The sequence below is a fragment of the Aphis gossypii genome, chromosome 3 (assembly GCF_020184175.1).
Source record: "Aphis gossypii isolate Hap1 chromosome 3, ASM2018417v2, whole genome shotgun sequence".
In the NCBI taxonomy this organism is placed as follows: Eukaryota; Metazoa; Arthropoda; class Insecta; order Hemiptera; family Aphididae; genus Aphis; species Aphis gossypii.
The window spans coordinates 16,993,724-17,119,014 of NC_065532.1; the positions used below are offsets into that span (position 1 = coordinate 16,993,724).

The following is a 125,291-nucleotide window of genomic DNA, read 5'->3' on the forward strand; positions in this document are numbered from 1 at the left end:
GGTTGCCGTGAACTCATCATCAGCGACCTTACTGAGGTCGGTTATCGAATCATCTAGGGTCGGTTTTACTGATCCATTTTCAGCGTTTTTCAAAGCTTGCATCATCGGAATGCATTTAGATTTAGTCGTATTGTTTGCGTCGAACTCCAAATGAATGTTCGGCATCGAATACCACGATTTTTTCGGCAGACTGGCGAATTCTTCTCTCGCCATATCCAGTACCACCGGTCCCCCGGAAATTTTCTGCATCGGTGCAGAAGTTGAGAATTGTATTTCCAAATGAATGTTCGGCATCGAATACCACGATTTTTTCGGCAGACTGGCGAATTCTTCTCTCGCTATATCCAGTACCACCGGTCCCCCGGAAATTTTCTGCATCGGTGCAGAAGTCGATAATTGTATCTCCAATACTTCATTCGCACCAGATATCACTGCCGTGAGCTCATCAGCGACAGTATTAAGGTCGGTTATCGGATCATCTAATGTCGGTTTTATTGATCCATTTTCAGCGTTTTTCAAAGCTTGCATCATCGAAATGCATTCAGATTCAGTCGTATTGTTTGAGTCAAACTCCATATAAATATTTGGCATTGAACACCATAATCTCTTCGGCGGACCGGCAAATTCGTCCCTCGCCACTTCCGGTCCATCGGAAGTTAGCTGCATCGATGCAGAAGTCAATGACTGTATTTCCAATACATCATCATTCGCACCAGACATCACTGCAATGTTAGGCATTGAGCTGGCCTCAGAAGACGATGGTTGGATTTTGACATCAGACATAATAATAATTTTCGTGATTGATTATGTATAGTAGGTATAATATACGTCAATATACGCTTTTACGGTAGGTAGGTTTATGAATGTTTAATACTTTTAGAGCAGAATATGTTATTCTTTATTCGAAGAATTCTTCGTAACCATGACACTGTAATAATAAATAACTGTATCACAGAAACGAATTTTATGTATTTAAACACTTTACCTACGTATTTAGTTTTACTATAGCTTGCTGCAATAGCAGCAATAATTAAATGATTACCTGTCCTATAGTTTTCGTATCGAAATAACAGTTTACCTAATAATAAAATAATAAAATAATTTTGTAAATTAATTCGAAAAAGTTAGAAAATCTCACTCTATAAGCGTTTTAAATTATCAGTTTCTAAACGTATTTCAATAAAACAGAGTGTACTTTAATAATTAATCCATTTAAATTTAAAAAAAAATGTACAGCTAAACTTTTGTACTTTGATAACTATTTTTTAATATTGGCTATTTATAAACTATTTTAGTCCGTGTCCTGTGCTTTTAATTGTAAACCACGATTCATTATTTATTATTTATTTATTTATTTATTTAACTACTATCTTAAATCTTGCTGTAAACACAGCGCTTTAGAATATGGAACCATTGGAACCACGGTCTTAGAAGATTGGAACCGTGATTGTAAATATTCATAGTTGATAATACCTATCATTTATATCGCATAGATGATAACGAATTGTGATATTGTGTCATTGTGATACCGTGTCAATCATATTATTATTCATTACCTATTATAAATTGTATAATAATTAATAGTAAGTATTGAAGCAATAGGTATTATGTACATTATTTGTGATCCATAATTCCAAAAGATTTTTGTTTTAATTTCTTAGACAGTTTTATAATTTTATTGCACATTCCGTACAATCGACTCGACATGGTGGATTACAAGGAGTTCGACTTCCCAGCCGAACTGTGCTGTTCGCCCAGCCCGCTGATCGCAATTGCCGGCCTGGATACAGTGAACAATACCATCCATAGGACAATTTGGGATGCTTTCCACAGCCCTGTAGGCCGTGATAGCCGAGCTGTTTTAAATTTCTTTCACCTCACGTCTGAATACAAGTTTCCTAATTTAAGCGAAAAGGTATATAATATATAATTAATAATTCACTGTTACTACCCCATCTGAATAAAACCAATCTAACCTAACCGTTGTATGTTACGTCTACTTCCACGCAACTTACCACATAATTAATGTTTTTTTTAGCGGGTTATGCCTTATATTCCAAAAGGTATACTCAAAAGAAATTGGCTTGAAAAACATATTCGTTACGATCCTGCTGTAGTAGTAATTTTTTACGACTGTGATTGGGATGACGAATCGTGGAATGAAAAAATCAGCGAATGTTCATCCAGAGTACAATCAATTAGGTTGTTGTTTAATTTTATATTATTAAAATTTTAGTTTTCTGATTGATAATTTATGATTTTCAGTAAACTAGTAGTGATATTTATGTTTCTCCTAATATAAGAGTTTACAACTTATCAATAAAGAAAAACCAATTTAACCCATACTAAAATTGTCAAACATTTCAAAAATCTGTTATTTTTCTATTGATTACCCTTGTTGTATATTATATTTACTTGAAATTCATAGGTTGTCTCTGGAAGGAAGAAAATCAAGAATTGTTGTAGTTTTGATTCAAAAACTAATGCCTGCAGTTGATGACACTATTACTACTGAAAGAGCTGCATCACTGTGTGAAGCTTGTACTTTAAATCCTAAAGCTTTATTTATACTTCCAGTAGTAGACAATATCCATGGCTATGCTATAAGGTAACATAACTTTAATACTCTTGTATAAATAAATTATTATTTATTAAATTTAAAACTTAGGTTGGAAAATGCATTCTATGATTTGGCGCAGAATTATTACCAACAACAAATCAGATCAGTTAAGTCAAAATTAGAAAATTTAAGCAAAACCAGTCATCAATATTTAATTGTTCGATACTCATTCAAAATTGCATTTTATAATGAACTTAGACAAGATCATCATAATGCTCACAAGTTAGTATGCTATTATATTTTAAATTTATAATATTTTAATTTATCATGTCGAATGTTTGCATATAGGCACTATCATCAGTGTTATATGTCTTTATTAGAAATACGCACTTTTGACACAAACATCTATGAAGTGAAAGTTGTCGCTGCATACATTATATACAAAATAAGCAGATTGTTGTTTTCAATGAAAAGAGCTCGAGATGCATTGACTCAGTTTAATTCCCATGTAAATGTATTTAAATCAATGATCGGACCTCCAGAACTGATGTTTGAACACTATTCTTGGTTGTCAAAACAGTAAGTTTTCATATACACTCTCCAATCGAGATTAAAAACAATTTTTTTTTAGATTTTCAATGTTTGCTTCATTATTTGATGAAACAACAGCTGAAAGTTCTACTGCTACTCAAGCATTAAATCCAGGATTTTTCTTCAAAGAAGCTGCAGATTATGCAAAAAAGAGAAAATTAGTGCCTATGATATTTGTCAGGTATTATGACTATAACATATTTTCCTATATTGTTTCACATTTGAATCAAACATCACTTTTTTATAAAAACGTAAAATTTGGTCAATAGCATTGTTTATAACTATTAATTAATAATTCATAATATCAATACTATAGACAGATGCCTTATTTTTTATAATAATAAGCTATTAAAAGCTTAATTTTAATTTACTATTTATTAAACTATACAATATATATTATTTATTTGAAAATAAACATTTTATGAATTGTACATAATACTAAATAGTAAATTAAAAAAAATAATAATAATAAAATGGTTTTTTTGTCAACTAGGATGCAAATGTCTACCCATCTAGTGATCCATTAAGCCAATGGAATAATATAGAATTTTATGGTCAAAGACCATGGCGACTAATAAAAACTCTCAACAATTTAGATTTTGATACTATCGAAGCAGATGGTGTCCAAGCTCTAAAATTTTATGAAAACACCAAAGTTGATCATTCAGTATGTAATTAAGACAACTAAATAATAAAATACCATTTATCTTTTATGTATCAAAAATTATATATTATTATTTTTTAGAAAGCAATCATCAGCTTCTTAGGAAATGCAATGAAACAATTCAAACATTACAATTGTCCTAGAATGAGAAATCTGTTAGGTATTTTTTTTCCGTTTGTTAAATTATTTTCATATAAATGTTTTTTTTATCATTTAATTTTAGCTGTGCAGATGGCTGATGAATATTACAACGCAAAGGATTACAGCAAAGCTCTTACGTAAGTACTCATATCGATTTAATCTAATAACAGAATAATGTATATTAAATAATTACCATTTTATACAAATAGTTTATGGAGTCACATGTTATGGGATTACCGAGATGAAGGCTGGGAAGCAATTGCTCATGAACTAGTAAACAAATGTCTTAAATGTGCATATTTAACAGCAAGTGTTCAGAATTATGTAGAACTAAATCTAGAAGCCCTGAAATATTACAAAAATGTTGATCTTCAAAAAGCCTTAAACAATATTGGTTCAATAATACAAGTAAATATAATACTACAGTAAATAATTTTAGAAACTTAAAATAGTAACACGTATTCAAACAAAACATGTTTTTAGAGAAAAATTCCAGAACCTGAAAAAACACTTAATGAATATGAGAAAAATATATCCATGGAAGAGTGGCAAAAATGTGACTCTATGCAATCAAAATCTGTTTTGGAAATTGATATGTCAGTTACAAATTCCACAGTTGATACCAAAGTTATTTTAAAAGATGTTTCGTGTGATGGAATTGAAATTGAAATCTTTATAAAGTACTTAATCAACATAAGAATAATCTAATATCTATAAAACTAAAATTTAATTTAGACCAATTTTTACTTCAGGGCTAATTTTCCTATACTGGTTCAATTTTCAAAACTTATAGCTTGTGTTACCTGCATTGATAATACATACGATGTTGATGTCTGCACAGATAGCAATAGACTTATCTATGGAGAATCAAAAACTCATAAATATACTTGCAAATTTGTACCCTCACCAAATGACGTTGGAAAAGAAATCACTGTAAGTATCTTAGCACAATATTTGAATCAGTTTTATTTACATTATTTGGGTGAAGGCTGACAAATTTAGTTAGTTTTAATTAAGAGTTTAAAGTACTGATTTGTGCAAAAAAGGCTATTGAAAGTTTGATTACCAAGAAAGTTCATCATTGATTACTGTCAAACACATTCGAGGTTTCATTTTTTATTTTTTCATCTTTTTTTTTAATCAGAAAAAATGATCTACACATAGCTATTATTAAACTATTGATTTTTGAGCTATTTTTAATATAAACTATTACATAAAAGTTTTTTTTTCTAGGTTAATTCTATTAAGCTCCAATTGGGAAGTGAACCTGATTTCCCAATAGTTTTAAAATTTTATAGTTCAATAAAGAAAACTAAAAGTTTTGAAAGAGAAATGAATAACTTCAGGTATTATGTTATTATTAAAATAATTGTGATATTACAAACATTCATTTTTGATGATAAATCAAACTTTTAAAATATATAGTTAAACCATTCAATGATGAAAAATTTTATATTCACTCTATCAATTAATTTAATTTAATTTTTTTATAGTTCTTTATCAAATTTAGAACAAATTTTAGATTTTAATGGTTTCATTCTATTCAGATATTTGCAATTTTAAGTTTGAGTTTTCATACTGAACCAAGCTCAGAGATCAAACTTACAGTTTGTAATATCACTAATATTAATTTATCATTCATATCTATTTTAAATATTTTAACCATTCTTGTGATTATTTAAGTTTGTCTAAGACTTCTGATGATGAATTTGAACGGATCAAACAGATTACATCAGCTACTCTAAAACCGAGAAGTTCAAGACTTGGCATGGAAATCAAACACCAAAATCCAGCACTGTTATTAGAATGGTATAAAGTGTCTGTGTGTTTGACTAATTTAGAAGATCGACCTGTTAGTGATGTCTGTTTAAATTTCTCACTCAATCGCAACAATAATGAAAAAATAGAACACTCAAGTAAGTATTCCATAAAAACCGTATAATTTTTTTTTACATATATCATTTATCAACAATTTACAGCTGAAGTATGTGAAGATCCAGATAAAAATATATTATCATTACCAGTTGATTTTAAATTAGACAGCATGCTTGTTGGAGACCAAAAAACTCAATCTTTCTATGTTAGATTTTCAAGTTTAGACACTCGTTACTTTCAACTTATGGTCAGTATACATTTTTTACTTTTTCATGGCACCTATTGTAACCATTTATAAAACAAATGATATGATAAAAACTAAAAAAGTAATTTTAATTAAAAATATTTAAATTAGAGAAACTTTAAAAAAGTTTGATTTATTAGAAAATCTGTAAATTGTGTTCAATGTATAAGTATACCCAGTATATATTGATGTTTAAAGGTTTGGTTTAGTTAATTAAGCTTAATCAATAAAATATGTGGCATTTCACTTGTTTTAAATTTTATTTGTTACTGCATCATTTTTAATGTTTGTTGGTATCTCAATTATACTAAAGTATCATTTTTTTTTATCATGAATACAAAAATGTCTTGTAGAAAATTATTTAATTTGGTTATTTAAAAATATTTTATGAATATATTAGTAATAGTTATCATAAATCATTATTTTGTGTAAATATATTTTTATAATATATAATACCATAATGATAATGCTATACACATTTTACATTTTAATAATAATATACATTAAACCTAGACCCATACCTTTAGAATAAATTTATCTAGTTGCGGCTTAATACTATTAATCATTGTCATTATTTTACTTAAAAAATAGGAAAAATGTAAAAATATTACATATATTGTTGTTATGTATATATTTTTTAATGGTTTATTAAATGAGCAATTCACATATCTGGATGATTATCATTTTGCTACATGGAGCCTTTCATGAAATAGATGTCCACTTATAAAGGATTTCTTTGGTTAAATACTTATAGTTAAGTTTAATTGATAACAATTATCTATCCAGATTAAAAAATTTTGCCATTTTATGTTGAATTAAATATATTATTCAACATGTATGTTACTAACGTAATGTTACCTCTAAATTTAATATGAAGAATGATTCAATAAGTTGTGAATGTACCATTATAGCCATTATTATATTTCATTTCTATATTAATCAACTAAAAGATAATAATTTAAAAAGAAAATTATTCAAATGATTAATGATATTCTGTTTAATAAGTTTAAAATTATTTTTACTTTATATTTTTAACCCATCATATTTTAATTAAACTTTTAAGACACTTACTAATTATTTTCAGTTAATTAAATAACAATATTTTACTTAACTATACTATATTATGATTATTATTTCAGATAAGCTATTCAATAGAAGATAACAACAGAACAAAAATTGCTTGCGTAAAAGATGTTGAAATCATTATAGATGTGAACATTGTATTTGATGTATCAGTTACTTACATGTCTTCCAAATTTGAACCTGTATCCAAGGTCTATGTAGGTGAATCATTAATAGTGATGCCAAACATAAAATGTCTTTCACCATGGCCAATACTTATAGAAAATACATCTTTTCAATTGGTAAATCTTATGAAAAAAAAAAATTATTTCATGTTTATAATCTAGAAAATTTTCATTTTCAGGCTAAACATGTTAATATTTCGGCTGGTGGTTACCAATCAGTACTAAATGGAGTACTTTTAGAATCTGATGAATGTGCTTCAGAAGTATTATGCGTAACACCCTCCGAGTTTAATGAAAATATTTTAGGTTGTTTCACTATAAATTGGAAAAGGTAATAATAATAAGTATTATAAATAACTAATAGGTAAATTTGTTTACAGGCTTTAAAATTCTCATTTTTTTGCTTTTTTTTATGTTTCAGGGCTAATGTAGGAAATGAATGTAAGAATGGATATTCAAGTATAGAGTTACCTAAAATTATAGTTGAAAAATCATCATTTCTGGTCAGTTATTTTAAATTATATTATTTTAGTATTGAAGAAATTAATGGATTAATTTTATTTTTAGGTGGACATGAAATTGCCAGCTCATGGATGGTTACATACACCAATGAGTGTTGTGTACTTTTTACATAATAACTCTGAATCACTACTTACATTAGATGTTTCAATGGAAGCGAATGAAGCATTTATGATGGCTGGGCACAAAGACGTATGTGTATAAAATATATATATATATATGTAATATAATATCAGAATCATCCATAATTGTATACAATTTTAGTTGAACGTCACGGTTTTGCCTGAAAGCACTTACAAGTTGCACTTTAATCTCTATCCTCTTGTTGTTGGTGTGTCAACATTACCAAAAATGCACATTGGCTGTACTTCTGAACCTAATGATTTCAAACACATTTTAAATGATGTTCTAGTTAGATCTTTACAAACACAAATATACATTATGGTGAGTAATGTTATTACTTTTTAACATATTGACTGCCAGCAGTTGCATGTATGTTTTTTCTACACAGCCATGTTCTATTTTTGATGTCATTTTAAAGTGAATTATATAATATTAATAATATATAAAATGTTTTTATTATTATTATTATACAGGGCAATTAATTTATTTAACAAAACTCATTATTTCAAAATCTATTAACTTTTTTAAAACAGGTTTTTTACATAATTTCTAGCCAAAATAAAAGATCATTTTCTAAATATTTTAAATCGCTATATTTCCTTTACTTTTTTAAAGATACATGTTTAATTTCATATTTTAAGACAGAAATTGAAATTTGAACGAGTAGTTTATCAGTTATAAATATTTTAAGTTTAAGTATGTTAAGGTTTTGAGAGTACTTCTCAAAATGTTGGTACTTCGCTTACCTAAACTTAAAATATTTATAACTCATGAACTACTTGTCCAAATATTAATTTTTAAGTATCAAAATAATCAAAAAAATGTTCTGCTTTAGAATATAAAAGTAAAAAATGTATGTTGTCATTTAAAAAAGTAAGAAACTAAAAATAACTAAAAAAATTCTATTTTATTTCAGCTAAAAATTAAGTAAAAGTTTCTTTTTCTAAAGCTTTAATAGATTTTGAAATAATGAGTGTTATTTAATAAAAAAAAAATCACTAAATATAGTAATATTTGATACATTTTTAAGAAGATATAATATTATTTTTTTTTAAACTATTAATATATCATTTAATCCAAACCGGTTTCTTCTATTCGATCATCCAAAAAATATCTATTATTAGTCCAACATCATGGAAAATATCTATATTTACAAATAAATTATGTAGTTATAATAGTCTATGATCATATGGTATATATAAATAGATAATAATGTGATGCGACCGTTAGCATTCATAAAAATACTTTTATACTGTGTTGGCAATTGCATGGCAGTCAACGTGATAAAATGTTATTAAATTAATAACTATATTCAATACAAAATAAATATGTGATATTTACCTTTATCAAGTATAAATTATATAATTATAATTTAGTTTATAAATTTTCAGCCTAAACACTTGCCAATTCAAACAAATGAAGTTTTGAAATAAACACAAAGATACTTTTTAAAGTTACTTTTATTAATTTTTTATTTATTATTGTTGATATTAATTTTTTTTATCCAAACAAACATGCAATTGGATTTTATATTTATTACCTTAAACGTATTTAATTTTTAATTTTTTTGTGTTATTATCATGTTATTAATTAAAATGTGTTACCTACTTATAAGTTATAGCACTATTTAATATTTATTTGTTTGTTTATTGATTTTAAGTTATAATAATTGTTTATAAATTTATAATGTACCTAATTAAGAAATCTATACAAACATTTTTAAAAAATGTATTAGAAAAACTAATATTGAGTACCATTTAATGCATAACTATAATATTGTATTTTATTATACTCTAGTTTATATTTATTATAAAATCATTGTGAAAACCCAGCAATCTCATTAAGACTTACTATATTCTATTTACTGTAAAAACGAATGTATACCTATTCTAACACACATAAAAAGACAATGAAGACTGTATAAAACAATGTGTACATGGTAATTAAACATCAATACACACAACATTAAAAATTTGTAAACTTATGTATATTATTTAAATAACCAATACCTACAATGAATTATTTTTTACAATGTTTTAAATTTTTTTCAGAACATTAAGAAAAAACAAAAATTTTTATTACACAAACTAGTTTGACCAAATCTATTTCACTATTTAATTATAAATCAAAAAAGAATAGCCACAGAAACTTGTCACCAAGTAGGTATTTATATTACCATTTTATATAATATGGTATAATTTTCAAAATACTTAGTTTTTTTTTTATCTATTTATAAATTTATTCAATTTATAAACGATTGAAACTCGTTTTATTTATTTTTAATTATCAACCAAAACCATCCATACAGTCAAAAAGTTACATGTTTCATCATAATTTGTTATTAATATAAATTAAAAAAAAAATAAGTTGTGAGTAAATTTACTTTTTATTTTAATCATGACAATATTTCCTGTACATTTTTAACTATTTAAATGAAAGGAAATGTAAATTAAATCTAAAAACATAAAAAAAAAATCATAATTTTAATGGGAAGGGTGAGTGATGCTTCGATATTAAATGTTGTTTATCGATTTTAATTGTCAAACACTAGTTTTTTTTTTTTGTAAAAATTATGATAAACACATTTTTGATTTAATTACTCGTAAACCCCCTTATTTGTATCTCATGCGCTTCAATTTTTTTTTCGTTAACACGGGCCCCTTGCAAGGAAAAATCGACCCCAGGGGGTCGATATAAACCACTTTGGAAACCGTTGCTCTAACAGTTTTGAAACTGACTTAGTGGCTAAGTCCAGGCTAATTACCAGTGCGTCTTTTTTAATGAGCTATATTTACGCACTTCGTCTTACGTTTTTAATTTCAAGTCCAAGTCTTAATAAATTTGTTTCAGCAAAATAAATGCTTAATACCGATAATGTCATGTCGGTATTATATTAGATTGGTAATGTCGACATAGCAATAAGTTGCCGGTTGCGTTGTCCAGTAGACAAGACGTTTATAGACGTCAATAATAGTCATTAAGAGTTATTATAGAAAGTTAAATAAAACTAATAATAGATACATCATACATCAGAGTTCTTATTACAGTAATGTATTTTGTAATATATTTTAATTATTGTAACCTGCAAGTAAAAGTAAGTAGGTATCTATCTATAATACAGAACACATAATATTAAAAAAAAAAAACATTTATAATATTTTACTGAATGCATTTATTATATATTTACACATTTGTTTAAAAAACTGAAGACAACAGAGGTAACTAATTTTTATAAATCATATTGTTATAAATTATAATTAACATACGTAACACATATTGCATATAAAATTTTAAATGTATATATATATACCATAACAAAAATAATTCAGTGATGTGATGGCAATAATTGACATTACTTGGTTTTTCGCACAAGTGAATCAAGTTTAAATAATTACTTGATTTGTAGTAATATATTCTATTATATTATGTAGTTAGACATTATTACTCTTTATAAAAATCAATAATAGGAAGTTAATTTATTACACGCGTAATACAGGCTTATATAGTAACTATTAATAATTAAAATTATTATACACGTTAAATTATAATATATATATTATAGGTATATATATATATATTAATAAACTTATAATAATTATTGAAGATTGAAAAATACAATGGCAACTAAGTTTTTGAGAGATTATAAAATATAATTCTCATTAAAATTAAGTACAACTGCTGCATAATGCGTGTACTAGTACCTATATATTATGTACACTCTAGTATAAATATATCTTATTTTCAAAAACAGGAAAAATCAATTTACCTTTTCGAAATAAATGATATTTTAACTAAATAATAGTTTAATATATTTTAGAAGTTTATTATTTTCCAGAATAATGTGATCCAATATTGGATGGGGGTCCTCTCATGTGTGGCTGGTGTTTGGCAGTGCCCGAATACCGACTACCTGGTCGCGAATGTACTATCGCATAATGATCGCTATTTGTCGACATGGATCTAGTTGAATTCATCGTAGAGCCGCCTGATACGTATCCTGGCTTGCCATTTAATGAATACCTAAATTAAAAAAAGTAATCATAATGAATAATGATAAAAAATGATACATTACAATTTTTTTTTTTAGTTAAAATTTAAAAATCAGCGATTGCTAATAATCGCAAATACCTACTCATTATTATTATTATTTTTTTTATCATGTTATTAATTATATTTTACTGTATTTAATCAAGCTATTTAGCCGATAATTTTCTTTCTCGATTAAGAATCAATATTAAAATGGGGGAGGTGGAATTTCGTTTGATTAACAGAAATTCTTATCATCACAAGATATCGAAAATTTTAGCACATATACTATATGGTCTTTTTATACCCATATTTAATAATTCTACCAAAAATCGTAATTAAATTAACAAAAATGGGAGTGAGCATGCTTGACGATTCACGAGACGAAATCGTATACAATATAATATTATAATAATATAATGTACTCATGGGCGGATTTAGGGATTTGGCGGGATGCGTTGTGGGGAGTCCCTTGTACACAAACACGAAAAAACATATTTTTTTACTCATTAAAATATTAGAAAAATCGTGGGCTGTAGCCCGCTCAGCGCTAACTCCGGCCCTGAATGTATTGACTTGATTTATTTATTTTTTTTTTTTGTATTCGGTTTTGCTTACCTAGATCCGTACTGCGAACCGTGCCAGCTACGGTACGGGTCGTAGTCTTCGATGATGCTCGGCTCCTTTTCGATGATGTCGGTGCGGGCGCACGAGCAAGTCATCGCCGAGCACAGGAACACGTTGATGACGAGCATGATGAGGAACATGAGCCCGAAAGCTATGCACAGGTACAACAGCCACGGCGGTCGGATGCCACCGTCGGCCGGGTCGTCGCACAGGGTCAGGCTGCGGGCCGTCTCGCCGGGCTCGAGCACGAACACCGTCGTGCTGGCGGTCAACGTGCCGTTTTCCGCGGGCGAGTCGACGGCGAACTCGTACCTGATCTGCTGCTGCTGCAGCTGCTGCAACTGCACCGCGGACACGCCGTCGCAATCGGGTTCCGGACACGCGCCCCGACACACCTCGATGTCGCACTGGAAATACAGTTCCGGGCTGTCCGGAAACCGGAACATGGAAGACAGCGCCGCGTCCGCGTACCCCGACTTTGGATCGTACTTGAACGGCGTGATGACCTTAGAGTTGGACGGACAACTGCACATATACGCAATGATAATAATTATATCAGTACCCATACACAATTATATGACATTATTGCACACGTAGGTATACCTATGTAGCGTTTAAAAAAATTTATAAATAATTAATTCGTGATATTTTTTCGTCCGATATATTATATATTCCGTAGGTATCCGTACGTGTAATATATGGGAAAATAGAAAATACGTATCCGAAGCGACAAAGTTTCTAAGACGATGGGAAGCGGTGGGAAATTCTGCAGACGCGTTCTCAACACGCTTTTTATATTACATAGGTACGTCATATTGTCGCAAGAGTACAATGGTCAAATCGACTACTGTAAGTCCGACGAAAATCGGCTGCTGCTAACTATATATTATTAAATAAAAACTAATGGGTTTTATACGACTCGAAAATATTTCCGGTTTGATATATCACATCTGCCATTAACCATTTAATTGTCGACTGTAGTTGTACACGAGACCGTCTGTTTTGAGAAGAAACCTATAATATTGCACCGCTCTGTCGGGCCATTGCGGTTATTGACAAAACAAAATAATAGCCATAAGTATAAAAGAAAATCCCATCGAACGCCATCTTCTTAGAAACGCTCGAGCAGACGTATGCGAGTTAAAAAACAATCACGGTTTAAACCACTAATTTCAGAGTCTTTGGAAGTTGTAACTAGAAAAACCACATAATTGTGCTACACGGCAGTACAGCGGGAGATCTTTTGTAACCAACTATGTGCAGTATCGTCAGGGTTCACTTACCCGAGTTCATTGATGAGGTTGACGCTGTTGTTCCTCTTGTTGAACGCAAAACAGTTCTTAACGCGTATTCCATAGGCGCCTGTGTTGTTTGGAACATGAAAAAAAAAAGTATTTATGTTTAATTTCTCATATTTTCGTATATTATTTACATAAGTAAATATACGATTTATACATAGGTTTCGGTAAATAGGTTTTTAATTTTTTTTTTTTTTTTTTTGTTTTAACAATATTATATCCAACGGTTGTTCCACTCCATTGAATAATTATGCACAATTTTGAAATATTAATAAATTATATGTGTACTTATTGTTTAATAAACCACAAATTGAAATTAAATATTGAATTCAAATTACTATTATTGAAGCGTATAATTTGTTATATAAAAACTTTCACAGTGTTAAAAAAGTCGAATACGATTGATAAAGGAATCGATAATATTTATGTGTTTAGATAGGTACATAAAATATTAAAATATACTAATAACTGTTACTATACAGTGAAATTTAATATATATTTGTATTTTAGTTGACTTGAACAGTGTGTATAAATCGATTTTCAGAAAACCTCTTTAGTAAGTAATTAAGATATGAAAATAAAACTTAGTATAGTTACTTACCAAAAAAAGCTACAAAAATAAAAGTATTGTTTTAACTAATAAGTTTATATTATAATACATTATAACTTATAATTTAAGTATATTATGGTAATATGATTTTATCATAAGTACGTAGTGTAATAAGTAATAAGTAATAACTCTATAATATATGGGCTTTAGAGATAAACAAGAAAACTTCCTCAAAAATGTATATGGGACCAGACTTATAGCATGAATAATTAATAAATTTACTCATAGCAATTCGTTTATAATAAGTTACTTAAAGTTTTAATATTATTAAAGTATTATTTTATTTTACCATCGTGTCTTGATATCTCAGCCCTTAGTGTGTAAGGATGGCTGTAAACAACTTCCTGAATTCTTTTCCCGTTCTCGAGGAATTTTAATGATACCAACGACGTTTCGTTTCTGAAAAATAATGTAATGTTTTAATCTTGTTGAATTTTTTTTTTTTTTTTTAACATTTGTAGAATTTTATCGGCAAGTTCAAGCCTATAGACATTATTTACTTGGAATTCTTGAATCCTGATTTGCCACATGTGATGACGTAATACTTATCGTCTGCAAGTTCTAGAGTTCTGTGTATTCTTATAGCGATCGGTACTGATCTTTCTTCAGTTTTCTGTTAAATCAAATAAACTAATATATACTATACATACATTATGATTATGGTGTGATAACTTAATTGTTAATTTTTTTTATATTATGTACCTAATGAAAAACTATATACCTACTATATTTAATTACATAATTTGTATAATACATTTAAATATTACTCCCATTTCTCATAATATTATAAACTCGTTTTTATGTGATTGATATTCTAATTTTGGGTTATGACTTAGGAGCTTATAGTTGGATGAAACAAATTATTGATATACTTTTAGTAAAATTTTAATTGCCTGAAATCAAAATTCAAAAGAGAATTGTTGGCTCCCTAAAAACGAACATTTTTTTATAGGTTGCTATATTGCCAATATACTCTGTACTAATAATTACAAAATAGTTATAATAATTTAATATGGTTTTAGACCTATATTCTAAATGTTATCAAAACCTCTTAAATTACTGTGTTAAATAACATTTGTTTATTTTACATTTAATGGAGTTTCAGATTGAGTAAATCGACGAGATTTTAATTTGTCACAGGCAATGTCGTGCACGATCAGGTAATGTGTAATATATTACACGAATTATTATTTTTTTATCATATTTTTATACTTAAATTAGTTTAATTAGTTTTATATTATGAGTAGGTAACCTATCTACCTATGTATTATACATAAAATATGATTAAATTAGAATATGTAGGTATAGTAATATTATAAAATAAACTATTTTTATTTTATTACCACATAGATTCTAGTTTTTAGTTTAGTGAATACAATAAATTTTGATTTAAAAATAATAAACTTTTATTTATAGAATATAATAAGAAAATAATACCCTCGTTTACCCATGCTAAAAAGATTAACATTTTTATGTGTGCATGGATTTGTGTTAAAATTTATACCATAATTTATTTTAGTGTCAAATTTTTTTTATGGGCATATATTTCATTAAGGAATCCGTCACATGGATCAACTCGATTTTGTTTATTACGTAACTGTAACAACTGTCCACAAGAGAAAAAGTAAAACGATTGGTCATTCAAATACGAAAGAAAAATGTTTATGTATATAATGTTTCAATCGTTTATTTAGACATGCTCGCGTAATGAATAATTTTTTCGTCACCTCCACGGATCATCTGTCCCTACCGTTGCACTTTCCCCGTTTGCTCGATGGCTTCGGTGTGCTGACTTCGCTGTGGTCAACTGCTCTACCGTAACCAACACTATTATTTTATTTACACAATTTTCACCAAATAGACACACATAATATTATTTATTTACTTTGTATAGATAAATAATATATGTTAACGACTGAGTTTATTTATCCACTGTTCATTGGTTTTCTATAGATATATCTATAAATTATAGAGACATTGGTTGTTTGTCAAATCAATATTTTGTATTACATCCCCTTAATAAAATGTGCCTATCCATCACATTATTATGAAATAATATTTTTTTTTTAAAGTGCAATTACTAACAAGTAAATCAATTGCGAGTTAGTAAAAGTACAAATGAAAACACTAGCATAAGATAATTATATGATGTATATTACAATATTACATGCATGTGGTATAAAAAAGGGCCCAATGAAATACAAAAACCTAAAATTGAGTTTGATATATGAATACCATTGAAAAAAAAACTGAAAATAATTATAATAATATACTTAATTAAAATGTTCCAATTTAGATTAAGGTAATATAAGTATTTACTATCTATAAATTTAAACGCATTAAATAGTTTCTGTTGATATCCATATTTTCCACTGTAGGAACCTATTCTACAATCTGTATACGTATGAAAAACATAAATATAAAGATATTTAGGAATATATTATACATGATAATAATAAATAGTTGTTTAATGGTAATAAGCCAATGTTAAAAATTAAAATCAACATATCCATTTTGTTCGGAACAATTTTAATACAATTTAGCTAAAGATTTATTATTCCACGTCTGCAGCTTCCTAAATCCTATTTATATTCAAATTAAACTATTAAAAACGAGCATATATAGTATGGAAATTAATTGTTTTTAAATATATTATACAAACTACGTTCAAAGGTATATTTTATAATTGAATATAATTGTGCCCTGAAGTGATGATATAAGTTTTAAACTACATAATACATGTAATAAAGTAATTGATAGATATACCTGCCAAAGACAAAATATGTTGATTTTAAAAGATAATAATAATATTTTAATCGAACACATCTTTCTTTTACATCATATAAATTAGGTAGGTAATGCATAAAAGTTTAAGTCATTATTAATGTTATAAATATACCTTTAGATAGTATATATACAGTTAATTTTAGATGTATCCAACTCTGAGAAACTGAGAATTTTTAAAGTTAAAAACAAGTATAAGTACTTAATTATAGATAGATACTTAGTACACACCACACCTACTACCTATACTAGTTTAGATAATGAGCATTGTTATAAAATTATTTGTTTACAATGTGTGATTTTTGACCCTAGATAACTTATGACTCAGTAACAAAAATTCCAGTAGTCATCAAGAAAAAATTTAAAACATATTATAAAATGGCAAAAGAATGAATAGATACTTACGAGAAACACGGAAGAAAAGTATGGAAGCATCAAACATTAAACAAGGTACAAGGCTATTTTAAATTTCATTCTTATTATTTTTATTATTATTCAAATTTATCTATATACAATATACATATATCTAATATAATATAGTTATCATACCATGATTATTATAAGATTTTTTTCTATAATCAATATGAAATTCTTTTATATCTATACTTATTTTCAAGGAACAAAATATATTAAGCTACATTCTTCTTTTTTTTTGTCAGGGGCCAAACAGCTTATAGAACCCCTTTTTCGATTGCTTATAAAAAATTTGTTATTCTACTGTACAATAAGTAAAATAAAAATACACGAATTATGTTTAAAATGTTTAGATATTATAACACTATTTTTTTTTTAACAAAATACTACCTAGTATGTATTTATACAGGCGGTACCTAATATAATGGTAAAATACATAATGTAGATACCAAATATATTAGTGTTTTTTTTATTCAATGTTAAATGAGGGCAATCTATAAGTACGTAAAATGTATTTCAATTTTAACAAAAAGTGTACTTATTACCTAAAGTTATTAGTGTAACTGTCAATATAGGTACAACCGGAATTGGAAATGACTAAGTAATGTTATTTTCACGAACGACTGAATAGGTATTTATATTTTATATTAATGTATACGATACTATCAAGTGTCTAGTATTCTAATATCTGTATTCTGTATATAATATATATTCTCCAGTATTTGGTCATGCTCATAGAATTAACATTAAAGAAGACACAACAATTGAAATGACAACGACAGAATGCTTTATTCTTTGTAATCAAAATGTCAAAAACCTGTTATAATGTTATTCCATAGAAATACTGGTATTAAACGCCAGTAAAAATATATATATTATTAAATCGAATTCAAGAATTTCGTATCATAGTTTAGGCCGATGGCATCTTCAAATGATGGTAGAGGAGGAAATTCATCTCCATAAATTTAAGCTTTCAAAAAATGTTCTTAATATTTTATAATAAATGTTTTTAAAATGAAATGATTTCTAATTAAGTACTACATTAATCATTATTCTTAATAAATTTGTACATGAATGATTAATGAATATAGTAGTATAGTAATACTTAATCAGAAATCGTATCATTTTAGAAACATTTACGATAAAATATTAAGAACATTTTTTGAAAGCTTATAAATGTATGAAGGTGAATTTCCCCTTCTACTACCATTTGAAGACGATATAGGTCTAAACTATGATGCGAAATTTTTTAATTCGATTTAATAACATATATTTTTTTACTGGCGTTTAATATCAGTTTATTTTTTATGGAAACACATAACTAATAATAAGTTAAATGGTTACATTTTAATACATTTATAGGTATTATATTTTTTTTTCGTCATAAATTATAGCTGAAATAATTTATCCGTGTAGTTGTTTACATCTAACTGTAATGCACAACAAAGCATATTGTACGTTTGGATTTGGTTTAGAATGATTATCCATTTCATTACAACTTAAAATCACTCATATCTATAATTTGTTTTAAAATTAAAAAACCAAAAAAAAATCCGTAAACCAATCAAGTCTAACCACACGTGCCTTTAAAAGTTTAAACTTAACATGCGCCTTTAATACATCAACGGATAAAAACCAGAAGTCGATTCGTAGACTGGCACATCGATGACACTATCTATAAGCTATAAAAGACGCCTATATAGGTTATCTAACTTATCCGTTCAACTAAACTTCCAATAAACGCTTAAGACCTGTTGTATTAAAAAAATAACAACCGGTAGATACTAGTTAAAAACGTCATAAACGGAAATTTACGAAAAATATGACTGCTCGGAAATAACTTGGCCATACCTATATTATATTACGACTCAAAACACAATACTATTACACCGCGACTGTTAAGTACAAAATACTGTACACACACGCGTTTAAAATTCTATACACTATACGCGGTGCATAATAATATACGTAATATTACGCCTTACACGGTTACACACACGTCATGATATTATTCGTATATCATGCGATGATGTCGTTGACGGATGACGTCTGTCCGTACTTATTATATACCGCTTTTCCGAGGAACATTTTTACGACGACGTGATATCATTACACGTCGTTCGCATACGTATAACACAATCGTAACGCATGCCGCTAAAAAACGCGCACCCACCCGCCGTTAATAGAAGCCGTTTACGCCGTCTATTCGAAACGCGTACCTATAGAGCTTACCGTGAAATCGGGTGCAAAATTTTTCCCAGGTCCGTAAAATACAATATAATATAATATACGGTATGGGCGCACAATGCCCCGGTACACAATAATAAAATATAAATGATATTATATGTCGTACGCGGACGATAGTCATATCAGCTATATAATATACTCGTCAGCTGCCTCTGCCATCGTATTACAATTATTATTGTTTATCATAACAAAACAAAATCGAGTGTAGTGACCAACGTGGAAGGTATTCGGACGACGAACGGTACAAATCGTTGGGATGCGCAAGACGCGTACCTATATACGTATATGTAATCATAACCGTGCCGGTGTACCTACGCATTATACGACTGATATCGAGTTCTCGACGAAAACGTAAAATGTATTATATTAGGTACCTATGTTATATTATATATTTTCGTCGATATTGTCATAACTTATCATAACTTATTAGTTGAATAACCCGACTTCGCCCGTGTGTGCAGCGTATATACAGTTCAGTTTTGAAAGAAATTGTTCCACCTATTTAAACTGACTAATTTTTTATGATGACACGTTAAACAATATTATTTACATAAGTAAATTGTACCTTCAATTACTTCATACGCGTTTAGTATTTGTAATTTCCGTGTTTTATTATATAGGTACCTACTCGAAAATACGTCGTTTGTTTCTACAACGATGTTTCGTTCAAAGACTTGTTCTATCTATAAATAATTTCCATGTAATAGAGTTAATATTTTTTTTTAATTTTTATGTGTCATGTTTCTACTAATTATAATTTAAAAAAAAAAAAAGCAATAAATATTAGCCACATATAGCAACCTATAAAGATCGAAAAAATAAGCTACCTACCTACGCGTTTTTGGTCCTAAGGAATTTATTGATATAACTTTTATTAGTTTTATTTAAAACGGTTCGGTAGTTTTTGAGAATATAAAAGGTAAATACCTAATCAAATAAAAAAACATTTATTATAAATTTATAATTGCATAACCTAGCTGTAATAAACTCGCGATTAAAGTTGGTTTGTGTACACACGGTAGATGTGAATGATTTAATGTTACAGACGAAATAGGCACAGATATGTTTTTATTTATATACGTATATTAAAATATGGTCGTATAAGCCAGTCGTAGCCAGTGGCGGACTATGACGGCGGGATATCTGGACTTTTCTCGGTGGGCTGTAGCTAGTATTGGCCAGCGGACTGCATGGTATTTATTAAAATTAATAGTTAGAGTCATTCTTGTTTTATGGCTACAAACAGAAATATGCGTATTGTATATAGAATAATATTGAAGTCGAATACATTATTTAAATCGTTAAAAGTAAAAGTGATTTATTAAGTAGATATAAAAACTATTTTGTTTTAAACGTAACATTATTATATTCTGTTTTTATTGAGTGAAAATATTAGTTATTCAATTACTAACTTTAGAGAAATATATTCTGCCAAATTTCAAAATATAAACACACATTTAGGTAGGCATATCCTAAAAAAGTTACTAAATACATCCAGTGCCAAAACAAATTTTAAGACCAGTATAATAGTATTTTCGTGTCAAATTGTTTATTCATAGTTTACCACTGCGGATGTTCATCTTACTATATGTGTACGTAATCGTTATAACAACTTACTTTTCACTATTTAAATACACAGTTTATATTCGAGAGTATAATATTAAATAGGTTAAGTGATATAATATATGTTTGTTCAAACAAACGTTTTTTTTTTCTCAAGCGTTTAAAACATAATAATTAATAATAAACAATTACTGAAAATTTGTGAAAAAAACTTGATAACCTACAATTTTCATCTACTAATTTTATATGTGTACTTTATTAATATATTGTTTTTAACATTTTTTGTAGATACGCCCATTGCAATCAAAGATTCATATAAACAGTGGGTAAAATATAATGTAATTATATTGATCTACTTACGTTATTAATGAATATTCCACAGTAATCGGTCGATCCTTGGGTGGCCAGCAGATTGATGCCGAGCGTGGTGAGCTTGGTGCCGTTACCGTAACTCAGACAACTTGGGGAACGATAATCTCTGGCGTGCACGGCACCTGTGGAGAAAAAAAACGGTTTTATATTTTATAAAATAATTATTTCGATTTACCGTGACGTTTACGATGCGTTAATGGGTACGATCGGAATTCGAACACTGTTCTTCACTAATTCACCGATATGGAGTATGGGTAAGTGTAGTTATTTTAATATTAATTATTTCATGTTTTACAATACTGTTATATCGTTATATACATGAACTGAGAACGTAAACAAATAAACAACATCACTACGTATCTGAGAATCTCCAATTATTTGGATTCTATTTATTTTTGGAGGATAAAATTGTATTTATTTTATTTTGTATGAATGATTTTTTATTTTTTTTTTGAGGGGGGATAAGTTTTTCATTGTTAATACCGACGATAATTGCAAAGAGATTTAAAATTTTTCTTTAGTAAAATTCTCTTATTGCAGATAGGTCATGTTAATATATGTACGTATTACGTAATGATATTCAATCTTATAGGAATATCAACCGCCCATGTAAATTAGACGCCTAACACTATAAATATGGCTCAGATATAAGTTCGGTTTGTTTGAAAGGCGATTTCTGTCTTTTTATCAAAATAACGTCTAAATTCTACAATTTAACATATAGTTCCATACACAATATTCGTACTCTGTTGTACTATAGTCATACAAATTAATGGTATAATATAGGATACTAAACTTCAATTGCTAATACAGACACAATAGGTACAATATACTTACATAATACGTAATTTTAATTTACTAATTAGAAATAAATATCAAACAGTATTATTGCTCTTTGTTGAGGTCTTAATTATACTTTTTTATTTTATTTTAGTGTGCCTATTGCCTATACAATAGGTATATTCTAATAATCAATTAAATTTAAAATGTTCATTTTTATTTAAACTTTGATATCAATGGTTTACATTTGAATTGTTTATAACTTTATAAGTTTAAAAAGTTTAAAAAGTAAAATAAAGTGCTAACTGTATTTTAATTTTTTAAATGGTTAGCTTTAAATACATAATAGTTTATACGTGTACCTAGACATTATACTTATATAATATAACTAAAAAAATTTGCTAAGACCTGTCATACAAACACATAAAATGACATACAAATGGATGGTTGAATTTGTTTTTCAAAAATTAAAAACCAAGCGACTATAGTGTGACACAATTAATACGCATTAAATTTTAATACATATAAATATATTTCAAATATCAGTTATGACTAAGGAGTATATTATAATAGCTAGCTGCTATAATTATATTGAAAGTAAATCAAAATGATAGAAAAAGATTGCCAAACGATAAAAAATAGATTTAAAAATAAAAAAAACTATATAAGGAGAGATTAATAATACCTTCTTTTTGTTCATAAAAATTAATTTAATAAAGAGAAAATGATACCTGGTTTAGATTTTAAAGTAGGTAGTTATTTATTTTAAAAACAATGCGATTGAATGCGGAAATTATACAAAGATTATATTATAATATTTAGATCCCACGAAAAAGGCGTGAAAAAAGTCCTTGGTGAAATTTGATGTTGAATACCTACCTACTAACTTACTATAGAATTATAGGTATTAAAAAACAATAAAAGTATTGATTATTGGTTCACACCTTTCATCCAGTTCAATAATTATATACAATTTATACTACACAGTGTTATAATTTTCTGTTTATGTATAATATTATTGTGTATAGCTAATGATTTTATTATGATACATATATTGTATTACATAAGTATTAAAAAGTACGGGTCAAATATTATAACCGAGCTTGGGTGTTGGCATTCCGGTGTAAATGCGTTTAATATATACGTTTCGCTTTGGATTCGTTCACCACGTAGAGTTCTATTAATTTATATTTTGAAATCAGAGATAAAACGACACACCGTTTACAGTGAACGTTTAATAAACGATTTTGCGATATAGACATGACGTTAACACCGTTAGGTCTTTTTGATCGTATAGAAATATATAATATGTATATAATATTTAAAATGTCTTACACACTGTATAAGACACAAAATTAATCTAAGTTTTTTAAACGTAATAATATACATAATAAAATGTACTAAGTAACATTAAATGTATTATGTGATATTGTCAACAGCGTGTTATATAATACAATATCATCTGACTAAAATGGTTTATGTAGCTACTTACCTACGTATACACCTACACTTAAATATTTGATACAAGGTACACAGATTTTAAATAATTATGAAATTCGAATTATTTATTCTACTTTTATAGTCAAAATATATCACTGATCGTATATTCGTTTGTTCTGTATTTATATTGTACAAGCGTATTATTATATACATTTTTATAGATAGAAATATTTTGAAAATCATTCTTTATTTTTACTGAGGTCGCCGGAAAAATACAACAATAATATTGTGGCCTCGTCAGGGATTTAAAAAGACATTATTTTTAAAAGACAACATACTATAATATCACATTGTTAAGTTCTATTCACTATTGACAAAATACTAAATAGAAGGTTTACGGTGACGGCCTTTGGTCAAAACTTAGTAAACATGTAGTTTTAGTTTGTACTCAATAAAAATATTATAATATTTAACCGACCGATCGGTTTCGTAATCCTGCAATATCGTATGTCCGATTGTAAAGACTAAAGGTGTGCGCACCGCATTCTATGCCATGTTTAAATATATTTTATGGCCAGTTGTTCATAATAGAGGACGTGGGATTCGAAGGTAGCAAGCTAAGTAAAAAAAAAAAAAACATTCTTAAAATGTTACCTTATGTTAGATTGTAAAGTATATTAGTACAAGCAGTTTAATCGCCGTATACATGTAGTATTATTAGTTGTTATTTTATACTGTTTTTAAACTACGTTTAAGGAAACCATATATTTTTACAGCACCTAATGGTTTTTAATGTTTTTATCAAATCAATTTTTTAATCATTTAAAATTATCGAATACACACGAACAGACATAAACCGTTTTTATGACATTTCGACTCGGAAATGCATTTTATCCTCATACACAGGTATTCTATTATAAATGTACGACTAAATTGTTTTCAAATATGAAGTAGATAATATATTCATTTAATAAATGCATTTTTATTTGTTTTGGTGACATACATAGGACATTTTAATTTGACACTATGTTTTTTTTTTTTTAAATAACGTATTTGTCTGCATACCTACCATATGTTTTGTTAAAGATAAAATAATTTACATTACAATCGAGTACAGTAACTCGTGCCCTTAATTATCGTGTAATTGGCTTATTAAAACGGTCGTATAGCATGCAACAGAGTAATTATAATTGAATAGGTAAATAAAAAAAAAATAATAATAATAACAACATCAACTAACCAACAAAAGGCTGGTTGGTGGTGACTTTAATCGTCATGTACCCAGCTTTGCATGTCGCAGTAACGGATGGTACGAACTCTTCTTCCACGAGATTTTGTCCATAATTAATACGCTGTAAAAAAAAACAAAACAAAATTATAATTAAATACGTACAAAAAAATATAAACACGGTGATAATAATATACGTTGTTCGTTAATCTTGAACATGTCGTACCTACATAATATAATATAATAAATAAATTACGATTTTAATTTGACGTTAAAAAAATAATGGTTATATTATATTTTATTTAAACGTTTGTATGGCTCTTATGCGATATACGCAGTCGATTCAAACAGTGAAAAATAATACAGTGTACGCGTATACATCATAGTGTGATCAAAGAGACGTTATATTATTCGTTTTACGTTTTTGAAAGTTTCGTTATTTTGAATACGTTTAAGTCTCTTTGTTGAGCAACAGTCACCCGTGGTTAGAAAAAAATACCATAACTGTATCTTCGGACCACAATGCACATGAGGGCGTATTGAATTGATGAGGCTGCTGTTGTAAGACCAGATTTTTTGTTGTAATACATAACATAATACACACATATATATATATATATATAATATGGGTGGTACTGTACGTCGTATACCAGGACTTCGAGGTCAAGGACCTAGATACCGATAAAGCACGATTAAACAAAAATAAATACGATGATGATTTTTGCGTGTTTCGGTCATATAGACGAAATCGTGTCGGCCGTTAGCTAATCTGCCAACATGCGCGTAGTACCTATAAGTATTTAATATGTAAATTGTAAGTATACACACAAATCTTTAACAATACGCACACTGTACACGCGCGGTATAAAACACACACACAGTGCGATGTACCTTATACCATTTAATCTGTTCTGTGCTTATACCATGTGCGAATATATATATATACTTTTAATATGTAATATTGCACGCGACGGATTACTCAATTCCGCGTGTCATAATGCATTTATTATTATCACATCAGCCTCAGCGCGCTATTCCTCTCGATAAAAAATTCCGAATAAAAAACTCATCACGGAACGTCGTCGTTAATAACGACTACCCATACGTCGTCCTATATCGCATAATATTATTATATGTACATATTATATACTCTCATATTGATTAATAATCGTACAGAAGATGCCGCCGCCGTCTTCGTCCGTACGTCTTGTCGTGAGCGTTCGTCCTTGGTACACACCTGCACACACTTTATATAATATACAAAACGAGCAAAATCACAAACACACACACATAATATCTCGCGACTTGGTTGACCACCATTTAAGGTTTGTCCGCGGCGAACTTGTGTAGGCGCGCAGACTTGTTTTAATAGTCACGAGGGCGCTGCCGCCTTTGTACCTCAACACACACACACACACACACACACACACACACACCACACACACACACACACAGTAAGTACTGAATGCACGTGCGAGATACTTGTCGGGGTTAATTTTATGCGTTTGTTTTTTTTTTGTTTTTTATTCCGCAGAGATATCGTTGATATACGTATAGTATGCTGCAGAGATCAGCCGCTCGACGACAGTCGTATATACAGATAACAACACGATATGATGATGATGATGATGACGATGATGCTGCGGTTCGTACGTATAAATATAGGTACGGTTTATTTTTATTTCAAACACACATTATAATAAACCGGGCTAATTACGAAACTCACTGTATATTATCACTGCGGGTACGCGCTCTTAATGGCGTGACGAACGAAATACACAGTACCTATATAATATATAGGTACGCGCACCCCATCGCGATTGTTAATTAAAACCGTCTTTTAGACGCGCTTAATTAGACCACTCGTTATTTTTTTCGCGTTTATATACTTGTATATATAAGTATGTAAGAGCGTGTGTGTGTGTGTGTGTTAAGTGGTGTCGTGAATCTCAAAATCATTATACGTATTTATAATATACATTATATGGACTGCGCATAAGAGATTATACATATATATGTATGACACTACAGTCTGTACTAGACCGACGTCGCTGCTGAACGCACACACTGTATGCAGGTACAGAGTGATCGTCGGTTACCCCTATTTTTTATATTTAATAACAAATTTATTAATATCGTTATTTTTTTTTTTTTTTGAACTTTTAAACAGACTTGATATTTTAAAATTCTTAAGATTTTGTCGGTCCGTTTAAGGAGTGTCCTGCAGCGGAACGGCGATACAAACTGTGCTTTTATTATTAAACTCACATCTTTTTCCTATAAATTTCTCAGTGGATAATTTTGTTTTTAAAATATTTTGATGTTCCTAATTCAGGTAAATTACAAAAATATAAAATCGACGTAATTTTTCCATTTATTATACTTGGGCCTTATATTATTTATAAATTGATAGATTTTTATAAATTATTACAATTCTCAAATTACCATAGCCCCCATATTACGTCCAAACGTATTATCACGGACCTATTATCCTTACAACTCAAAGTTAAGTAAATAAAAAAAAACTCATTCAAATTTTAATTTAGATACGTCAATATTTCAGAAAAATTATCAGTTAAATAGTTTACTGTATAAAAATAGAAGGGTTATCGTTTAAGAAACAGAAGTTTGCACCTCCACTGCAAGATACTTTCAAAAGTATTACCTACAAAATATCTTAAGCATTTGAAAACAAGTAAGAAATTAAAAAACCAGTATTTGAATAACTGCAGCGTATCGAAGAAAAAAGTGGATGGGTGCCGCGATTGGAGAATCACCCTGTACATAACTATCTACTTTACATTATGTACGCGATAATAGCCTAGTAATCAGTAACCGATAGGCGGTCCAAAATGATTTTTTTTTTTTTTTTTAATGCACATCAATCATTCGTACGCCGAGCTCATTATCGAAAATCATCCAGAGGCTTGTCAATATACATATGTATACTGTATAAAAAATATCGTGGTATATCCGCCGCATACAGAGCTCGTTCCGTCGATATATAACCGTCACTAATAAGGTATCTACACGAAATAAGACGGTGAGCCCATTGTCAGAAATAAGAATCGACCGCGGAGAGTATAGATATTAAACAGACAATCATATAGGTATAGCGTGTATTATGGTCATGTAAGTATAGATTATAAATTATGATGGGAAGAGCAATGGTCAATGATGGAATTCTCAAAGTCATGATTGTTAATAGATAAGTTGTCTAAGACTAATAATAACATAATATTATTAGTATATATCTTTTGTTCCGTGAATATTGTATAGCTATATGTTATAATTATATAAAGAATATAAAAAAATATTCGAAAGACTTAAGCCGGAAATCGTTCACATAATATAAGTTAACCGTTATGATCACACGTGTATGTATTATGTACATGTGCGTGAGTTAAACTCTTCCAATACAAGATTATATTATGCAGGTATTATTAAATCGGTAAGTACACGACTTCTATCTATATATGATATCCTGTATTATATTATTTTACTTATTAAAACATACAACTGGTAGGTACCTAACTAAGGATGGTTTTAAAAATTATATACTGACAAATAGATAATCATAAAAATAATTCACCAAGTTAAAATCAATGATAATAATCAAGTATAAAAACGGATCATTTTTAATAAATATTGTAAAAATATAATATAATATTGTGTTGTATAAATATTAAATACCCCAACTAGGTTAAATTATATTATTTCTATAATATATACTGTACCTACTCTAAATATCATTATAATATATTCAAACGCGTAGGTATTCCACGATTTCCAGTAGATTAGTCTCTAAAAACAATTTAAACCAACGTAAAAATCAGTGTTATAACTAGAAGTATTATAATTGTTTGATCTAATAAAATATTATATTCGTTATCTATTGAAATACGAACGCATAATGCGTATCATGAATAGAGTCCACTATTATAGTATTATCATTCGCGATTGCTCTATATGTACCTATAGGTAGTCAGTGAACACAATTGCATAAAGCATTTTATATATTACCCATACAATGCCTCCTTAAATGGAAAGTCCAAAAACGACTGTCGTCAGCGATTGCAGCCCGGGACTTCTCTTTAACCTTGGAAAAATGAGTGAAAAACACCTTCCACGGTCATGCATAATTATTATTACAAACCATCTCATACATTATTGTTCTAATGGTACTCCGACGTTCCTTACACGGAATGCGATCTCACAACTATAATATCACTCGATCTCGCACAACTATATCATTCGATATAATAACAAACTGTATCGAGAATCTGTGTGCATCATTAATATAATAAATAATAATGCATAAAGAACGTACTGTCACACGTGGTAATTGATCATTGATCAGGAATGCTTTTATTTATTCTTAACATTAATTGAATTATTATCAATCAATAATATATAATATATTATCATGAATAATAATCATCGGAGAACGGAGTACCTACTTATGTGTAACTATGTACATTTTTTAATTTACGCAACAAAACTAGATACACATACAATGTTTGTATATATTATTGAGTACTGGCCTATACGCATAATAATGTAATCCACATTATACTTATACGAGATACATTGTGCATGATTAATATATTTTATGAAAAGAGCATGTAATAAAACATTTTATAGATATACCCAAGTGTATATTAAAATAAAGTAGTAAAAAGGTCTATTAGAATGGTATATTTATTATTTAATTACAACACGATTTCATGACTAGTAATTTATTTTCACTAAAATCACAGTATTATTTTTCACACGTTGGAGGTAAATATTAATCCAGGTACGTATGATGGATTTTAAATCACTGTTTTAAAAACACACGAGAAAATGGACAGTCGTGCGCTGAAGTTGTGTGAGAAGCTGTAGATAAAAAAAAAAAACCACTACATTACGAATGACAACCGAACATACACATCGACAGAATTGATTTATATTCCTTCGGTTTTAAAATATGTACATTTTTAGAAGTTGAAATTATGTGTATGTCAAGTCCAGAAAACTTTACGTTGTTTACAGAAATAACAGCAACCGGGAGCAAAAACCTCCGTGGAATTGTTTATTAGGTATTTCAAAATAATACACAATATTATAATCATTAAAATACACAGCGAAGATAGATAGATCTATGAGATATTTTCGTTTTTATTAAAAAATATCAATCGCTTATATGTGTATCTATAATACTTGTACCTACAGCTAGACATTTTACAATTTTAATCGAGTAAGATATTTTAATAAAATTATCGTATGGGTACACATTGGATATTTTGTTTATTTCAAATAGGTACTTATCAAAATAATGAATTTAAAATATCCTTCAAAATGCAATAAATACATGGATAAACTATTTATATTATAAATGGTGTTCGAGAAAAAAAAATTAGATTGTTCTAATACGTATTTATCCACTACTTTTCAAAACTATTTTGGTGAAGTATAGTAATAACTGATATGTAAAACATTACTTAAACAAAAATTGTTTGGTTAAATAGAAAAACAAATACTAAAATAACTTAAAAATGCATACATATAGGTACTAATTTAAAAATAATACCTACGTTAAACGTGTGAATAAAATGATGTTTTGAAATGCACAACTCGTAACGTTTTGTAATGTTGACCTTCATTCAATTGATACATTTGATTAGCCCGATTGTAAAATTGTATAATATGTGTGATGTTTCCTACTTCCATGGCCATCGGACCCACACACTAACATCATATTATTATTATTTGGTTTACAAATAAAAAAATAATGAACAGTCCAAAAATGTCGATGCAGCTGGAGAACAAAATCGTAGGTATGTTTTAAAATAGTAAGCACTTAAAATATTAGTAATATCGCAATGAAGTATTTATGGACTAATCGTTAAGAAATAAATACATGATCGAAGATCGATAAAATGAAAAAAAAAAAAAAGAATCTATATTTTGTTCAGTAATACATTATTTTCTACATTCATAAGTCTTTATGATGTCATCACTCGAAATCGATTAAAAAAAAATAAACAAAAACAAAAAAAAAAACAGTAAATATTAATAAAAATTTAAAATTGGATTCATTTTTTTCTCGCGCTAACAACAAAGCTATTACACATTTATCATCATTATTATATGATTCACATTTCACACACACACAAACACACGTATCAAAGTCGGATACGTTATTAAACGCTCAAAGTCATATATTATATATATATATCGGTATACATTATACGTTTAGTTTACGATACAATTTTATCGTTATGAATGTTATACGATGATAATAAATATTGTCTCTTCGTCTCGGAGGATACGTCGACGTAAAGGTTCACGCAATATACAATTATATATTATTATATTATATTATATTATTGCAGTATATTCGTCCGTATAAAACTCTATAGTAAAAAGTAAAACATAACATATAGATACGACCGCGCGATATATATACAGTAAATACTAAACAGTGATACTTATTTTTTTTCTCCTCCGCATAAACCGCCGTGCGTCCTTAAGTATATGGCCGCGTTTAATTTGTTTTATTATCATTATTTTTTTTACCGCCACGCAGACGACGACGACGATGTATCCGCTGCAGACTTTTACCATTTGTCACGGGTCCGCCATCGCCACCGACAAGCCGTACCTACAGAGCTATTTCATATCCGGACGCGCGGGCGTATAGTGTAATATATTTACGCAGTTCACAACACGCCATAATACAGGTAATGTATTATGTAGGTACCTATATTATCGAGGCGGGCCGAGCCAAGGCGATACCCGGGTCCGACTATGTGGTTATACCCACTGAAATACTTATGTGCATATATCGGGTACGCAGTCAAGTCGCGAAAACTCGGTAGGTAATTCAAAAACCTCCATATAACTCGATTTTTTCCTTGCCCCCCCCCCCCCCCAAAGTGCTTATATATAAGTCGCGTTTGAGGTATACGACTCAAAAATATAATTTATTTTTATTCCCCTCGAGGTTCGAGTTATTGAGACCCGACTGTGCCTCCTTGCAGTACACAGCAGTAGGTACCTAAAGTTAAAACTATTACTAATAAGTAAATACGAATGAAATATTTTAATATTTTTTTTGTGTTGTGTACCTATTGATTTATACGTGACAAAGATTTTTATAAAGTTAGATCTCGTGTTTTTGTCGTTTTAATTTATCGAATTCACGATTAAAATTATTATGTTTGTTCTAAAATAGAATAATTTGCGTTTAACTCGCCTTTTATAGCTAAAGTCGGCTAATCTCTGTGGTATTATATGATTAACACGGAATTAACGGTGAATTTAACTTATTTTACATTTTTACAAATATAAGTATTTTTTTTTTTTAAGAAAATAAATTGGTAATTTTAAAACGTAATACGATTAACGAATATTGGATGGGATGGGATGGGCGGTCGAAACTCTTAAAAATGTAGTGAATTACTGCACCCCTGCAGGACTTATACCTATGCCATGCCTTCCAAATTCCGCTGTTAAGTCACATGGGGTGGCCCACCGTGTGTGTGAAATGAACAAACGTTATATAATACGCGCAAGGGTTGCATGTGTGTGGGCAGGGTTATTGTTTTTAGTTTTGTTTTCACTGCGGGCCGAGACCAATGCGCAGGTTATAACGCAACGAACCGTGTCATTATTTATTATTACCTAGTGTGTTCTTATTATTATTATTATTCTAGTTGTTTCTGTAGGTATATAGGAGCATACGTGTGTACACGTATATTAAACGCGACATGTGCGTGTGTGCAACTGTGTGTGTGTGGATAACATATACACTTACGACTTACACACACCAAAAGATGCCTATAATATAATACATAAGAATAACCATCTGCGACGAGCGCGCGCTTGCTGGCACACATTCATTTCACTCATTATGCAACACGCGCAGCGGCATTTCTCTCTCGCTGGCCGCGAGTCCTGCGTAGCGGGGGCATTCCATAATAATATATTATCATTATTATTATTATTATTATTATTGTGTTATTTGTCCGACACCGTACGTATACCCTGAGCTAGACAGGTACACACTAATATCGTCTTTATATAAGTAATAAGTATACCGATATGCGCTATGTATGTATATATATTTATAAAATATTAAATAGTATATTATTACTGTGCGTGTGCGTATAATATAACACGATGTCGCTTGTAGAATACCTGAGCATGATAATAAAAATATAATATCGAAGAGCCATAAAAATCATCGCGTCATCTCTTAAACGCGAAATTCAAATTAGAATGGCCTGCAATATGAGAGGGTTACGCGACAGACGCTGGTCAATGAATAACGACGACATATTATTATTCTACGGCTATTACGTTATAAAAAGTGTATATAGATATATAATATATAATAATATTATAATCTGCGTGTTGCTTACACATAATATGATGTACTTACATATAATTGCAGTAGTCGGTACATAATAATATGTGTAAAGGTATATGTAAATTCTAAAAGTCATCGCCCGTTATTTAAATCTGTAAGTACACCAATTTATAGCTTATACATAATAATGAATCGAGATTTTAAAGCTAACATTACTATCAATATTATGTAGATTGCGGGTACTCTATTATATTAAAAACACGACATTAGTTGTAGAAAAATAATTATATAACGCACATAAAAATAATAATATAATATGCATACTTCGGAGGCACGTTAAAAAATTAAAATATTAAAATTTTTACTTGGTAGTTTATAGTACCTATATCATATCTAATTAAAACGGGAACAATTCACGAGTTCGAACATTATTTCTTAACAGAAAAAAAATACGTACCTAGTTATCAATTAGTTTTGTTTTCCCATCACGTCACGTCACATTTTATGTAATATATGTTAGAAATATATATGATTGAATAATACTAATTTTTGCGATTTTATGAATTTTTTCAGAATAAAAACATTGACTCGTAAAAATATACTGAAATCATATAGTCAACGGTGTACAGTCATCAATAATTTGTATATAACATGTATTATATTTACTAATGGCCAATGGGTAATAATTGTTTTGTGACACAATTCTTGGAATTGCTGTGTTACCGTCATAATATTCATAATAACACATAATTATGTAAAAATTTACATTTTTAATGCCAGACAATACTCATAATATACAGGATTAACACTTAATTCATAAATCTATTGAATATAATATTGATACTAATCCGTACCTAGTCTAAAGAAGATTAAAAATTACCATAAGCGTATAATGTGTGAACAATTATCAACAATGAAAATGTATACTAAATTCCTACTAATATTAAAATACATTTTTCATCCAACCGTAATCTAAATTATTTATTATTGTGATAATATTATAAAAATACACAATACAATTTACAAAATATTTAAATTCTATTATTCTGGTATTTGTTTATCAACTATTATAACCTAATATTTATTTTTTGGTTTACCACAAGGATTTGCAGCATAAATTACAAAAATAATTATTTTATACATTTATGCTTTTACACGATTTAAGAAAATGTATAAGCAAATAAACGTGTCGGTTGAATATTCATTTCGAGAAAACCTTTTTAAATAATACCTACATTTATTATAAGTCTCAGGAACAGTACGAACCAATATTTACATTTTGCAAACGGTGTTTTATACAACGAAGAATTTACGTAAAGAGTTTAAAAAAATAGAATTCGAATTTGTTGTAAGATAGTTTAAATTTATAAAAAATAAAAATAACTATTTATTTTTTCGTTTTTAATAAGATATTTACTATGATAGTAATTAGTAATCATATTATTAACGTTGTTGTGCACAGAACATAAGTGATAACAGATCGGCTTGTACCACAGTGCTTATATGGAGACTTAAAAAATATTTAAGATAATATTATATTATTGTGTAGTGATTTTAAACCGAATATTATGATAATCTATCTATCGCGTTGTACACTATTATTATTTGTAAATTATCATGACGATATTATTGTTTAATATGCCAAACTGTGTACAAACAATGATTCATAACTACACGAGACAAGTGAACAGTATTATTATATTTAGATGTCACGTCATCGCCAAAGGGGTATAATATGTGATATTTGTGACGTACCTACTCATAGGAAGACGTATCGTTCCCCTCAACCTATATAATAACTAGTTTGTCATAATAGCCGACATTCCATCGATGCTATATTATGTATACAAAAGGATTTTTTTTCACTTCACAAGAACCGTAAATGGGTTTTTTTTTTAAAAAAATTTTTTTTCTTTTTAATGTGACGTGATCATATGTTATTGATACGTGCAAGTTTGGTGATGCAAGTTAAACTAGTTTTGGATTTTTTACACGTGCCGTACGCATAATATATGTAAATATTTCGTTTGAATGTTTATACCTGTGTCGCGGCTACACGCATCGCGCAATAAAGGTATTGCGCTGCTTCCGCTGTACTGTAGTGCATAGTTTCCTGTTTCTGAGCATACAGCATTAAACCAGTAATAATTGTGTTGGCGGTCATTATTGTAGGACTTGTGTGACATAATTTATGCGTTATTAGGAGGTACGCGCTAAATAAGTATAATAATTATTAATTATTACGATTGTTAACACTTGTAGACAAATTAAATTTCATATGTATATATATATAATATTTATAAGCTAAATATTGAATTAATTTAACCATGCAAGCATGTATATTCGTTTGTATAATTATATCTAATTAATATTAACGCACTTGCGCACCAATCAACACTATCCCGTTTGAAAATAAATAGTTTTCAAGTCTTGGAGCCACGCCTATGGAGTTTTGTTAAATTTCGTCACGTTCAAAAGAAATCATAATATAGGTACCTAACTGCGATTATGTGATTGAACTGGAATCTAATAAGAGAATGATGGAATGTATATTATTCCAATATACAATGATATCTATTCTGAAATATTGTATAGTTTGAACACATATAATATATATCAATCATCTATCAAATAATATAACTATATGGAATAATACGCATTCAATGACTATTCACAGATATCAAATGCTATATGCTTTCAATGATTTCCAATCATTTATATTGCAAGCACATTTTGCTAAATAGCAATAGCTGATTCTAGGACATTATTTAATAATTATAACCGATGGCAATATCTTAAAATATTCTAGTTAAAAATAGCCAAAACCAAAATTGCAAAACCACAAATGATAAAATAATATATAATATTAAGTAATTCTAAAATCAATTATTATTTTAGAAATTGTTTGTATTATATTATTTTATTTTTTATTAGCATATAAAAAACACGACAATAATTAATTTAAAAAATGTCATGATAATCAATATTATGTTACAAAATTATTAATATTTATCAATTATCGTTTAGAAATAAATTCACCAACCCCATATACCTACTACACAACCTTTATTTTCTTAAAAAATCCAAAAACCAAAATGGCTTAAAATAATGGGAAATAAAAAACTTATAATTTTAACAAAATATAATACTTATCTAAATCACATACACTCCCTTATTACTTACATACCTCAAATATTACCCTTATAACCCTTCGCATTAAAACTAAAAAGAACCACACTATACTTTGAGATACTTCAATAAATTTCAAATCCACCATTATTTACTTCTTATAAAAATTAATACATTTTGCCACTCCCTAAAAATACCCTACGGAGACTCAAGAGAAGATAATAAAATGGTTTTTTAATTTAATTGAATTTAACTATCAAAAGGTGCGTTACCCTGGAACCATAATATGTTTAAATTTAATGGGTTTATATATATATATATATATGTATATAACAACGATTATAGTAATTTTGTACCGCTAGTGTCATTAAGTATATTTTATTATTAAAAATAACTCAGAGAATTACTGAAATCAATAAAAAAATTTGAGAGAAATGGCTCTGTCTTACGTCGAATTAAACATGAATTCAACCCTTAGTGCTGATTACGGATTTACGATGGAATTTTTTTCTCGAATATTTTATTTTAATTCGTTATTTATATAAACGCATACTTATGATAGTCTCTAACTGCAAGTATTTACATTATAGCTAATTCTAGCTATAGTTGATATGATAAGATCGATAATAGCTAAAGCTACAACCTGATAGAATACTGTTCATTGTTTTGTTATAAACTTTACTTCCTAGTTATTACAATACACTGAGTTATTAATAATTAATACCGATTAACTGCAATATCTAATAACCATAAATCTTCTGATCCTCGGGGCATATAAGCTATGCAAGTTAGATAAATAAATCAATATATTTAAATGTATATTACGAGTATTACGACCATAGCCTATAAAAGACGATAGCTAAAACTTATTTAAACAACATTAAGTATCGTTTTATATTTCTATTATGATTCTGGATACAAAATAATTGTGAGCTGTGTGTTGTGATGTATCTCACAGACAATAATTAAAATGAAAAGTAGAACATGTATAATAATTTATAATATATATATTAACAAATACGAGTAAATATATTATGTAAAACAGTTTTGTACCACATGAAATATAAAGAAAACACTACGATTGCGTGTCATTTTAATGGTTTTTTTTACGGAAAGATGATTTTTAATGCAAGACTTTATTGTCAATATATATGGCTATGCATACACACATGTATAGTAAGTATATTCAAATAGAAATGAAAAGTTACTGATACATTAATAATAACAATTTATAAACTACTCTTTTTATGATAAGTGTTAAGTGACACGCTTATATGATTTATCTATACTACAAAAATAATATGCCATTTTTTTTTTTTTTTTTACTTCAAACTATTAATATTGTTACTCATTACATATACGTTAAATAAAATAATAATTTATGATTACATATAAGTAATTGTAATTAAACGACTAATATAATGGTAATTTAATTAAATTGTATTTCTTTTTAATGATGCTGAATACAAATACACAAATATGATACATTATTAATATATCAGTTAAAATAATCGCATATTTTTAACAACATGAACTTGAAAATAATAACTGGTGGTTTATGCATTAAGTTTAAACGTGTTTTAGTGTACCTACCTATATAAATTTGTCTTCAATTTATATGCTTATATTATCCGTCATGCTACGTGATGTACTGCAGGGTCATTTGGAGAATAGGTATATAAATATATTTATAGATACATAAATTATAAGTAGTATTTGTACAGTATGCTCTATACGCACAATATATACAATATTGAATGAATATGAAATTAGAAGTTAGAAAAGTAAAATTGTTATAGTATAGGTATTATAATAGACTAAAATTATTTAATCTTTAAAATACAAAAACTGTAGGTATAGGTATTTGGAATTGTATTGGTATTTTAATTTTTTGGAAGTTATTCATCTTACTTTTTTACAAAAGCATTTTTTGTAATATTTTTGATTATTTATTGCTAATACAAATAAAGGGTTTAAAAATACAAAGAAGATTAATAAATCTATAAGATCTTGTAAAATAAAATTCAATTGTTTAATTTAATAAGTACCCAAATACATGACACATCCATAATTATATTATATTATTATACACAATAAACCTATTATGTAGTATTTGTCCTAAATTGTATAAAATACTTAAAATGTAGTACAAACAGCGTTTCTGACACTTAAAAAAATTTTTAACCTCATCCATTATAGGAAATTCCAACTTTCAATATAATAGTATATTTTATATCAAAATTATCCAAAAAGCTAAGGAAAAAATATAAAAAAATAAATGGCTTAAAAATATTTTGTTGTCCTTCTTTATTGAAAAAAATTTGAATACCTAGGGGTTAAACATACCAACAAGTTTCCCTACGTGTTTTATACTAACGCATAAAATATATGAAAATTATACTATGTAAGTAGTTTCGTAATTTAAATTGATGTTGATCTTGTTCGGTGATTGTGTAGATTCATACATAAAATGTTAACGATGTTAATATTTTATATAAATTTAAGATAATACATTTTTAAAAATGCAGGAATTTAAATATGTACCTATATCCTATATACAATAACTTAGCTATACTTTTAAAAGAGTATCTGTAGATTCTTATCTTAATATTTATAATTTTTTTTTTTTTGTGTTTTCAAGTTTTATCTAAAAAGTATTGTATCGATATATACCGGCAATATTTAAAATATTTAATGCAAAATATTTCACTCGAATAACAATAATATGTGTATTGGTATAACAAAGTTGCTCAAAATATATATAAATTGCGTATAAATTCCATTAATTTACAATAAGAATAATGAAAGAGTTATATATATATGTATACCTATTAATTCAACTACTCATCAAGATACTACAATAGGTTTTTCCTGTATAATAAAAATTAATATAATTCATTGAAAAAAGCTTTTAAAACATTTTGAAATTTAGTTATTTATATAATAGGGAATTTTTAAAAAATAATAAACAGACGTTCAATACAGTTTTAATATTTTTATGGCAAAAAAGGCAAAACACGCTTAAAATAGATAAATATTTAAAAATACGTGGAATTAAAAAAATTCATAAACATATTTCTTTTTAGAATAATAATTTAGATAATCTATATTGTGTCAATATGTATAATAATAAAATATCTGAACATGAATATTGTAATTTCATTGATAACAACAAATTTCAATACTTACAATAATGTTTTCTTGGAATGAGAATAAATTTAATGTTACGTAATTAATTAATCAATGCAATAAAATGGAATACCTACTTACATCTATAACAACACTACGCTTATGACATTAGGTATAATAGTAGCCAGTACCTATATGTACTCTATATGTTAGCTTTTAATGTTGTTGAAATTAGTATATTTTACTAAGTAGATAATTCGTATAGACTTGAGTTTAACTATACGTAGTCAATTTTAATTTTAAAACTGTGTGTTCTAAAAATTGAATTAATATTTAAATTTTTATAAAAACGAAATGTCATCTAGTACGAGAAGTAATAAGCACCTACATTAAAATATGTATTTCCAATCAAAATGTATACAAATTATATATATATATATATATATATATGTATATACACACTATATACACCTATACTATAAGCAAAAAATTCAATAATTTTAGAAAGGAAAGAATAAATTGTCAACAATTGACATTACACTCAATAATTATTTTTACCGGTTATCCAAGTACCTATATGCATGAGGTGACTAAAATACATATTGTATTCGGTATAATATTATGAGTCACGAAATGTTACATTTTTTACAGTAGGTACCGATTAAACATATTATGGCATCATGTCAGTTGGGGTGTTCATATCTTATATTATAAAATGATTATTCCTATATGTATTAGTGTTACTGTATAATATGCTAAAAAAATCATGACTCACCGATACGCAGAATCCGATCAGTAGGATCAGATACACCGAGGTTGACTTCATGGCGTCGGCGGAGACTTTAACGAATGGCTATTTTATTTTCGTCCAATATAGTTATTATAATATGAAATAGATTCTTCTTCTTTTGTATATCGTTCACAAAATAATATTCTGGTCGCAGTATACGCGCGTTTTACGAGTGTATAAACGCATTATTTACGTTGCGTTAAACTGGAAAAATCGAATTATATTTGATTAGAACAGAAAAACACAAGCAATTTATCAGGTACGGACTGAACGCGAACGAGTAACCACGGACCGACGCAGTGAAATACTGAGGACAACAACGAAAAAACGAAACCAACGCGACACGCAACGCGAGTAGGCGAGTTTGGTTTGGTGCAACGCGATGAACGGTGTGCGGGGTGAAGTAGAACCTTGGAATGAGTAGAGGTGTGGAGGTTGACTGAGCGCATGCGCCACCTTAATATATACCTATACCATATATAATAATGATATAATGCTGAAATGTGTGATTGTTATTTACTTTTTATAAAAATTGTTTATTTTTTTTACCCATGTATGAGTGTAGGCAATTAAATATATTGTGATCTTTCAAGTATGAATAACGAAGAAAAAATCAGAAAAGCCACGATGAGTGATACCTAAATTAAATACACAGGTATAAATTGTATTATGATAAGTTTATTATAGAATATCAAGAATATCGTGTAAAATTGCGTTTACAATATATACGTAGGTATTATACTATAATACTGATTGTCAGGTTCCAATACTATAAAAAATAATAATAAAACTAAAGCTGTTGATTGGGTATAATTCGTACCTACATGAGAAAATCTATTTATTTAATGAAGTATTTTTGATCTGACATGAAAATCTTAAGAATTGTTCATTACGCGTTTAAACTAAAATGAATGATTGTTTTACAAGAAATAGTTTAGTTTTGCATATGTAAATTAGAAGAAAATAGTTTTACTCCACAAACGCAATATTCTAATTTAGCTATGTACCTACTATTTGTTACAACTTTACAAATATTTAATAAATTATATTTATTATAAAATTAATTATGTATTATATTGTGTGTGTTGTGTGTGTATATATTTATATTATATTCTTGTGGTTCGGTTCGATCAACTCATCCAGTCGCTTATGCATAAGTGAAAGTATTTCCTTGAATGGTAATATTTATAAAATGTAAACAAATACTAATGCGAAAGTGCACAATAAAACACTATAACATAATATTTTTTTTCAAATACTACATAATAGTACTTTTAATAAACTATACGTTACCGTAATATGTAAAAATTTAAAAACTTTAGTTTTATAATTATTGTTCTTATTTGTATGACGTATATTTATTAGAAAATACTTATATAAATATTTGGAAAAAATATCTCAGATTATTCATTTTTTAATCACAACAAGAGTATAATGGTGTTGAAAACTATTATGTACCTAATTTAAATACTTCCGTTTATTCGAATTTTTTATTTAAACTTACCCAATCGTTTTGAAATAACTTAAAAAATTTTGACTTTTGACTTATCATAACGCCAATACTAGATCTAATGTATTTCCAGATACAATTTTCAAAGTTAAAGTTAAAAGTATTTATAATGTTCAAAGAAAAAAAAAAGTAGGCAAATTAATGCTATAGATGCTCTATTGTAGGTGCTTAGGGTGCAGTAGGTACATTAGGTGTCGAGTATTTTTTCGATGTTTTGAATTAAATAAATTAGCAACTTATGAGTGACGTTGTATCAGATTTTTTAGTAATTGAAATTTTTAGGGAAAAAACGTACGTATAAGTAAAATTATTTTTTTGTCTATAAATATAACTCAAAAATACTTTAAAAATTGTATTATAATTTATGTTCGATAATATAAAAATTTAGTGAAAAATTTAAGTATCTGGGTATTGTTATTCGTTTTAAAGTTACATTTAAAAAACAAAATCGATTTTGTTAATAATTAGATTTGTATAAAATTCTTCATTTTTCCTTTATTTATTTATTTGTGAAATTTTTTTTCTGTTGCAGAAAATTAACAACTAGATCCAATTTACTACCAGAAAACTCGTTATATTCATCGCCCTATGTTTATAAAACCAATGTGAGTATTTCAAACTTTACTTAGAATCTAAAAAATAAATTAAATGTATTATATGTATTATATATTGCATACATATATGGGCATAATGATGATTATTCTGAATGATTTTACCAAAATAAGTCATTAAAATATTTAAATTTGTGTTTGTTTTCATTCAAATACTCGTATATTGATAGTTTGTCATATTATATTTATTTAAGTTCTATTCCATACTTGTTAATACATTAATACATGCTTCTCAAAAATATATTAAAGTGATTTTATATCAAACTGTAGTTATTTAATATTTCAAATTGATTATCAATGATATTGTTGTAAACTTGTCCATTTTTTTTAACCATTAAAATATATGACATTCCAGAGCTTATTACATTTTTTAGTATAGTTACGTCTTCATAAGAGCCACGGTTGATGAACATAAATATTGGTATCCAACAACCCGGTGATCTAACAGTTCTATATTTCATAGATGATATAGGTATATTTACTTTATTGTTAAGAATAAGCTTTCTTTTTCGATTTCTTGTAATATTTTTTCCCGATTTTCTATTATTTCGTTCATTATTATTTTGAAGTTTAACCACTAAAACAGTGTATGTTTATAATTTTATTGTGGGATTATTACATTTTTATAAAATATTAATTATACTAGAATAGTTCTTACCACTATCCGTATGAAAATACTTCTTGTCGTTATCTAAACGACTATTACTTAGTATTCTGACCTTGCTATTAGTGCTTTGTAAATATGCTGAACTAAACTGTACTGATACTGAACTGTCTATTTTATTAGTTTTAGAATAGTTTGATCTAACTTCAAAATCGCTTTTCTTGTATTTTTTTGAGTGGGTTTTTTTGGTATTTTTAACTTTATTTTTTGATTTCTTAGACTGGTTAGACTCCATAAATTGATTAGAGTCATCATCTGCAGTGTAACTTTTTGTATCATCTAAAATTATAAATATATTGTGTAATTATAATTGGTTATGATTCGTGATGTTTAAAATTAATCTTGGTATCTAAATTAAATAATTATATTTATGATTTTTTTCTTAAAGAAAAAATACAACATAATATATATCAGACATAATAAGTATATGTGTTTGAGAATAAAAGAGCATGAGATAATTAATTTGAGGAAAGAAGCCATCCAGTGATGACACTTTCAGTTCGTTTTAGGTCAATTTTACTTTATTTTTTTCCTATTTATATTGCAATTATCTTAAACCTTAAACCAATTAAAGTATGTATGTATTGAATATTTAATTTAAATATTTATAAGTAAGTTTAAGTAAAAATCTATTTTTAATTAATATACAAATATTTCAATATCGAAGTTTTTTGAATAGTTACTTTAAAAAAAAATTTGTATTTATATTTAAATAGGTTTTTTTGAAAAAAAAAAAGGATTAAAACATATACTAAAATACATAAATTACACTTTGTATTTAAATATGTATTCTGAATATTAATTTATACTCATTGATAATTATATTGATAAATAATTTTCAAATTTAAAGTACCTACCTATATGTATAGTCTAAACGTATTATTTTTTACTTGAAGTAAAGATGGTGGTGTACCTAATCAGCTTTTACTTTTTTTTTTCTGTATAGTGTATATTCAAACTAAACAGCAATAGTACTTACCTATAATAACTTCAATATCCGAATGAATATAGTTCTTCTTGTCATCATCTAGACCGTTACTACTGCTCCTGATACTAACTCTATTATTGATTTCTGAAGATAAAGAATTGTAAGTTTTATTATTCTTAGAATACTTTGACCCAATTTTTGATTCCTTTTTTTTGTATTGTTTTGAATGTGTTATGCCATTATTGCCATTAACTTCTTTTTGTGACTGTTCAGAGTAATTACTTGCATCGTCTAAAATTATAAACAATAAACGATGAAATTATTATTGGTCATGACTTAATTTAATTACATCTTAGTGTTTAAACTTTTGGAAAAAAATTTTGATTGTCATTTTTTTTCTTAAATATTATTGTTCAAATAACTATTAATAATCATCAGAACATCAAGTTTCTTATCTGATGTTTTGTATAGAGTATAGAGTATAGGTTAGCTAACTTATTATTATAATACTTGATAATTAATAGGTAACTTTATTAGTAAGTTTAGTAATATTGATTAATTGTGCAGATTTTATTTGGTGCGATAGCTATTTGTAATGTATTTGGTAAATGTTTACACTGCACGACCAAATAATAACGATGTCCAATATTATACATCTAAAATATATATTTTATTATTAAAATCCAAAATAAATCATAATTTTAGATTAAAAAAAGGTAGATACATTTTAAATAGTTATTTGTATAGTTATATACTTATACATAAATAAAAAAAATGTAAACCTATAGGTTATCAATATATACATACATGTTGCGTTTAAGAAAATGTTTATTCGGGGTGATCATGTGAAAAAAATGTGAGACCGATAAAAGGTTAAAGATAAATTGAAAAAGAATAAATATACCACTCTGTGGCGTATTTACTAGAGGAGATGAGGGAGATATATCTCCCCCCTTGACCTTTATTTTTAGCTTATTTTTTTTTAGGTTGTATGAAAAGATTAAAAACATTTTTAAGAGATTCTATGAAGAAGGTAAATATTACTATTCACTAATCTATTTATTGTATTTATTAATTGTTTAAATTTTGAATATTATTTAAATTTTAGTTTAGATTGAATGGACTGACAAAGCTTTACATTCATAACAACATAAGATTGGATGTTGAAGAAATTATTGACGAAATAGCTAAAAACCTAGAAGGCTACAGTTTGTTTTGTAAAATATGATAAATAAATAAATGATTCATTATTTAATTCATATTATTTAATATGTTTAAATTATAATTATAAGGATATGCACCTACTATGAACTATATAATTAGGGCTCGGATTTCAAAACATATTTTTTTATGCTTCTTTTTTTATACATGAAATAAAGATCTAATTTTTATAAATAAACTCGTTCACGTCATTCTAATTTCAAATAAACAATTTTTTTTTTGCTTTTTTTAAATTATTTCAGCTGTGGATTTTTTATATGTTTATTATGCCATTGTAATAAAAACAAATTAATTAATAAGAAATGTAAAAACCCAGAATGCGGACTAAATGGTTATTTTGAATTATTATTGTTTTCGTTATCGGCTTGTTTATTTAATGTTTTAAACGTATAAAATATAGATTATCGATATATGGTCTGCAGTACCTATACGGTCAGTATGTCTACAACATCGATATCGATCGTTTCAAAATTTTAAATTTAGTGTTGTAATTTGAAACCTCTGATATTACAACCGATCACTTCAGTGGATGTAGAGAGTTCGTTTTTTATGTATAAAAATATTCTGTCGGATAATAGAGTCAACTTCACTACTACAAATCTAGGAAAATACATGGTAAATAAATTCTTTTATTAATTTAAATTAATTTTTAAATTTTTTTTTTATTCTTTTTTATAACTAGTTCATGTTAATTTTTGGTCATTTTTTTTTTTTTGCTTTTTTAAAAATAAATATGCTTCTTTTTTGAATTTTTAAAACAATCGTGAGCTTTTTTTGTTGCTTATTATGCTTTAAAATCCGAGCCCTATTTATAATATGTATTAGGTTTGAAGCTATAATAAATTGATAGTACCTATCTTCATGTATTTCGAGTGAAGGGAGAAAACTATTTTAGCCATATCTCCCCCCCCCCTTAAACAAATCTTAAATACGCCACTGATACCACCTAAACTGTTTTTGAATCATTTATAAATTATAGTATTTTACAGCTTATACTAGCTGAATAAATAGTAATTACATGAATAATAATTAATAGCTCTGATTTACTGAATCGTACACAAAATCTAATTTGTATGTAGATTTAACTTAAAATAAAGTATTATCGTTTATGAAAAATATATTAATAATAAAAACACTATTTGAGTGATTCAATATTTCAATAGTTTTGTTTAGTTATAAATGTTTTAAAAACCATTAATAATAATAATAATAATTTATTCGAGTAAATAAAACGGGCGCAGAAGCTCAATTATTATAGTACAACATATAAGAAACTTAGATAACTAGTATAATATTTTAAAATACATTATAACAAATAACTTAAATAAATACATTAATATAATAATATATAATAGTTGTATACGATACTAGTATTAAATATAATTATTTAGATATAAGTTTAAAATCACTCTTTAAAGATGAGAAGAAAAAATGTGCCGAAAGTCTATTTATTTATTAATTGAAATTAGTTATAAGTCAGAAATAACTTCGCAGTTATTTACAATTTTATATCCGTCTATACATAATTATTAATTTGATATAATACAAAAACTAGAACTAAGGAGAACAATTTCTAAAATTGTGTTTTAAAATTCAAAAATTTATTGGCTTATTAATTTTTTTTTTTAATTGAATGAGCTTTATTTTTCTTCAGACTTGAACTGGAGATTTTTGTCAAACCAGTAAAAGAAATTCAAAATGATGTATATAATTATTAATAATTATTATTACTGGTATTACAAATAATAAAATAGTTCATTATATTATTACTTATTAGTATAGTAGTAGCATCGACTTAAAGTATATAAATTTGCAATAAATATTGTATATACCTATTGTTATTTAATATTTATTAATGTCTCATGTTTTAAGTAATTAAATAGATACCTGAAGATGTGTTGTCCGATGTTTTTGAATAATCCGATGACCGTGATTGTGTAGTTAACGATAACGATTTTAAAGAGTGTGATGATAGTAAAGACAAAGAAACGTATTCGTTGCTTTTCAATTGTTCACCTGTATAACCGTCGATTATTAATTATTCGTATAAATTAATAACTTAATCATACTTATCATTGTAGATTTTTCAGTAAAAATATGATTTTTAGAAGATGTATTTGATTTTGTAGCAGTTATGTTGTTATTTAATTCATTTTGAATTTGAATTATATAATCCTCGCTTAATTGTAATTTACAATTATTTTCTTTATTATGTTGATTTTTACAACTTTCTGAACAAAGTAGAGCAAAATAACATTTTGAACAAGCTTCCATTTCTTTTGATTGATGATGCAAGCATTCATAACAGACCTGACTCTCTTCCTATAAAAATATTGACAGAAATAGAAAAAATATTTCTATTATAAATTTAAAATCTACTTTAGTGAGAATAATTGGATTATGTGTTGTTGATTTTATATGTTGTAAACACAATATGTACGTTTCATTTTTCATTTTCTCTTTTATATTCTAAATAATTAATTATTTATTATTGTAATCTTAAGTATAATACGTATAGGTAGGTACACATACAAATTTATTATTTTGTACAGTTTTAAACTTAAATAACTGATTACTCGACATCTTCACTATTTTTGCACGATGTTTAAAGATTGCATTACCCAAATTCAACCAAAGTAACATTGCCATTTTCTCATCAACTGATAATGATGGTGTGCTCATATTTTTTCTATAGTCATTTCTTAAAAATATTAATATTTTAAACTAGTATTAAATATTAATATGTGTATTATAAATATTTATTATATTTCACAATATTAAACAAGTAGCTAATAATATATACAATCCTACATGACATATCTATGAGGTAATATATCCATACTATTTACTAAATTCTTGGTTCCTAATGTTCCTATATAGGTACGATTATTCATAAACAATTATACAAGCACCAGCATAACTATAGAATTTATAATATATTTATAAATACTTGAGTGAGTACTTACATTAATGCAATAGTAGCTCTTTTCGAATAAATTATATCTAAAATTTCTTTACCGGAATTTCTTAATTTTTTCTTTATTTCAATGATATTTGAATAGTATGATGGGTGTTTTTCTCCATTCAGCCTAATAAATAAAATTTTTGAGTCAGCTGCGATTTTATTTTTTAACAACTTGTAGAATACTTTTCTGATTCCGATAAATTGGAATAATATTCACAAATATTGCCTCTGAATTTCATATTGAAAATTTTAATAATCTTTAAAGGATTTGAATTTGTTTTTAACAATAAATCCAATAGTTTATTTAGTTTTGTATTCGATAAATTAAAGTTGTAAAATGGATTAAGTAATAATGATAATAGAGTCCCAAAACCAGAAATGATTTTATTTACAACTGATCTATTTTTTTCCAAAAACATTTTGGTCAAATGTAATTTTCCTGTTAACATAGCCAAAACAATGGGTTCAAAACCACAATAAGTGTGACTTTTATTCGTAGCATCGTAAAGCATAGAGGCTAATTCATTTTCTGATTTCTCGTCTACAGTTAATTCTTCATCGAATTCATATATATTTTCTTTTAAGCAAAAAATGTCCAAAGGTGTCACGGAAGCATTATTTTTATTTGCTAATTTACTCCATGGTAATTTATATCGAAAAATACTGAACATAGGCTAAAAACATATCGAATGGCATAATAAGCTTTAAATTTCTATAAATTTAGAAATATAACGTAATAAGTATTTCATAGTAATTACTAATGCTTTTAAATTTGGATTGACACATTGCGTTATTAAAACTTTAATACACTGAACAACGCTATAGTTTGTGGGCATCATGACAGCCATGTGTAATAAATTTAATTTGTAGTTCTATAATGTAAAATTATAATTATAAAATAAATTTTATATTTTTATAATTCTATCGAGTATTCGAGTTCAACTATTAAATACCTCATTAGATGAAGTATAAGTCGGAGATCCTCCAGCTTCAAACACAGCTTTTAAAATGTTAGCATTTATAGTCAATAATGCTAAATGAATTGATATTTTTGGAACAGTGCAAGTTGTTGCTTTAGCACCCATATTAATCAAAAGTAGTATTGTATTTTCTGCTAAGTCTAATAATGTTTGTCTAAAATGTAAATAGTCGTATTATACATTATGTATATAGGTATATAGTATATATATTATTATATCGATAACGATAAAAAACTTAATATATTATAGGTATAGATATTAATACAAGTATATCACAATTTACTTTTTTGTAGCTGTTTGAATTGTTGATGAATTCATCTCATCAACATCATCATCGTTTTCTGTAAACTATTATTCAATTTTATATAATTTATAATGAACTGCAAGGTTTTTCATTTTTGAATCGATACATTTTTTACAACAATAATTGAAGCTTGCTTATTTTTTTTATCACACACCTGTTTATTTTTATTTAAAAAAATCCTAATTTAACCTATGTATCTAGTAAATTATTAACTATGACACACATACCTATGTAGTATTTTCAATAAGGATACATTTTTTTTAGTTTACCGTTTATCTGCCAACAACCAGCATTACTGCGTACCTATACCTATGTCTATTTAGTGTAATACTGTAATATATTATTAGTTACCCGATATTTTGTATAGGTGATTGTCATCTTCATTGTTCATATGCTATACACCATACAAGATTATAATACAGAGATAGGTAGTTGATAAAATAGGTAATACGTACAAAAATAATTATTTATACCTTAAACATCTTATTTCAAAATCAAGTAATATAATATAAGTAATATAGGTACAGTAAAATAAAATAAATCATTACTAATTATTTATTGGTTATACCCTTATACCATCATGGACCAGAAGTTCCGGAAGTTTATATTCCAGGGAGGACTAAATTTACTTCTTATGATCTAGTTTTGTTCTATATAAGGATTAAGAATCACACAGTATTGGATTTCACTGAAGCTTCGAGTAGGATAAATTACTAAATGTAATTGTTACACCTATCTATAGAATATAGATCAGTTTTGTACCGCATTGAAAGGTTTGAATAATAAGCACGGTATTATAATTATACGATTTATTGGTTTGAAACCAATGGATTCTACGATTAGATAGTAGATATTACTGTATTAGTGGTATTACATTAATATAATAATTTACCTTCATGTTTTTTAAATTTTCTGGCTGAAAGAAGTTTATTTTCTGTATGTTATTTAATGTAATATGTTGATCTTCTAAAACAAAATATTATCAACATCAATAGTATCATTAAGTACCCTGTATAATTATACAAAAACGACTGTTTAGTACCTACTACAACATACTGCGGTAATATACTTACGGTATGTTTAGGTTGGGACCTACACGACTACACAAAATTGTAATTACTAAATATGTAATTAGTTAACTTTAATTTCAAACACTATGAAACGTAATATAATGCAGTACATTCCGTATCAAGACGTGTCCAAGTATGTAGGTAGATATAATATTAAATAAAAAATTTAAAATTATTAAAGGGTACATATAGGTATTGACAGTTTTATTAATATTAGAACCACGGTAGATGAAGATTATACTATAATAAATAATCTACCTACCATGATTATTAAATAACCTTCAATAAATCAATTGATAAAACATACCTTTTATAACATTAAATTTTAAATTGACGTGAGGTATTAAATATTCAGTCCAATGTTCTATATTATTTAATAAACATATGTACCGCATAATAGTTAGGTTTAAAGGAGTAAATCCGTCATCATTGTAACATTCTAATTCAGCGCCAAGATTAATTAAACATTTAATAACCTCATGTTGGTCATTGGCCTTAAAACATAAGCAGGTAAATAGGTACATATCAAGTTATCAATAAAAATATTTAAATCAAAAATATTACAGAAGAAATCATGAGACGAGTATTCCCTCGAGAATCCGCTACGTCCAAATCAATATTATAGTTTCGGATAATAAGTTGTATGCTTTCAGGGTTTAGATCTAGTTTAGTCAAAAATTTTACAGCTTCTAACTCATGACTACTCGAGGACATAAACCTATTCCGTTTTCCACTCCAAATATCGTCAATATCGTACAGTAAGATCTTCTAAAAGTACATAATAGGTACACAGAATTCATTATCTATTTTACCTTTCATTTATTGTTTATTGTTTACATCTGAGAATAGGTACTTACTTCACCAAATTGCTGTTGATAAGCATGTGCTAATATCATTTTGTCTAAAATGTTGTTATTGTATGCTAACATTTTTGAAAAATTATGGTCGTTACATATTATTTCTTGATGATCGTTTTCTTTTTTTTTTTTTTTGATTTTAAATGTTTGGATTGATTATTATCGTTTTTATTATTAATAATGAACCACGATTTATCATTTAAAATTTCATATTGTTCGTCAATACTTAAACTGAAGTTCGATAAAAACTCATTATTTGACTGTGAAGTTTCTTTGTTATTTTCTATATGATAATAATAAAAAATATACAAATTAAACCTATTAAAATATAGTTGAATTATCATCTGTTTAAGTTTCATCTTAGATTAGAATTTTAAATTATGTAAAAAAACATTTTTTTTTTTTTTTAGATTTTATAACTATAATAAATATCTCCTATTGGTCTTAATTTAAATTTATAATTAGATAGATATACCTACTATTTACTAAATAGTTCTTTTGTATCAAATTGACTAAATCATAGCCACATATGAATCGATTATCTTTTTTTAGCTGTACATTATTCTCCGATATTATGGTCTTGTAAGTAAATTCTTTATCAAATGTTATTGAATCAAAAAATAAGCTCCTAAAATGTTTTGTGTATGCAGGATACAAATAATGAATATTAAGATATTTTTCATTATCATCACGTATATTGATAATTGAATGAGGAGGCTATAATATGAATTAAATATTTAATAACATAGACTTTATTTAAATATAACATAACAAATAGGTAGAATTAATTTCAACTTACTTGGGTAAGATCAATGAGGTGTTTGAATTGAAGTGATTTTATTTTCGAAGAAACATTTGGTAAAATATATGATGGAACTAAATTTGTTGTCAAATTATAAGTTAGACGAAAAATGCGAGTCCCTATCCAAAAACCTACTTCTTGAAACTGATTAGGATATGTCATCACACCAGGTCCAAAACGCATGTTATCTTTAAATAGTCCCTAAAATTAATCGTGAACAGATAATTAATTTAATATTTAAGTTGTCAACATTTATTTGTTGGTACTTCAAAAATCAAACCATTTCCATAAATCATGCGACCGTAACCATGTATCTGATTTACATAAAAATACCCTTCATATATTTGCTTTTCACTTTCTTGTACCCACATTATTAAACCTAGCCCATGATAGCAACCTCTTACAATGGAGCCTTTATAAATTTGAGTCAACTAAAGAAAAGTTAATTCTTATAAAATTATATTACTAAAACATTTTAAGCAAAACAACATGATATTAATTCTTACTTTTTCGTGTTTAATGACATGAACTGTGTCATTGTAAGTATTCCTTAACTTAAATGAATCAAGTGTAGGAGCAAAAATAGATTTTTCTTTTGTAATCATAACAAAAAATTGAAAATCATAAAAAACAAATACTTAATTTATTTTTATAAATAATAATGAAATAATTTGTTCAAACATAATTTAGTTGACTCTAGTTGCTATTGATATAAAATTTATATTTACAAGAGGTATAAATAAATATAAAAATTAAAAAAATATTTTTGTTCAAAAATGACAACAGCATAAGTCTATAGTTCTTCTCTCCGTTTATTTATCTTGTCTTCCAGTATTTTATGTAACTTTTGAACATTTCTACTCTCTTTTTTAATTTTTTTTTCAATATCATTATGTTCATTTCCAGCTGCTCGATCCACATTAAAATGTCGAAGTTTTAATAATCGCCGCTCATACTCTTTTAATTCATCCTAAAAAATTTTAATATGAATGAGTTGTTCAACATGAAATTTATACTGATTATTTCTTACATGTAGAAGTTGCAATTCATCTTTACTAAAATTTGTTTTTTGAGCTTTAATCCAGATTTCTTGTACTTTAGGTTCCACAAACTCTTCACTATTAGGACCAGTAAGCGATAGTCGATGAAGACGATCAAAACTATCTTTTATATCATGTATTCGATTTCTAAATAATATAAGTAAAAAATAATAAAATACATACAGTCAATTTTAAATAGCAAAATTACAAAATTATTGTCTATCTCAGAATGCGGTTAATCAGAAAGTAAAAACTTATAAATAATTAGCTTTTTAAACCAAGTTAATAATACTCTATGTCTTTGATATATAAGTATATTATATTTAAATTATAAATATATTTTGTAACTTTTTTAATTCTACAGTTAAATATAGTCTGTTTCATGAAAGAAAGGTACTGTTTTATGCATGTAAATTAAGCTATAAACAGGTGCCAAGCAGAATATGGCTATGAGTGATAGGTATATGGATATGCAAGAATATCCGGTTTTTGTCAAGACATAGCACCTTCTTTTCATGAAACACTGAAACAGACTACTGTATAAATTATTGATATCACTGTTATGGGGAAATAAAAATTCATATGTAGAATTTAAAAATTATCAAATACAAATTAAACTTCAAATAATGATACTAAATAATAAAAATTATGCATTAAACTGCCAAAAAATAATACTTTAACTACTGATAGGTATAATACTAATATTCATATTTTAGGAAATCTCATTCATAAACATAAAAAAACACATTGGAATTTTCTACCATACCATTGATATGGTTCATTACCCTAGCATGGGATAATTTTATACTGGTTTATACCAATAATAGTTTCTAATAAATTGTCTCTTAATATAAACCAAAATGTAATTTACCAATAGACATTATACAGTCAGTACACCTAATACATATTAAACATTAAAAGGATAGTTCATAGTTTTTATTATTATTGTTATATGTTATTGAATTATGTGTAAATATCAGGTAGGGCACGTCTTTTTTTTATTTAAATATAATATATAAAATATGTATTTACTGTAAGATTCTTTGCTTATGACTGATGTCAGTAAAACCTTGAGATTCGAGTAATGAATTGTAATCATCTTTAATTCCTTTTTTAGAAACTGGGAAAAAAACAGTATACATTTTAGTAAAAATGATTTGTAATAAGTTTATAAACATTTACCTATAGGTATATCATTTTGCATGTGTTCGATTTCATTTGTAAATGAATAAAATTCATCAATTTTTTTTTGGTGACTTAAAAATTCATCTTTTAGTGCTATTAGCTCAATATCTAAAAATCAATGTGAATAAAAATTATAAAATTGTATAATTTTAATATTTTTAGTTAAAATTTAGTGATTAATAATATTACTTGTAAAACCAGATTGTTTGGCTTGGTCCCATAGTTGATTTAATCGTTTATCATGCAATAAATATTTATCAACAACTTTGGATGAATCTCCAGAAACATGATCTTGTGTATCAAAATTTGTTTGATTAATTTGAGGTTCAGTCTCATCAAAATGATAGCTTAACTTATATCTTTCCAATATACCTAAATATTGAGCAGTAATCAAATCAAATTAAAATTTATACATTTTTTATTATAATGATTTTTAGTCATAATAATCATGGGCGTAGATAGGAAATATTTTCGGAGGGAGTTTTGGTCAAATATACATTAAATTTAATCCACAATATTTTTTTTTAAATTGTTTTATTTTTAATTTAGGGGGGTGTTTGAACACCCAAATACCCCCTTAGTCCTTACCTACGCCCATGATAATGAATAATGATCAATAAAGAATAAAACATAAAACTCTTCAAATTAAATTGCAAATTAACTTCAAATTCATTATCCCTTTTAGTTATTTGGATAATTCAATAACAAAAAAAAAAAAATTTGACTAAAAATATATTGTTTTTGAAAACTTGAAATATATATAATTTTCAATTTTTTAGTATGCAATTTACCTATTACTCGATTTAGATTTTTTTTTTATGTTATCTTAAATTTAATAAATGTACATATAATTATTTACAAATTTAATTTTTTTTCCTTAAATATTAAAAAAAAAATAATACTTTTCTTGAAAACTTAATTAAGCAGAAATTATTACCTATTAAAATATGACATTACTAATATAAAAATATTTTAATTGGTACATTTTTTAATCAGGTCCTGAATCCTAATTAATAGATTCAAGTCTCTACAGAACTTCAAAGAATCTTAAAATATAAATTTTATTTTAAGAATTGAGACCTAAACAAACTTAGTTTGTGAAAAGTTACAACACAATAAACACATAATTTTACCTAAAAGCTTTTTTCGGACAATAGATTCCATTTCTCCATCTTTATCTAAGTTTTTGGTTTTATACATCTTTAGTTCCCGTTCGTCTTCATCATGAATTCGCAACTCTGACAGCAATGATCTCAATTCTGGCTCTGAACATCTCTTTAAATTACAATCATATTAATTGGATTTTAAAATAATACATTAAAATAATTATTATCATTAATAGTTACCTGTTTAGCTTTGCTCCAAACTAAATTTAGTTTATTAATTTTGAATGGTTTATTGAGGTGTCGAACATTAAATTCTGGTTCATCATTCAAAGATATTTTTTTTTTCAAAGTTTCATTTTCGTTTGAACGAGAATATGCACTTACATAATAACTCAGTAATAGAACAATTAAGATTATTCTTTTTCCCATGGTTTCTGTTATACAAAAGCAATTAAATAAAATAATTAATCAGTATAAAAGTTACTAATATAACTATAATAGCTAAAAAACGTATTAAATTAAAATTTTGCCAGATCCATTGAACACAAAACAAAATTTTAAATTATTATCATTCATCAAAATATAATTTTATATTCATGGTCAATAAGTAAATTTTAATTTACTCACCAACTTGTGGATACGAATTAATAATTATACCGATTTGACGGAGTGGGGATTACCGTAATAAAAAAAAATTGTTGATAACACGGTTGATAAACATTAAACAATTTTTAACATGAAATTTAATTTGGAAAGTATAACGAAATGCAATAATTACTGTATTAATTATTGGTGTTTGATTGTTAAAGTTGTTTATTAAAGTTAATATTGTATTCAATTATATATTATTTAGTGATTATTGTTTAATTATGTGGTGGCAGTCTTGCAAATGCTCAATCGCTAAAAAATATGTAAAACGTACTAAGATTACTTTCAAAATTATTTCGAAAACCGAATTTTAATGTTTAAAAACGCTCAAGGCTAAGTTATATTTGTGTTAAAATGACATTTAATTTTATTATAATATCATGATGTTTGAAGAGAGTTTAATATGGTTTGTGTCTGGTGGACTATTGTTTACTACCATTATACTGATTGTTGCTTGTATTTGTGGATGTCACAAGTCAATACCAAAGTGAGTCATATTTTATAATTATGTTTAAAATTATGATTATTGAATTTAATTTACCTGGTTTAAACTCTATTTTATTTATATTTAAAACAGTATAGTAGATATTTATTATTTAGGTATTTAATATAGCACTAGTAATACTACTCATACATGATGATTCAACAAGCATGTACACCTCCAATTTAATTGAATTTGATTTTTAGAATTTTTAAGTTCACTGGAAAACACTAATAAAAACTACTGGATTACGTGAAAAATTGATTAATTTAATGGTTCTATTAAATTTAATAGACTAATCGTGGGTCGCCAAATCATGTTAAAAGAAGAATTAGCTCAATATTAATCCATTAAATGTTAAGTGATTTTTCATGAAATCCTAAAATTAGAATTTTAATTCTATTCACATTTTAAGGAGTATTCTGTAGCTATACCAACTTGTCATAACAGTGTAGTAGGTTCACCACTTTTGCTTTAAACAAACAATATGGCCTCAAATATTAAAATTGATTTGTTATGTGAAACTCATATAAAACATGGTCGATCATCACAGAAGATGAGGAAAAATTATAAATGTTTCTCTTATAAGTTATTGATTTGAGTTACTGGTTATGTTAAACAGCATTTTAATTGAAGTCTAGTAAGAAATTTAAATGGGAAAAGACCTAGAAATTTACCTAGAAAGTGTTGGTTGAATAGGATCAAAAAGATCAATGAAGATTTGATTAAATTTACTCGGGAAATAATAATAGAAGATAGAATGGATAGAGAATGGAGACAGATAGAAAAATATTGGAAGAATGTATAAAAGACAGAGAAAGTTCTTCAAGGCTGTAAAAAATTGAGAAGAAGAAAGACAATAATCTATTAACAGCTTGGAGTTTAAAAAATTATCCGCATATAGATATTTGATATTACATTTATTTTTTAATTTTGTAAAGCCAGTTTTAAGAACTATTATCCTTAGTAGCCAGTAAGTTTAAATAAATAACAGTGACATTTTATTAAGAATTTGATTTATATACACCAACATTTTTAAAAACAATCATATGCATCACAATTTACTGTAATAAAAGTTGTTAATTCTCATTTTAATAAAAGGTTTGTATCACAACAGAAATTTCTTTAAATTATACGAAAAAAAAATATGAATAATATTATATAGTAGTAATAAAAATATATGGTCCTTACATAAACTTTAAAATAATGAGTTAGAAATTGAATAAATTTATTATTATTGGATAAAACGAGGTTGAACATACTTGATGAGTCATTACTAATTCTATATAACTGAATTATTATAAGTTTTATTTATATGCATGTAAAATTATGTTCATATCATATACAGTATATACATTCTTTGATTTTATAAAATTCTACCTAAGCATCATAAAAAAATTAATACTTTAAAGGTGTCTGTTTAATTTTAATTATATATTATCAAGAATTTTCTTTTAAATAAATATTCACTATTAATAATTTTTTAACTTTGATGAGCGGAATAGAGTGGCGGGCTGAAAGGCTCAATTTGACTCAACTGCATCAACTTTTCTAGGGGGTTGGTGCCACCCACCCCATGAAAGTATTGTTGAATTACACGCAAAAACCCAACCTTTTGGTTCTTTCAACTACGTTTTATTATATTATAACCTTTTTATAAGTAAATAATAATAAAAACAATATATTAATATAAAATAACGTCATTTAAAATTTAAGTTTAGTGCGCCACTGGTGATATCCTGCAAAATATTAGTTACTTCACTCACCTAAACTTTAAATACTTGTTTAAATTTAAATTTTTATTTATTGAAATATTCCAAAAACTATGCTGTTTCAGAATATTAAATTTAAAATATATGTTATCATTCAAAAAAGTAAAAAAAACTTTAAAAATATTGTTTTATTTCGACTGGAAATTATATAATAAAAAAATTATTTTCAAAAACGATAATAGTTTTTTTTAAATAATGAGTGTTATTTATTAAAATAATTGCCCTGTATAATAATAATAACAATAACAAAAATGTAATATGTTAAAATTTAAAAAAAAGAAACTTATATATACCTAGGTTTACCTATACTCTGTCCAACAATAATATATATTCTGTGAATCCCCTCATGACATTCTACCATCGAGACCGATTCCACTATAGCAGCATGTTGTGTGGGAATATAAAGAATAACAAATTTTGATCGGATTTTGGCATGTTCTCTTGTGGGATAGAATATAGATCTGATTACATTATAAATATGCATAGCTAAGTGTAATATTTTAAACTATATTAATATTTGAAACATTTAACGCTTGTGCTTATGAAACTTAACTTAAAATTGTTGCTATTGTTTGCTAACTAAATTATTTTTAGTCTACTAAAAATTGTAACTAGAAAGTAATGCATTTAAATTATTTTGTTATTTTATTTTGGAATGTACATTTTTGTTTATTTTTGTTTGCTTGTATCACAATAGAAATGAATTACTTGGTCTTGCTGGCATGGTAAAAATTACCAATCCTGATGTTGGACCAGAACCAGTGAACAGAAACTTATCAACTAGTCCATCCCCAACAAATAGTACCAAAAGGTTTTTATATTAGGGATTATATTAATAATTTCATTTGTATCTAATTTTTTATTTATATTTCAATAGAAGTTCAGCTGGTGCAACTTTATCTTCAGCCACTAGAAGTCTTCCTGATTTACCTGTTGAAACACCTAGGGGTTCAGATGCTGTTGCCACTGCTGTTTGGTATGGCGGTGATACCAACTCCGAACTGTATGCTACTGTTGAAGAAAATAAAGATGGCATCAAAGGGGACTCTTCAAAATATGTCAATAACACAATGTCTCCTTCTAGTGGCACTACAGCATCCAAAAGTGAATGTGTCTATGCCTGTGTGAACAAGGAAAACCCATATGACAAATTAAAACAGGAACATCCATATGCTAAAGTTGGTGTGAATAATACAACTAATCAAAGGTTAGGTTCCCAAAGGTAATTAATAATTATTTATTGATAAATTCACATTATACTTCAAATATGTATTTTATTTTATAAATTTATGTTTTAGATCGGAAAAAACCAGCTTAACTGGGTCAATAGAATTGGACGAAGTTGACAGCGCTCCTGATCAAGATATAGCAGCAGCTAGTGTAATTGCTGGTGATGAAGCTGCTAGTATTAACATTCCTTACATGACTCCACCAGTAGGACCTATAGAACATCCGTTAAATGTGCAACCAAGGCAGGGACATTACAGTGGCGATTCACATGATTCTAGTAGTAAGAATAGTAATAGAATAATTGTTTAAAATTTATTTCTTTAACTTTATAACCAAATTTCAGAAGGATACACGAGTATCAGTGTTCGAGAACCATTATCAAGGATCATGTCCAGTACTAGAAATGGTGGTATACCATCAGATCCTCATTATGCTTTTGTCTCAGATGATTCTGGTATGTGAAATAGCTATATAAATTATTTAAATATCATATAATAAATATTTATTTCTAATTTATACAGATGAAATGTATGCAGCTATTATGGACCCAAGCAATAATGTATATACTAGTGGAAGTGAAACATATGCTCAGATACCTAGTGCAAATAATATACCAGTTGCTTCAACAGGTCAAGCGTATAAAGCTTCTACATCTCACATTAATGGACCTGAACAAACACATTCCAGACAGGGTAATTTTTTAATGATTTATAGCTTTATAAGTATATAAATCTATGTTCAATATTCATGATATAAATAATATAGAAATGTGATAAATGAACTTTATTTATAGATTCTTCATCAAGTGCTGTGAGTTCTAATTCACCTAAGCCTGAAAAACGACCGGCCAATTCACCTCTACCTAAACCTCCAGAATACTTGGATGAAATGTATGCTAAAGTTATGAAGAAACGCAATGATTCACCCGAACAAACATCTTCTAATGTTCCTTCCTCGTACGATGAAGGTATTTATGATAGATTGGTCGAACCTAAAAAGACATCAGATGTTGATCCTAATTACGAAGAGTTACGGCCTACTAGTCATGGTTATGCTCGGATAAAAAAAATTGAAAAACCATCTGAACCAGACTATGCAAGCTTGACTAGGACAATGACCGTTGAATATGTTGAAAATGATCCAAATTATGAAAGTTTAAAAGTAGACTTGAACGAAATTAATCACAATTCAATTTATTCAGAAGTGAATAAAAGATAGCTTTTAGACAAACAGCAATTTGTTTCATGAGTAAATCTAACGTGAGTTCTTTATTTCTTTTTCTATTTTTTTTTTTTTTTTTTGTTAATTTTATACCTGACAAATATGTGTGGTATATTTTGTTCCAATAACATTTATTTACCAAGCTAAGTACCATTATATTTAAAATTTACAATAACGTTTATCATTTATTTAAACATGTGTGTTCACTATTGTCGATGGACAAAAACAATGGCTCAAACTTTTTTAATTGACATAATATAAAAATTATGATTATCAAAAATGTAATAGTGTTTACTATAACCAAGTAACCCACCTAAAAAATATTTAATAAATATATTTTTACTTCCATTATGGTATTAAGGATAATATACACTTATTTCTTTCCATTTTAATCTCTAGCATATATATACTATATAGGATAATTTATGTTTTGCTATTTATGTAGTTACTATAACTTTATTATTATCATATGTAGTATATAAATAATATTTTAGAATAGTGTATCTTTAATCATTAGTAATATAATCTATCATTATGACTTAAAAAGCACAGACGTTTCAACCAAACTTTGCTATAATATCAAATTAGGTTATTCAACCACAGACTGAAGTATTATTATTATTAATTTTTATTATTTTTACACATGATCTACTTAACAAAGTATATGCAAATATACTATATTATACGATATATATACATTTTTTAGCTAAGATTTTACATGTTAAAACTAGATGTATTAAAATTCCACCAATGAAATAATTATATATGAATAGTACATCACTTTAAATTGTATTTTTTTTTTTTACACAAGCATACTATTTGTTAGTTTATAAGACAGTATTTATGTTTTTATAATATACAGCTCTTACCAAACATCTTGGTAAAAAATGTGAGTGCGGCGCCGTCCTTTTTACAGCTTTTGTTCCCTAACTAACAGCAACTCTATCCCTTCCGACCTCTATATAATATTACTGTGTGTACAGACCATAGAAAACACGAGTACTCTGGTGTTTATGGTTCAGACGAAAGGTGAGAGAGTTGTTTTTTTCTTTAGTTTGGAACATACTTATATCATATTTTATATTATATAATTATGTATTCTAAAATTAATATTTTATTTTTTGTATAATTTAGTTAAAACTATTAAACATTGTTTAATATGTTTCAATTATTTTTTTTTTTATATTTTATGCATTATGTCAGTTGAATTAATTGTTTTATTTTTATTTTCATTTTTATTATTATTGTTCTACGTGTATGTATTATGTTAATTTACTTTTATTTCTTACTTATTACTGTAAACTGTTATATTGTTGATAAAAAAAAAAAAGTATAATTATGAATTATACTTAAGTATTAATTAGTATATTGTGATTGTTCTGCTTGTAATTACTTTTTCATAAAATTTTATATGTTTTAAATAGAAATATATATATATATAATATATATACCTATAAAAAATATATTTTATGTAAATTTTAACATATTAACTATAATTTGATTTACATACATTGAATAAAATATATTTGTATAGTAAAAAATTGATTTATTGCAATACCATTATGTAATAATTAAAATTAAATGTTAATTTCATATCTATTTTTATAAACCTTAATTATATTTGTGACTAGTTTAAAAACAAAGATTTTTATAATAACATTTTAAAATGTAAAAAAAAAAAGTAATAATAATAATAAAAGGTAACTTAATAGAATTTAAACGAACTATTTCTTATTCTTTTAACCGTGGAGATCCTGAAGTATTCAATTTGTTGACTTATACAATAAATATTTATACATATTATGTGTGTATTTATTGTTAATTTAAGTAACTCATTTGTTCATCGTTAGACTTTCCACTTGACTAGTTGGCACTTTAATGTAAATTATTTTTTTTGGTCTTGCATCATTGGACATTTGCACAAAATCATCTTGATCTTCCCATTTCCTTCTTTCGCGGACTTCTTTGGCACGTTTATGATCTAACCAGTTAATTATACAAGATGCTGGTACCCATATCAAACCAGTAATCAAAATCACTGTGCCTACAATATTATCCTTTAAGAACCTTAGCATCTTGTTAATGTTGATTTCTTCAATGATATCCCAAAAACGTTCTACAACATCTTGAATAGTTTTCTCACAAGCGCCCTATTACAAACCAATGTAATTACTATTCACATATAAATATATTTTTTTTCTAATCAATAAACAATTTAATAGTACTTTGTTACAAAATCCTTGAATGCATGGCGTTCCGTCCGGTAATACATCAGGTGGATCAACTGGATAACATGTATCATTTAAATTTATACGACAACAACGTTTGCATGACTGTAAAACTGAAAATAAGAAACTATTATGATGAAAAAACAATCTTATTGATATTAAAACAAAAACGCCTTAAAAATTGAATGTCTAAAATCGGTCATTAATTATTTTTTACTTACTAGTATCACACATACAGCTTTGTAATCCTTGTGTCTCGCAAAAAGGTATGCATTTACCAGAACGACATTTTCCCCTTTCAAGGCAGCCAGTACCATCAGGCATAGGTGGACTTTTAGGACACTCAGCTCCAGTACCTGTACAGCGAGATTCTTGTTCACAAGTGGCAAATTGTCCTTCACGGCATTTCACTCCAGATGCCATAAACTGACAATTTTGACAACAAGGTGAGTTTTTATCACTAAATAAATTAATCAAAAAAATTAAATGACAAACAAATTACTATATAATATATTATTATATTTTAGTACCTGCATCTAGCACCTTGAGCTCTTCTGAGTTTACAGTTCTTGTCACAGCAAGAGTCATTATCTTCAGTACCTAAAAGACCAGCATCACATTCTTCATTTCCTTCGACTCTAAGATTACCACAAAATGATTCCTCTGGTTCTGAAAAACAACGTGCTGATTTGGCTTGTAATACTTTACGTATAGACCGTAAACTACATGGAGAGAATCTCTGAAAAAAATTAAAATTTAAAATAAATATAGGTAAGTTTATGATTCATTAATTTATTTACTATTATTCAAACTTACTTTGTTGTTAATATCATATCCACTGACACTATATGTATACATAAGAAAAGATCCTCCCTGGCTAGCAGTAGGACTACATTCAGTTATATCTGGATCATGTTCAGATCCCCAATTATGACCAAATTCATGAGCAGTAACTAAATCTGCTTCTCGTGTAATTACTCGTTGACCATAGTGATTACGGCTTGAACTTAGACCAGAATTAAGGTATAATGTGTACCCATTCTTAAAATACTCTGTTACATTAAATTTCCAATCATAAAAATGTATTTTTATGAAAAATAATTTATTTTTAATTATTAATGCTTCCATCACCTGGTGTACAAATTCCACCAACAGAATTACGTCTAGGAGAACCGACATAAGCAAGTCCTAGAATACCTCCTTCAAATTTTAAATCGGTAAATAGATGAGCCAAGCAGAAGTCTTTATGGCTATATTCACGGCTAAATACCTGCCACCAGGAAAGCGGTATAAAGAAGTAATAGATTATTTATAAATTTTATATTTTTCAAAAATTGAGTTATTGTATTAATTAATAAAACAAAGATAGTTTTTTTGTTGAGTTAAAAAAAAAAAAGCAAAAGTAGAGATGCAAATTAAAAGAATTAGTAAATGCCAAGTATGTTTATTAATTCCATAAGCAAATATCAAATTAAAATAATCAAACAATTAATATACTATTGTACTTGAATAATTACATATTTGATATTAGTTGTTATTATAAAATATCACACCATAATTATAACAAGTAATACAAAAGCAAACATTCTGGTATAAGATATTGTTAAGGCAAAAGGAATGTGTAACTATATTAACTATCAAGTATTGAAATATATAACTATGTAAGTTGCCTTATAAATTATAATTAATTAGTATGATTCTATACATATATATTATAAGAATTTTTTGATCAGTTAATTATCTAATTAATCACCAATAACATATGACACATATTGTAACCCATGCACTATTACAATAAGTCAACATGGTTGAATGTATACATATTTTAGTGTTTTACCAATGGCAACATTTAATATTTTATTAGTATGAGTTAAGGATTTATGTAATTAATTTGTGTTTTGTGCAGTTAGTCCTTTTCCATCAGTAAAATGTGACATAAACAAGAAATATTCACCAGGACTACATATGCCGCCAATTGCATAACTTCTAGGTGAGGCTATATATGCTAAACCCAATACTGAAGATCGTTTTGATCTGAATGTTTGATGCGTAAATAGATGCGCTAAACAATACTTGGACACATCTTTTGATTTAGAAAATTCCTATTTATTATTATAGATCAATTGTGAAATTAATAATTTATTTTTATCATAATATTTATGTCTATATAGTTTCAAAAATAAAATAGTAAATAATAGAAATAAGAATATTGAGATGGAGTTTATTTTCTAGGTAGAATTAGAAATTTTAAATATTTAGGAGTTAAAACAATTGTGGGGAAAATGAGGAAGAATAGGTGATATGATTTAAACATAAAAAGTAAAAAGATTCAATAGGTATTGGATGGTAAAAGGATAACTTGAAGTTGAAGTTTTATTGAAGAAATACTTAGAAATACAGAGGATGGCCTGAAAAAAGGTGAATAAAAAGAAAATTTTTATACACAATGTAATGTGTATTACTTAGTTGTTTAAGACGTTTAAGTATAAAAATAGTACATATGAAATAAAATACCTCAAGTAGTGATCGAACATCCCATTTTTCTCGAATCATGTTATAGTGATCCTCTGAACTTCGTACTTTAGTTGGATCGCTATGTACTGTTATTTTTTTAATAACAAATCCCATGCCACGAAATCCATCAGATTCTTGACGTTCCAGCCATAAAGTATCATTATATATTTTGTGTACACGATCAATTAGACTTATCTAAAAATACACATAGATTTTGTTTACCAATTATTTGATAGGTTTAAAATTAAAATATATTATGTTTAGATAAACCGAAGTATTTTTTAAATAATAATAAAAACAGTAAAATATTTATTGTGAACTTAAATTGTTAGTATATATATAACGGTACACAATACTTAAAGGTAGCTAATTTATTTTTAAAACAGTAAATTTTCAAATTATTCTAGTTACATTAATTGAAATATTTCATATTTTAATACTTACCAAATAATTTATAGTTGTTTTTGTATCCCCTCCGCCCATTTCTCTAAAAAATCTATAGTCAGCAACTAAAAGCAATGGACAACGGGTTCTTGTAGGTGTAATCATATAGTCATAAGAATCCGCATCGCGTTTAGAGCGTGTTATAGAATTTAAATTATCATCGTCTTCATCTACAGTTTCCACCTCTGGAAACATAATAATATTAGTTAAATCATATCTAAAATTAACATAGCTAAAACACAAACCTGCATCTTCTTTTACATAAGCACATGGTTTATGTTGTTTTTGGTCCGAATGTTCCCAACTTAATCGTACATCTGAAGCTTTATAAGTTACCATTGTTTTGTTATCTTTATCATCCATATGTCTCCAAGATGGCTAAAATAAAACAAAATAATAATAAATTAAAAATTACTGTAGGTAGGTAAATAAAAGTATTCAATATACTTCAATGTGATAAGTTTCCCCAGGAACATCAATAATAGCTGTCATAACACCTTCATCCAAATGTACACTAGCATGTGAACTTTTCTCTCCAAATACTCGACCATCATAAAAATGTTCATGATCTAAGAAATTAAAAAAAAAAAATGATTTTTTTAATACATACATAACTATTTATAAATATAATCAAAGTATAATTTACTGTAGATACTTAATTTTAGGATATTACAGTGAGAAATATGTTTGCTAAGATAATAGAAATTAATTATGTCTGAACATACCAACTGCAACTGGGGTTTCATTTCCTTCAGCATCTATACTTGTGGCTTCAAATTGATGATGTAGTAATCCTTTTTTTGGTGTTAAAATTAATCGAAAATCTCTGTAAAATAATTAAAATTTATATTTTTAATTATAGGTGTCAAGAGGTGAGTTTGGACTACTTAGAGAAACTTTTAATAAAAGTCTATGATGCTCTATACAAATTCTACAGATTTACACATTAAGTTATAAATAATATATTACCTTCCCAATGTGGTAAATGATACTTCTTTTACTTTGTTTAATGGGTGTGGACTATCACTAATACCACGTTTCACTATGGTATGAGAAAAATCTGAAGCATGTAAAGTTTCAAAATGTGCGAGATTTTTGTGAATTGTACCTAAATAATAAATTTAAACTTATTAACAACATTTAATTTAAACAAGGCTACAAATCACATTACATACTTTGAACATTGGCTGTTATAAATAACAGAAGTAATTTTAGTAAAGCAAGTTTTTTCATGATAAATTATTTTGTAATTAATATGATAAATTTCGCATGAATATCAAAGTGAAGATTTTTTTAATGAATATAAATATTTTGAATATTCACTACATAATGTGACATTCATTTGGTTGAACATTATTCAAAATTATTCCGAAAACTAAAAATTAAATAAATAATAATAGAACCTACTCCACAGTACACGAGTATTTCGAGAATTTCAATATTATATTATCCAGTATCCACTATCTAGTATCTATTAATCACTAATTTGCAATAATATTTACATTTATATATATATATAACATTACTATTTACTTATGAATAAATCAGCTGTTGGTTGATAATGTTAACAAAATATTTATTGATAGCGATTTAAATTTCAAAAAATATTATTATAACACGATTTAAATCGTGAATTATAAACATGGCTTTTTTAAAACAATTCAAATTATTTCTTTATTCTACGAAGTACCTACGATTTAACACATCGACAAAATTAAATAAATTGTTTTCGTCTGGAGCTGTTCCTACATCGAATGGTTTGATTATTAATTAATATTTTATTCAAGGCATTATTAATATAATTTAATGTTTGAAATGTGAAAAACAGAGTTGGGGATATTATACGTTTGTACTCGTAACAACGGTTTACTTAAACTTAAAATTGTAAATAATGACATTTTTTACATATGAAGAGATGTCCATTTCCACAATGGTGTAGACCTTGTTGTGAACTCTTACTTATTACGTTCAACACATAGGTACATTATTCAAAGTTTCTAATTTAATATTTACCTCTATTTTCTCAACTATTAGTGAGATAATATCCTTAACATTCTTTGAGGATTATAGATGATAGATTTTATTGGATTTTCCTGGGTCCGCCCCTGGATACTAATATATATTTAAAAAAAAAAAATCTATTTCATAGTAAAAATGTCTGTTATAATTATTATAAATTTAGTTTTCATGTATTTTATTATTTCAGAAATTTCAGAAACTATTCATCCAAATGTTAAAACATCCAAACACCAACATATTACTTTAATATCATTGAATAGACCAGATGATAAAAACTCATTAAATGTGGAAACTCTTTATGATTTAAAAAAAGCTGTTACAAATTTTGAAAATGACTCTTCGTCAACTGTTGCTGTTCTATATGGTGAAGGGGGATCATTCTGTGCAGGAATGGACTCTGATGAATTGTCCAATGCACCACAAATATTCAATGTAATAAATAAAAGTTTAGTTTATCTAATTTTTATTATTAAACAATTATTTATTTTATCTTAAGGAATTTTTACAATCACATTGTCAAAAACCAATCATAGCTGCTGTTTCTGGATTTGCTTACAATGCTGGTTTTGATTTGTGCTTGTGGTGTGATTTGCGCATTGTTGAAGAAAATGCTGTCATGGCAATTGATAGAAAATTAAAGACTTCAAAATCAGAAATATCTTTTAAGAGGCTTTTAAAATCTGTAGGTTATTCAAGAACTATGGATATATTATTGACTGGCAGAGATGTACACTCTAAAGAAGCATTTGACTGTGGTCTTGCAAACCGCGTAGTTGCATGTGGATCAAGTATGAAAGCCTCAATCTCTCACGTTAACTGTATATAATAATAATAATAAATATTATATGTGCTTAATTTACAACAGGTGTTGGTCAAGCAGTACTTATGGCATTTAATATCAGTAAATTTCCCCAACAGTCAATTAACGATGATAGAAGTGTAATATATAAAATGGTATCAGAATAATATTGTAATATACAAGGGGTTTTATTACCTTTTTTGTGGACATAAATGTTAATTGAAGAATGTACAGAAGATACGTCGATAAATTGTATTCTCAATAAAAGTGAATACAATTTATTATGAAATAAACTATTTTTCGATGTATTTTTTTGTTTTTTGCCTCCATATAGTTAATGTAGTAGTAGTTGCTTGTGAGGCATTTAAGAGATTTATTTTTGAAGTATATAGTATATACTTCTAAAAGATATCATTGTATCAAGCAAACACATTTAATGATCTCTTAAAATAAAAAATAAAATCCTACCTTTCTTATTCACTAAAACGAGAAGTGACATTGGGCTATAACTTATGGATAGGTTACTCACATAAAATAAAATAGATAATATATATTGTACAGTATACATTTCATTTATTTCCATAATACTTAAAAATAATGCACACATCAATATATAATTTGTCACATTCTAATAGAATAAAAAACTTAGCATTTCTTTATTATATACATCCAGTGACGACACCTTCATGGGGGTAGATATTGGAAATCATGACAGAAAATATATAAATGTATTAATCAATATAGTATGTCATGTAAATAAACGGTAGTTGTACCAATCATAAATAGTAACTTTGGCAATTTTACTGTAAGGAATTCTTAACAAGTGCTTAACTGGAGTTGATCGAAGAACTACATCAGAATATTCTTCATTAAAATGGTAATTTTTAGTGATAATAAATTTTTATCAAAACCACTAGTCCAGCTTTTGAAAAAACTCGTTCACATGGAACTGACGTAGCTATTAAACAAAGAAGTCTTTTTAACTATTTCATATGACTGTGAATCAATTTATTTTCTCTCAGACCACCAAAGTAATGGATTTTCATTTTTGTTAATGATTTGTTTAAATATTTATCCAGTTCTATTATTTCGGCTGCTCCTGTATTATGTCCACCGATAACACTTGTGACAGTTTGATCAAACACTCTCCGTATTTCACAGCTTATATTTGGTATCGGTATTTTGAAAAAGTTGATGTTTGTTGTGGATTTGTATCTTGTTTGGTTTGTAGAGCCTCTAATTTATTACACAACATTGATATGGCTACATTAAATTTGCAAGCATCAAAAAATCCATGTTTTTTAAACTTGGGATCTAATAGAGTATAGATTGAGCAATCAACATAATATCATCCTCTATCCTTCCAAATCCAATTAATAGCTTTTGGTTCAAAATTGTTACCATTTCTTTAACTTTTTACAGTGAAATCACATCATCAGTAAATCTTTGAGTATATTTTACTGAAGCATTTACAAAAATGATTGCTTTTGAAATTGTAATGTATTTTTCAGCACTTATTTCCACCGTAATATCATAAAATAAAATATTTTCAATAGATCTTTCAAATTTTCCGGAATATCCCAATCATTAGCAATAAGATAATTGATCTCACTATTATTTGAAATAGCTTAAGTGGCAATAATAGACTCTAATTTTTTTAATTCTGTCAAACATATCATAAGTAGAATTCCAACGAGTAGGGCAACTTGTTTTAGTTTTAAAGTAGGAGAATCAGTTTGCTATTGCATTTCCTGCAACTTTGTCACGGCATGAGAACTCCTTTTAAAAAATCCTACATCCTTCACTTCAATTATAATGGATCACCTCATGACCAGAATGTACAATTAAATTTAATCAGTGTCCAAAATATAATACTATAGGTATAATAAATTTAGCACTCTCTGTGAAACCGTGCACACATCGGTCTATTTAACCGACCTCACACCTTGAAATTGTTACTCGGTTTATGACAACTATGTTAATTATAAAATTGAAGACTGAAGTCGTATTTATTTTTAGATCTTTTGTCTTATACGACTTAGCTAAATACCAATTTTATTAATTAATTTGATCAGTGCGATATTATTATATAGACATATATAATATACCTATATATATTTTTATGAAGGGTGCTCTCCGCTCGGTTATTTTTATTCAATATTATTATTTTTTTTATCGCCAATTCTTCTCCATTCGTCCTTTTTAACTAGGTACTTTTTAACTGCTGCTACTCTTAGGGCCTGTATAACAATTAGTTAAACCAAGGTTAAACCGCCAAATTCGGCCGGTAAAATCTGTAGGTAACCTAGGTTTAAAGTGTTTAAACTTTAAACTATGATTGTAAAACGGACACTTAATGGCATACCTGATTGCACAGTTTTCCCAGTGTAGTGTCTTCTTAGTTCTTACCATCTTACCTACAAGCGCTAATCGCAGAGGAACTAAGGGGAGGGGGCTTAGCCCCTTCAAAGTTATAATTAGTCCCCCCCCCAATTTATTAGTGCCCCACAAACTATTAAAAACTCAATAATTTTGAAATTTGATTTAAGTACATTATTTTTTTAGGATTCATATAATTCATATTTCATACACCTATATATTGTAGTATTTATATAAAAATTAAAAATTAAAAAATAATCACAATTAAAATATTCAAAAATATTGTGTATTTGTGTATACGTAGTTAGGTTATCCAAATTTGTATAGGTACTCTTATAAAAGTTGCTATTGTATTGTCTACCTGTATCATCATTCATCAGCTTCTTGCGAAAGAAACTTTTCGGTAATGCACCGAATTAAAACTTGGACAAGAGCTACGCTACAATGGAATAGAATAAATTTACTATATATTATATTGAATGTAGAAATTTGATAGTGAAAAAATTCTCAATGTTTTTTCACAAAAAGATAGAATGTTATCCTTAAGTTAAACAACTGTACCTATTTAAATATAGGTACCATTATACTATATATAAATAGAACATATTATGTATTGATGTTTAACATGTTGGATATTTTTATTTAAATATTTAGGGAATAATATAGGTATAAATGATATTGTATATTTAATACTTATAAATACCAATATACAATTAAAACTGTGTTAAATTTTAAGATACTAATAATAATCGTGGTGACGTGGTTTAACATTAGTATCCACGGATTTTTTTTAATGTAATAATAGTCGGGGCTTAAGCCCCACCCCAAATTGAAGCAATTTGCGCTTTGCGCCTATGATTCTTACCAACTGTGTTCGGTTACTCGATAGTTTTAACTACTAAGTACCTGCTAAGTTACTATTAAACCTATTTTCGCTGCTTATTACAAAAAAAAAAAAGATTTAAAAAAAATCTCTCCCTAATAAGCGATCTTTGAAAATGTTTAAACGATTTTATAAGTCGTTAATTTTGTAACGATTGGGATCAATATTGTAATGTACTCGAAAATATTTTTTGAAAAAAAAAAAAACAATAATTCTTTGCAGTAAACACAAATTACAGTTTATTAACTTTTTAGGTAACAAAAATCCAATAGTGGACAAGAATCAAAAAAATAAGGATGCTCAAAATGTGAAAAAATTTGATAAAAACAAAACAAAGCGATTGCCAAATAGTAATACAAAATTGTATAGTGTATAAAAAATTAATAATTATAATACATATTATTATGTTACGAGCAACATTTTAGATAAAACAAAAAAAAAGCCGTCCGAGTCGTATACATTATTATGTAAATACATATTTGTACACATATTTATCATTCAGTAGAGGAAAACTGTAAGAACTCAACAGACGAGCTCCTAACAAGTACAGTCGGTGAGGAATCGTTTGTGTACCACTGGCCGCCAGTCATCGTCGTCCACCATCGCTTCGCGTGTCCAAAGCAGAAGGTCGCTCGCCGAGCCACCAGAGTGGTCCGACCGACCACGACCCGACGGCCACCGAGTTGGCGAATCCCGTCGTTCCGCGGGTGGCCGGAAAACGTGTTCGGGTGACATGACGTCTGGCTCCGTCCGTGCTCTTGTGAACCTTACCCTGTGTCGCCGTCGTCATGTCCGACGTCTCATCGCGTGCTCACACGACAACACTGACAAGACGAGAAGGACGACGTGCCGTCAAGCAATCGCCGGTCGCCCTCCGCTCGGCCGTGTTATTGCAGAGGTGACTTAGCGGCTCCGGATCACCTGCAGCTGCCACTTGCCAGGAGACCTACCTCCGAGCACTCCACCCGGTAAATCGTCCACATCACGAATACGACGCGGTCCGTCTGCTGGTGCAGAAATAAAGTCAAACGAGTCTGTTCCTCGATCGACTGCCGACTCCGTTTCCTGGAACCTGTGCCAGAACCGCTTCCTCGGTTCCACTCCCCAGTCCCGGTGACGGTGCGCCGCCATCAGATTGACCACTTGTAAGTAAAACGTAGGTATTTTTTTTTTATAATGTAAATTACCTCTTCTCGGCGGCCGTCCATCGGACTCCATTGCGGACGGTAAAATATTATAAATATTTTTTCTGAGACAGACGTTCAGTCGTCGGGGACAGTTGACGACGACGTACAAAAGTAGTCGTTCAAACAATTCATTTAGAGTTACATATTTAATTCTTTCATCTGTCGTATAGGGTCTAATGGTGGTTAAAGCTAATTGTTAGTGTGGTGTACGAAAAAATGTCGATAAAGTATGATCGGACTAAAAAGTACAAATGAACTCAAACGATACATCGCAGAGAATTTAGACGACAGGTACGTTGATCTTGGTCGCCGGCATTAGGATTTCGCAAATCCGTTTATTTTACCAGACGCCTTTACTTAATTACCTATTGATATATATTTTATATTACCTACGTATTTATAGATTTAATATTTTATAATTAGGATTTCGATTTTTACTGTACCCGCTATGAACCGGACCGTCAAAATATTCTTTCGGATGATATTATAGTCGGTCAGTCCTGTCTGTGCTGTAACTTAACGGTGCGGTGTCGTCCGTATATCGAAGTGTATTATTTCATACAAACCATTAAAATATTTTAATACGCCGTTCACGTTTACAGCGTGAATCGGGATAGATTTACTGACTTGTATTATAATAACCTAAACTGATTTTCCCAAGTAAATAGGGAAAATAATTAAATTTACTAAAAATATAGAAGTTATAGAATTTGGTCCTTAGTTTAATTAATGTAGCTACAGACTACAGTAAAAGCACCATAATGTTATCGTGCTAAATAATTTGTTAATTAATAATTACAATTAACCGGGCACTGGGAAGTATTTGAAAACTTTGGCACCTTAGCCCTTAGGGCTACAATTATTTCTACTGTTTCTTCATCATCACCAGCATTTCCTCATTGAAAATTGCAATTATAGATAAATGTGTGGCTAGTTTCTGTATTGTGGACATTTGTGGCATTTAATATTTAATATGGCTTAAAGCCTAGACTATTGAGTCGTATAATACTATCATGACACCTTTTTAAAATAGAAATAACTTTTTTGTAGGGCAAATGGCAATCACAATATCTTAAATCGTGCGGTTTACTAAGGAACACGCGTATCGCAATATTTACGTACCTACATAGTAGGTATGCGTAATTAGGTATTTTATTTTTTTGGCACTCCCAAAATGTAAGCGTCCTAAGCTATCCGAGCCACTCCTTTAATACAGTCCTACTTAAAAAAAATATTTTAATTTGAATATAATAGGTACTGCTAAAAATTTAAAGCTTTAAAGGATAACTTGCGAGTTACAAATGACTACGGTGGTGGCGAGGTGAAGGGTGTTAGGCCTCTGATTAGTCTGATTGCCTTTTTTTTTTTTTTTTTGTTCTTTTTTCTATGAAATTAAATATTTAAGTATAATATATTTTTAGACGGTCACGAATTCGGTGGTTCAAAAATTAAATGTTAAATAATGTTTAAATGTTGATTAAAATATTAAATAAACACTTGGAAATTGGAATATTGGTATTCACTGTACTGTTCTATTTATAAGTACAGTTTTGGTTTTTACATAAAAATGATAAGTAACGTTAGATTATTAAAAATTTTCTAATAATATATTATTTTTTAATCTTTATGTGGGAATTTTACTATTGTGATATTACCTATGTGTTAGATAAAAGTTATAACGTTAAACTGTAAAATACCAACTGGCAACTGTGGTAATTTAGTACCGAGACGTCTTGTTCAATTAAAAACTAAAAAGAAAAAAGCTAATTTTGTGAAGTCATTTGTAGTCTCAGACTCCATGCTTAATTTTTTTTAACTATTTTTGCTGTGTTTGATTCAAATCTACAATAAATACATTATAGAATTCAAATTAGTTTCATCATATAAAATTAAACTAACTCAAGTAAGTAATAACAGTATTAAATTGGCCAATAAGTATTGTTTCAAGGTATACATTATTATTTTTTTAACATTTTTTTTTTTTTTTAATTAGATAGTAACTGTGGACTATAGTGTTACTGTATTACTATTAAGGCATTTTTAATAAATTTTTTTCATTGTTAACATAGGTATTTTATATCTTTAAAAATATAAATGAAGTTTGATTTTTTAAGGCAAACCCTGAATGATTCTAATTTTGGATAATATCTGATGTAAAACTATATTATTCCTACCATCTTATACTGGTTATTACTCAGTCATCTTTTAATTTTATGTTTAAGGTGACAATGGGTACATGATGACTGCAATTATACTAGATATTTTTGTACAGTAAAATAGTAATTGTTGATTATTTTTTTTTTTTGAGTATGGATTCATATAACATAGTTGGTGTGCTTGGACGTGGAGCTTTTGGGTAAATTTTTCAATAGATATAACGTAATACCTATGTTAATTTTTAATTTATAAATATTACAATTTTTAGAGTTGTCGAATTGGTTAGAGACTTTAATTTAAAGAAATTAGCTGTGATGAAAACAATACATATAAAATCCATGTCAACAGAGAACGTAAAGGTAAACAACAACATTATGTTGTATTTTTAATTTTAATGTACCTACATTTTTTTCAGGAAGCTATCAAAGAAATTCAGATTCTTCAAATGTTAAATCATCCAAACATCATCAAATATTATAATAGTTTTCAAAATAAACAAAGTTTTCATATTATTATGGAATATGCCATACATGGAACTCTAGAAAACTTTGTTAATAAATGTTCTCAAACTTCAAATTATATTGCCCAAAATGTATTTATTTTTTTTCTTCATATTTTATATTTTATTAATTTTTATTAATTGATATTTTCAACATTTTCTAGTGTGTTTTAAATATATTTAGTCAACTTACAATGGCCGTGGATTACATTCACAAAATGAGGATTATACATAGTGATATTAATCCAATGAATATATTATTGACTGGAAATCAAGGTACAATAGTAAAACTTGGCGATTTTGGTTCTTCTCGCATATTAACCAGGTAAATAATTGATAATTGTATTAATACTTACTATAGAAACATAAAAAAATGTATGAACTTAAAATGCTAGTGACAAAATTGTTGGTGAAAACCGGTGTACACCATGTTATATGTCTCCTGAGCAATGTTGTGGGAAACCTCTAAGATTAAAAAGTGATATATGGCAAATTGGTTGTGTGTTATATTATTTGATTACTTCAAAACATCCTTTTTATGCTGAGGTAAGTATTAAGATAATAATTCATTGATTTATAAAAACTTCTAAATTAAACTAAATTTGATCAAATTATTTATAGAGTTTAGCAGACACTATATCAAGCATCGTAGAAGGAGTTTTAAGTCTTTCAGACAAAATGACCTTTTACGACAGTGATGTGATAAGGCTTTTGCATGAGTTATTAAATCGTGATCCAACAGTTCGACCTAATGCATCTGCTATTCTTTCAAATCCATATATACTTCCCTATGTATTAAACAGCAATTGTCATTGGTTTAAATCTGGTAGGAAAAAAAATTATTAAATGTATTCATCGACACAAATTTTTGTTATTTAAGTGTATTATAAATAACTAGTAAGAAGTTATTATTATTATTATTATTCTGTTTAAACCGTGTGATTTTTTTTTCTTTTTTACGACATGGTTGAAAAGCTAACATTTAAGAATTGAAATTTGGTTAAAAAATGTTAAATTTTTCTTCAATTTAAAAATAATTAAATAGAATGAATGTAGTATGACCAAAAAATAAATATGTACATATTAAATGTGCAATTATTTTGTTAACCTTTTTGTTTTTTGTGTTTATTGATGATTTCAATAAATTAGGAAATACTATTTATTATCTATTTTCTATACAGATATAAACTTATTTAAGTAATATATGAGTTTTAGCCAGTGGAATTTACTTTAAATTTAAGGTAAACAACTATTGATTTAATGCATAACAATACTTGCACTTAACAGTATAAAGATATTTATGATGTAACCATATACTGTTTAAATGTAGTATAGTAAATGACTAATAAGTAATTTTTCATTCTAATTTTTTTTTATTTTGCTCATGACTATTTTAATTATTGAGTATTTATTGGCAGTTTTGTTATTTTTTTGTGAAAATTTAAAAATTTTCTTAAAAGGAGGTTACTTTCACATATTATGTTGTCTGTCCAATAAGGTAAGAAAATTATTAGTGCTTAAGCGTTAGTTTTGTCATTATTTTAATTTTCAAGCTAGATATAACATTTAACTTGTAATATTTACAATATCTTGCTTAAAAATTAAAATATCAAATAAAGTTAACACTTCAGCACGGATGATGTTCTTGATCATAAATCAATGTATTCTAATAATTAAGGAAACAATACACAATAAATTCTACTGTATACAAAATGTCTATGTTGTATGTTAGAAGACAGAGACTGAGAGACATCAGACATAGATAAGGATAGTGAATCTCTTGATGAAAACTTAAAGTTGATACTGATATATAACCACAGGAAAAGGTGTGATTGATGAGGGGATTACAGCAAAACAGCATTTTTAATATAAATTACAATTAGCCCATTAATTCTAATTGCTGGTTTAAACAATTGAAAAGAGTAGTATCTTGTAAAGTATGTTATTTTATTAATTTCAATTAAAAATAATGCATACATTTTTTTCTAAGGATTTACAGTAACCAACAGATTATTGAAGAAAAAAACAATAAAAACAGTTTCTTCTGTTCCAACCAATACATTGTGTCATAGTTGGTCATCTTCCCACCTTGGTTAAATAAATAAATGAAATATAAAAATCTATATGCAAATTATGAAATTAAATATTTTAAGAATTGTATTTCTAAAATAATTAATAAAATAAGTAAGTACACACTTTTAATTCAGTTTTTGTTTATTTGTTGTCACAGTTAACAAAATGACATATTGAATGATTGATACTAATTTTAATTTTTAGTCTTACTTACATTGCACTTATTGTAGCAGCTTACAATGCTCTTCATGTAACGGGCATCTCTGTAATAGACAACTGTTATCCATTTTGTAACAGTTTTCAGTTAGGTAGATAAAATATTTGTAAAAAATAATATATGTTTCTGTTCGTAGATGATAATTTTCATTGTATCCTGGGTAAAGTTATTTCAGATGATGAATTGTAGACTTATAAATGATCACTGTAATCACTAAATACTATCAGACATGTAAACAAGATGATATTGTTTGTTTAAAAAGGTAATACCCTTAAGTGTTAATGTATAACGCTTCTCAACATATAAGCTTAATGAACTTAATATTGTATTTTACTGGTAACCCATTGATAATAGGATTCAAGAAAAAATTATAGTTATAAAATAAACCAATAGTATGTGTATCTGTTCTTATCTTTTAATAAACTGATTTAATATTAAACATAATATATTCTTAAATTAAAACTGAGAAATTTAGCTTTCAGTACAAGGACCACGACTATTCCATTGGTGTTGGTGCTTCATTATTAGCATCATCATCGTCGTCGTCATCAAATTCTTCAATATTTTCTTCTAGTAGAAATACACAATTATATAATTTATATTAATAGAAAACATAAGAATCTATTACTTAGTAAACTATAAAACATTACATACCTCCATTTGATGGAACAGACTTTTTATTTTGGTCTTTGTTAGGAATTTGCCCAGCTTCAAGCAACTTGGAAAGTTGTTCAACTTCTTCTAGTGATGATGCTTCAGATATTGCCTTTTTAATTCTCCACACATCTGCTTGACTATGACCTGTATTAATAATAAATATAAGTTTAACTTATATTAATTACATTGTACACTTATTTTTAATATTATAGTAATTTCATTTATTATTAAATTTAAAGAATAGAATATTATTTAGGATCCTATAAATAAATTTTAAACATATCAAAGAGACCTACATACTCATTAAATTCGATTATCTGTAGGTAAAATTAGTAGAAATTATTGTAAGAAAAAAATGTGTTATTTGAAATGTAATATTTGTTATGCATTAGTAAGACAGATATACGCGGTAGTGCGACTAATATTTTCATATACTATAAATAAGCATTAATATAAATTAATAAATTATTTAACAACTGTAAAACAGGATCAAAGTTGTAATTGGAAAATAAGCTAATTTAATATGTTTTTAACTTTTTTTTTACCATTTGCTCTTCTGTTTTCAAGTCCTTCTCCAGGAACAAATTGATTAGATTTCTTAACCAATTTCTTTTTAAGTTCTTTTCCTTCTTTGCCTTTAAATAATGTTTTAGCCGCTTCATACTCCTATAATTTATATAATGCTTATAATATATTGTAATTATTTTTAAAGAACAACATACCTTCAATTTAACTTTTCTAAAGTCCAAAATTCGAACTTGTGGAATTTTATGTGCTACATAAAGTCTATAATGCTCTTTTGATGCAACTGGGTTATGCAAAAGACTTAACATTTTTAATTTAGGGAGTGAAGCAAGAGGATCTAAATCTCCAAGCTCTTGAATCTGATTACCTGTTAGTATTAAGGATTCGAGATTTGGTAGACATTGTTCTAAATTATCTGCTATACGTCTGCAAAAAAAAATTAAATTGAATTTATTGAACTTTCTTAATTAATATAAAAAAAATATGATCAATAATTATAATTTGATATGTTGGACAAAATTTAAGTTATTTTGTAAGGGTGACATCACCACTAAAGATAATTATGAAAATATTATAGGTACTAAATTTTAAATATATAAATAACAATCAAATAGTTTTTATTATTTTAGGTAAGTATAAATTATATATATTATGATATATGATGAATAGGAAAAAACCATTTGAAATTTGTTTTTAAGCTAACATACCTACACAAAATATATTAGTTTTAAGAATAACAGAATTAAAATCGGTGTTATTTAACCTTGAATACTTACACAATAGCGTTGTTATTAAATATGATATTTTTCAATCTTTTAAGGTATGCAAAACCATCAATTTTCCTAATATCATTGTCCGAAAAATCAATAGTATCAAACTGATCGAGAGTTGCACCCATGTTTTCAATAAGAGGTATTTTATAACCTAGAACATTTTATATAATAATTAATCAATATTTAAACAAATAAACAAGTAGGAATGTTAATTTATTATATGAAATACAAGAATTGTTGAAATGTGTAGACTTTTGGTCAAATTGTACTAATCGCTTACCTCTTAAATCCAATTCTCTATCTTTGACTGGATTTATGAACTGGTATGAATTCATAATTAATTCCGTTGTAAGTTTGACCATGATTCTAGGTAAAAATTAAATGTCTAGGAGAATCAAACTTTACTCAAATGTCTCAAATTTTGAATTAGTTTTACAGGACATTAGACAACTGTTAATTGTTAACAAAATTAGAATTAACAATATAACATTTATAATAATAATAAACCAACACGACGCCTACAGATGCAGTGTTTCAACTTCATACAATCACTCTATCACTCTAGTCGAGTACTCGAGTAAACGCTAACGCTAACCGGCAATAGGGCAATGTTAAAACCAAGTAGCGGTTATTCAAGGTTCAAGCAAACAACAAACCGCGGTATACCGGGTACGATGCTTAAAAGATAATAACACGACCGTGGTTCGTTAACTAAGGCTAAATATTTCTGGGAGGCTATAAAACTGTAATCAGTTTTCATAAAACACAAAGTTACTTTTTTACTTGCCAGTTGCCGCATCCGTCGTGTTTTTTTCATGACAAGCTATTTACTTATTCAGATTTCCAATCGTTTTACGTTTTTTCCGGTGTTGTAAAATCTTGACTCTAGTAGTCTGGTATAATACAAATGCACAAAACTAATGGAATTTTAATTTAAACTTCTATCTGTTCGTATGCGATTAATATTCGCATTGTGATACTCTTGTCTTGTCGATTTTATTGGCGTTACGATTGACTACAAAATCATGGCTAACGTGTCGTACCAAATCGCACATTTGCTCGAGAAGGTAAGTGATATTGTTTTAATATGTTTTTATTGGCCTTTAGTAGTTACTTGAACTCTGGTGTATGTTGTATTTTTAGATGACTTCGAGTGATAAAGACTTCAGGTTTATGGCTACCAACGATTTGATGTCTGAGTTGCAGAAAGACAGCATCAAACTAGACGATGATTCCGAACGAAAAGTAGTGAGAATGTTGCTAAGGTTGTTGGAAGATAAAAATGGTGAAGTTCAAAATCTTGCAGTTAAATGGTAAGAATAAAATTTTAAATGATTAAATACCTAGTTTTATTAATTTAATAATTCATAAGAATTACCTACCAATTTTATTTTTGAAGAATTATCATTATTATGAAATTATTAATGCAATGATATTTGTACAAAAATGTGATTGATTTAATTAGAACTTTATAATATAAATTTATAATTAATTATTCTATGAATATCTAATTTTAATGAATGAGTGATATTATTTCATTGAATTTTAGTTTGGGTCCACTTGTTAATAAAGTAAAAGAAAACCAAGTTGAGACTATTGTTGATGCACTTTGTACTAATATGATATCTGAAAATGAACAATTGAGAGACATTTGCAGTATTGGATTAAAGACTGTTATAAGCGAGCTGCCAATCACTAATAATTTATTAGCTGCAAATGTGTGCCGGAGAATTACTGGAAAATTGACAAGTGCTATTGAGAAGGTGAGTTTAAATGTTAATCATGTTATACAACAGTTATAAAGTAATCTTATTTATAGCAAGATGTATCTGTACAATTGGAAGCTTTAGACATACTTGCCGATTTACTCTCAAGATTTGGATCATTGTTATTAGATTTTCATAGTTGCATACTAAAATCATTATTGCCTCAGTTAAACTCTTCTCGTCAAGCAGTAAGAAAAAGGTAACTTAATCATACTTAATTATACTTTATATGTCTAAATTTAATTTTTATAACATGTTCTGATGGTGTTTTATCAGGAGGGATTCCTAAGGGATTCTATTATTTGTCATCATTTTTTTTTTTTTATATACTGCCATCTCTAGAAAGACTAACAAATAAATTGGTTTTTACTTTTATGTATGGTCTGTCTTGTTTGAGCAAGTAACAATGCTTGGACTAAAAATCATTATTTAAAATAAAAACATTTATTATTTAGTTGTGATGTAATATTACAAATTAGGTAGGTAATTATTGTAAAAACAAAATCAGTTCATATTGAAGTATTGGTATAAACACATGTTTGATGCAGGCTTTGGTATTCTTATAGTCATAGAAATATAATTTTGAGTGTATTATGTATAGAATATAAAAATATCTAACATATATATATATATATATATTTCTTTTTTTAATTGTCTTATCTGTATTCACCTAGTAATATAAAATACCTTATAAAACACTTAATATCTTCATTATAAGCATTAAAAAAAAGAGCAATCTCTAAAATGTAAATCCTCTTCTAACACTCGTAAAAATAGAAATATGGCTTATCCATGTTGTTATTTATGCTGTGCTGAATATACTTTTCATAGTTACAAAAACCAATTGGTTAAAACTATTTAAAAACAAGTAAAAATGAGTCAATTTTTTTATGATGCTAGACTTAATATATCTCATGCCAGAAAAATAGCAAACGTTTAAAGTCAAACATTTTAATTAGTGATTATAATGTTAAATTATGATATAAATAATGAATTTTGTGTTTATATTGTAACGTGATCAGTTAGTTAATTTGTTTTAAAAAAAATATATATTTTCATTGCAAAATATTAATAATTAATATAAGTATGTAATAAATAATTTCATTGATCTATTTTGATAATTTATCTAATAAAAGCTTAATCATGATTATGCAAACCCGGATGGTAACATATTTCTTAATATCATATTATATAAATGTAATCAACATTAGCAGGAAATTAAATTACTGTAATAAATATAATATTCTGAAATCAATAATTGTTTTAATTAATATTTATTCTAGCAAGGGAGAGATTAATAAGTTATGATAATAATATGCTGTACCTATATTATCATACAATGAGTCATGCACTTAAAAAATATTAAAATTTATTTAGGTTTTTAAATAGCACATATTTTAATAGTTTTACAAAATAAGAAAGGAACCATTTATAAAGCTATTCAAATAATTTTAATAAATAGAGAAAGAATTTGGTAATCAAATCTTAAAATAAAGATTCTTTGTATGATGTCTGTTATACCTATCTACTTTTTTGAACTATATGATTATTATTTATTTATTCATATGGCAATTATTATTATTATTAAATTTAGACAAGTTGAACATTTAATTATTCACTTATATTATTTGTTATTATATATCATTACGAATGGTGGGAAGATAGTAAGAATAATGGTTGCTGGGGTGATTTTACATATTCAGGCACCAAAAGAATACCTTTATCTTTGTTTCAATAATAATTAATAAGTATTAAGTTATTGATTTTTCGATTAAGTCTCTTAATTGTAAGGTTGTTGATTGGCAAATGATACTATTTTACGAACCACAGGAAGGTGGTAAGAGACCTGTACCAAATTTTTTATTTTTTCATACTCTTCGGTCAACATTCCAGTATTTTATGGTTACTAGTTATCATTATCTAGTTATATTAAGTACAGTAGAAGCCACTCATTAGAAATACTTGAAACCAAAGGTGTAATGTTTTTAATTTCAAATCAGTTTTATTTTCAGATGTAACTACCTAATTGGTTCAATTACAATTAATACATGTAACAAAAATTAAGTACCTTGTATTTAATTTTCTAGAATCCGTTCATTTTAGTACATTTATAATTTTGATACTTAATATAAAATAAGTGAAATTATGTACTAAATTTGAATAAAATTTAGGAAATGTGCTGGAATAAATCCTTGTTATTTTTGTAACCAGATTTTGCGTATGTTTATGGCGAGATGTGATTAGTTTTCTAAAATGCTGGTCATCAAATATTAAAATAAAAATATATTTACCTGAGTTATAAATAGCAATATAATTAGATATTATCTTTTCAATAAATTGTGTATAATGTTTTAAACCCAAAAACTATTCTTATAACTTTAGTAAAAGTGATTGACATTGATTCCTTACAATTTTTTACACTTATGCAAAATATTACATTTTTTACCTCTTTATCCAGTTTTGAAGATACATTTGTTTATTTCAGGACTATTGTTGCTCTTGGTCATTTAGTATTGTCATGTAATCAAGTATTATATATTAAACTTATTGATTACTTGGTTAATGATTTATCAGCTCAACAACCAGCTGCAAGATCTAAAACATCCATACAATGTATAGCAGCTATATGGTAAAATTTAAGTAAATAATTTTAAATTCTTTTATTAAACCATTATCGTCTATTTACTGATATTGCAGTCGTCAAGCTGGCCATCGTTTTGGTGTTCATGTCGACCGTGTTGTACCATTAATACAAGGGCCATTAGTGGAAAATTCTACAGAAGATGATGAATTACGCGAATATTGTTTGCAAGCCTTTGACGCTTTTGTTAATCGTTGTCCCAGTGAAACTGCAGCTTATACTAATGACATAATTAAGTTATGCTTAGAATATTTGGCATATGATCCAAATTATAATTATGATGATAATGGTGAAAATGGTGATGATAATTTAATGGATACTAATGATGGTGAAGATTTGGAAGATGAAGATATTGAGGATGATTATTCAGATGATGATGATATGAGTTGGAAGGTTCGGCGATCAGCTGCTAAATGTTTGGAAGGTATAATTGTAACCAGAAAGGATTTGATTGCAGATATGTATAGAAATGTTTCAAAATCATTGATTCAGAGATTTAAAGGTAATTTTATTTTGAATAATCTTATCCAAGCAAAAATAGTTAAATGTTTTATAATTATTTATTTATTTTAGAAAGAGAAGAAAATGTTAAAAGTGACATATTACATGTGTACATGGCATTGTTGAAACAAACAAAGTTGACAAGTAGTAATATGACAGCTGATATGGCTGATGAAGATTCAGCTATGTATCTTCTTCAATCCCAAGTTAGTTAAATAATGACAAATTGATAAATAGTTCATAAATAATTAATATCTTTAAAAAAATTTATGTAGGTTCCTGCAATTGTTAAAGCTATACATGCTCAAATGAAAGAACGGAGTGTTAAAACTCGTACTGATTGTCTGGCTTTGTTGAAAGAGCTTGTCATTGTTCTTCCTGGTGCTCTTACCAACCACATAGGAACTTTAATTCCTGGAATTCAATATTCCTTAAGGTATTATATAATTATATTCCTTATTTTTTAATTATTTAGTTAATAATAATTAATAATTTCTAGTGACAAAAAGTCTAGTAGTAACATGAAAATTGATACATTATCATTCATTCATTGTGTGTTGACATCACATGCTCCAGAAATCTTTCATCCCTGGGTAGAACAATTAATTCCACCCATTATAACTGCTGTTGGTGATCCATTTTATAAGATAACAGCAGAAGCACTCATTGTTCTACAAGAAATAGTCAAAGTCATTCGTCCATTAGGTAAAAACAAAAACAAAACAATATTTAAATAAATAAATGTATAACTTCTTAATTTATTTGTTTTACCAGATAATAAACTTGAGTTCAATTTTGTGGCATACGCTGTACCATTGTATAGTTGTACATACTCACGTTTGAAAACATCAGATATTGACCAAGAAGTAAAGGAACGCTCAATTTCTTGTATGGGACAAATAATATGCAATTTAGGTGATGTATTACAAAATGAGTTGCAAGTGTGTTTACCCATATTTTTGGATCGTTTGCGCAATGAAATTACTAGACTTACAACTGTTAAAGCACTTATTAAAGTTGCTGGATCACCATTGAAAATTAATTTATCTTCTATTTTGGTAAATTAAATTAGATTAATGAATTGGGGATTTATGTATTTATATATAACATAAAATTATAATTTTTCAGAGTGATGGTGTACTAATTTTGGCATCATTCCTTCGAAAAAATCAGAGAGCATTGAAATTGAGTACCTTAACTTTGCTTAATATGTTGCTAAATAATTTCCATGCTGATTTTTCTGCTGAATTATTAAATAAGGTACCTAAATGAATAAAATAATATTTTGTTTAATATAATTAATATTATCATGACTCGTATAATATATCTATATGTATTTTGTTTTAGATACTTATTGAATTACCACAATTAATTAATGAATCAGATTTACATATTGCTCAGCTAACACTTTCTTTATTAACAACAATAATAAAAATCCAACCAATGGCTATGTCATTCTCTGCCAACATTATTATGCCAGAAGTTATGACTCTAACTAAATCTCCATTACTGCAAGGTGCAGCCTTGAATGCTATTTTATTATTCTTCCAAACTCTGGTTGCTACAAATGTTCCTCAGTTTGGATACCAAGAGCTAGTAACACTTTTAATATCACCGTTGATGGCTCAGCCTGTAGGCACTCCAACTTTAACGCTACATAAACAAGTATTGTTTAATTTAAATAATTGTTTGACAGTAATAAACAAAAACATTTTTAAAATGTTTAGGCTTACCATTCGTTAGCAAAGTGTGTAGCAGCACTGACAGCCACACAGCCACTTCAAGCAATGGGTATTATAAACAGTTTCATGTCTGAATTGATTAATCCATCTAATGACCAACAACGTATTTTTTCGTTGCTAGTAATTGGTGAAGTTGGTAGACATATGTATGTTTATCTATCTTTTTATTATTATTATTATTATTATTATTACACTTTTTTATAATTTTGAATATAAATTACAGAGATTTAAGTTCTGTGGTTAACTTGAAGGAAACTATATTACAATCATTCTCGTCTAATTCTGAAGAAATAAAATCATCAGCAAGTTACAGCTTAGGTAGCATTTCTATTGGAAATTTAGAGCAATATATACCTTTCATATTAAGAGAAATTGATATGCAACCTAAACGTCAATATTTACTATTACATTCCTTAAAAGAGGTAATAATTACTTTAAAGTATAATTTTTATTTTTTAATTATGATTAAAAATAATAATTTTAGATTATCACATTTGAGTCATCTACTCCTAATGGCATTGAAAATCTGAAACCTTTTGTCCCGGCTATTTGGAACCAATTATTTAAACACTGTGAATGTATAGAAGAAGGTTCACGTAATGTGGTTGCTGAATGTTTAGGAAAACTTACATTAATCGATCCATATAATTTATTGCCAAATTTGCAGTCATCATTACCATCGTCATCTGCACTAATGAGAACTACATTATTAACAGCTGTTAAATTCACTATATCTGATCAACCGCAACCAATAGACATGTTGCTTAGACAGAATATGGATCAGTTTTTGAGTGCTCTTACTGATCCAGATATAAATGTTAGGCGAGTAACATTAATTGCTTTTAATTCAGCTGCACATAATAAGCCATCTTTGGTCAGGGATCTACTCGACACTGTACTTCCTAAATTGTATGCAGAAACAATTGTTAAGGTATATATTTATATTTTAAAATTAAAATATTATAATTCAATTTTACATGTATTTATGTACATTTTAGAAAGAACTTATACGAGAGGTAGAAATGGGTCCATTTAAGCATACCGTTGATGATGGGTTAGATATAAGAAAAGCAGCCTTTGAGTGTATGTATACATTGTTAGACTCATGTTTAGATCGCTTAGATATATTTGAATATCTTAACTATTTGGAGAATGGACTACGTGATCATTATGATATTAAAATGCTTACTTATCTGATGGTTTCAAGGATGGCTCAAATCGTACCCAGTGCTGTATTGCAAAGTAAGTTTTTAACTTCTGCGACCAGCAATTAATATAAAAATATAATTATTTTATTTTTAGGGTTGGATAAAATTGTTGAACCTTTAAAACAAACATGCATGTTAAAAATTAAAGCCAATTCTGTGAAACAAGAATTTGAAAAAATGGAAGAACTGAAAAGATCTGCTATGCGAGCAGTTGTTAATTTACAAACTATACCTGATGCCAGTTAGTGAAACTTAAAGCATTACTTATTTATTAACATTATAAAATATAGACTTTTAACGTATTGTCTTGTATTAGTATTGTTAGTAATTGTGTGTATAATTTTTTTTTTTCAGGTAAAAATCCACATATGAGCGATTTTGTGTGTCAAATTAAAAGCTCTCCCGAGTTAAATAATATTTATGAAACAATTCAGAGAGACACATTAGGGTTGGTAACAGATAGTTATACCATACCTATGGAGATTTGCGAATAATTATGATAAACATTAGAATATTTATGTCCTACTACAACAGTAATTGAATTGGTTTCTACTAATATGTTAATACAAATGAAATCAAGAACTTTGTATATAATAATTTGTATGTGTATAGGCAAGATTTAATTTATACTATTTCTGTAAATCTTATGAGTTCATTTCTAAAAATTAATTTTAATCTTACAAATAATAAATATTATCTACACTTTTTTTTTTACTCATTTAAATGAATAAAGTTAGTAATAATTGTATTATTAACAGTACCATATTTATTGATCATAATATTGGTATAAAAGTTTTTCAGATAATATCAAAATATTATTTCATTTGAATTATATTGTATTCCACTAAACAAAGTATCTATTACTATTTTTACTGTAGTTTTTGCATATTTTTTATACTACAGATCACACTTAGCATACTACATGTGAATACTAAGTTTGTTTTTTAGTAATAAATAAAAATATGTTTATCAAAACCAAACTTAAATAGTACTTTTTTAGTTAAATTTTTAGGTGATATTAAATTTTATTATTATTATCATAGATTGCTGGTGGTAAGTATAAAAAGTTGATCACTTATACAAACAATCTAAAGATTTCCAAACAAAAAATAAACAAATTTGTTATCCTCTATTTAAATATTCAATTTCATCAAAATTTAAGCTTTAAATACTTTAATTAAAAAATGATGCATATATGTTTTAAAATGTTTGAAGGTAACTGTATCGTAAACAATCTATATGTATGTGATCTACCAAGAACTAAAAACTATTAGTTTACTCAACATTTTAAAGTAAAATATTAATTATTAATTTATAGAAAAGCATGATTGCCATGTTACCGTATGAAAATTATACCATTCATAGAAAATAAAATAAACACTTGTGAGTAATTAACATAATATTAATTATTTTGTTGAACAATCTTTTTAGATTTTGAGCAGAGTGATGAATGTTGAATGTAATAATTTTACTATGATATGTTTCCTTTTATGTCTGTATTCATGGAAGTCATAAGTAAGTAACCTATATAGTCAATGATAGTTACTATGGTTATTTAAATTTAGATAGTATCCTTTCAGAATCGTTTTTCAATGTATACAATGAGTGTATCATTGAATTTAAATTCAATAAAATGCATTATAGTGATTTATTCAACAACGAGTTCCGCTCGACATCCAATGTACTGCAGATCACGATACCCACTTCGGAAGTGGCACCTGGCTGCCTACCTTTTTATACATAATTATTCAATATTTTTAAAGATGTTTGAAATGTCTTCATTATTAATTCAATTATAGGTTATATAGTTTTTGTACACAGAATTTAAGTGCATTTTCCAAAGTTTCTGTTTCAATCTTGAATGTTTCGTTAAATTTTGTTAAAATTTTCAAGATCCAAGAGAGATAGATAGTTATTATGAAATTCATATTATATTATGAAAAATCACATTAAAATCTAGTTAAATTTAAACAATTAATGTGATTTGTTATTGTACCTACTTAACTAGTGTACAATATTATTTTCTAAATTAAACCTATAAAATATATCTTGGAACTGAATTATTTTGATTCTTTTCTTGTAGAAAGTATTGAAAGCAACTTTATAAGAGTAAAGTATTACTTTTGTGTTAGCGCCTAGCCCTTAGGTAACTTATAATTTTGTTTAAACATTAATATTATACATACTTAATAATGATTTTATCAAGTATTGTGGCTCCCGATATAAAACGTACTTCGAGTCTCTGGTGCTCTGGACTATCACTACGCATATAGGCGTGGGGGGTGCCTGGGCACCCCCCGACTCTTCACCCAAAACAGGAAGGAAGGGCCCTAATTATTATTATTAATTTAGTGTACATTTTAAATCTTGAAAAATCCAATCATCATTATAAGAGATTGTATATGTATATTGTTATGTAATATTTATTACCATGAATGAAATAAAATAATTTTTAATGCATTTTATACATATATTTGCTGCACCTATAATGGCTTCCAAAATTATTGTGGCCCCTAATTGTTAGTGTGCCCCCCCGGATTAGATTAGGTTAGGTAACCCCCGGAACCAAAAGTCTGCGCACGCTTATGTGATACTATGTAGTCCGTATTTACAATACGCCACTGCTTAAGTCTTACGAGTATTCATTACTCATTAGTATTGTATATTTGTATCTAATATATCTACTTATTGGTTTTACTAGGTACTGTGTTTCTTTATTTCATCTATTTTCTTCTTAAACTGGCTTAAATCCGGCGTACAATCATACTTAATACCTGGATATTACGTGTAGGTATGGTTTAAAACAAATGTTTTCGTTAAAAAATATAATATTATACATTTTATCTAATAAAAAATAACAACGTTGGTATAGTTTATATAATAACAATATATTTATTTTATTGTGTTACAATATATATTATATATTACGTACAACTATAGACGTTTGCAACAATAAATATAGGAACTAAGAGAAAATAAAATGTTATAAAAAAAAAAAAAAAATTCACTTATAAAAGTTAATATCGATCTGCTCAGAAGACGCATGGATAATAATAAAATAGAGATTACGTTAAAAAAAAAAAAAAATACACTGCAGTCTTTCTTGACGAGTTTCGCGCACTCCAATTATTTATCACTAAAAACATAATATTACACCTATGCGAACGAACGCGGTATATAAATAAAAAAAGGAACCGTTCGACAATATATACGACCGTGTACCCACACACATAGGATTATGTGCGTACCGGCGTGCGTATCAAATATATTTTTATGACATTATTGTTATAACAACATGATGAATTCTTTTTGGCCGCCGCGGGCTACACTACAGCATAGGTCTAAGAACGATTGTATGGTTTTTTATTTTTCTTCAGAAAATATCCAACCTGTGCGTACCATTATTATTATTATTATTCGTGCGTCGTCGAGTCTTGTGCAAATAATAATACAATATACTAGACACGGTCCCGGATGTAAGATACGAGACAGACGCGGAAGTCCGGAGCGGCGTGCGTGCACGATATAATACAACTATTATGATATCGCGTGTACAAAAATTAGTGCGTCTCAAAGGTCTGGAGAGAAAATCGAACTGTAAAGTGCATTTCGTTATAATATTATTTTTTTTACGTTTATCGTATTAATTTATTCGCAATGTTTGCATGATATTACACGCACACACACACACACATGACACATCGTGTGCCGCCGACCGTGCCTTGACTTCGTATTCGCAACGAGTGCGAATATATATTATATTATATTAAATGCGTCGAGTGTCTTCGGAATGAAGAAAACGTGAAAATGACAAGTCGCCCGCGACAGGCATGTTTCGTTCACTTTCCCTAACGGCGCTCGCTACACTATATATACGTACTTTGGCCGGTGGCCATCAGCGGACGACGACATCTCCGTTTAATTAAATCGATCATCGTCGTCGCCTATAACGTGTAACTATATATATATTAAAGTATTAAACAATAATCGTTGTAAAATTAATTTTCAGTGGCGCGGTAAAGCAAAATAAACCATGCACTTTTCTATTGAACTAGAGATACGGAACGGCGGTGGAAAAGAAAAAAATAAACAAACGAAAAGCCAGTTAAGTTATAATATACGAATGACCCCGTGTATATAGAATAGGTATAGAGGTATATGTATATATATATATAGCAATTGAAAACATAGTATTGTATGTTATATGAGCGCACGGCGGCGCGTGCAGCAGATATGTATGTATATATATATATTATATAGTAGTAGTAGTGGTAGTAGTAATATTGGTAGTAGGCGTAGTATTATATATAGACAATGCCGGATTTAACGGGGGGTGTACTTTGTTAGTCGAAATTTTTTTTTATTTTTTTTTATCTTTTTTTTTTAATTTTTTAATATATATATATTTTTTTTTTTTTTTGAAAGGGCTTGCGACATTAGTAGTCGCACTCCGGTGGGTCCCAGAGACTTAAATCCGGCATTGAATATATAGTATAGTATTATATAGTGTAAAATATAATAATATAATATATTATATATATATGAATGATAATATAGTTACAGTGACGATTATTGCTGCAGCCTCACGACGGACAACGACATTTGGCGCGGCGCCGCCGTCACTGTAACACATATTTTACTGGTAATGTATAAATAATATTAATAATAATAATGCACGGCGAATGATGGGTTTTTGTGTGTGTGGTGGGGGAGGGAAGACTTCCGGTCGTTCTGCTGCTGCGGCGGCGGCGGCGGCGGCTGTGGTGGCATTAGGCCGCGATGTACGCCAAGTGGAAGGCAGTGCACATCATGGTGACCACGTTTCCGATGGCCACGAACAGGTGCACTTGCCGGAAAGCCCTGTGGATGGCCATGTAATGAGGGCAGTCGACCAGTGGGCCCAGGTCGTAGCGGCCCACTTCGTTGCCGACGCCCGCCGACTTCTCGATGGCCGTCTTGACGGTGATGAGCCGCAACAGCGGCGGCACCACGTACAGCCGGATCATCAGTTCCAGCAGGAAGCACAGGCTCAACACGAACAACTGTTCGGAAAAAAACGCTGTTATTATTGCCACTGTCGTCAGTTATAATATTATCATCGTTATTGTCGCAGTTATGCGTATATTATTATAATAAGGGCGGTGCAACGAGCAGTGCGCCTGCAGTCTTATATTCGTTATACATAGGTAATCAGCTTAGAAATTGTCTATGAAGTTTTGATTCGCGGATCGAGACGTTTATCGTACATCCGATTTTACGCTAAAAACAAAAAAGACGAGATTTCATAACCCGGAGGTCTGCAGGGAATTCCACGGGACGAGGATCGTTACTGCACGGTTCGATCTAATAAATACACGCGTTATTAGACACTGTCATATCTGCAGGATCTTTGCGAGTTTGCGACTATCTGTGAGCAGGATGTCATTTGAACGTTCTATTTGATTTACTGTAATATACGTATATATACCACTGTCGGTTATAGTACATAGGTCAAGGATTAATGTAATGCATTTGATTTAAAAGAGTTAAGTGTAAATTGTTGACATTTGTAGCAGCACGTGTACTAAAAAAATCTTATATAGGTACGAAATTTATTCAAATCATCTTATTGCATCACACAAAGTTGTGTTAATAATTGCTGTTGGTTTATAAAAGCTGTACCTAGCTATATGGGATTTATTGTTATCAGATAAACATTTAATTGGGAGTTGTTACATTTGAAAGTCGAAAGATAATAATTATAATATGGAATTTTATCTTATGCATTTTTTTCTTGTATAAATTCACTTCGGCTGTCGGTATAATAATATAAATTTGATTTCGACATTTACAGGATCGCCAGATGGTACGATATCGAAACGATTGTATTTCAGAGAAACGGCTTTCAAATCCAAGCTCAATGTAAACGCCTACGTCAAAAAACATGAATACAATGATAACTAATACGTTTTTGTGTGACTGCGGCTGTCAAGTTAATACGTCTATCGCAAGTAAATCATATTATACATACATAAGCATTAAGCATATATTATATAAATTTCATTTTATATGATGTTAGAGACGCATTGAAACGGCTTCTAAAAGGTTTATTGAGGTATTATCCAATTACAATACTTAATAATCTGACAAAACCGCCTTGACAGTCAAACGTGAAGAAATACAGAAATAATGTATTATCCTTGTAACGGGTATTATTCGTTCAAGAGTAAAACAGTCCAGCGCATGTATGTTATGTATATTATTATGTATAATGTATATATATTTATTATGAATCGGATAAAAAAAGATAATATGATTCTCGACTTCCTAAGCATAAATAATTGTATACAATAGTATACCTGCCGTCTTGTACAGAGATCAGAGATAAAGATGTCTCCTCGAGAAAAATCCACTTATACAACTGCAGTCAACAATATACGTTACTAATATCATAATATATCACAGACAGTAGACAGTCGCCGTCTACGTTGTGTCCTCGTATACAACACCCTGCACAACCGGGGGGCCGTATTACTACATGATATATTTCATAATATCATATATATATAATATGTTGTTGTTGGGCCTTGGGCACCAGCTCGTTTAAATAAATACCGTAGAGTTACCGGCCGTTCGTTAAAATGTTTACGTGTAAGTCTAGAACCAGGCGAGGATTTGTCCAGAATTTTATGATATAACGCACTTTTTATCCGTGTAAAGTGTATATCTACTGTTTTTTATGACCAATCATACTTACAACGAATAACTCGGATAGACTATATAATGTATGGTAGCTATATAGAAAATCCTGCAGATATATTAGAAACACGATATTGGCGGTGAAGAGGTGAAAAATATAGGCGTAGTGTTGAATCGCATGACTGCCAACTATATAGTGTGTCTAAACCTCATTCGCGGTAAGTACGAGCTGATAATATACCAATATATCACGTGGGTACGTGTTGTTTTTCAGTATTGTAGTTATTAATATATATTTATAAATCGTAGTGTGTACCTGTAAATACGTGTGTACATCCCACATGTTGGCAGCGACGTGCATCTTGCCGAATTGGATGAGCGTGATGGCGCTTAACAGACTGTTTAGCGAAAAGTATTTGGGAAACAGGATCTTTTGAACGTCGCCGAAAGCGTGTCTGGCCAAGTTAAAGTACAAGCTCAACCCTGAAAAAACAAAAACAAATAAATAAACATCTTTGTTTTAGTATTTTAAGTGGAGTAAGTACTTGGAGTGGTCAAAGGGATATAGGTATACCATAATTAAGAATAGAGGAAAGCGATTTCAAGCTTTACCTTTATTCAATTTAGATTTTAATATTTAGTAATAACTATTTCATAAATTTATTATTATACAGACACAATCCACAATTTATTTGTATTCAAAAATATGATTACGGCTTATTCAATTTTGTCTGGGGTGATACATTTCATTTAATAAAATTATTCTAAAACAGTAAGACCTATTGGACTTGAGAAATCCAGCATCAGCGGACCCAAATGTATCAAGTTAATGGAAATAAAATAAGCATAGCACGTTGGCATAGTAATAAACCAGGTAAACCATGAATTTATCGAACTTTTTTTCTATTTAATATGCTGTTGTATTCGTATTCCAAGTTAGAGGTAATACATAATTTTAAAATGTGTTAAATTATTATTATTTTCTGAGACCATGACTCGGAGTATTCGCGTATATTAACACCGAACACGGTCGATTATCCCGTTTCGCGTAAGTCGTAACAATTAAAAACCGAAAATTAGCACCACGTTTCGCGACTATATACCGATTCCTGTGCCAATAAATTACTCGGCTAAATTTATAATGACTTCTCGTCTCGTTGCTCGTATTATCTGCCAAAAACTTCGTAAACAAGGGGAAAAATAGTTACGGGGCACATGTATATAATTAATGCTTCGCATGCCCAAAAAGCGAATCGCCGTCCTATAAGTTAACTCGTCAGTATTGTTGCACGCGTAAGCACAGTTATTTTTAAGACTCAAAATATCAAACATTATTCTCGAGAATTTTTTTTAAGCGTAACCGAGTATATATTTATAAAATTTGGTGCACATAAGCACCTATTCGTATATTAGTCAAAATATAAAAATATTATAATGCATAATGCGCAGTCCACTCTCCCAGTACAACTCAAAGTTCAAGGGAACGAAAAAATTAAATATATATTCACAACCTTAATAGAAAATTAGAAACGGACTGAAAAAAATATGCAAGAATTGCGATAATATTATACTTGTACCTACGCATACGATTCGCACGTGTCTAAAGAGAATATATGCACGTCGTCAGTCTATATAATATATAGGTCGAGTGCATAGTTTTTTTTCTAGTATTTATTACAAAATAGCCGTTTTATGGATTATTCATAACGTATATAATGTACTTATAAATGTTTGATGTGAAAATTAAAAGTTCGCGGTTTGTTATTATTGAAATAATGATGAGGGCATTTTCGTCCACATTACCAGCGAATTCGGAAATGCGATTTTAAAATTAAAATTTCTTCCGATATAATGTCATTGTCGTTGTTACACAATGTACAACGATATATATAAATTATTATCTATACACTGCAAGTGTGATATTCGGCTCTTAGAAAAACAAATCACAATCGCTAGATGATCAAATTTTTTCATGCATGAGCCACGAAAGTCACACGTGACCTATAGGTATACCGTCTACAACTACATTTTAATTTTACCTGTTAGGTATTATTACGAAGCGTTTGTAATAATATGGCAATCGCGTGCACACGTGCTCGGTTTATTATTATTATTAATATGTTTATCGTCGACGATTATATTATGTTTGTTAGGCAATACCTATTTTGTTTTCGTTTTTGTCCTTACATGGCTATCTATAGAATACTTGAAACTTATATGCTCTACTTTACTCACCGGAAATGAATGTCATCCAGAACTGGGCGCCCACGTGCGTGCAGAACGCAGCCAGGTAAACAAAGTTGACGAAAGTCCTGGGCTTGACGCTTTCTCCAGTGGCGTTCGATGTTTTCTTCATATCGCCGGGCAACATCGACGCAGCTACCAGAGTGACAGCTAACGCCATTATCACGTGAGCTGGTTGCGTGAAGAACAATACCCTGGTAGATAAAAAATAATGCAATTATTAAAATATAATAATAACTAAGTACTTGTATTATACTGCCTATATAAACTATAGCTCATTTGATGCGAAATTCAGTAGGTAATACTCGTATTATTGTATTGTATTAATTACGATTAAATCGATACACAACATTTTAAACGATTATAAACGCCAATAATTAAAAATTATTATTCGTGAAATAATCATAGTACGTCGTATCGAGTATTTTTATTTAATTTTTTCTCGCACGTCATTATGTAGTACCTATGTGTCTATCTGCCCACGCTACCTGTGTGTAAACGCGTAAGTAATAAAATTATTTATTGAACAGGTTTAACTTTAACGTAAAAAATACCCCGGAAATATTTAATGAAGGACTAACATAAATTTTATTTACGTTTATTACTTAAACCTATTTATTTTTATCTATATTATTTAATATACATATTAAATTATTACTATTATTACTTTTATTATTACAAGAGATATAGAAGTATAGTTTTTGTAAAAAATGATTTACATTTCTTTTCCTAATGGACACCGATCCATATAACTGTAGAATACAGGTATTCTTTTGCTGTGCACACATTATAAACCTCAAAACTGTATAGATTATAAACTACTTTAAATTTTTAAACAATTTTCTTATTTTATATAGGTATCGATACGAATTTGTTGAAGAAAAGCATAGTATTTCATATATTTTTAAATAATTTCAAAAAAATTTTATGATTTGGCTCATGAAATCTAACTCAGCAGATGTTTTATACTTTTGTTTTAATTGGCATTTAACTACAGATATTATTAATAAAAGTTTCACTTTGAAGCTCGGTTAATTTTGCGTCACGTGCACTCTCGTGGTAATGCTCTCATTGCTCTCAAAAGTACTGCAGTCCACAAATACATTTTAAAAATAAATATTCAACAAATCAAATAAATAATTAGGTGAATGACAATTTTAAATTTTATTTCGTACACTAATATTATAATTTATAACACTATTAAGAAAAAGTCAAATATAAACTTTTAAAAGAATTATTGAAAAAAATAAAATTATAAAACATTTTAATATTTATTAAGAATAAAATACGGAAAATTCAAAATATCTTTTTATAACATATAAGCATCACATTTGAACGTTGCTATTATTTTCTACATTCTAAACTAATTTAACCTCATTATATTAATTTTAAAATAGTCATTGCTTTTTAACTTAACAATATTTATTTGTTATGTTACATAAAAAATTAGGAGTGCAATTTAAAATTTATAATGGAAATATTTATTGGTAAGACATAACATTTTGGTATTATACCTACTATTATTGTTGAATTTTTGTAGTGAACACTTTTAACCAGATTCTTGAGTTGGAACACATTTAGTTTTCACCCTTTCTTCGCAGTTCGCAAATGTATTTTACAATCATATATATGTTTTAAAAAAAATTTATCAGATTAGCCAAAATACTTTGTCACTCAATATCTTACCATTTCCCCACCCATCCCGTCGACCCGTTATTACCTTTGGCACATGTGTGACCTCGAAGTCCATCCATTATAAACATCGAATGTTTTTATTGACTTGTGCCAGTTAAAAACTTTAAATAAGCATATGTATGTCGAGTATAATTAATGAAATTATTTTTGTTTAGAGGATTTATTAACAATAATATTATTGAATCTTTCCGTCTAATTTTAAGTCAAGGCAGTTCAAGGCAAAATTAGTTGATAGAAATGAAACCGTTTCGTTTTAAAATATTATTACGTTTTAGAAGTTTGCCTTAATGATTAACGAGTAATATTAAAAATCATCAATTACAAACTTATATTAGCTATTACATTTCGCCATTGACATAAAATATATTTAAATAATATATTAATTACCTACTGCTACTGCTGTATAAAGTACGAGAAATCGCTATGTTGTGAAAAGTCTAATGTAAACAGATTTTGTTGTAAATTCTTTCAAATAAATAAAAACATATTTGTGACGATTTTCAATGTCGTTTATTGTGCAGTGAAATAATATTATGAAACGATTCGTGGAAAATACGTCACATTAGTTATTTGGTTCTACCTACTTATTTGTCTCGGTTCACTAACTATTATTCTGTTTTAAACACAATTGTAATACATAATATGTTAATTAATATTCGTGTTAAAAAGCGTTTCTTTGATAAAACATATGTGTGTGTGTTTACACGACGACGAAATTTTATGTTCCACATAATAGATATATAGAGAACCACCTGTAGTGGAAACAAGTGTAGGTACCTAATACAAACCTACGTCACGAAAACGCAGAATACAATGCGCTGAATACTTGGTCAAGAAATATCTCAAATATCACTCTCTTTCCTAGAAAAGTGTGCAATATAATAATGTTAAGGTTGGTCATGTTCTCGCGTAATCGAGTCCCTAATTTCCCTCGAGTTTTTCACTACCATACGTCCTAAATTATACTCGATCGGATACAACTTTCTATTTTACGTATCGTTTATGAACGGTGGTGTATTTCACCATTTTTATCTGCTTGGACAAATTGCAAGTCCAGAATTCTGACAGTCGTTTCGATAACTTAAACGTGAAACTGTATCACGCACATACACACGTACCTACTTATACACGATTCACGTACAAGTCGTACAGCGTTATACAACCAATGTCTAAACATACGGACATGTACCTACATAATATAATTACATATAATACATATAATACATTGTATTAGCAATTATAACCATTTAATGTACGCGTTAAACAGGCCAAACAAGTTTGAACAACTCGAGTCAATGGCAATATAATATTTTTAATCGATTGTCGAGACGATAAATCGGTAATGAAAAATGAGTAAATGGAGATTTTCTAAGAATTCTGCAGACGCCATCAATCAAACGCGTACTGGAATATAATGGTTAATTCGGACACGGACATAAGTCGGAGTAACTGTTCGAGCACGGTGATCAACTACCTATACATAATATTATATATTTTTTTTTAATGCATCTTGAAAGTTTTGCGAAGAACACAAATAAGTCAGAGGAATACGCTGAAATGACTATACCCATACGTGACGTGTTGTATTATTATACCTACAATAACAGAGAAGTAAGAGAAGTAACAATAAAAATATTTATAATTTATAATATAGGTAATATAATATGTAATATAATATATGAAGAAATAACATGTGTACTTCACACTCGTCGTGAATAATGACCAGGTACACATTTTCACGACGGTTCACAAATCATTATTAATATTAATTATATTACCTATCAAACTCGTTATTCTAATTATTTATGCGCAGTCTTGATAGAACCATTTTAAAAACATATTTAATTATTGAAAACACGCATACTGCATAGGTATTATACGTTATCATACGTTTACACACTTGTCCTAAATTGAAAAAAATGTTATAACTAGAGACAGAGATTTTATCGTTATTCCTCTTATAAAGACGTCGTAAGTAATATATTTTCGATATGTTATATTATTATTATTATTAGCAGATAAGTTATATAATATTATATTGATAAATATTATGCATACGTCTTCAAAAAAATAATTATGATGATCTCCTAGTCATAACTTCAAAAAATTTGACTTATTTACCAGTGGATCTTGTTTTCGTAAAAACTGCATTAATTTGTATGTTTAAAAATTTAGATTATCGGGTTGAGGAAAGAATTATAAATAATAAAAGAGTTTTTGAACATTTATAGTGCTATTAAATATTGCGCTTTAAAAAATCTATTGGTCAACAATTTGTCGGTTATTACCTTGGCCCTAATTATTTCAATTCCGTATCATTTTCAATAAAGACAAATATAATACGTTGAAAATATATGTTGTCGTTTGGTTACAACTTAGTAATTTTTTTTTTTGATAGTTCAACTTTACATATTTCCGCGTTTTTCTGATTTAAATCATTATTTAAATATTTTTGTAGAAGCAAATAGATGATTGAAAATATGTGCATATAATATAATTTTACATCTGTCGTTTTTCGAGTGTAAACATTTCTTATATAGTTTTTTATTTACGCATTATCATGCTCACTTGTAAGCCGGCGATTTCTGAAACTCTCCGAAGTACGACGTGAACTTGTCCACGGTGCTTCTGGTGAGGGCGGTCAGCGCGTCTCCGGTTTTCTTCCGGTCGGCCGGCCGTTTAGTCGCCATCGCCGCCGGTGCCTTCTTCTCTTTAGCCAAATACTCGTAGGCGGCTGCGTCGGCCGCCGGCACTCTGAACAAGTGGTGTGGATGTCCGTGTCCGTGTTCTGACTTGTGATTTGCCGTTCCGCACATCGTTGTCGTCGTCGTTGTCGATAATATAATAATATTAAATAAATATATACTGTTTACACAGCGGTCGACGGACGACAAGATTCCGTCGGAAAAGCGTCTCTATGCAAAGAAAACGGTGTTCGAAAAGATCGATCGATCGCGGCGCGGGCCAGTGAACCTGACTATAATATATATATTAATATATGACAGTGTGTCTCGGTGCGAGTGAATCGGACTCAGCCGTCGTCTGCAGTGAAAAGGACCGTGCGTAGTCCTATGTCTTTATATATAGGCAGCGGCGGCGGCATCAGGCATTGGCCTACGTGACCGACGTGCAGGCGGCGTTCACGCAGCGCGTCGCGTTCGGCCGCACACAATCGTCATTACTCGGATTCGTTAACCGTCGCAAGCCGGACGTTCACGTTCGCGGAGCATATCAACAACAATAATGTTAATATTATATTATAATATTATACAGTGCGATTCGCCGAGCACGATGCTCGTAGGTACCCCTATACTTTCCCGTTAGATAATGTGCAAAAATATTCAATTGAAAATCAGATATTTTATGATTTTTTTTTTTTTGTTGTGCTACTGGCGTCACGAGTATCGTGAAACGATAAAAACTTCTGTTTTTCAAACGAAACCCAATCCATTTTTTACTGTAAATTATTTAGTGAATAATTTTGTTGACAATCTTGACATACTTTAAGTTCAAGTATAATATAATACAGAAGTATTATAAACATGGTTCAAAATTCGAACGGGTAATCTCTTTTCAGTTATTAAAACGTTTATATTTACCTAGGATAATAGTCCTTAAATATAAAATTCATATTTTTTAGGGCGTTTAAATCCGAGCTTCGCTCAATATCGTGGACGTACCTATATAATCACGAGTACACAAAAATAATTAATTTAAAACTCCTCGATCGGATTTTTTATTTTAATACGTCGTTATTCCTAGAAAACTATCCGTTTATAAGGAATTTATAGCAAAAAGGTAGGTTGTTATTTAAAAACAGAAATTCGTATTTTTACAGAACACTCTTATAAAGTATATTTTCAAAAATTATAAACAGATTAAAAATATGATGGCTGAGTAAATTTGAAAATTCCAAAAACTTTTGAACAACTGCATTATTGATGAAGAAAAAGGGGTTGAGGGGATGCTAGGGGGATCATCCTGTATACAAATATAATCCCGGACGCCTGGGTTCCCATCGCCCGACTGGCTTTCAAGAACACGACTGGCCAATGGAATCATGAGCGTCCTGTGGCTTTTGCGTCGCATCACGACAATATAATAGTAGTTATAAGTACCAACAACGACCTACCCGGTACCCACAGTATCCATAATAAAAATAAATAAATACAATGTTGGGGAAGTAACTTTTTTTTTTGATATAACTAAATTACATCACATTACTTTTTATTGGGTAAAATTACATTAATTTTGAGTTAAAAAAGTTCATTACAATCAAAGTATTTTTTTTTATTTTCAAAAATATCTCCGAGCCACTGAATCTTTTATTATTAACATTACATTATTGACAAATTTACTACGTAATAACAATTAACAATATGATTATAATGTGTTTATTTAAGATCCAAAGAAGATAATAATTTCTTTATACATTTTATTCTTTATTTTTTAAATTTATTCTAAATAACAATGCATTTTCCTAATGACTAGTAATTTAAAATGAATTTTTTCGTCAAATAATAGCTATTGCAAAAATGTTATAGTTAAAAAATTGTACACAATGAAATATTTGCATAAATTATATCATTGGTTCTTAAAATGTATACTAAAACAATAAATTTTCGAGCAATTTAATAATTAACTACAAAAATGTAACTTAAATTACGTATAAATTAATCACCATAAAATGCAATTAAATTGCCATCAATCATTATATTATATAATACATGCATAATATATTGTGTAATGTGTATATTATTATAATTTATAACATAATAGGTATATCCTTACAGCTCCGCGAACTATAACATTAATTATAAATTATAATAATAATATTTATCACAATAATATTGTACTGTTGTCCTATAATAACTAATTACTATGAATTATGATTGTTCGAGGTGTGGTAATGTATAGCAGCCTTGCCTTGAGTCGGGGTCGCGCGTGGCGCCAAACTTATCGTTCAGTGAAACCATGAAAATACCTTATTTTTGACGACCCCCCTCTGTACATAATACGTATCTATGTAATATCCGATATCGTATACGTCGACTGTGGAATCCGACACACGGTTGGGCAGTGTTTTTTTGCTTTTGGCGACGTCACTACCGCGTGCGGAATCTCAAACTATTTGTCTTATGCGCGTACGTGCATTGCGGTGCTCAGAGACCTTATTATAACCAGGGCGTGGATTTAAACGCGAATGTATTTTTTTCTGAATTCTCCAAAACATCGTTTTCCACGAAATTCGTTTCATAATAATTCACACTAAAGAACTAAAAATTAAAATGTTATTTTCCATATTTTTTTCATTTCTAGAGCATTTTTTAGAATTGTTTGTCATTTTTACACCTATTTGGTATATATTTTCGTATATTCCATAAGAAGGAATGACAATTTAATAATAATTTTGCTTAGTCATATTATTTTTATTGCGTATTTATTTACCTATTCGACTGATTGCGGCGGCGGGTGCTCAACAATATCACAAATGAAATTTTCATCACGTGCAAGCAAATAATATATTATATACCTATAATACGGCTGTACGAGCATACATGGATTGAACTTCAATTTTCGTAAATTTAAATAATACGAATACATTTTTGTTCAATCATTTTTATTTGATATTATAAGTCAAAAACAATTTTTATAGAAATGTTGTAAAGTTTTAGAACATGGGCGGCAAAACGGTCGATTGCAGACGATTTATAACTTTAAAAGCCGATCATGTTGGAATTTATTTTTAGGCTACTCACACGAAAATTAGTCATAGTAGTAGTTATAATAACATTTGTTTATAAAAACTTTTTTTAGGAAGTCCATCTTCAAAAGTAAAATATATTTTTAGTAGATCGTGGCCAAAAAAACCTTGACCGCCCTTGTTTTAGAATATTATTAGAGCATTAAGTTATATTTTTTAAAGGTATTTTTCTTGTTTTTTTAGGATATTAAAATTGGCGGCTTATTACTCATAACGTTGTAATGATATTATTATGTTAAGAGTATATATTTTATTTTGATATTTTCACGTATAACTTTGTCATGTAAATACAAATCTTGGCTGCAAGTATAGAAATATATTACTGACGGATTTCGTGTAGGGGGGCTAAGCTCTTTAAACAGATCGAAATTCAATCAAATCTTCGCCAATGTAAGTGTATATATATATATATATATATATAGAATCCATATGAACTCATCATGTATGTATTTATTTATTCATTTATAATAATTAAACGGACTGAGTCCTGAGTCCTTATATGATTTTAATTTTCCGCTGTCGCACGCGATCTTTGTCCTAATTATGAGCGTAATTCAAGTAGGTCCCCTGGAAGGCTGGAAACATTTAAATCAATTCATTTTTGATTATTTGATGGAGGATCCTGGCATGTCTCTATGTATTAACTTACAACGATTTACACCCGCCCATACTGAATAATTAATCCATCATTGTTATTACAATAGATTTCACTACAAACTCTCAAATCATAAAAATCTCCCAAGAGCCAAATGTTCAATATATAGGCTTCCTAACACTAGAAAGCTGCAATGAATTGCCTAAAGAGATGTGACTTAAGCCAATAGTCAATAAGGTTACGATACTATATACTTTCAGTACATATAAGACATAAGTAGTGTACGGTTATTATTATTACTTTCCTCTAACAGCTCTAACCAATTAACCAAGTAGGTACCTATATTTTTTTTATTCCTATTATCAAATTAACCTTATATAATAAGTATAGATGGTAAATATTTATTTTTAATAAATAAAAAATAAATATGAGTATATTAAACTATATGGTTTATATTTATATATATATTTTTTTTAGGGGGGGATAATTCAATTTGACGCAATGCTCTGTAGGATTTGGGACGCGTACTTGTGCGATGAACACACTTATTAAGCAACAAATATAGTAAATAGGTACTTAAACATCTTTTAATATTGCCAATTATCAGAATAACAATAACGTTCAATCTCGTTGCGTATAGATCCAATTAGACATCGGACAAATTTTCGAAAATTACAGTTATATTATGGCAAATTAGTTAATTGCAGTGTAACTTATACATTATAATACACTCGCATTCGCTTTCGCCTAAATCAAAATGCACATAATATTATATCAACAACTTATATAAACGTACCGATATTGATGCATGATAATAATTGTTATTTAAGTATATAATATAATATTATAATGTTTAGTAATTTAAGCATGTATTTTAAATAACGTCCGTAAAGATATAGAAAAAATTATCAATAAAAGTCGTTGCCTCCTATGTTCTATCTCACGACTGTCTGATTAACGAAATTTTTTATCGAACCGTTTGAACCGTTTCCGCGTCTGTACTTCGTAAGTGAATACAGCGCTAGAGTATAATATAATGTAGTGTAGTACTACAAAATTTCGGTAAAACGTATTGAGCGAGTTTCTGTATTATTTTGAATTTTCAGATATTATTTTTCAATATTACGGTATTATTCACAGGTTCTTAAAAGAAATGATGCTCTTTTGATCTTTTTTTAAGAATTATTGTACCTGATAGATCTGCAAAATGCAGGTTGTAGTGTTATTATATTTTTGTGGTTAGAGTTGACTGGACTGTGTGAATTTTGTCGGGGTGGAAAAAAAGTCCCTAAATACGAGTTTGGAAAACGCCGTACGACATCGTGCACCACTTAATATAATATATTGATAGAGTGTTTGCGTATTTACTTGCAATGTTTTTTTTTCATATTTATAATCAAAGCGAAAAATAATTTATTGTAATTATAATAGACCAAATTAATTATTTATACGTGCTATTATTTTAGGCGATGATATTACTTTAAAAAATATATTTATATTTATTGTTGACTACCTATTGTGTAATTGTGTCACTAAATATTTTAAATAACACTTGATAAAAATAATGCACTTTTACTAGTCAGTCGTTGTTTATTATAATAATAATAGTAATGTATATTATTGTAGTGTAGTGTAAATTATTATAAATACTTTGTTGAATATATGATTCATTGTTATTAATATTTTATTACATCACAATTTATCCTCCTTAGAACTTCTTTTATAATACAGAACCAATATTTTTTTAAATTGAACCTTTTTAGAGAAGGGGGGGGGGTAATCTAAAAAAAAATCACAAATAAAAAATAAGGACCACCCTAATATAAGGTAGGTAGGTTAATCTGTTTAATAATGAACAACTATTACTGAATTTTTTTTCACTTCAACCCACGAAACACTGTGGAAATATTATTTTTACATAACCTCTTGACGTTTCCACTCGGAAAAATTGCTTTTATTTATGTTTACCCAAATCTGGCTTCAAACTTCTTAGAAACTATAAAAATATAAAACTTTAAGTATTAAAATACAATTCTGGTTTGATTACCTACTTGAAATATATTCTATATACTTATGTACTTATAATTTATTAAATAATATTATAGTATACAGTAATATAGGTAAAGATGTATGCAATATATATTTTTAACACGCGTGCAAATATGCATTTAAGTCATGCTGCCTGTGGACTAATAATTAACATTGATATAATTTTATTATAAATGATAGGCAAGATACATTTTATTATTAAAAACTTACCTATATAGTTTATACAGCACACACACATTTATTATGATTCAAACAACTCAATCTCATAAATATAATTTATAGTTAATACATTTATTATGTTTTACAATATTTCACTATCTAGCTAGATAATAATGTAGGTACCTACAACATAATATAATTAATATATATCAAAACGTATACTAATGAGCATATGTTATATTCGTTTATATCTTAGCAAAATGCACAATTAATATAAAAAGAGGTATATCGTATTTAATATCATATAATTACTATACAGAATTATGTAGACTATATACTCAATTAAGAATTATAATTATTTTATTTATTATTAAATAAAATAATGATTTTAAAAGCACGAAAATACAATGAAACTGGAATCATTACTATAAGTATAAGTAAATAGAGTTATTACTAAATTAGTATATCTATTTCTCGAAGAGAGATTTCTTAGATACTTTTTCTAGAATAGCTAATAATCATTACTTATTATAATAAATTAAATCATTCGTAATTTATCATTTAATAACTGTGTAAGATTGCTGTGAGTATAATATTTTAGTCTATTAATCCTAATTTGAAACGAATTCAGACTTAAAGGGGTAAACATAATAAATACTTATTATTTTAAAATGTGATTATGTAAATGTATAATATTATAATATTTTGAAATTCTGTATTGAAACATAAATATTATAATGATATTTGTCTTTATTATTATGTATATTAACACATTTGTTTACAAACTTCATACAAATGTGCTAACATTATATACTATGAAATTATGAATTTTAATTTTTTAATCCGTGGCGTTTAATTTATTTATTTTTTATAAGTTGTGCTTTGTAATACCTTTACAACTAACTTTACGAGGAAGAAAATTTCTGAAATAATAGTAGAGCCAGTAGGTAAGTTTTAAAAGGTGGATTTGTGCTTATTTATCAAAACATAGGTACAATTATTGTACACAATTTAAAAAAAAAAAAACATAAAATTAATACATTTATCAGATTATAAGTAAAATAATGTGTTCCTGTTTATTAATTATTAACTAATCATAATAACATTTAATTTGCATAATTTCGAGGACATTAATATGTTGTTTAATAAACATACCTATTTATCAACGAAGTAGGTATACTTTTATATTATACGCCATACGAAAACAATGACGACTTTAATAAAATCTATAGTATTGTATTAATATTAAAATATATTATAGTATCACCAACAAAATTGTGCTTTTATTTTTAAATCTATTCGTATCGATGTTTTCTTTGTTATTAAGTACTAAGTGTAATAATTTCAATAACTGAAAAAGTCTATATTAACATAATTTCGATTATATGAAGAACTTCATTAAGATTATATATTTTTACAACACCTATAATCGGCGTTTTCTAAAGAAAATATGACTACTGAATAATTGTATCTATAAGACTATAAAATCATATCTCCAAGTATGACTTTAATTATAAGATTGTGATATAGGTCGATGTGTATGATTGTTCAGACTTCGGAGTTCACAATAACTGCTATTCTTATAATATTATGTGTAATGCTTGAATCCATAGGCACTCGTATTAAATAATTTAGAAATGTTAAGATTGTACAGTATGAAATATAATATGAGTATCTATTGGCTATTGATGTACTGTGTAAAGAACAAAAGATAAGTTAATTCATCGTATGGAGTTCCCATGGTGCGTATCAAAATTATTAGTTTAGATTTGCCTTTATAAATATACAAAACATGACAATTGACTAAGATCTATCAATTCCTAACTCTTAATACAACCATTTGATAAATTTTGTTAATAAACAATTAGCTATACCAGGTAGGTACCAGATATACGTATACAAAACACATATGAGTGATGATGGGTGAATTTATAAGATTTTGAAATACAACAGCAAATTGTATACAGTTTGAGTATGTATATATATAAGAAAAAGATAGTCATAAGGCTTAGTTAGACCTTGCATAGTTTAAAAAAGAATGTTTTGTTTTGACTATTTTTGTTCCTGTCCCATTATAATTTATTTATCAATAGTATATTTCTACGTCATAAACTCATTTTACAGATTAGTTGCTTTGCTTTTGTCTATTGAAACCAGTTTCAGCATTCTTCTCATTTGAATCACTGTAACAATAGTCAATACATATTTCTAATACTCGAATTTAATACCAATGGAATGTTCTACATTATACTTTATGTCTCTATTACAACGAAATTTTACGATTGAGATACGATATTCGAAAATAATTATGTTTATCGATTTGAAATGTATTTAATGTAATTTCTAATATATTTTATTGTAATTGTCATTCAATTAAATATTTATAGTCAGTTTTTATGTATAAAAAATACAATTTATAGGCTATAGTCAATATGATCTTAATACCAAATATGAAATTTTCAGATAGAGGATTTTATTGTCTTAGTAAGTTAGCGTCTTGATTGTGATAAAGCTTATTATTTTTATATTAATATCAAGGTTATCAAAAAATTAATAGTGTGTTTGTTTTAAATTATAGGTAGATGCCCATTGAAACATTAGAAAAATATAAGAAACCAGAACGTGTACATTTTATAATCAATCAATTTTAAGGTAAATTTAAAAAAAAAACAACTTATTAATACTTATTTCATATTTGGAATATTTTTAGAAATGGTTAAGTATAATAGGCTAAAACATTTTGGTTCAGCAATATATTGCTTTGGTATAGTCGTACAGGTTATCAAGTTCTGTTATTAATAGTTGCAATAAATGCACAACATCCGATATTATTATAATAAATAGTTTGCGAATATAATATATTTATGTATATGCATGAATTTATCAAAATCTAAAGTGCTTAGTGAAATATGATAGTTTTTGTGACTGGCTAGCCCTTTGGTAGATTTTATGATACTTGTTTGTGTGTACTCACTATAGCTTATAATTAGTATAGAAAAAATAAATATAATTTTTAAGAATATCAGAATCGTATGTTTCGTTAATAATATAGGTACTTTGAAAAGAAGAGATCCACATGTACGTTCAAAGAGCATTCACCTGATAAGAATTTAAAAACACCATACCCACATATAATATCTACTTTGTAATATAGGTATGTACGTATTTGAGATTAATTTATTATAATATGCATTATTTCAGAATATATATAATCTTATTGATTTTGTGTTGTAACTTATGTGTTTACTTGAAACCCGATTGTTAGTCCTAAATGTGAAAATGTGAATTGTTTACATTTTTAGGGCATACCTATATTTTCTATGGAACCATATGACTAAATAACTATATGAGATTAAGTAAACAAGATATTTTAAAAACCATTCATTTAAACAATCATTTTTATTTAACGTAAAGTACAAACTATTTTATAATATTTAAAACCATTCATACAGAGTGCATTTTAAATTTAATAATTTCTATCATAATATTTGATTGAAATAACTGGATATTTAACTAATAGTTAGTTTATTTTTGATACTTAAACATCAAGCATATTATGTACAGCAATTATTAAGTTTAAATGGTTAATAATTCAAGTTTATTGGTTCAATTATATTTTAAATAATATTCGAATTAAATAAAAGTATAAAAATATTCGGATTCTATAGTAAGAAAAAAAAATTTGAATTGGTTAAAATTGAATTTTTTAAGTAAGTATTATAACTTAAAAGTACTTTAAAATTTTTCAAAACCCATAAATGAACAGGGATAATAACTTACTAATAAGTATTCCGCATTAAAATAACCACTCTGTATATTTATGTAGGTATATATCTAATGATATAAGAACTTAAATAATTAATATATATGTATTATATATGTTAGGACGTTAGGTTAGGTTATATAGTAGATGAGTGAGGCAGTTATGTTTGTTTAAAACAGTTTCTCTAGCTAAGACAGTTGTACTATAAGTCTATCTTAGTAAAATATTAACTAATGTCTAATAATAAATAATAATTAATAAACATACTAGAAATTGTACTGATGGATGAGTGTTGTAACCAAATTTTGTATAAATTTAATGTTTATATATAAATATTTTATGTGTAACTAATTACTAAAAAAAAATATACCAACTTATTTATTATGAATAGTCTATATATTTTATAATATTTTAATATTTATATACACATATTAAATATACATTTGCGTAGGTATATAAATGCTTACTTACTATAAATTGTATTTCTATGTTACTTCGATTAGCGTTATTTGTATTAATACGTTACACAAATTATAGGATTGATTAATATATTGGTATTATTTATTATGATTTACAACATAAAAAAGTATTATGTAAAGAGTAAAAATAGCTACATAATAATACATTTGTATATTTTAATATATTTCATAATTATTGTTAATTTCTAAACTTAAATAGTCGTGATTAAATTATTATTTACTTTGAGTTCGTTCAGTATAAAACAATTAAATCGTAAAAAAATTGAAATTTTTATTGAATAAAAATAATTCATTATAATGATTGTATTATGAAACATCGAACAAAAAATAGAAGTAGTAAGTACCTACTCAATTATCTTATTTTATAATTACATCGCGATTTTGTCATAATTATTTTGTATTACTATTTGTCATTAAGAGTCGTAGAATCGCAACAATTAATTATTGATGCTATGACGTGTTGTAACATAATTTTTATAGTTAATACTTTATAAATGTCTTATTATTTTGGTCTACAACAATAGACTTTTAGGTTCTTAATGTATTATCTCCAGACATATAGTCGGTGTTATTACTGTTTTAAAAAATATAGATATACATTTTAATGTAGCTATATTTAGTGTTTAATTTTTATATTATTTATGAGATATTACACAATACCTACATAGCGCAGTATCTATTATAGGTACTACCTATAATATTTAAAATATACATAGTTTAGCGAACGTTTAGAAAAAAAAAATGAAATTATTTTTACTGTTGTCAATGTTATTATTGTGCTTCAATAACAATTAAAAATGTATTTTAGTTTTAGTTTGTTAAAAATAATACATGGCATTCATTAATTTTAAAAATAAAAATAATGTTATATCTAACAAAAAAAAAAAAAAAATATTGTTTTGGTGGTAGCTGGTAAATAATATGTTTTGGTAAATCATATTATTCATAGTTAAATTCATAGAAGGTTAGCACAATATGATAATATGAATAAAGTGTTGTCGTATTAATGTTCGATTCATCAACTAAAACAACGACATGCATTAATGAAAAATAAAGTGAGTAACTATTTTTCGATTTTATAATAACTACTATAGAATAGATAAGAAAAATCTGTGAATTATGTATACACAGGTTTTAAACATTGTTTTTTTTTTACACGGAAAAAGTTAACACAATGCGATTTTTTATCAGAAATGTATTATGGTGACAATATAAATAGCATATTATATATTATACTTTATATATGATTAGGTAATTTTAAATACCTATAATTACATATTATTATTATTTCAATTATGTGAATTATCTGATGTGTTTATCATATTTGATGTTCAGATTTTATTAATGGTATTTGTGTAGGTATATTAAATTTATTTTCACTACTATATTTTCGTTTTTTTTTTTTATCTTTTATAAATTAGTCTTTGATGGTTGAATCATTGTCTTAGATATAGCTACTATTTAGTAAGTTTTTTTTTATAAATTATACACTATTAAATAATACTTAATTAAAAAACTCAATCAGAAAACTTATTATTGAAGTAAATAATAACTGCAAAGTTTATTTGTCTTGTATACAAAAGCTCTAGAAAATTTAGAAAGAATTTAAAATAAATTTTAATTTTCAACAAAATATACCTATAATATTATAACACATAACGACATAACTAATTACCAGTGAATATAAATAATTATTATAATAATTTATTAAATATATTAAATGTATTAGAAAATAAAAATATTGCAAAACTATAATTATTAAAATTAAAAATTTAGATACTATGTACCGTACTTATAATGTTTGTATACTACTATAACTATTAATAATAGTACAATAGTATAATAATATAATGTATTATAATTTATAGTTTTTGATAATTCATTTTTCTCTAAGTATTTTTTTTTAATTGTTATTCAAATATATATATATATATATCTATACGACCGCGACATAATATAATAATATAAAGATAGGAAAATATAAAAGGCACCTTAGCGTAAAAATGATCATCAATATTCAGCATTCCGAACATTCTTAACCAATGTCTGATGTAGTGATGTAGGTATTTTGTTACATACACGTATTTAATGAACCCATATGTGTCTCCTAGGATGAGTTCTCGAGTATATTTTTTTTTCATAGTATTACAGGTTACAACAATCCGGTTTAAAAATAATCAGAGATTTTCGATTTTGACAGAACGACACAATAAAAAACAAAACGTGGGTGATTAATTTAAATAAATGATTAAATCGGATAACACTTTCAAAAAGTCAAGTATAAGCAGTAGTTTTATCAAGAACGTTCATTAATTTGACACATCGTAATACGAAATTTGACGTGCCCACTGTTAATTCTGTACTGGCATAATAATGGTAGGTACTCAAGAGGAAACTTTTAACCATTACACTTAATATACTTTTATACCCATATACATGTAATATATTCAGTCATTAACGTGACGTAGTGGGATTACATATGTAATTTATTAAGATGACCTTCTGACAGGTGGAAGCAGTGTGAAATGTATGTGATTTGATCTAGTTGAGATTATTGTCGCAGCATCATTGTCGTATAATATGTTATTAGTTCATAATTGTTTGCCCGTGATTTCATCCGCCGGTTAATTGATATATTGAAATTTTAATCGGCCATCATTACTTCACGACTAGGAATGTGCATAAGCCAAACATATACAAGGATGTAAACCGGTCCAGTGTAATTATTAATTATAATAGTAGTACGTGATGTGTTTCACATACGCATTTATGTACGTATATTTTCGTCAAGGTCCACGGATTGATTATTCAAAACTAAAACACATCGATAATTTTGTGGTCATTTAAAGTTTGAGACCCACACATGATCACACATCACACACTTTTGACGTCACGCAGAAACTACACTCGTCGTATGTAGTATAGGTACCTATACACTTCATTTCCTTATTATTTCACATTTTGCCGTAGTGCATCTTATTATAATATAGTGTATAAACATTTATTCGATATAAATCATAGATCAATAAATATTAAATACTTGAATTTAAAGACGAACGTTTACGTCATTACTATCCTTACAGTTCTCAAAGTTTACATAAAGTTGAAAATAGGTCATATAATATAGGTAGGTATGTAGAATTATTTTTCTCCGACAAACGTGTAAATTAAGTAATATTAAATTGTGAAATCATTTTGTCATATTCAAATAGTGTTGTTAGAACGTTTGGCAGCTGCCCCTCCTGCAGTAAGCTACATTTTTTCCAAATACCTATTTATACGTTTCTATAAATATTAGGCAATTTTATGTCTTGAATCATGACTGATATTAATAAATTATTTTTAAAAAAAACAATAATACTTGTATTATTGTTTTTTTAACGGATAGTGCTACTAAAAAATTCTGCACTTCTTGCCAGCAAGATTTGTGCAATTCTATAAATATTATTATAGGTACAATATCGTCAATATTAATACGCATATATGAATTTCTGTAGATTACCATTTATCTATATTAAATGAGTAACTGTTCTAGACATTTTAAATTATATAAGTACATACATTATGTTTATCATTTATGATCCAACTAATACTGCCTATATAGTAATCATTTGGAGTTAATGTCATTATTTTAATCATAAATTCATATGAGTGAATCGAGTCGAATCGAATTGCACTTATCCCTATGAACAATTATAGCGGATGTATGAATAAGCATTAACGTCGTATATTCGTATACTTCCACATTCATCTTTCAGCTTTCCATTTTTTAATTTAGGTATACTCAGACAGCGTGCATTGGGATGCCGTACTCAATCCGCCGTAGACGATGGAGATTGTCTAGACAGGTCTGATGACTGATTTACAATGACAACGACTGATAACTAAATATTCAATATCAGCTTTTATGTGACTTTTTTGTACATAAAAAATCCACACATACAATCGACATTAAAAAACCAATTCTTGATCTTTAAAAGACTTATAACAAGAAGTATGGTAGATCAGGAGGTATTCCTGGTGAAACGAGGTTTATACTTACACCGAGGTACACCAACGGCTAGTATAATAATAACAATAAAAATTAATAAACTACCTATTATAATAGTTAATCTGTATCTGTAGATAATGTCGCGCGTTGACTGTGCTTTATGGAGAGGTTTCGCGATAGCTGTTTGCTTTTATCACGACGACGTGGCGTAACGAAGCTTTCGTTATCGGAAGAGTATTCCTACGTGTCTGCCCGACTGATGTGATACTGCAGGATGTGTGCGTTCTCTGCAGTTAAGTTTTTGTAGTTTGGCGTAGTGAAAAAGTAAAGTCAAAACACCGTAATACACATAGTGAAACCTCGATAACTCAAACCTCTATAGGATCAAATTTTCGATGACTCGAATTTTTTTCGGTCCCAACCGATTATCGAGTTATTGAGGTTCCGCTGTACTGCTCTGTCGCGCTCGGGTTAAACGAGAGCACGTGTGACGAGAGTGAAGTGAGAAAACGGTAATTTTGTTATATAGTATCGCACCAATCACGATAATTCGTCGTCACCTGTTGCATCTAATCCAACGCGCCGCACGATCGTTTATAATTGGGTTTTACGGCGACGGACGTTTAAACCGTCCATCCCGCAATCCCGGGTTTTCCAGAACGCTCGGAAAAACCTGAAAGTCGGACGGGAAGGGAAGGACTTATCTCGGTTATCGCTCTGGCAAGTCGAGCGACCGGCCGGACGCGGAGTGCGCGTAGCGCTACGCGAGAGAATTTCGTGCCTACGTGCGGAGCGGCACAGACCAAGGTCGTTGTCGGACACATGACTGACCTCATGTCAGCCAGTCGGTTGACCCACTGCCCACCGCGCGCGAACGCGTTAAAATACGCATAATAATGATTACTGTTATTGTGTATAATATAATATTAATTATAATATTATTTACAAACGCGCCGGCGCGTGTTGTGCTTATGATGATAATGCGATACGACACATGCACGTGTTACGTACACGTTCGGCGGCGGCAGGAGAAGATTTGTGATTTCGAACTTCCTGTGATTCAATTATATTATATATACGTACGCCACGCGAGAACATCCTGATTAATGTGTACCAATTATATTATTATTATTATTACGAGTATAATGCGTAATATCGAGTCGTCGCAGCCGACCGGGCCACGAGCGTTGCACATTGGTCGTGGTCGTTACTCGCGGATTTCCAAAAGGGGGACTTGAACGCGTCACATTATTATTACTGTGTAATATAATATAATATATTATATGATTGCGGTGTAGTACCTATAAATAACGTATTATATGTGTACGTTTAACGCTCTCAAGACGCGTTGTTTGACACTTCCGGGCTGTCCAGTTATAATTATTATTATCTCTGATCAGTCCACTATCCGACACGCGTCTCGTCGCGTAGCGTTTTTCGACCATTCAATTACCTATAATTGAAAACGATCAGAGCTCGTGATGTAGTGTTGTTGCGCGCGAGTGTTTTGCAGGCGGATGTATAGGTATTAGGTATATACTACTGTACGGACGTCTTACGCGGCGGCGTAACCTTAACGCCTCTATCGTTTAATTCAAAGTTATATATATTATTTTTCGTATCATAGACTTACGTGGGTGTAATATTATTATGATGAATATCATTGTGGTCGTCGATCAAGTGTACGACGGCTGCCATGTACTCGTATAAATTAGATTTGTATACATCGTAGGTATAAATATATATCATATTATTCTGATTGTCTATGTCTTGGTGGGCGTCAATATTGATTATTTTGATTCAGCTCAAAGACGAAATCCAACAGATTCCTTATAAAAATGCAATATCTGGTTTCAATTTACAACATTGTGCAATGATATTGCCAAATGAATGATATCAGTGTTTAGTTTCAGTTTTTTTTTTTTTTTTTTATCGCTGTCGCGACTTTGTGTAACATAATATTATATCGTACAATTAGTTACCTATTGTATTTAGGCATGTACATAGAAACACGTGTTGACTGATGAATTTTAGAGATGATTTTATAATTTATGTATTTTATATAACATAGGTAATGACATGTTTATGTTACAGCCGTCAGCTAATATATATGTTTCAAGTATGAATAATATTAAGATAATTTTTTCGTAAGTATAAATTATAATATTGTACAAAACAATAAAATATATGTCTTAACTTATTGACATTATTATTCATAAGGTTTCCAATTCGCTTTCGATCAATTTTAACCTAACCTAACTTAACCTAACATTTTATATGCTTGTCATAAATTATTATAATAAACCGTAACACTATACACTTAACCTTCATATTATGAGGGTATTATATTATTGTATAATTAAGTTTTTCTTTTGAAAATTAATTTTTTATTAAAAATACAGATAATATTATTAACGTTATGGTTTGTCATATAGGTAGACACAGTGTTATATTATTTATAAGATATCTGATAAATTAAAATTAATATTTTTTAAAATAAAAAAAAACTTTAAATTTATTTATTATAACCATATATGCGAATAGGTAAATTATATGACCACGAAAGATAAGTTTTATGGAATTACCCAGCAATAAAACTTTTAACGCTGTTTTTATTTTTATTTTTTGCGTGCTGTCTCTACACCAGTTTTTCTTTAGTCTTCTCGGAGAATTTACTGGGATATTGTTAAAGTCAAGGGCAAGGCTCAGTGAGTTTGAATTTATTTTAAGCGAAAGCAAAAAAGTTTTGTATATATTATATCTGTTGAACGCTATTATAGTGTATCATACGTGTTGTCTTATGTTTATTATAATCTAGATCATATATTCTCATACAAATGTTATCATCGTAAAAATTATTTTAATGGTTTTACAGAGATGAAGTTATTTAGATAATTAGATACAAAATAAACACAGATATGTGTTATATATAAAATTATATTATACACAATCCTACACAGATAATGATTTGTTAAAATAACCTGTTTAACAAACAAAATGTATGAGCTTGTTGCCATAAAAATTTAAATATTTTTTTGGTTACACACAAAAAAAAATGTATAAAAATCTTTATAATTAAAAAAAAAGATAAAAAAAATTAGGTGTTTTTTATTTATAAATATAAGAGATAATAACTTAATTTTTCAGCTCATCTTTAATTAAAATCATTCATTTCATTTTTAAAGGTAAACCACCAGTTTTAAACTTCCCGTATAAGCACTAAGTATCTAAGTATATGTTATATTAATGATTGTCACTTATGACTTATACATAGTTATATAATCTACTGAAATGCCTACGAGATTCACGTAAAACGAAAACCTAGTTTTTAGATTAATATCTTTTCTGTAAGAAGACATTGAAGTGTATTAGCAGTTAAAGGCCTTGAAGTTAATATATTATGAGCGTTTGAATTTTATTATACATTTTTGTGAAGCTGACGGTTACAGTGAGTTATGCTATTTATCGACATTTTTTTTTTGTAAAGCGCCTACGTGACTAATAGCGAAAATCGTAAAATGTGATAATTATCACATCTTTAAACAATGATTAGAAATCACTACTAAGTATGGTATTAAGTTTTAACTAGTTAATAGTTTCCCCACATAGCGCATGATACCTTTATCGCTCAACAACTAACCAAAATTACCCATTGCTAGAGCTATTGTCTATATTACCATAATTTTTTACTGAAGTGTATACCTCCATATTTTTAAGCGTACATATTATATATTTTTTGAATTGTTTCTATTAGTTTGTATATTTGTATACTACCTGTAAAAAATATATATAAAAACATATATTATATGGTTTAATTTATATGCTTGCAGTGGACAAAATATCAAGTTATTTTAATATGCTTTAATATAACCATAAAATAAATATTTAATTTAACCAATTTTAAATATTGCAATATACTCGTACCTAATTGTATAAATTTATTACAAGTCATGTACCTATAGTACGTACAATTTACCCGACACTATAATATCGTAATATTGTTGGTATAATAACAAATAACTTATAACTATTAGGTACGTATATTATGTGCGCTTGTAATTAAACTGGGATAAATTTGTGTTTTTTTTCTCCGTATAGTTATTTACTGCGAACGTATACAATTGTATATTATACGATGCGTATTGCTTGTCATTTGCAATGTATTGCGCATTTTCAACAAAACAATTATTAAATTTAGTGTATTTAGTAAATTCTAATAATATTAATTATTAAGCTAGTGAAATTTTTATATAATTAAACAAGTCGTGTGTGTATATTATACAGTATTCTTTTTGTCTTGTAACTTATGATTTAAATTGTTACACAGAGACGGCGCAGAGCGACTACCAAACATGCGAAAAGTCATATAATATTATTATATTATAATACACACGTCTTGTAGACTGCACTGCGTATTACTTTATAATAGTTTAGCGCCTTGTTTTTATTTTAAAAATTGTTATGCGTAGGTACGTTTAATTTTGACATATTTATGTATATAAATATATATATTATATATATTTACTAAAATAGACAAATGAAAAAAATTGATTTTAGAGTGTATAGCAAACAGGTATCAAAAAAAAAAAGTATTATTTTGCGAATTCTAAAAAGAGAAATTATTGTGTTTCCTTCATAAAACAACATAAGTGGCATAATAGAAAATAAAAATACAGTAAATTACCGTTAAGTACTGAAATTACATGAGTTATAATATGAAAATAATAAATAAACTATTAGGTACACTGTGCACCCTTTGCTGTGCGTTCAACAGAATATATAATGGTGTATACAAATATTGCTTTAGATACTTAGTAATTACCATAGTACTACTATTAAACACTGAAATAATTTTAAGATAAACATATTTTATAATTTTTATTATTTTATTAATTGAAAACTGTACATTATATTTGATAAATATTAGTAAGTTTCTTTTTATGTGATTTAATTTACTTTAATATTTCAAAAATGCACATAATATGTATTTAATCTTTAATGATTCGTGTACAATGTTAAATCCGATAGCTATAATAGAACTCGAGAAACTGTTTACACAATATTATCTTTCATAATATTTATCTTTTATATTTATAATTAATAAAATGCATCATGCAAATGAAGTATGTCATAATAAATGCCACTCGTGCCAGGTAAATGTTCAACGTTTATTTAGTGCGTGAACCAATTTTGCACTTACAAATTGTAATAAAAATGATTTTATTTTATACACTGTTAAACTGTTATATTAATGTGTGTATAGTTCATACTAGGACAATTAATGAACACTTTCATGTGTACATAGTATTATATTATAATTTGATTTATGGTGAGAACGTATAATATACAATATACAGTTTCACATGACTGCATTATATACCCATGGGTGTCAATAAAAAAGTGTGACACGCGTTGCTTCCAACTAGCATACTAGTAGTCAACCAATTTATTTTATGCTCTGAGGCACCGACCGTATTATCTCCTTACTTAAGTCTCTTGAGTATAGTTCAGAAGGTATACCTATATATACCTACTTAATATAATAGCACGTGCGTTTGACAAATTATACAGTTTTTAAGTTACCTTCTATCTTTGTTGTCGGACGTCCGTCACAGAGAATGTATTTTTATAAAAATCTGCTTTGTTCTAATTAATTTGAATGTATAAGTATACAATGCGTTCTTTCAAAATAATAACAAACACAAAAAATAGTTCACGTGACAGTGTGACACGGGCTTAGGATTACCGCGTCTGATTATATTAGATATGATAATTGGCAAACTTGAAGACTTTGATTAAGTAGGATATTTTTGACGAATGAAAGACATTCTTTAAGTGTTTGTCTAAAAATAACTCCTTGAATAAACTGTTATAATTTATTTTTATACATAAATGTGTAATGCATTTAAAGAAAGTAAATTTTACTTACAAGTTAAAATTGTCCTTATATGTTTTATTATTATCTTTAAATACTTAGTCATTTAGACTACAAAGTACTTTTTATGCGTTGTTAAACTTTGGTATTCAATTAAAATAAATTAATAACTATTGTTATATTTATTTAGTATAGTGTACATTCTCAGATTTAACATTTCTAATTCTTAAACAATGTACAAATTAAACAATTCACAAAGAGAAATATATGTAAGAAAAAATAAGCTATTTCAGAACCTTACGTATAACATAATATAATGATAAGACAACAAATGATTACGTATTACCACATTCTTTTTGAAATTCTTAACTTTAAAAATTTTTTGACATAGGTACTACATACTTAATATAGGTGTACATTTAATTTTTACATTTTATACTCAAATAATTCTAGAACTTAATTGAAAATTATAAAAAGTAGAAAATCAGATTTATAATTATTTGAAAAGAAAATATATTTCAATACAGCGTATTTTATATTTTCAAGGACATTTTCAAATGATACTGTAATAGCATGTAATTTTTTTAAAATTGCTCTAAACTATTAGAAAATAAACGATTATAGTATCTACCATGAAGATTAGAGATAATCTAACCTATCTCTAATCTTCATGGTATCTACTTTAGCTATTGTTTGATAAGAGGTAACAGTACCATAACTATCTTTAATAAATTGATAATATAACACATTCCCTAATTTTTGCTAATGACTAAAAATAATATACAAGGGTAAGTACAGTACATTGTATTTGTTAATTATTTGTAACAATAACAATTAACAGTTAAACAGTAGGTACTTTTATCTTGTGACTTGTATAATATTATAACGTATAATGTGTATAATTAATATTGTAATGATACAAGGCATCTAATTTAATAAATAACCAATTTTAAAATGTACATACTTCGTGTTTAAATATATATCGTAAATGCAAATTTTGAAAATTGTTTGATTGTCTTGATCAACAATTATAAGTTTAATAATAATAAAATAATGTTTAGAAATTTTTTACCAAATTACTAGGTAATTTTGATTTGAGAATAAAACTGCTAAAAATCAAAATCACACATAGCGTATAGAAATACTTCTATTTCAAGACTTCCAGTTCTATCTAAGTGAAAATTAAGATTTTTGAAAAATTATCTTTTACAAAAAATATAATGTAGGTACATTGTGACTTATTATAATATGTTCTGTACTACTGTATAAGTGTATTATTAAAATTAAATATACAGAACAGTAGAATACACAGAATATCCTTATGAAATGTGGTACCTATCTTTATCAGTAGACAATAAACTTGTGTGTTATCAGTTTGTCACTTATCGGTTTTCATCTGTTTCAAACCATGTCAATACGTTTTTTCCAATGTAGCTTTAACACGTCTAATACAAACATCGATCAAGAAATAGTTGGCGTTTAAATTATGATTCTGACGTTATGAAGAAAACATATCTTAATACTTATTTACACAGTGGAATAATGGCTTATTTCCGGGGGGAGACGAGGGAGATATATCTCCCCCTTGACATTTTTTTAGCTTATATCACTGTATTAGCTTGTATGAAAAGATTAAAAACATATTTAAAAAATTGTATGAAGAAGGTAAATATTTATAACAATATAAAATTGGACGTTGAAGATATTATTGATGAAACAGCTAAAAAACCTATAACTTATAAGGCTGTAGTTTGTTTTGTAAATGATAAATTAATAAATGATTCATTATTTAATATGTTATGTGTTATAACTTATAATAATAACGTTTATGTATCTACTATGAACATATAATTAACATATAATATAATTAGGGTTCGGATTTTAAAGCATATGCTTCTTTTTTTATACATAAGATAGAGATCTAATTTTTAAACATATAAATTCGTTTCACGTAATTTTAATTCCAAATAACCCATTTTATTTGCTTTTTTATGTAAATGATTTTTTATTGCTTTTTAAAAAATTGTTCCAGCTGTGGATATTTTTATATATTTATTATACGATTGTGATAAAAAAAAATGAATTTATAAGAAATGTAAAAACCCAGAATGTGCAGGAATAAATGGTTATTTTGGATTATTATTGTTTTCGTTATCGGCTTTATAGTTTTTTAAATTTATAGATTATCGATTTACATAATATATCCTGCAGTACCTATACGGTCAGTATGACTATAATATCGATATTGATCGTTTCAAAACTTCAAATTTAATTTTGTCAATAGAGTCAGTTTCACTTCTTCAATTCTAGAGAAATACATGGTAAATATTTATTTTTTTTAATTTAATATAATTTTTCAATTTTTTTTATTCATTATTATAACTAGTTCATGTTAATTTTTGGTCATACTTTTTTTTTTTTTTAAATATTTATGCTTCTTTTTTGAGTTTTTAAAACAATCGTGTGCTTTGTTGTTGCTTACTATGCTTTAAAATTCAAGCACTATAATACTAGGTATGAAGTTATCATAAATTGATAATATCTTCATGTATTTCGAGTGGAGAAAAAAAAACTATTTTAGTCATATCTCCCCCTTCAAATAAATCCTAAATAAGTGCAAACTAAGGTATAAAATAGCACTTTATTCACAATTTAACTAACTATTTACACCTGATATTTGCGTCTTAGAATCTTACTCTGCTATCCGCTAATTTGCACGGTTATTTAGTATTTTATAAGATATATAATAATTACACGTTTCATATGTGGGCGTTGTTAGACCGTCGACCTACCCTGAAACCTTTTTAACTGCGTGGCCACGTGGCCCATATTTATTTTTAGCTTTTCATTGAAGGCCACATTGAAAATTTAAATGAACGTTATTATTAATACAATTTTATTTTAATAAAAACACATCTGTTGATATCAAAAATCATATCACGAGTTTTATAGCTCGGTTGTCCTTTTTTAACACATTTTAAATAAAATATGATAGTAACGAACAATTTTAAAATTTAAAAAATAATTATATCATATTATAATTTATAACCGCTTTGAATAATAATAAAGAAAATCAATTCTCGAGTGAAAAAATATACAAAACAATTAGTTTCTAGTGTGATTTTTGGAAGTTTAATATAAAATATATTTTCTACTAATTTGTTTTCATCCGCTTTCATATCGGACGTTGATATAATCACGAAATTGCATTCAAGTGTTTGTCGCTTAATAATCGGGAACGATGTATTTTATTTTTTTTTCGACGTTTGACGAGTGAAAATGTCGGTCAAAACATTAATTATATCGGTAGGGTACGTAAGTGGTTACCGGAAATCATGACGATCGTTGTTTTCTAGCAGACCGTACGCGTTCGGTTAGGCAACCGCCTACCGCGGTCCGGTGCGTTGTGTTGCTCGACGACCGCGGTACAGGCCG

At 27.7% G+C, this 125,291-nt stretch overlaps 11 protein-coding genes and 4 long non-coding RNA genes across 26 annotated transcripts; 9 read left to right on the forward strand and 6 right to left on the reverse strand.

Moving 5' to 3' along the window:
- The first annotated feature begins 1,577 nt into the window (after positions 1-1,577).
- Positions 1,578-9,944, forward strand: LOC114126411 (trafficking protein particle complex subunit 11). Its single transcript, XM_050202786.1, is given in 22 exon segments — positions 1,578-1,915; positions 2,039-2,202; positions 2,429-2,608; positions 2,669-2,842; positions 2,909-3,139; positions 3,192-3,307; positions 3,310-3,332; positions 3,645-3,818; positions 3,897-3,975; positions 4,039-4,093; positions 4,166-4,364; positions 4,440-4,636; positions 4,709-4,889; positions 5,190-5,302; positions 5,640-5,872; positions 5,936-6,078; positions 7,215-7,439; positions 7,502-7,653; positions 7,744-7,825; positions 7,890-8,033; positions 8,106-8,285; positions 9,356-9,944. Coding segments are annotated over 22 exon segments (3,297 nt in total). The 5' UTR covers positions 1,578-1,705; the 3' UTR covers positions 9,398-9,944.
- Positions 9,945-11,126: 1,182 nt separating this feature from the next.
- Positions 11,127-41,104, reverse strand: LOC114126416 (uncharacterized). Its single transcript, XM_050202787.1, has 8 exons — positions 40,743-41,104; positions 25,366-25,477; positions 21,894-22,027; positions 15,026-15,138; positions 14,815-14,924; positions 13,901-13,979; positions 12,609-13,142; positions 11,127-11,984 (listed from the first exon to the last, which is right to left on the reverse strand). Exons 1-8 carry the CDS (start codon positions 40,791-40,793, stop codon positions 11,789-11,791), a joined length of 1,329 nt encoding a protein of 442 aa, XP_050058744.1. The 5' UTR covers positions 40,794-41,104; the 3' UTR covers positions 11,127-11,788.
- LOC126550732 (uncharacterized) lies at positions 15,596-21,859 on the forward strand. 2 transcript variants are annotated; one of them, XR_007604778.1, is made up of 3 exons: positions 15,596-15,685; positions 17,622-17,759; positions 21,822-21,859. It is a non-coding gene; the product is annotated as an uncharacterized LOC126550732 (long non-coding RNA). The 2 variants fall into 2 exon arrangements; XR_007604777.1 differs by lacking the exon at positions 15,596-15,685 and adding an exon at positions 16,255-16,342.
- LOC126550730 (uncharacterized) lies at positions 22,034-27,098 on the forward strand. Its single transcript, XR_007604775.1, has 2 exons — positions 22,034-22,159; positions 26,888-27,098. It is a non-coding gene; the product is annotated as an uncharacterized LOC126550730 (long non-coding RNA).
- Positions 31,117-34,405, forward strand: LOC126550731 (uncharacterized). Its single transcript, XR_007604776.1, has 3 exons — positions 31,117-31,172; positions 31,925-32,078; positions 34,283-34,405. It is a non-coding gene; the product is annotated as an uncharacterized LOC126550731 (long non-coding RNA).
- A 1,953-nt stretch (positions 41,105-43,057) lies between the features above and the next one.
- LOC114131004 (uncharacterized) lies at positions 43,058-53,266 on the reverse strand. Of its 3 annotated transcripts, none has more exons than XM_050202913.1 (19): positions 53,176-53,266; positions 52,667-53,100; positions 52,347-52,584; positions 51,868-52,150; positions 51,575-51,778; positions 51,318-51,504; positions 50,833-50,906; positions 49,920-49,984; positions 49,610-49,790; positions 49,415-49,528; positions 48,840-49,330; positions 48,658-48,780; positions 48,224-48,392; positions 48,071-48,160; positions 47,761-48,013; positions 47,579-47,707; positions 44,522-44,761; positions 43,537-43,821; positions 43,058-43,455 (listed from the first exon to the last, which is right to left on the reverse strand). In XM_050202913.1, exons 4-19 carry the CDS (start codon positions 51,937-51,939, stop codon positions 43,133-43,135), a joined length of 3,000 nt encoding a protein of 999 aa, XP_050058870.1. In that variant the 5' UTR covers positions 51,940-52,150; positions 52,347-52,584; positions 52,667-53,100; positions 53,176-53,266; the 3' UTR covers positions 43,058-43,132. The 3 variants fall into 3 exon arrangements, with proteins under 3 accessions (XP_050058870.1, XP_050058871.1, XP_050058869.1); XM_050202914.1 differs by lacking the exon at positions 53,176-53,266 and having other exon boundaries at positions 52,667-52,870; positions 52,950-53,142; XM_050202912.1 differs by lacking the exon at positions 53,176-53,266 and having other exon boundaries at positions 52,667-52,870; positions 52,936-53,142.
- A 17-nt stretch (positions 53,267-53,283) lies between these two features.
- LOC114131010 (alpha-2-macroglobulin receptor-associated protein) lies at positions 53,284-56,779 on the reverse strand. 2 transcript variants are annotated; one of them, XM_027996134.2, is made up of 8 exons: positions 56,628-56,779; positions 56,241-56,434; positions 56,028-56,169; positions 55,084-55,266; positions 54,892-55,002; positions 54,742-54,829; positions 53,700-53,856; positions 53,284-53,639 (listed from the first exon to the last, which is right to left on the reverse strand). In XM_027996134.2, exons 2-8 carry the CDS (start codon positions 56,427-56,429, stop codon positions 53,463-53,465), a joined length of 1,047 nt encoding a protein of 348 aa, XP_027851935.2. In that variant the 5' UTR covers positions 56,430-56,434; positions 56,628-56,779; the 3' UTR covers positions 53,284-53,462. The 2 variants fall into 2 exon arrangements, with proteins under 2 accessions (XP_027851935.2, XP_027851934.2); XM_027996133.2 differs by lacking the exon at positions 56,628-56,779 and having other exon boundaries at positions 56,241-56,605.
- Positions 56,780-56,912: 133 nt separating this feature from the next.
- Positions 56,913-62,492, forward strand: LOC114131009 (uncharacterized). Of its 3 annotated transcripts, none has more exons than XM_027996130.2 (7): positions 56,913-57,135; positions 59,599-59,712; positions 59,779-60,123; positions 60,200-60,411; positions 60,475-60,585; positions 60,653-60,823; positions 60,925-62,492. In XM_027996130.2, exons 1-7 carry the CDS (start codon positions 57,029-57,031, stop codon positions 61,347-61,349), a joined length of 1,485 nt encoding a protein of 494 aa, XP_027851931.2. In that variant the 5' UTR covers positions 56,913-57,028; the 3' UTR covers positions 61,350-62,492. The 3 variants fall into 3 exon arrangements, with proteins under 3 accessions (XP_027851931.2, XP_027851932.2, XP_027851933.2); XM_027996131.2 differs by having other exon boundaries at positions 59,779-60,108; XM_027996132.2 differs by lacking the exon at positions 59,599-59,712.
- Positions 62,493-63,061: 569 nt separating this feature from the next.
- LOC114130986 (ADAM 17-like protease) lies at positions 63,062-67,996 on the reverse strand. Of its 3 annotated transcripts, none has more exons than XM_027996096.2 (13): positions 67,714-67,996; positions 67,508-67,646; positions 67,264-67,364; positions 66,986-67,107; positions 66,784-66,916; positions 66,539-66,723; positions 66,095-66,289; positions 65,535-65,682; positions 64,397-64,632; positions 64,111-64,319; positions 63,802-64,040; positions 63,578-63,693; positions 63,062-63,502 (listed from the first exon to the last, which is right to left on the reverse strand). In XM_027996096.2, exons 1-13 carry the CDS (start codon positions 67,769-67,771, stop codon positions 63,185-63,187), a joined length of 2,199 nt encoding a protein of 732 aa, XP_027851897.1. In that variant the 5' UTR covers positions 67,772-67,996; the 3' UTR covers positions 63,062-63,184. The 3 variants fall into 3 exon arrangements, with proteins under 3 accessions (XP_027851897.1, XP_027851898.1, XP_027851896.1); XM_027996097.2 differs by lacking the exon at positions 65,535-65,682 and adding an exon at positions 64,712-64,850 and having other exon boundaries at positions 67,714-67,995; XM_027996095.2 differs by lacking the exon at positions 65,535-65,682 and adding an exon at positions 64,712-64,850 and having other exon boundaries at positions 66,539-66,916.
- A 131-nt stretch (positions 67,997-68,127) lies between these two features.
- LOC114130989 (probable enoyl-CoA hydratase, mitochondrial) lies at positions 68,128-69,664 on the forward strand. The gene is made up of 4 exons (XM_027996101.2): positions 68,128-68,295; positions 68,745-68,989; positions 69,054-69,345; positions 69,423-69,664. The coding sequence occupies exons 1-4, from the start codon at positions 68,181-68,183 to the stop codon at positions 69,521-69,523; spliced, it is 753 nt and encodes a 250-aa protein (XP_027851902.2). The 5' UTR covers positions 68,128-68,180; the 3' UTR covers positions 69,524-69,664.
- Positions 69,665-72,896: 3,232 nt separating this feature from the next.
- On the forward strand, positions 72,897-77,366 carry LOC114130987 (serine/threonine-protein kinase Nek8-like). Of its 3 annotated transcripts, none has more exons than XM_027996099.2 (7): positions 72,897-73,763; positions 76,028-76,161; positions 76,231-76,321; positions 76,378-76,554; positions 76,626-76,786; positions 76,857-77,007; positions 77,083-77,366. In XM_027996099.2, the coding sequence occupies exons 2-7, from the start codon at positions 76,115-76,117 to the stop codon at positions 77,305-77,307; spliced, it is 852 nt and encodes a 283-aa protein (XP_027851900.1). In that variant the 5' UTR covers positions 72,897-73,763; positions 76,028-76,114; the 3' UTR covers positions 77,308-77,366. The 3 variants fall into 3 exon arrangements, with proteins under 3 accessions (XP_027851900.1, XP_027851901.1, XP_027851899.1); XM_027996100.2 differs by lacking the exon at positions 72,897-73,763 and adding an exon at positions 75,417-75,708 and having other exon boundaries at positions 76,114-76,161; XM_027996098.2 differs by lacking the exon at positions 72,897-73,763 and adding an exon at positions 75,418-75,708.
- A 1,023-nt stretch (positions 77,367-78,389) lies between these two features.
- On the reverse strand, positions 78,390-81,269 carry LOC114130976 (U2 small nuclear ribonucleoprotein A'). 2 transcript variants are annotated; one of them, XM_027996082.2, is made up of 7 exons: positions 80,987-81,266; positions 80,710-80,857; positions 80,131-80,359; positions 79,954-80,074; positions 79,406-79,552; positions 78,749-79,321; positions 78,390-78,549 (listed from the first exon to the last, which is right to left on the reverse strand). In XM_027996082.2, exons 1-6 carry the CDS (start codon positions 81,066-81,068, stop codon positions 79,248-79,250), a joined length of 801 nt encoding a protein of 266 aa, XP_027851883.1. In that variant the 5' UTR covers positions 81,069-81,266; the 3' UTR covers positions 78,390-78,549; positions 78,749-79,247. The 2 variants fall into 2 exon arrangements, with proteins under 2 accessions (XP_027851883.1, XP_027851884.1); XM_027996083.2 differs by lacking the exon at positions 78,390-78,549 and having other exon boundaries at positions 79,145-79,318; positions 80,987-81,269.
- A 212-nt stretch (positions 81,270-81,481) lies between these two features.
- LOC114130975 (cullin-associated NEDD8-dissociated protein 1) lies at positions 81,482-91,651 on the forward strand. The gene is made up of 18 exons (XM_027996081.2): positions 81,482-81,773; positions 81,850-82,019; positions 82,256-82,469; positions 82,526-82,671; positions 84,958-85,101; positions 85,170-85,615; positions 85,687-85,820; positions 85,890-86,050; positions 86,114-86,319; positions 86,389-86,672; positions 86,743-86,874; positions 86,962-87,279; positions 87,342-87,502; positions 87,580-87,778; positions 87,841-88,287; positions 88,355-88,598; positions 88,659-88,805; positions 88,919-91,651. Exons 1-18 carry the CDS (start codon positions 81,732-81,734, stop codon positions 89,056-89,058), a joined length of 3,735 nt encoding a protein of 1,244 aa, XP_027851882.2. The 5' UTR covers positions 81,482-81,731; the 3' UTR covers positions 89,059-91,651.
- LOC114130994 (transmembrane protein 205-like) lies at positions 91,434-102,254 on the reverse strand. The gene is made up of 4 exons (XM_027996106.2): positions 101,750-102,254; positions 97,478-97,680; positions 95,559-95,725; positions 91,434-93,606 (listed from the first exon to the last, which is right to left on the reverse strand). The coding sequence occupies exons 1-4, from the start codon at positions 101,995-101,997 to the stop codon at positions 93,334-93,336; spliced, it is 891 nt and encodes a 296-aa protein (XP_027851907.2). The 5' UTR covers positions 101,998-102,254; the 3' UTR covers positions 91,434-93,333.
- LOC126550783 (uncharacterized) lies at positions 97,678-111,879 on the forward strand. Its single transcript, XR_007604808.1, has 3 exons — positions 97,678-97,988; positions 110,327-110,400; positions 110,801-111,879. It is a non-coding gene; the product is annotated as an uncharacterized LOC126550783 (long non-coding RNA).
- Positions 111,880-125,291: the final 13,412 nt, after the last annotated feature.

Coding starts and splice junctions, on each gene's coding strand:
- LOC114130994 (XM_027996106.2), bottom strand. CDS start 101,997: ATGTGCGGAACGGCAAATCACAAGTCAGAACACGGACACGGACATCCA. Junction 97,681..101,749: donor CAGAAATCGCCGGCTTACAA/GTGAGCATGATA, acceptor TTTATCTACCAG/GGTATTGTTCTTCACGCAAC. Junction 93,607..95,558: donor ATGTACACACGTATTTACAG/GTACACACTACG, acceptor TTTTCCGAACAG/TTGTTCGTGTTGAGCCTGTG.
- LOC114130987 (XM_027996099.2), top strand. CDS start 76,115: ATGGATTCATATAACATAGTTGGTGTGCTTGGACGTGGAGCTTTTGG. Junction 76,162..76,230: donor CTTGGACGTGGAGCTTTTGG/GTAAATTTTTCA, acceptor TACAATTTTTAG/AGTTGTCGAATTGGTTAGAG. Junction 76,787..76,856: donor TCTTCTCGCATATTAACCAG/GTAAATAATTGA, acceptor TTAAAATGCTAG/TGACAAAATTGTTGGTGAAA.
- LOC114130976 (XM_027996082.2), bottom strand. CDS start 81,068: ATGGTCAAACTTACAACGGAATTAATTATGAATTCATACCAGTTCATA. Junction 79,553..79,953: donor TGAAAACAGAAGAGCAAATG/GTAAAAAAAAAG, acceptor TTATTAATACAG/GTCATAGTCAAGCAGATGTG. Junction 79,322..79,405: donor GTCTGTTCCATCAAATGGAG/GTATGTAATGTT, acceptor TATTTCTACTAG/AAGAAAATATTGAAGAATTT.
- LOC114131009 (XM_027996130.2), top strand. CDS start 57,029: ATGATGTTTGAAGAGAGTTTAATATGGTTTGTGTCTGGTGGACTATTG. Junction 60,586..60,652: donor TTTTGTCTCAGATGATTCTG/GTATGTGAAATA, acceptor TAATTTATACAG/ATGAAATGTATGCAGCTATT. Junction 60,824..60,924: donor ACAAACACATTCCAGACAGG/GTAATTTTTTAA, acceptor CTTTATTTATAG/ATTCTTCATCAAGTGCTGTG.
- LOC114131004 (XM_050202913.1), bottom strand. CDS start 51,939: ATGTTAGCATACAATAACAACATTTTAGACAAAATGATATTAGCACAT. Junction 51,505..51,574: donor CTCGTCTCATGATTTCTTCT/GTAATATTTTTG, acceptor TTATGTTTTAAG/GCCAATGACCAACATGAGGT. Junction 48,014..48,070: donor ATCCAATTATTCTCACTAAA/GTAGATTTTAAA, acceptor ATATTTTTATAG/GAAGAGAGTCAGGTCTGTTA.
- LOC114130975 (XM_027996081.2), top strand. CDS start 81,732: ATGGCTAACGTGTCGTACCAAATCGCACATTTGCTCGAGAAG. Junction 81,774..81,849: donor TCGCACATTTGCTCGAGAAG/GTAAGTGATATT, acceptor TTGTATTTTTAG/ATGACTTCGAGTGATAAAGA. Junction 88,288..88,354: donor ATGCAGAAACAATTGTTAAG/GTATATATTTAT, acceptor TGTACATTTTAG/AAAGAACTTATACGAGAGGT.
- LOC114126416 (XM_050202787.1), bottom strand. CDS start 40,793: ATGAAGTCAACCTCGGTGTATCTGATCCTACTGATCGGATTCTGCGTA. Junction 22,028..25,365: donor CACCAACCAGCCTTTTGTTG/GTTAGTTGATGT, acceptor TTTTCTCCACAG/GTGCCGTGCACGCCAGAGAT. Junction 13,143..13,900: donor AACCTCATCAATGAACTCGG/GTAAGTGAACCC, acceptor GTATATGTGCAG/TTGTCCGTCCAACTCTAAGG.
- LOC114130989 (XM_027996101.2), top strand. CDS start 68,181: ATGGCTTTTTTAAAACAATTCAAATTATTTCTTTATTCTACGAAGTAC. Junction 68,296..68,744: donor AGCTGTTCCTACATCGAATG/GTTTGATTATTA, acceptor TTATTATTTCAG/AAATTTCAGAAACTATTCAT. Junction 68,990..69,053: donor ATGCACCACAAATATTCAAT/GTAATAAATAAA, acceptor TTTTATCTTAAG/GAATTTTTACAATCACATTG.
- LOC114131010 (XM_027996134.2), bottom strand. CDS start 56,429: ATGGGAAAAAGAATAATCTTAATTGTTCTATTACTGAGTTATTATGTA. Junction 54,830..54,891: donor GCAAAATGATATACCTATAG/GTAAATGTTTAT, acceptor TTTTTTTCCCAG/TTTCTAAAAAAGGAATTAAA. Junction 53,857..54,741: donor CATAAGCAAAGAATCTTACA/GTAAATACATAT, acceptor TATATTATTTAG/AAATCGAATACATGATATAA.
- LOC114130986 (XM_027996095.2), bottom strand. CDS start 67,771: ATGAAAAAACTTGCTTTACTAAAATTACTTCTGTTATTTATAACAGCC. Junction 67,108..67,263: donor TGAAACCCCAGTTGCAGTTG/GTATGTTCAGAC, acceptor TTAATTTCTTAG/ATCATGAACATTTTTATGAT. Junction 66,917..66,985: donor GGGAAACTTATCACATTGAA/GTATATTGAATA, acceptor GTTTTATTTTAG/CCATCTTGGAGACATATGGA.